This window comes from Brienomyrus brachyistius, chromosome 9 (genome assembly GCF_023856365.1).
Source record: "Brienomyrus brachyistius isolate T26 chromosome 9, BBRACH_0.4, whole genome shotgun sequence".
Classification (NCBI taxonomy): Eukaryota; Metazoa; Chordata; class Actinopteri; order Osteoglossiformes; family Mormyridae; genus Brienomyrus; species Brienomyrus brachyistius.
The window spans coordinates 24,631,597-24,775,411 of record NC_064541.1 but is presented as its reverse complement, the minus strand read 5'-3'; the positions used below and the strand labels follow the sequence as shown (position 1 = coordinate 24,775,411).

At 39.0% G+C, this 143,815-nt stretch overlaps 7 protein-coding genes and 2 long non-coding RNA genes across 26 annotated transcripts; 5 read left to right on the top strand and 4 right to left on the bottom strand.

Moving 5' to 3' along the window:
• The first annotated feature begins 995 nt into the window (after window positions 1-995).
• Window positions 996-12,870, top strand: LOC125749348 (protoporphyrinogen oxidase-like). 4 transcript variants are annotated; one of them, XR_007399854.1, is made up of 15 exons: window positions 996-1,141; window positions 2,566-2,679; window positions 3,218-3,352; window positions 3,512-3,627; window positions 3,783-3,915; window positions 4,979-5,123; window positions 5,270-5,463; window positions 7,471-7,531; window positions 7,775-7,893; window positions 8,247-8,360; window positions 8,501-8,650; window positions 10,467-10,509; window positions 10,607-10,793; window positions 11,624-11,653; window positions 12,468-12,870. XR_007399854.1 is itself a non-coding variant. In XM_049026520.1 (13 exons), the coding sequence occupies exons 2-13, from the start codon at window positions 2,593-2,595 to the stop codon at window positions 10,738-10,740; spliced, it is 1,431 nt and encodes a 476-aa protein (XP_048882477.1). In that variant the 5' UTR covers window positions 996-1,141; window positions 2,566-2,592; the 3' UTR covers window positions 10,741-10,885. The 4 variants fall into 4 exon arrangements, 2 of the variants coding, with proteins under 2 accessions (XP_048882477.1, XP_048882478.1); XR_007399855.1 differs by lacking the exon at window positions 11,624-11,653; XM_049026520.1 differs by lacking the exons at window positions 11,624-11,653; window positions 12,468-12,870 and having other exon boundaries at window positions 10,607-10,885.
• A 13,864-nt stretch (window positions 12,871-26,734) lies between these two features.
• On the top strand, window positions 26,735-30,589 carry LOC125748283 (rRNA 2'-O-methyltransferase fibrillarin-like). The gene is made up of 9 exons (XM_049024234.1): window positions 26,735-26,892; window positions 27,803-27,922; window positions 28,042-28,212; window positions 28,363-28,457; window positions 28,549-28,719; window positions 28,823-28,955; window positions 29,114-29,226; window positions 29,414-29,559; window positions 29,774-30,589. Exons 1-9 carry the CDS (start codon window positions 26,883-26,885, stop codon window positions 29,796-29,798), a joined length of 984 nt encoding a protein of 327 aa, XP_048880191.1. The 5' UTR covers window positions 26,735-26,882; the 3' UTR covers window positions 29,799-30,589.
• A 519-nt stretch (window positions 30,590-31,108) lies between these two features.
• On the top strand, window positions 31,109-85,733 carry LOC125748282 (dual specificity tyrosine-phosphorylation-regulated kinase 1B-like). 8 transcript variants are annotated; one of them, XM_049024233.1, is made up of 20 exons: window positions 56,459-57,491; window positions 64,847-64,992; window positions 65,355-65,474; window positions 65,721-65,909; window positions 66,315-66,462; window positions 66,702-66,988; window positions 68,009-68,155; window positions 68,406-68,567; window positions 71,621-71,924; window positions 73,045-73,148; window positions 73,326-73,686; window positions 75,201-81,473; window positions 83,249-83,361; window positions 83,428-83,531; window positions 83,626-83,800; window positions 83,871-83,982; window positions 84,049-84,137; window positions 84,599-84,666; window positions 84,757-85,037; window positions 85,130-85,733. In XM_049024233.1, exons 1-12 carry the CDS (start codon window positions 57,350-57,352, stop codon window positions 75,203-75,205), a joined length of 2,115 nt encoding a protein of 704 aa, XP_048880190.1. In that variant the 5' UTR covers window positions 56,459-57,349; the 3' UTR covers window positions 75,206-81,473; window positions 83,249-83,361; window positions 83,428-83,531; window positions 83,626-83,800; window positions 83,871-83,982; window positions 84,049-84,137; window positions 84,599-84,666; window positions 84,757-85,037; window positions 85,130-85,733. The 8 variants fall into 8 exon arrangements, with proteins under 8 accessions (XP_048880189.1, XP_048880188.1, XP_048880187.1 ...); XM_049024232.1 differs by lacking the exon at window positions 56,459-57,491 and adding an exon at window positions 31,109-31,259 and having other exon boundaries at window positions 73,326-81,473; XM_049024231.1 differs by lacking the exon at window positions 56,459-57,491 and adding an exon at window positions 32,497-32,637 and having other exon boundaries at window positions 73,326-81,473.
• LOC125748284 (uncharacterized) lies at window positions 40,623-54,194 on the bottom strand. The gene is made up of 2 exons (XR_007399505.1): window positions 54,129-54,194; window positions 40,623-40,959 (listed from the first exon to the last, which is right to left on the bottom strand). It is a non-coding gene; the product is annotated as an uncharacterized LOC125748284 (long non-coding RNA).
• Window positions 85,734-88,394: 2,661 nt separating the features above from the next.
• LOC125748901 (retroviral integration site protein Fli-1 homolog) lies at window positions 88,395-105,692 on the bottom strand. Of its 3 annotated transcripts, none has more exons than XM_049025580.1 (10): window positions 105,508-105,692; window positions 100,291-100,478; window positions 99,843-100,012; window positions 96,009-96,212; window positions 95,242-95,313; window positions 92,252-92,320; window positions 91,535-91,597; window positions 91,288-91,335; window positions 90,347-90,430; window positions 88,395-90,175 (listed from the first exon to the last, which is right to left on the bottom strand). In XM_049025580.1, the coding sequence occupies exons 1-10, from the start codon at window positions 105,523-105,525 to the stop codon at window positions 89,652-89,654; spliced, it is 1,440 nt and encodes a 479-aa protein (XP_048881537.1). In that variant the 5' UTR covers window positions 105,526-105,692; the 3' UTR covers window positions 88,395-89,651. The 3 variants fall into 3 exon arrangements, with proteins under 3 accessions (XP_048881537.1, XP_048881538.1, XP_048881539.1); XM_049025581.1 differs by lacking the exon at window positions 105,508-105,692 and adding an exon at window positions 104,952-105,401; XM_049025582.1 differs by lacking the exon at window positions 90,347-90,430 and having other exon boundaries at window positions 105,508-105,691.
• Window positions 105,693-110,483: 4,791 nt separating this feature from the next.
• On the top strand, window positions 110,484-118,114 carry LOC125748902 (protein c-ets-2-A-like). Its single transcript, XM_049025583.1, has 8 exons — window positions 110,484-110,645; window positions 110,897-110,978; window positions 113,589-113,696; window positions 114,442-114,516; window positions 114,664-114,861; window positions 115,769-116,014; window positions 116,304-116,422; window positions 116,890-118,114. The coding sequence occupies exons 2-8, from the start codon at window positions 110,897-110,899 to the stop codon at window positions 117,178-117,180; spliced, it is 1,119 nt and encodes a 372-aa protein (XP_048881540.1). The 5' UTR covers window positions 110,484-110,645; the 3' UTR covers window positions 117,181-118,114.
• Window positions 115,852-121,680, bottom strand: LOC125748904 (uncharacterized). Its single transcript, XR_007399703.1, has 3 exons — window positions 121,544-121,680; window positions 116,300-116,417; window positions 115,852-115,965 (listed from the first exon to the last, which is right to left on the bottom strand). It is a non-coding gene; the product is annotated as an uncharacterized LOC125748904 (long non-coding RNA).
• LOC125748903 (apoptosis-associated speck-like protein containing a CARD) lies at window positions 121,213-125,368 on the top strand. Of its 5 annotated transcripts, none has more exons than XR_007399702.1 (3): window positions 121,213-121,953; window positions 123,148-123,288; window positions 124,954-125,368. XR_007399702.1 is itself a non-coding variant. In XM_049025587.1 (3 exons), exons 1-3 carry the CDS (start codon window positions 121,686-121,688, stop codon window positions 125,214-125,216), a joined length of 399 nt encoding a protein of 132 aa, XP_048881544.1. In that variant the 5' UTR covers window positions 121,236-121,685; the 3' UTR covers window positions 125,217-125,368. The 5 variants fall into 5 exon arrangements, 4 of the variants coding, with proteins under 4 accessions (XP_048881544.1, XP_048881543.1, XP_048881542.1 ...); XM_049025587.1 differs by having other exon boundaries at window positions 121,236-121,797; window positions 123,148-123,171; XM_049025586.1 differs by having other exon boundaries at window positions 121,238-121,797; window positions 123,148-123,219.
• Window positions 125,369-131,625: 6,257 nt separating this feature from the next.
• Window positions 131,626-141,567, bottom strand: LOC125749407 (sodium channel subunit beta-1-like). Of its 2 annotated transcripts, none has more exons than XM_049026660.1 (6): window positions 141,299-141,567; window positions 141,046-141,212; window positions 138,763-139,000; window positions 138,420-138,582; window positions 134,036-134,091; window positions 131,626-133,395 (listed from the first exon to the last, which is right to left on the bottom strand). In XM_049026660.1, exons 1-5 carry the CDS (start codon window positions 141,348-141,350, stop codon window positions 134,046-134,048), a joined length of 666 nt encoding a protein of 221 aa, XP_048882617.1. In that variant the 5' UTR covers window positions 141,351-141,567; the 3' UTR covers window positions 131,626-133,395; window positions 134,036-134,045. The 2 variants fall into 2 exon arrangements, with proteins under 2 accessions (XP_048882617.1, XP_048882618.1); XM_049026661.1 differs by having other exon boundaries at window positions 131,626-132,612.
• Window positions 141,568-143,815: the final 2,248 nt, after the last annotated feature.

Sequence of the window (143,815 nt, the reverse complement as noted above, 5' to 3'; positions counted from 1 at the left end):
TTCACTCTCCATTTAGTGTGCCTTGCAAACACGTTAACAACATATTTACATAAAATTGTAAACAGAACACACTTCTCCGCTCATTTTCCTAACGAAACGTTGCTATGCTCGCTCGATTATGCACGGAGAGTCAGAGTAATCTGCGTCAAAACTTAAAACAGCCTTAACACATTAAACCTGACAGCACTAATTTTAACATTAGCATAATATCGATACCCTAGAAAGACATTCATATTTAGCCTGTTGTAAGTTAAACAGGCAGCAAGTAAGGGATAGTCTACTTGCATCGTTTGGTTTTTGAAAAAACGCTGTAATTGTTTTTTGCCTTTTCGTTGGCTTCATCCTTTTATTCAATCCATCAGATGGGCCTAGTGGTCACTATGGTTACTGCTACAACTTTGACAGGCACCAATGAGGCAGCTCGTACGATTCAGGACCCCTTAACAATAACAAAAACACAAGCAGTGCTGCTAGAAGGTAGCCGTAATAAAGCATGTTCAGATTTTCATTTAAGATGTGTGAACTAAAATGTTTCAGTCCCTAAAGCAGGAGTATGAGTTATAGCCATCACTCAGTGCTTTAGCCTGTCCCCTCCCTGAATGGTCCATCAGTGTTGCGCACATGTGGATTGATGCTGACGTGACACGGTATACAGGCTTCTCAGTAAACACTAATGCCAACTGTCTGTGCTGCAACTCAACAAACGCAGTATTGACGGGATATCTTTTCTTTATGCAAAGACGGCAGATGGTGTTTTTTTTGTCCTAGAGTGGGGAGGACGGATTGACGTCACTCTGAATCTGAAGGGGACCCATCCCATCCGTCCCTAGTGCTAACTGCGCGCCTGCGTACAGCGGCAGCAAATAAGGAGTGCTGAAAAGTAATTTAATTTTGAGCACTAATATAGTAATCTTATAATAAAATAAGTATAACGGCAATATCATAAGAGAACCCTTTTGAATCCTGATTTATAGAAAACTGCCAAGTAAATTACGCTTGAGGTTGCCACTACAAAAATGGTCTGCTTGCTATATTTTGACACGCCCCCGGAAATACTGACATTAGGAATGTTTATGTAACTTCCTGTAGCCAAGTTTGATTCGTCCTTTAGTAGTTTCTACATTTGGAGGCTGGGTGTGTGGTAAGTTCAAATGTTTTACTTTTTAAATGGAAGTAAATTGCAGTTGATTGGGCATTGAAGTAATTTGACATATCGGCCCATGCATTGCTTTTGTCAGTGATTATGTGGTGTGGTTTTCGTACACTGCGAATAGAAAGTTAACGAAACATTTGTATTTTGTTTTCTTTCTCAGTTGCTAAGTGTATTTTGCATGATTTGTATAGTAAATTGTAATTTACTGTTAAGTTAAAATTAGGGAAATGCACCCTTTGTTACTTCTTCGACGAGAGCTTTTGTATGTTGTAACTAATGAAGAATTGTGTGTGTTTAATCGTTTTACTATTCCAGTTAACGCATTCTCTTAGAATTCCCAAGAATTGAGTTCAGAGGTTTAAAAAGTTGCAAAATCTGGAAGAATGAAAATCGGCAAATCTGGTCGTATATGATTATTGAATTAATTCACTTCCTTGCAGAGTAAATGTCTACGAATTATTGTTATTGCTGCAAATTTTTATTATAGTGTGTGTTAACTAGCTAATAATATTGCATAAAAACAGATTAGTTGCTGGAACCTTAGATATGTTCCATTAAAATGTGTGTTACAGATCACGGTGCCTGTCAGGTCAATAACTGTTTTTTTAGAGAGACATTACATGGGTTTTACAGTTCATTAAAAAGTCCTGTTCATGGACTTGATAGTATTTGACTTGAATATCACTGAGTTGCATGGTGGTGCAGTGGTTAGCACTGTTGCCTCACACCTCTGGGACCTGGGTTCGAGTCTCCCCCTGGGTCACATGTGTGTGGAGTTTGGATGTTCTCCCCATGTCGTCGTGGGGTTTCCTCCGGGTACTCCAGTTTCCCCCCACAGTCCAAAGACATGCTGAGGCTAGTTGGAGTTGCTAAATTGCCCGTAGGAGTGCATGTGTGTGTGAATGGTGTGTGAGTGTGCCCTGCGATGGGCTGGCCCCCCATCCTGGGTTGTTCCCTGCCTCGTGCCCATTGCTTCCGGGATAGGCTCCGGACCCCCCGTGACCCAGCAGGATAAGCGGTTTGGAAAATGGATGGATCCCTGAGTTTTGCTGTTGTGTGTGTGTGTGTGTGGTCCTAAAGAGGTTGTCTTGGTTTATAAGCTGGGCTATCTGCTTTGGCTGTTGCACCGTTAAGAAGAAATCTTATCAAGACCCTCCAGATGTTTCTCGCCCTCTTCCATATTTGAAACTGTCATTCAAGGGTCCACATTCATTGCTCCTACTGAAGACATTCTTGTATGAGCCCCCCTCCGGCAGGCAAATTTCACTGCATATATTCTATATTTACTCTTCAGCATAATCTTAATACTAGAATACAAAAGTATCTTTACTGGGTGGCTTTCTTTTAGTAATTTATCTTGTATGTCTTGTAGTTCTTTTTCAGTTTAATTGGTTGTCCAACTTTACTTACAGCTGAAGCACACAGGGGCTTTGTACTGAATGCAGAAATTAGTGGCAGTATTGGGTGGAGGGTTGACAGGCCTCTCTGCCTGCTATCACCTTAGCAGAAGTTCCAAGGTGTCCAAGGTGAGGTCTCCTGCCACCACATTACACTGGGTGTGGAACTCTGAGCATATTATTATGTTAAAAAATTAAGAATTTAAGGGTGTTTAATGAATTATTCCAAATCAAATTACCCAGTTTGAGAAGTTTCCCAGGTCAGCCTCTCGTATTGAGCTTTGACGTGCCATTGCAAAGGAGCTATGAATGTCGGAAGCTGAACTGAAAAAGTAGTTTGGCAAAATATACAAAAATAATTTACATTTCAAAAGACTGTAGTTTCAAAACTATTAAAGATACAGACCTAATATTTGGGTTTTCACCATAAGTTCTGCATAGGAGCACGTGTGATTTTTTTTAAAAAAAATTTTCTTCTGGAAAATCTGAGAGGGTAACCTGGGATGCTCCGGATGATTTGAAATGGAATGACCCTAGTGTGAGATTACTGTCCTGCCATAAATACATTTTTCTGATATATTTTTAAAGTAGTTAAAATATATGTAAACACCAAGTCCACATTTTTTATTTTTACTGTTTATTGAGTTGTATTTCCTTCCATGTGCAGATATTGCTCCTGGAAGGTGGAGATCGATTTGGGGGCTGGCTGAGCTCAATTCGAAGAAATGATGGTGCAGTCTTTGAGCGTGGTCCCCGAGGCGTGCGACCTGCAGGCCCTTTGGGCCGCAATACCCTGAACATGGTACTTACTAGACGCCTGCTGAGCAAAACTTGTCCCATCTCAGTTCTGGCTCAGGCACTGATGCTGAGCATAACAAAATACCACGATTAAAATATGAAACACTGGTAATGTTTTAAAGAGTTTAGGAGTAAAATGATATCCTTTGGAATATCCTGATAGGTAACAGATTTGGGCTTGGAGAGTGAGGTCCTTCCCATCACCTCTGATCATGTGGCTTCGAAGAATCGTTTCCTTTACCTGAGGGGGCAGCTACACAAAATGCCCTCTGGTTTAGGGTAAGGGCGTTTTGCAGAAATGTTGCAGTTCACCAGTAAATTTTGAATACCTGAAGTTTAACTGCTTGAGCCATTTTTTTGTCTCATACAGGGTAATTATGAAAGATAAATGGCTGCTGTTGTGAAACCCTCTTCCTGCCTCTGTTGTTTTTCAGGGGGCTGGTGTGGACGGTCCCACCCTTTTCCCGCCCTCTGCTGCAGAGCGCCCTCAAGGAGATTTTTATCAGCAGAGGGAAGGAGGAAGATGAGACCGTCCATGCATTTGTTGAGAGGAGACTGGGAACAGAGGTGAGAGGGGTTGTTGGTTGTATCACAGAGAAAGAAGAGCTTTGAAAGGCTGTAACGTCACTTAGGGTGCTTTTACATTGCACCAAGTACCGTGCTTTTGGTACAGTCATTTTTTGGTACTTTCACTTTTTCTTTGACTTCCAGTCGAGTACCAGTACCATAAGTGCCAAACCAACTGGGGTACTTCTTTAGAACTTCGGTACTTTGGGAATGGAACTTGAAATGCTTTCTTTGTTGATTGGTTATGCAAATAGGCTGCCGCTGAAACACAATACAAACGGAACCTTGATAGCAGTTGCAAACTCAGAAAACAACAGTAAAAGTTAAATAAAAACATATTGCGATCTGGTTGGAAGAACAGATACAAAAAAAGATCAGGATAGCATGACAAGAAATTATAAAAAGCATTTTGTTTAGTATACTAGGACAGCATGCATATAGCATACAGTGTGCTGTCCTAGTGATGTGATTTTGTTGTAATATATATTGGGGTATCCAAAAAAATAAGTTTAAATTTCTCACAAACCTGTCTTTGAGTGATTTACAATTGTCTAAGAGAATGCAGCGCTCATGCAAAAGCGGCGGAGGTAAAATTTTAAACTGATTTTTAAACGTATATTAGATTATCTATAAAAGGAATAATAATTAGAATTTCAAAGCTTGCAAAGTTTTTTTTTTTTTCTGTGACAGAATAACAGAGTAAAAATAATTTACCCAAACTTTAACCCCGTACGGTATAATGTCCATGTATAGAATTGAAAGTTAAAAAAAAGATCTAAAAATAAAAAAATCTATCTTACTAGCAATGTAAAAACTGCATCTGTATAATATGCAATGCTTGTATTAATATCAGACATCGTCCAGCCATATAACATACTACAGCCATTTTTCTTATTCATCAGAAAATGCTCCATCTCATTTTTGTGATGTCATTTGGTGCCGGTACCAGTTTTCATGCCATTGGAAAACCAACACCTCGAAGTACCAAAAGTAGGGTACCTGGTGCAGTGGAGAAGCGCCCTTAGTAACTCTGCTTGTATTTCTGCTCCATGTCACCCTTTAGCTGGCAGACATCGCCATAGACAGTCTGTGTCGGGGGGTGTTTGCTGGTGACTGTCACCAGCTGAGCATGAGGTCTTGCTTCCCCCCGCTTTTCAATGCAGAGAGGACCATGGGCTCCATCTTCTTAGGAATGGTGCTGGGGGCAGGTCAGGCACAAATGCCCTTAATTACAAAAATGCTTCTCAGCTTATACTGATGCAATGCTCTTCTCGCACTCAGACCCGTTGGTTGAATGATCTTTCCGCATGGGTGCTTATCAGCTGACCACTCACCGAGCATTGTCTGCTGGCAGGCGGTGGCCCTGATGTTCCCACATCACAGCTGGCTCAGAGATCATCTAAGGAATCTTGGACATTGTGGTCTCTAAGAAGGGGCATGCAGACCCTGCCTGAGGCCCTGGTAGAGGCATTACAGCAAGCAGAGCATGTTGACATTCACAGAAATGCTTCAGTGAAGAGCTTGACTAGAGCTGACTGTGGCTGGGAGGTATGTGAAACAGTGGTGCTAGCTTGTAAACCCCTTAGCATTTTCTAAATTTCTACATAGATTTCACCTATAATGTGATTATATCTTCTAAGTCATCCAGAAACCATTATTAACCATTGTTAATGATCCAGCTTTAACATTACGAGAGCAGCAGTGACTTCAAATAAGCATTTATGGTAACTGTCCCACACACCAGGTTTGGAGGAATTTTGATGCGTTCCTCCTTACAGAACTACTTTCCGAATTTCCCTCCAGGAATCAATAAAATGTTTATCTATCGCTCTGTCTATCTGTATGCTTCAGTCAATTAGTGGGTTAGGGCTGAATCAATCACGTTGTGATGGAAACCATATAATCACGATTACATGTGCAATAGCCACCAGGGCTTTAGATGACGAGTGAAACATTCGTCCGGATATTTACTTATGCCCACAATTTCGTAAGCAGATTAATAGTGTGCCTAAAATATTAATGAGATGTGTATTGTGACACCCAAAAGTCAGGGGTTTGTACAGATTCAGTGTATTCTTATTCCGATTAAATTCAGTTAGCAGAGCACGCCACATGCTATTGCTTTAGTAAATCATGGAAGCGATAAGCACTGAAGTGATACTGCAGCAAAGAACAGCTCAACAGCTACAGCATCTTTTAAAAGAGGAGATATTGCGTTACCTTTTGCAGTTTAAAGTCCGACATGTTTATGAAACATAAGGATATGCAGAATTAATATAGATCACTAACTTTTGGGTGTCACAATACACATTTCATGAATATCTTAGGCACACTACTAAACTGCTTACCAAACTGTGAGAGTAAGTAATCGTTCGTATAGTAGCGAAAAGCCGGCGTCAGGATAAGTGTTTTACCCGTCATCTAAAGCCCTGGTGATGATTGCACATCCGTCCATCCATTTTCCAAACCGCTTATCCTACTGGGTCGCGGGGGGTCCGGAGCCTATCCCGAAAGCAATGGGCACGAGGCAGGGAACAACCCAGGATGGGGGGCCAGCCCATCGCAGGGCACACTCACACACCATTCACTCTCACATGCACACCTATGGGCAATTTAGCAAGTCCAATTAGCCTCAGCATGTTTTTGGACTGTGGGGGGAAACCGGAGTACCCGGAGGAAACCCCATGACGACATGGGGAGAACATGCAAACTCCACACACATGTAACCCAGGCGGAGGCTCGAACCCGGGTCCTAGAGGTGTGAGGCAACAGTGCTAACCACTGCACCACCATGCCGCCCCATACAGTGCTAATCACTGCACCACCATGCCGCCCCGATGATTGCACATGCAGCCCTATTGGGTTTCACGCACTCCAGCCTTCATAAGGTCTTCATAACATTTCTGCTGGATCCACCTTATGTTGAGCTTAAGCTTGCATATGAATAATGGTCATTAGCAAGCTTACAAAAACCAAGAAGCAGTATTCTTGCTGTCCTGCCATACACACTTACTGTTAAGTGTTTGCCTCATGCTATGGGTGGGGGGGGGTGCAGTGCCTGAACACCTGTCACTGTCACCTGAACAAATCAGAGTGCCACCTCTGCCAGGTGATCTTCCAGGGGCCCGATTTTTCCCATCAGATAATTGGCTTTCATGAACATGCTAACTTACTGAAGGGACCATGATTATGCTAACTTACTGAGGGACCCCCCACCCTCGCCACAGCTGGCAAAAAGTGCTGGTACCTGGGAACGTCCTGGAATATCAATGGTGGTGAATTTTCTGCGTTTTTACAATGTCTGTCTGATAGTGGATTGGTGAAACTCAGTCTTATTCTGTAACCTTTTCCAGTTTGATGGAAATCAACTTTTCTGAGGTCCTCAAATCTCCTCTGACTGAGACATGGCATGTGTTCTCAAACCCGTGTGATAGGGTCACAAACTCCCTGTATGGGCCTGTATGATCATGTACATAAATATGATACTTCATACTGTTTTTGAAACTTGATGAACGTGATGTAGCATTTTATAATCATGGCATGCTTTTGTTATAGATCCAACTGGAAGATGGGACTGTGAAAGCTGACCATATTATATCTGCACTCCCTGCTCAAGGTAAAAATGTCAAAAATGTCTGGTATCCCTTTTCTAGCATAATTCATTAACACTTATTCTGCTGAGTAACAGTGTGAATATCAGCAATGTAGAATGTAATGTTTGTTGCACCCTTGCTTATCAAAATGTGACAAGTTCTGTCAGGCATCAGACCTGACCTGCTGGTGGTAATTGCATCCATTTTGGAGTTTCCAGCTGCATCCAGTTTGGAGTTTTAATCTCCTTTTGTATGCTTGTGTGCAGCTCTTGCGCCTTTGCTGCCCCCTGCTGCTGGGTTCCTTTCACAGCTACTACTTGAGATTGCCATGGTGTCCGTTGTGGTGGTAAACCTGGAGTATGAGGGCTCCATCCTGCCTCTCCTGGTGAGAAACTCCCTCCTTATGCTACATAAGAGCTGGAAATTAGTAATGCAGATTCATAAGAACTCTAATTCTATAGTGACATTTTGGTAAGATTTAAGATGTCCTACAAAGGTGTTACACCCAAACTGTTAATGTATCCCATAATATCACATGTTACGTTCATTGACTGGCACTCTCTCTCAATATTTTCCCTTGCTTAATGTTTCTAGTAATAATATAATGCATGTATTTATTGCTTATGTGCACATCTTTAGTACTATGCAACAACAATGGGGAGTTACAGGGCTGCAGTATATAACTTCTTATCTTCTGTTTTAATTACTACTATCATAGTTTTGTGTGTGATCCTTCAGGGCTTTGGCCACCTTGTGCCTTCTTCAGAAGATAGTGGCCTTCTTGGAGTGGTTTATGATTCTGTGCAGTTCCCACAACATGATCGGCCTGGCGCATCCACCACTAGACTTACCGTGAGATCCTTTGTCATCTTGTATGCAGATATTCCCAATATTAGCATTGGGAACAGAACCAAAAATTACTGTCCATGTACTTGTACATCATGAGCTATATGAGTCAGACCAGTCTGATGCTAATATCCTGTGTACTGTAGGTGATGATGGGAGGGGCCTGGTTCCAAGAGGAGTTTGGTGCTCCTGAGGATCACACATCGCAGAGACTCCTGAGCCGGGCGACCAAAGCAGTGAACTGCCATCTGGGGGTGACAGCAGAGCCCCTGTGGAGCTCGGTGGCTGTACACAAGGTGATCCGTGATCTTGTTCGGTCTTCAGCCTGCTAGTTTAAGAGAATACAGACACTGAAGCTCAGGCTAAAGGGTGTATCATGAGTAAATTATAGAATTGTGCTGGAAATAGCAAGTAAGCTTTGGCTTCATGTACACATTGTCAGTATACTAAGTCTTTTAAGAATCTTGAATGTCTTTCATTGATTATAACACAGTTCGGGGCTCTTAAGGTGGAAGGAGGTGTCATTTCAAAGTAAGGTTAGGTGGGTAACATGCTGGCTTGTTGTGACACTCCTGCTATCCCCTTTTTTTTTGGGGGGGGGAGTTAGGTGTACTTTACTTAACATGCTGCTGGTTCCTGGATTCTATGCAGGGAAGCACGTCTATATTCTGTGTGTGTGTGTGTGTGTGTGTGTGTGTGTGTGTGTTTATATTACATTCTCAGGACCATAAAAGCTGCTATTTTGACACTGTAGGGACAATTAGTCAGATCCCACAACGATCTGTGAATGCAACCGAAAATCTAAAACACCTGTATTATTTACTTATGGTTAAGGTTAGGGCTGGGTAGGGGTTAGGGTTGCCATGTTGGGATTAGCGTTTCCCCTATAGAAATGGAGAGTCCCTACAAAGACATAATTACAGCCATGTGTATGTGTGTGTCTGTGTTGTCATGTATACATTAGCAATCATTTCTATAAATGGCTATGCTTGATTATTTTCGACTAGCTGATTTAATACAACCGAATTTGCTTATTTCTTAGAAGCCTCCTTAAAACTGCCATGACCATCTCTGCTCTGCAAATCCTACGCTGTACTACGGTGTGACTGACTTTCTGTTGTTCTCCCTTTACCTTCTCCGTTGTTTAAAGTAATTTCTTGTTCCAAGAGACCTAATCAGTATTGCCCCAGCATTTTTTGTAGTTTATTGCATTGTATCTGGTTCTGCATGAGATTCCAGTACTGAAAATGTATTACTACCTCACTTTTGAAGGCTGTTTGGTGCATCTTTCCCATAGTACCAGTACTAATTGCACTATTACAATATAATGTTATATTCGCAAGCAAATCAAAGTGTTTAAATATAGTGCACAATCCTGAATGGTCATGAGGGAGCAAACAGAGAAGCTACATCAAATTAGCATCTGTACCTACAGGTTATTATGCTATGCTTTGTTTGAAGCAGTTAAATACTCTGGAGAAGCTTTTCTTTTATGCTAATTGAGCAGATGAACAGAAGAAAGCAGAAAAAACTCTTGTACCCTTTATGGGTGCTTTTCTCATATTATTATTTTTCTTATATACAGTGGAGAGTAATGGTGATGAGTTCGAAATGCATTGTACGGTTTTGCGTGCTCAGGTGTGCCCTCCCCCCCCCCCCCCCATTTGTCAGTGCAGTCCCCTCTCAAAGTCTATATTCATCCCCCTCTCCCCCAATAGACCCCAATGCTCCCCTGCATGGTTGGCTTTGTCTTATCTTTCTGTTTAATATTTCAGTCTTGTAATTAGGATCTTGTGTTTTCTATGCATAGTGCTCAATGTTCCTCAGTCATTCAAGGTGTTTCTGATTTCAAGAGTGTTTTAGTTTCAGTGATATGATTCAGTGATTTAAGTGCATAATTTACCATGAACAATACTTAACTGTTTTTTCTGCATTGTTATTGTTGCAGTACTGGTGTCGTGATACTTAAAATGGTATTTGTGTCAAAGTGATCATTTTGATATCGTGACAACACTTATTCTGTCAGAAAATTAGATGTGCAGTCTTGTAAATATTTTGATTGAAAGATGGGTTTTAATGGGGGAGAAATAATATTTTTTCCCCCCATTTTAGGCCTGCATTCCACAGTACCATCTAGGACACTGGAAACGTCTTGGTAAGAACTAAGTTTGTATTCTAAATGTAGCTACTTTTTAGTTTTATTGGTGTGTATCAATTTCATGTCATTATATATTCATTGATTTATTCCACAGAAAGAATAAGGAATTACATCAGTCACCATGGTCTGCCACTAACTGTGGCAGGGGCTTCCTATGATGGTGTCTCAGTCAATGATGTCATCTTCAGTGGAAAGAAGGCAGCAGAGAACCTTGTGGGAAATATATGAACTCTTGACTTGTGTTTTTTAGTTTTTACTGCAAACAGTGGTATGGTGTGTATGTAAGTATGTATTATGCCTTTTGTGATTTTGGGGTTGATATTGCCAATTGGAAGAAAATTGATTTGCATCAATAAACGGTGTATTTCATGTATGTATGTTGAAATTTTAACCTTTGTAATTTGTATATACACTATAATATGTTTTACTTGAATGAATACTAGGTTTAATTACCTATGGTAATGGTTTTCACTGTGCCATTATACAATATTGAATCTCTGCTCCTTAATCCTTTTCAGAGTGCAAGAAACAAATGGTCTTTGTCCTGTCAAAGAGCTTTGTGTGTGCATTTATTCCTTAGCTCCATTGCATTTCTCTTAGGTCACACTAATTTAGGACTAGTACATTAATCCAGAATTTCCACCTGGGATCAATAAATTTGATATTTGTCCTAGATTAAACAAAAGTTTGTTATGGTGATAATTGACAACCAATCAATATAATCTCGTTGATCAAACTCCAGTTGTGGGTGGGTGTGCAGGTGGGGCGGGGAGGATCATGTAAATATGACATTGTGGCAACCAGATGTCCCCACAATGTGATTTAAAAACCTGTAACTTTTTACCTTGTTGGGGACATTTTTTTGGTCGCTATAAGGGGAAACTCACTTGTATAGAAAACCTGAATGCAATCAAAAAATGAAAAAAGCCAGAAGTCTTGCATTTTGTTGGATTAATTATGGTTAATTGTAGTAATTGGGATTAGAGTTTTCTGCAGAAAATGGAGAATGCTCACAGATATAGATACCTAATCTGTGACTGTCTATGTGTTTACTTTATCCTTTTGCTGCATTATTTATTTGTGTGTTTGTATTGCATTTCCTCTCTCATAGTGCTTCAGCCTTGGTTCCTAAGACTTGCTGGTGAGAACTTACAAATGGATTTCTGTAAACTAGTAAATCCTATAACAGCTTCTTTAATTAATGCTGGGCCTGTAACTCAGTTTACATCCATGTATACAACGAGCTAACTTATTTTGGGGAGAAGGTAAAACACATGTTTTCAAATTAGCTTGTTGTATGTACATTTGTGTCTGTGTGGGTGCATGCGTGCATGCATGCGTGTCATTAACAACTAAGCTTTTTATATGCTGTACTTGGGTTTCTCACCCCAAGGGTATAAGGGAAAGAAACACTAGACTCGGATGTTGCTCTCATGCATACTGACAGATTTGTTGTCGCTGTCTCCCGCCATTGTCGTCCACACTGCTGCTATCCCTGCTATTCCATTTGGTTTCTACGTTACTGCACCTTTAAGTTCGTTAACAATATCAGAATTTGTGGTGATAGGCTTATGAAAGGAACTTGTTTGCCTAATATTTCATATGTAATATATTTTATAGTTTTACTTGGGTAAAATGGTTTTATTGTCCTTGGTTTGTTTTGCAGAACTACAAATTGTATTATGTGTTACAACAAGACAACATTGCCCTTTTTTGGATGTAGGATAGTTTTTTTTTTTGTTCCATTAGGGGAACATTTGGGCAATTCAGAAATTGCAGTGAATGTGGTATGAAATGGTACAAAGAGAATCCATCCATCCATCCATTTTTTCAAACCGCTTATCCTACTAGGTTGTGGGGTGTCTGGAGCCTATCCCGGAAGCAATGTGCACGAGGCCTTCATGCTTTGGATGGCAATTAACAACCGACTTTACTGATTTATTTTTTTTTAACAGGAGTCCTGTTTTTGCACACACCAAGTCCCCTGTGAAGAGGTGAGCCCAGGATAGTCTTGAGAAGGATGAAGTGAGGGAGGCAATGAAAAAAAAGAGACACGAGTCATCTAGACGTGAAGCTGCCAGAGCACTCCTCAATCTCTCAGCTGAGATGAATGAACCAGTGTTAGTTGAGGTTGAAGAGGAGACTGAATATGAGGCTAGTATCAATGATACAAGTGCTAATTGAAAATGTGATGTAATGTGCCAAACAGACCAGACTTCAGAGGACATCGAATCACTTCAGTCTGAGTGTCAGCGACTCCGGGGCGAGACCTTTACACTGAAAGAGAAGCTGAGGTCCTTAGATCTTCTTGAACAGAGCAGTTTTGAAAATAAAGACAAGCTGAAAGCTCTTACTGAACTGCCGAATCTCACCGTTTATGGCAGTGCGAGACCTTGTAAAGCCACCCCTCAAAGGTCCTGCACACTTCACATCCCTCCAACACTACTTCTAACATTAATGAGAATCAGGCTTAACTTATGAGTTGTATTTTTATCCTACGTATTTGGTGTTCACAGCTCTACCATTTCCAGAATTTTTCCAAATGTGATTAATGTTCTAAATGAAGTGTTAGTACCTGTGTGTGTGTTATGGCCTAAGAGAGAGAGGACATCCAAATGTCTTTAAGCATTGCATGTCAGCAGTAATTTTGACAGCAAATTTTTTTTGTTTTAGTTTTAGTCATAGTCTTTTGACTAAAATATAATTTAGTTTCAGTCATAATTTAGTTATCTAAATTATTTGTTTTAGTTAACTAAATATAAGATTACAGGCGACTAAAACTACAGTTGATGTAGTCAACTAAAAGTAAAAGTGCAAAGTATAATGTTTAAACGGTTTCCCTTCGATTTCTGAAAGTCAATATGTTCAAGATGAAATGAAACCAATATTAAGGGATGGTATTAAGGTCTGACTGTGCAGTACACAAATACACAGATTTCACTCTTATTTGAAACATGTTTATTTACCCGGAAACTAAGCACTATAAAATCAATAGTGCCATCACTGCAAAAATAAAATCACTTCAAAGAAAACGTGCATTGGCTATAATGCCACCGGGCCTGCTCTCTCTGAATATTCAAATTAAAAATATTAAAATATTTGTAATATTTTTATTTGCTATTCCTTGCTGTTAAATATTTGAGAATTTCAGGTGAAACATGTTCAAAGAAAAAAAGACCAATAATGGTATCAGAGATTTATACTAGTGTACAGAGCCAAAAATCAACTATCCTCTTTCAGGTGATTTCATGTTCGTTGAAGTTTCCGATTTTTAACAACTGTATAAAGTAATGTTATTTGTTATATAAATCAACTCAGGTGAAACAAAAAAATGTACGTTTTCAGAGTTTCCAAATCTCAAGCATCTGGCATAAAACTCACGCTTTCAGACACACGCAGGAAATCTTATGGCAAATCCATATCATACAACTATAAACCTAAAATTAACTGCGTCAAAAGTGTATTTACACCGTTAACTACAAAAGCAAACTAATTACAAGGTAAGAACTGTTACATTTGTGTGCAGACATCTCGAATTGAAAATCTCACTCCAGTCAACTGGCCGAAGTTGGCAACCCCGCGTTTTATTTGAAATGAAAAACAAAATGCACTGTTTTCGCCTAAAACTGCTTGTCATTCCGTTTGCGTTGTTACTCCGACAAATATAAAGCTAATATGAGAAAAAATATGTCACGTTTTATATCTTTTGGAAATAATAGGTCCGCCCATTTCCTACTCTACATACGAACTTATCACTTCAATCGGTATTATTTATATTAAAACGAGACTTTAATTTTATTACCGATGTGGGATTATCGAAACAAATATTTAAGTCAACGAACACCAACATATATTATAAAAACGACTATCAGGGTTTTACTGCTTAAGTTAAGCGCTCAAGTCTTCGCGAAATCATTTTTATTTAGTTATCCTGCCGTTTTAGTCTGAAAATAAAGGTCGTTGACGATAACGAAAATCTTTCAACACTGTATGTTAGCAATAGACTGTTTTGAGATAACCATCGATAAACCAAAATATTTCAAAGCTAGGGATACAGACATACTCCCAGTACAAAGTTCACAACACCATGAAATACCTAATAGGTATTACTCCTCAAGGAGTAATCGCCTTTATATCAAAGGGCTGGGATGGGCTTCAGTCGCTCTGCTCCACGGCTATGGAACTCACTCCCACCTGATATCAGAAACATCAATTCACTTTCACTTTTTAAATCTGCCCTCAAAACCCATCTTTTCAAATTAGCATATTCTCTCTAAATTTTCTATTTATTTGATTATTATTATTATTACAATTATTTTATGAAACTCGTTTTATTCTATATGTTCTATGTATTTTATGGTTATTTGCGTCATTGTACGGTGTCCTTCGGTGCTAGAAAGGCACCTTTTAAATGAAATGTATTATTATTACTATTATTATTATTATTATTATTATTATTACCAAGTACCATATAAAAGGTTAAACACTTAATAAGCGATTAGTCGATTGGTTGTTGCAGCCCTACCTGTATCCCGTTTGTTGTACGCACCGCGACGCTTTTTTGCAGGATTTGAGAAATCAATTCCTTATCCCTCCTCAAACAGCGCTTTGCCCGCTTTTACAGGAGGTAGTCCCCATTGTCTCGGCCCATCAGTGCAGCTTCTGTCTGCCAAATGTTTCACTGCGGAGTCTAGGGCATACAGCTGAGCCGTTATGTGGGAGCAGGCCTCTCTCAGGTCTGCTTCACATGTACAGTATTCAGATAGATGGTATTCATAGCCTGGGTCCTTCTTGAGCTAGTATCGGAAAAATTCATCGCGGCGTCTTGAAGCACTTATGTAAGTCGCTCTGGCTAAGGGCGTCCGCCAAATGCTGTAAATGTAAATGTACAGTGGCCACACACGACTATCACATCCTTCTTCAGAAACACCCATGGTTTTAATTGGGTTGCTGACAGTAACTGACTGTGATTAACCTGAAATAACATAAAGTTGCATGATTAGATTAGTTATAATTCATAACATATTTTAATATTTTGGACTTGTTATTATATAACAATATATAACATAAGATATAATAACCTCCACTGAAGGCCAAATTTTAATGTACAGCTAAAATAACTATAATTGATCATTTTACAGTTGTGTGTGGGATAAATATTATTTATCACATTGTAACCAGCTCTGACACGGGTATGCATTTGCGCGTGATAGGCTTTAGATAACTCACGAGATTGCACTACCAAATGCCGGGTTCATAGGCATCAATGAAAATGTGAATAGGCACGACCAAGTGTACAACGGTATGTGGATAGTCATGACAGTGTCCACTAAAACACGTGTTCTGATATTTACATAAAATGACTGATGAAATAAGCGAATGTCTTACCTTTGCCATTATGAGGTAGCCCCCGCCGCCAGCGTAGCACTGCGCATCGGTCACCCAACCAGCTACAAAATACAGATATGCATCCAGCCTTTTATAGCCCTTTAAATCTGCGCCTGTGTATGATGAAACGCCGTACACTACATAAAGGTATAGATCGTGGGGACTGAAATCCGGCAGATTCGTTGCTTTTCTTAGATCGGCGAATAAGTCCGGAGGCAGTAGGTATACGGATCGGTCTGCAACCCAACTAAGGCCAGCCTCTCCAAATAACGCTCTTTGTGGGCACCGATAAGATGACCCACCTTCACAGACAACTGCACCTGATTTGTAGTCATTCCTTAAGTAAAAGTCGGGCCACAACTAAAAACACAAAAACAAATCGTAATCTTGTCTCTACTTGAAATTCCCGCTCGTCTACTACGTGATCACATTCGCCAGCTATTACTTCCGCCGTCCGTCGTGGCGCCGTCACGTGACCATGGTCATGTGTCTACAAAGGGTCAATAAGTCTACTGGTTGATCGCAAAGGTAGAGTGGGTAGATCGCACGGCAAAAATTTTTTAGGATGGGTGACGCGTTCAGCCGCGCCAGCTGCCGCAAAACTCCAGCAAGCGACCGAGTCGCCTCCAATTTATTTCTACTAAACTTAAGAAAGGCTATACAAATGAATGGGGGAGCTAGACCAAGTAAGAAGCAAAAAAAACTACCAGTTCCATACGGAATGGAAGGAGGACCTTTTTTCGCAATGTCATATTCGAAGTGCGTCTGCTTCATCTGTCAGTCTACCATTGCTATTCCAAAGAAGGGAAATGTGGAGCGGTACTTTCCGACTGTTCATAAAAACTACGACATTTAATTTCCCTCCGAAAAGCGAGCCGAGAAAGAGAAAGGTGAAGGAACTAAAATCTCAGTTCAGTTAAAATGCTTTATTTATCCCAAAGGTAAATTATTATTATTATTATTATTATTAATACCAGGGAACACTGGAACTCAGAAAATAACAATAAAGAATGCTCAATATTTTTATACATAATATATATGTTTTGCATTTTATAGCAGGTAGATCCTTTTGACTTGGTTATTTATAAGTAACTCGTAAGCTGAAAAAGTGTGGGCAGCCCTGCTCTAATAAAGCCTATTATTTTGCCTGGCAAAAGCTTCTTAAATGCAACAGGGAGATTAAAGGCAGAAATACACTTGCTGTGAGCTACGTATGCGTATCCGTACACAGTTGCGTTGTTAACGTTTGTGCTGATATACTTGGGTCCGTACTGTGCGTCGTAATCTGTAGTGTGTACTCCTTACCACCAGGGATCAGTGTCGATACCACAAACCAAATAAATTATTGAATACCTGTATCTTAAAAATTATCATCTGTTATTGCGAATAAATATGTCTTCACTGAAGAATTATTAATCTTCAATATACTGAGGGCACCAGAGAAGAAAACGCAAATCGCAGAGATGGTACATTCGACCAATTAATAGATCTTGTCAGCAAAATGGGAAATACTTTTCTCTGGTTTTGCCAATGAGACACATTGACGAGGAAAAACACCACCAGGATCACCGCTTCGTTTTGCGGCAAACTTTTTTTTCCGCGCTCGAACATACCAGTCTCGCACTTGTCGAGACTGGTATGTTTTTACAAATTTCCGAATTAATATTCAGGATGTTTGAAATCTCTTGCCAACTATTGTTACATGCTATTTTGTCACTGTAGAGAGGTTCTGTCACGTCATATAAATTAGGATAATTGCGGACTTGCTCAATCAACAAGCCCTCAAACGTGAACATCTTGACCGTTGAGTGCAAATCTTGCAACACTGCCCCCTATAAATTACGCAGGTATTGCATCTCCGTATACGTTCCGTTAATTTTTGAGTACGTGCACAAAAACCGACGCCAAGAACGCAGGATACGGACCGCGGCTGTACGTACGTACATACGTACGTAGTTAACAGCAAGTATATTTCTGCCTTAACTTGCACTTTCAGTCTTGCTCCGGTCGTACACACTCGGATGTCGTCGCAAAAGTTTCCAGCAACATATCCCAGTTCGGTATAACAGAACGGACAGACAGACTTGGTCTTGCACTGTGCTGAAAAACCAAAATGTTCCCAAACCGCCGATTATTGCTAACTGTAAACAGCGCCATAACAAGTCACAGCTACAATGGGCATAATATTTTTCATATTGAACATCCACTTGTGAATTTAGATTCCACCACTATCAATAAATGTATTGATTTTTTCCATTGTGTACTGAACCAAAATTTACGTAGGTCTACCATACATACACGACGAATACGTGCACCGTTACCCATACATATATCTCTCTGCATAATTATTGTAGAATTTGTAAGCTATGTTGGAGTTGATTATGTTAGTTATGTTGTGTTAGCTAAATAGTGACAACTATTACAGAACTGCATTTATGCATTTCCATGCAGCGGCACTTAAAGGATTTTTTAATAGGGTGGCACAGGGGGACAAAAAAATCAGCCAGGGAGCACTGGAAATCAGAACATTGTATCATAAATTAAGTGTTTAAAATTTCCTTTAAAATTACCATACCCAAATTTTATATTGAACTTTTTTGCATGGACAGAAATAAGCAATTTTATATACTAAAAAATCTCAGGCATGAATTGTTCATTTAACAGCATTTATTTCTCCTGTTTAACTAATTTACGTGAGTTCTTTGAGGAAACCACAAGAGAAATTGATCACAAAAAGCCTACAATGTGATCTACTTAGATTTCCAGAAGGCCTTTGATGTTGTCCCCCACAAACGGCTCTTGCTTAAGCTCAAGGCTGCAGGGATTTGTAGCAGCTTGGACGGAAAACTGGTTAACAGACAGGCAGCAGCGAGTAGTTATTAGAGATACAATGTCACAATGGGCCTGCGTTCATAGTGGGGTACTACAGGGTTCAACTTTAGGACCACTATTGTTCCTAATTGATATTGACACCAATTCGTACAGTAAACTGGTTAAATTTGCAGATGACACGAACATGGGTGGTGTAGCAGATACTGATCTATCAGAGAGGCTACAACGGGATCTGGATTTAATTAGCGACTGGGCTGATACCTGGCATATTAAATTTAACATAGATAAATGTAAGGTAATCCATGCAGGGAGCATAAATATAAAGTACAGATATTTTATGGGTTCCACGGAAATAAAGGTAGCTGATTATGAGAAAGACCTTGGTGTGTATGTTGATGCTTCCATGTCCCACTCTCGCCAGTGTGGGGAAGCAATAAAAAAGGCCTATAGGGTGTTGGGTTACATCTCTAGGTGTGTGGAGTTTAAGTCAAGGGAGGTGATGCTACGATTATATAATTCCTTGGTAAGACCCCACCTAGAATACTGTACAGGTTTGGTCACCATACTTTAAAAAGGACATTGCTGCCTTGGAAAGGGTGCAACGTAGGGCAACGAGAATGATTCTTGATCTTAGAGGAATGTCTTATGAGGAGAGGTTAGCTGAACTGAATCTGTTTAGCCTCGAGCAAAGGAGACTAAGGGGGGACATGATCTAGGTGTATAAGATTCTAACAGGTCGGGATGCAGTTCAGCCAAATGGCTACTTCAATATTAATTTAAATACTAGCACTCATGGCCACAAGTGGAAATTAGCGGAAGAACATTTTAAAAATAAATTGAGGAAGCACTTCTTTACACAGCGTATAGTTTGGGTATGGAATAGTCTTCCTGCTAGTGTAGCGCAAGTTAAAACCCTGGGTTCCTTTAAATCAGAGCTAGATAAGATTTTAATAATCCTTTACTATTAGTTGAGTTCTCCCCAAACGAGCTTATTTGTCCGACTGCAGCCAAGTCGGACAACTTCTTCTTGTCGTAGAGTGTGACACTTGACTGCAATGGCCACACTGCCAGGAAGGTGTAGATAAATCTATACAAATCACCCGCATGCACATTACTTCTTTTACAATAACCAACTCCTGATCCAAACTGTTAGCAGTGAAAAAAGTAAATTATTGTGTATCCTGGTCCTGTGTAAAAAGATAGCTGCCAGGAGAAAGATCAAATACATTTACTTCAAAGATTCAAAGTTTTTATTGTCATGTGTGTACAATGCAATTCTTACTTGAATGCCTTCCTTACAGAATAGACTATGAAACAAATAAAGCAGTGCAACATTACAGTAACTAACAATTAAACAACTAACTTATACTGAACAAAAATATAAACGCAACACTCTTGTTTCTGCTCCCATTTTTCATGAGATGGACTTAAAGATCTACAATTCATTCCAGATACACAATATTACCATTTCTCTCAAACATTTCTCACAAATCAGTCTGAATGTGTGATAGTGAGCACTTCTGCTTTGCTGAGATAATCCATCCCACCTCACAGGTGTGCCACATCAAGATGCTGATCTGACATCATGGGTAGTGCACAGGTGTACCTTATACTGCCCACAATAAAAGGCCACCCTGGAATGTGCAGTTTTTTGCTTTATTGGGGGTCTGGGGACTCAGAACCGGTCAGTATCTGGTGTGACCACCATTTGCCTCATGCAATGCAACACATCTTCTTCGCATAGAGTTTATCAGATTGTCAATTGTGGCCTGTGGAATGTTGGTCCACTCCTCTTCAATGGCTGTGCGAAGTTGTTGGATATTAGTGGGAACTGGTACACGCTGTCGTATACGCCGGTCAAGCACATCCCAAACATGCTCAACGGGTGACATGTCCGGTGAGTATGCTGGCCATGCAAGAACTGGGACATTTTCAGCTTCCAAGAACTGTGTACAGATCCTTGCAACATGGGGCCGTGCATTATCTGTCTGAGTGGCTGGTCTCAGACGATCTTGGAGGTGAACCTGCTGGATGTGGAGGTCCTGGGCTGGTGTGGTTACACGTGGTCTGCGGTTGTGAGGCCGGTTGGATGTACTGCCATATTCTCTGAAACGCCTTTGGAGACGGCTTATGGTTGAGAAATGAACATTCAATGCACGAGCAACAGATCTGGTTGACATTCCTGCTGTCCGCATGCCAATTGCACGCTCCCTCAATGCTTGTGGCATCTGTGGCATTTTGCTGTGAGACAAAACTGCACATTCCAGGGTGGCCTTTTATTGTGGGCAGTATAAGGTACACCTGTGCACTACCCATGATGTCAGATCAGCATCTTGATGTGGCACACCTGTGAGGTGGGATGGATTATCTCAGCAAAGCAGAAGTGCTCACTATCACACATTTAGACTGATTTGTGAGAAATGTTTGAGAGAAATGGTAATATTGTGTATCTGGAATGAATTGTAGATCTTTAAGTCCATCTCATGAAAAATGGGAGCAAAAACAAAAGTGTTGCGTTTATATTTTTGTTCAGTGTATGTGTACTATTGCAGCATTTAGTTAAACATTATTTTACCAGGTAAATTAATTGAAAAACAGTTTTCACTGCATTATGTGCTTTGCGGGAGAAATATCAGATAACGAATCAGAACTATAGACAATCAGAACTGCATGGCGTACATCGTCATGCGCGTGACTAAAATCTTCAGCCAATAAGGGCAAAGTTGTGTTGTTACAGAGGCGGCTCCAGTTTGTGCATCTGGCTTAGAGGTGCTTTTTTTTTAAAAAAAAAAAAAAAAAAACCTTTTTCAATACGGAACAGTGATATGTTACGTTCTTATGTTCTAAAACAAAATGTACAATAATAAATATCGTACAGTAATAAGGTAAACATGCCAGGGGGTGCTATATACAAATCCATACAAAATCTTTGAATAAATCACTTAATTTTACAGTTTTTTTATTTATATTGGGTCTAATTGAATTTATATAATGCTTCAATTCTAACTGAAAAGAAGTAAAAGAGGGTTTCCCGTGAAGACATTTACTTTTATGAATGTGAAACTTGACTAATAAAAGAATGACATTTATCAAATACTCCTGTGGACTGCAACAAATCTCAATCATCCCAAATAATACATGTCTCCACAAAAGAGCAAAATCAATCATAATAGACACTGAAATAAAATTACAACCATCGTGCCAAAAAGAAAAGGGGCTGCATGGTGGTGCATTGGTTAGCACTGTTTCCTCACACCTCTAGGACCTGGGTTCGAGTCTCCCCCTGGGTCACATGTGTGTGGAGTTTGCATGTTCTCCCCATGTCGTCGTGTGTTTTCCTCCAGGTACTCCGGTTCCCCCCCCACAGTCCAAAAACATGATGAGGCTAATTGGAGTTGCGAAATTGCCCATAGGAGTGCGTGTGTGAGTGAATGGTGTGTGAGTGTGCCCTGGGATGGGCTGGCCCCCCATCCTGGGTTGTTCCCTACCTTGTGCCCATTGCTTCCGAGATAAGCTCCGGACCCCCCGCGACCCAGTAGGATAAGCGGTTTGGAAAATGGATGGATGGATGCAGGGACGGATTATGGGTTGTGTGGGCCCCTGGGCAAAACGTTCGCGAGGGCCCCCCCACCACCACCAGCACCACCACCACAACCACCACAATTCAAGGGCCCTTGGCAGCCAAACAGCCTCCCTATAGGGTCAGGGGCCCTTGTAGGCAGAGGATCAAAGAATGTAGGCCCTCTAAAATAGACAAACAAAAATACATTGTTGATAAGCGTTGCAAATTGTTTTGGGCTAGGGGCCCCATGGGCCCCCTGCACCCCAAGGGCCCCTGGGCAGCGGCCCCGCTGACCCGGTCCGTAATCCGTCCCTGGATGGATGGATTACTGTCAAGATGTAAAGACTGTGTAAGATAGGTTAAATAAGAGATCCCTTCTGCCTAGGACCCTTCCCTTTAATGATTGGTCCCTCAATAACCATTGATTCAGTCTTTTTTTATTTTTTTGAATAACAGGATCAAAGTTTAAGGAACATCTTCTATATTTGTCTTGTGACAGTAACTCCTAAGTAAACAAAATCTGTCTTAACTGGGATATTACAATAATAAGATTCAGAGCAGTCTTTGACAGCCATAAGTTCACATTTAGCCAGATTCAAAGACACTCCAGATGCTTTGGAGAATTCATGTATAACTTCAATCGCTAGAGGAATCTGCTTCTCATCCTGTATAAAAATAGTAGTATCATCAGCTAATTGGGTTATAATTAATACTCTGCCCAATATTGAGAGGCCATTTAAAGTACTAGCCTTTATATGGTAAGCAAGAAGTTGACTAACAAAAAACGTATGGAGAAACTGTTCAACCCTGTCTGATTCCTCTAGATATGTCAAATCTTTGGGAGATACCCCTTACAAGTTTTACAGACTGTTATTATTATTAAACAGAGTTTTGATAGCTGCTGAAAAGTAATTTCCAATACCAAATTTCCTCAGTGTATCAAAAATGAACTGATGTTCCACCAGTTGGAGTCAAAAGCCTTGTAGAAATCAACAAAAACAATAAAACCATTATCATTAATTACTTCTGAGTAATATAAAATATTCAAAACCAATCTTAATTGCTATTTTCTTCATAAAGCCCGATTGTGTTTCCTCAGTTATTGAATTTCAAGTTAACTTAAGCCTTCCAGCTAATATCAATGCCAATATCTTATAGTCATTATTTAATAAAGTGACTGGATGCCAATTATCTAAATAAAGTTTATCCTTGTTTGGTTTAGGAATCAGTGTAATCAGACCTTTTGTTAAAGTTGTTGGGAGACATCGTTCATTAATGCTTTCCGTGAAAACCTCCACTAAAAAAGGGAGTTCTTTAATGAACTGTTTATAAAATTCCCCAGATAAACCATCTATCCCAGGAGATTTGTTATTTTTAAGATGGCTGATTGCCTTTACAACTTCTTTGGAAGTAATGCATTTATCACAAAGTTCCAAATCATCTTTTCCAATGCATTTGACATAAAGTGAACTTAAAGGCTTCGGCAGTTATATTCCAGTAGTTAGAGGTATATAAATTCTTATAGAAATTATAACAGCGACTAGAAATTAATTTAAGATCATCTGTTATAATAGCATTTTTAATTTGTTGAGAGAATTATTTTTAAGGCGACAGCATTCTAAATTAAAAAAGTAAGGTGAATTCATCCTCCCTATGTTCAAGCCATCTCCTTCTTGAGCGAATAAAAGTTCCTTCTGCTTTCTGCCTATACAAGTTATCGAGTTTAGTTTGTAGCTCAGATAATTCTAATTTGTCCTCCTCTGAAAGGTTATTTGTATTTGGGTTATACCAGTTATTCTTGTCACTAAAGTGAATTCGCCTTTGGGTGGGGGGACGGGTCCTGACTGTTGTTTGCGCTTATGCACCAAACGGCAGTTCAGAATACCCACCCTTTTTGGAGTCCTTGGAAGGGGTGTTGGAGAGAGCTTCTCCCGGGGACTCTCTTGTTCTGCTGGGGGACTTCAATGCTCACGTGGGCAATGACAGTGAGACCTGGAGGGGCTTGACTGGGAGGAACGCCCCCGATCTGAACCCGAGTGGTGTTTTGTTATTGGACTTCTGTGCTCGTCACGGATTGTCCATAATGAACACCATGTTCAAGCATAAGGGTATCCATAAGTGTGCCAGGACACCCTAGGCCGCAGTTCAATGATCAACTTTGTGGTTGTGTCGTCGGACTTGCAGCTGCATGTATTGGACACTCGGCTGAGGAGAGGGGCGGAAATGTCAACCGATCACCACCTGGTGGTGGGTTGGCTCAGCTGGTGGGGGAGGAAGCCGGTCAGATCTGGCAGACCCAAGTATACAGTGCGGGTCTGCTGGGAACATCTGGCGGAATCCCCTGTCAGAGGGAGCGTCAACTCCTACCTCCAGCAGAACTTCGCTCATATCCCAGGGGAGGCGGGGGACATTAAGTCCAAATGGGCCATGTTCCAACACTCCATTGTGGAGGTGGCTGACTGGAGCTGTGGCCGTAAGGTGGTCGGTGCCTGTGGCGGCAGCAATCCCCAAACCTGCTGGTGGACACTGGCGGTGAGTGATGCCGTCAAGCTGAAGAAAGAGTCCTAATGGGGCTTTTTTGCCTGTGGGACTCCAGAGGTAGATTATCAGTACCGGCAGGCCAAGCAAAACGCGGCTTCGGCAGTCGCTGAAGCAAAAACTCTGGTATGGGAGGAGTTTGGGAGACAATGGAAAACGACTTCCGAACGGCTTGGAAGAGATTCTGGTCCACCGTCCGGTAGCTCAGGCCGGGAAAGCGGTGCAGCATCAACACTGTTTATGGTGGGGATGGTGCACTGCTGACCTAAGCTCGGGACATTGTGGGGTGGTGGAAAGAATACTTCAAAGACCTCCTCAATCCCACTGACATGCCTTCCAATGAGGAAGCACAGTCTGGGGACTTGGGGATGGGCTCACCTATCCCTGCTTGGTGGCTGTGCCCCGGGGGTGGATGAGATCCATCTGGAGTTCTTGAAGTCTCTGGATGTTGCAGGGCTGTCTTGGTTGACATGCATCTGCAGCATCGCTTGGACATCGGGGGTGGTGCTTCTGGATTGGCAGACTGGGGTGGTGGTCCCCCTCTTCAAGAATGTGTTCCAACTATAGGGGGATCACACTCCTCAGCCTCCCTGGTAAGGTCAATTCAGGGGTGCTGGAGAGGAGGGTCCGTCGGATAGTTGAACCTCGGATTAAGGAGGAGCAGTGTGGTTTTCAGCAGTGTGGACCAGCTCTATACTCTCGGCAGGGTCCTGGAGGGTGCGTGGGAGTTTGCCCAACCAGTAAACATGTGCTTTGTGGACTTGGAGATGGCATTTGACCGTGTCCCTCGGGGAGTCCTGCGTGGAGTGCTCCAGGAGTATGGGGTGCCGGCTGTTCGGTCCCTGTACAACTGGCATCAGAGCTTGGTCCGCATTGTCAGCAGTAAGTCGGACTCATTTCTGGTGAGGGTTGGACTCCGCCAGACCTGCCCTTTGTCACCGATTCTGTTCATAACTTTTATGGACAGAATTTCTAGGCGCAGCTAGGGCATTGAGGGTGTCCAGTTTGGTGACCCCAGGATTAGGTCTCTGCTTTTTGCAGATGATGTGGTTCTGTTGGCCTCATCAGACTGTGACCTTCGGCTCTCACTGCAGCAGTTCACTTTTGGGCATCACCATATGCATTTTATTAATATTTTAGGCGAACTACTAATTTGCTTATTGAAATGTGGGCGAACATAATGTACCGTGCCGAAAAAACATATGTCTAAATTATGCAAAGCCCTGTGATGGCATATAATTTACCAAAAATTAAGAATTTTGTCGTTTAGATTAATCGTCTAGTCGTTAAAATAGTCGATAAATGAATCAATAGAAAAATAGTCGTTAATTGCAGCCCTACAATTAATAACACTAAAGGATCGTCTTTAAAAACCTATCAGTTTCTCTCATAATTTTGAGTAAAAGCACTGTCATCTCGGACATCATAATTAAGCAATGTATTCTTAGGTATTTTTCTTACATATACCGATTTTTCGGAGGCATACATGTTACATGCCCTTTATTCTGCGAGATTGTATTTTGGTTTTCGATAACTGCTATGCCATATTTTTACCACATGAGGGTAGAATGTGGAACAGAATGTTATGCTAGACCACTTAGAGTTAAACTCTCGTTCTTGCAGAAAACAGCGGTCTTGATTTGCATTTCGATTTAACTTTCCATTCATATTTGTGTTGTTGATTGAATATAATATGAATTCGAACCCTGGTCAAGACTCAAAAGGGTGTTAATATTAAGCTTAATTTGCGTTACGTATACACGTAATATTGGGGAAGAAGAAATATATCTCAAATATATTTCTTATTTAGCATATTGAGCTTTCAAATACGCCCATCTTTGCGTATTTGAACGCTATGTGTTGCCAGTCATCCAAGATAGGGGGCGATACAGGTTGAACTGCGTTTTGGGTTTGCGGGGAGGGAATTCTGGGAAGGGAGAGACAGCGTGCTAGTCGCGTGTGAATGCATACTATTTTAGTCGTGTGCTAAGCCGGGAACAGTACGGTTTACGAAAGTAGAGAACAGTTAAACTTTGTTCGTGCAACAATAATGAGACCAGGTATGACTGTTATAAACTGTATTGTTATTGTGGAAGGTTGTAGTTGTAGAAGTGAAGATTAAATCTAGCGGAAATTCTCTAGTGGATGAAAGTTTTGACTTGTACCTTTTTGCAAAACACTGGTAAAATGTAGACATGTTGTTGGCACATAATACTACGTTGGTTATTAAAGTGGTGACGATCTTGTTGGTTTTGTCTATAGAAAGCTCCACGTTGTGTCTTCTCGTTTTTGTCTGCGTAGGGTATCACATGCGGCCTGTTAATGTGATTTCGTTATTTATGTTTTTATCGATATACTGTGGTCAAAATATAGTTTTTGACTTTTAGCCATTAAGTCAATTCATTTATTCCGTTAATTGCGAAGTGGTGTGCTTTTCTCCTTGGTCATGTACTTTGAGCTGACTGACCAACCGAACCGATGGTAGACTGGATTTTAATAAGTACTGCGGGATCTGGCAGGAATACCATAATTTCACTTGAACACATTCAATTTATACATGTATTTTTGTGCATGATCTGTTATATATTAGATCAAGAGTAACTTAGAGAAGCTGGAGTGAACCCTATGGTGAATTCCGAATGACGTTTTGATCAAAATACATTTTTTACAACTAGCATGGTATTTAAAAAACTTTTTCTCTCTCAATCAAAACGTTTTCCTCCTATCTCCTTTGTCCGTATGGTCACAGATTGACGCTTTTTAGAAAGCAAATACCGGGATTGTGTGTGTTGTGATGTCCAGCAATCAAACTGGTGTTTTTCTGAAAGTGCATATCAAATAGGGCGTGTTTTCTAACATGCTCTAAGTCAACATTCCCCTGAATATATTGTCCAAGAAATTGGTTATCTGTATGATTAATGGCCATTGGTCTTCAGATTCTCTCAAAATATTCTGCTGTTGCCTGGATAGGATTCAGTCCCAGAGGTGGTGGCAGTGGCAGAGGTGGCTTTGGTAGTCGTGGTGGTGGTGGTGGAAGAGGAGGCTTTGGAGATCGCGGTGGGCGAGGAGGATTCAGAGGGGGCAGAGGCGGTAAGTTAATGTTACTTCTGCACCTTGTCATGGAGCTGCTAAAAATGCGGTCATTGTGTAGAAGTAATGTTCTAATTTGGGTAGCAAGTAGACCTAAAGTATCCTCCTTTTACTACCAGGGGGTGGCTTCAGGTCTCCTGGAGAAGGTGGCTTCAGGTCTCCTGGAGAAGGTGGCTTCCGTGGCCGTGGAGGAGGTCGCGGAACTCCCAGGGGTAGAGGAGGAAGGGGAGGTGGTCGTGGGGGCTTCAGAGGTGGGAAAAAAGTGACAGTGGAACCTCATAGGCATGAAGGTAGGAACCTTGAAATTTTACAATTATGCTGTATTACCCAGTCTGTAATGTATATATTCCTTTTAAATACTTAATGTCTGCTGCAGGAACTGGAGCTTAAAATTTTGTATTGTGTTGTTTTGGGAATAGAAATATATCTTTCGTTTTCAGGAGTGTTTATTTGCCGTGGTAAAGAAGATGCACTGGTGACCAAAAATATGGTAATTGGAGACTCCGTCTATGGTGAAAAAAGAATTAGTGTAGAGGTAAGATTACTCGTTATCCTGTCACACAATTAATCTTCGTACCATTAGCAAATACAGTTTTGATATATTTATCAATTTCCTCGACAAACAGGAGGGGGAAGCAAAGACTGAGTACAGAGCATGGAACCCATTCCGTTCAAAATTGGCTGCAGCCATCTTGGGAGGAGTGGACCAAATTCACATAAAACCAGGAGTTAAGGTCATGTACCTTGGAGCAGCATCTGGGACCACAGTCTCTCATGTCTCTGACATTGTTGGTCCTGTAAGTAACTTTACCTGCCATGGAACCCTATAATAAATACATATTTGAATCGAGTTTGAGCCATATTTAGCATTTCTGTTTATTTTCTCCTCTGTGTTTTTAGGAAGGTCTGGTGTATGCAGTGGAGTTCTCGCATCGGTCTGGGCGAGATCTGCTCAATGTTGCCAAAAAGAGAACCAATATCATTCCCATAATTGAGGATGCCCGGCATCCACACAAATATCGCATGCTTGTGGGTAAGGTTTTGTTCTGGCCCAAGTTGTTACTTCTTGTGCTATTCACGAAAACAATAGGGAGGTAGGTCTTGTGTGTCCACCTCCCATCTGTAGTACATGTCAACTCTTGTCAGTATATGTTCAGTTTATTTCTCTCCCCTGTTGTTGTTTTTGGCCAGGAATGGTAGATGTGATCTTTGCTGATGTGGCTCAGCCTGACCAGACAAGAATTGTGGCTCTAAATGCACACAACTTCCTCAAGAATGGAGGCCACTTTGTAATTTCTATTAAGGTAAACATCCACGATATAAAGAGTTCACGATGGAATATGTTGGTGCATCATGGTTGAGGCATGTGTTTGTTGGTATTATGCAATATCTTTGATATAAGTGTCACCACCCACTTTGAATGTCAGTATTCTACTCACATTTTATACCGTACTAGAATGAGTCTGGATTTACAAAGCTTATATTCTGCAGGCCAATTGCATAGACTCAACAGCTGCCCCTGAGGCAGTGTTTGCTGCAGAGGTCAAAAAAATGAGTGCTGAGAACATGAAGCCTCAGGAACAGCTGACACTGGAGCCCTATGAGAGAGACCATGCTGTTGTTGTGGGTGTGTACAGGTAAGGGTATAACAACAAAAATATTTTCTAATGCCAGTAAATTCCAGACCTAGTGCAGAGGTGTTCTGGTGCCTGCAAAGATGTGTGCTGTAGCCTGAAGAAGGAGCATTTGAATAAGCTATAACGTTTGTGTGTGTTCAAGGATGTAGATGATACATGTAATGTTATGGAAATTGCATAGTTTGTGTAATACCTTGTCTTCTTTCTCCTCCAGACCCCCCCCAAAACAGAAGAAATAAGTATGAATGGGTGGCAGTGGTTTGCATAGGATGCTTTGTTCCAGTAACCTGAGGCTGACACAGTTCTCCAACAGAACTATGGCCAAGTACTGATTGCCTGTAATACCTTCCATCTCTGAGCATGTGTTCACACAGAAAATGAAGATTCACTGCTTGTATGTAGGACTTCAAAATGCAGTGTAATGTGGACAAGGGAACACAATTTGAACATGTAAAAAGCTCTCCACTTAAAACAGATGTTTACTCTGAAATGTAAGAATAATGTTCAAATATCCCCCCCCCCCCCATTATGTGTTATGGATTATGAAGCATATTTTGTCTCGCTATTCAGTTATATTTTCTTAAGTTTAAATTTATGTTGCTGACCCCTGTAATGGATTTAAAAGGCGGTTTTGGATTCGCCAGAATTTGGAAGAGTACCAGATGTTTTAGCTATATGTGGTGTGATATTACATTGGCAATGGTCTGGGAAAGAATTTTTTTTGAGTCTCTGTGGTCCTTTGCTAATGAAGAATCTTTTCACTTCCTTAGTGTTAAAATGGCCTGGAGTAGGGTAACATTGGACCTGCTTATTCAGCCTTTCAATGTAGGTTTAATCCAGAAATTATATAATTTTGTCACCTCCCCTTTTAAATCGAATTTTAATACTATGACAGTGCCCATTGTTTGCTGTATGCAGTTCAACAGTTTTTTTGCACAAAATTCACAGGCCATTCTGCAGTTTGTGGCTCATTTACATGATTTTTTAAAAATGTGGGTAAGGAAATATAATAAACATTCTTGGAAAACAACCGCAAATTTTCTCCTTAAATGGTTCAAACATGGTGATGCTTAATGTACGTTCTTCAGTTTTGCTGCTTGGTGACCACAGTATTCTTTAAGTGTGATCCTGAGAATGTGAGCTGTATGTGATCTGAAAGATTTAATCTTAAGAACCACGTCCTAGCGACGGTGATCAGTCCATCAAAACTGCGTTGAATGGTACTGATCTTGTCAACGACCATAAATTCTGGAGTCTTGACAGCGCCATTTTAAAGGATGAAAGCGCTGTGATGTTAACGGAAGTGTTCCTTTTGCCGAGATAAGCTGTAATAAAAGGTTGTCACTATGGATAATTGTTTTGCATTTACTAGTTTCATTATGCCTAACGTTAACATTGGTGAAATGCGCAATATAAAAAACAACCGCGTGGTGTCTGAAATATTGACCAAAGGGGGGTGAAACTACAGCTTTTCCTGTATAGGCGATCGCCGCCATTTTATGTGCGTGATCGAGCAGGAATGACGTAAGTCCACGGCGGGAAATTCAAAAGAAAAATCGGAAATGCCTCCAGTGTCATGTTTTCATTATCAGCGAAACTAATCCTTTTAAGAGTAGTCCTAATACGTCTCATATTAAGCTATACAGCAATTAGATGAACCAGATTTTCAGGCGGTGAGGATATCAGTACTTGTATTCTGGGTAAGTTGGTAGTATAAGATTCTACAAAAGGAGGTCAAGTAAGTCATATACTTGTACCCAGTAATACTCTGGTGTTCTCAAACGCTGAAAACCTAGTATCCGCAAACTGTTTTAAACATGTATTTGGAACGTAGATATTTGCAAAAGAGAGACATTTTATTTCCACGTTGGGAAATGCCTGCGGATACACAAACATACCAGGTAAATGTAATATTTAATAGTCATGCTGGCTGCAACTATAATCACTAATGGCATAAAAATTGAATTGTGAAATATAATTCCGAGTTTTGTCTTGATCCTATGATATGGAGAAGAGAGAACTTTCAAATATATCTTAAGTGCCTCTAAATGGCTAGTCAGTAGCACACGAATCGGCAACGCAATGTGTTGGCTACATAACAACACGGTTGTGTGTGGCTAACAGGTTTTTTTAACAAATGAATCGCACATCATAACGCGCATTTATGAAAATCGGCCATTCGCGATTTATTTTTCATTGTGTGGGGTTATCTCAGCCGTGATGCTTGTATGAAAGGTGGCTACTGTTGTCAGGCACGGGTTTGTTTTGGCCGCCATTTTGTGGGGGGAAAACTTCACTGAACTAAGCATAATGACAAGGCGAGCGGGCACGAGCGCGGTTCGCGGGAGCCCGCAAGCCGGCCAGAGCCTCTCACTGCGAAGCGAGTCCTAGTGTGAACGAGATTATCGGTCAGAGGGGGAGGGGGGGGTCCCCTAGCGATTGTACATCGCTAGCTGTAGCGGTGTAGTATAAATACCCCAATTTTATTTTCTCTTTTTAGTATTATTAAAAAAGACTTTTCCCCCTTCACGTCCTTCCTACACCGCAAGAAACACTTTCTCTTATAACTGGTTAACTGATGTGGCTGTTAGTTATCGATTACCGATTTACCCAACCGGCTAGTTAAGGTTTCTTTGAGAAGGGTTGAGAAAGATTATCCTGAGAACGAAGAATGGAGAAGAAAGCGTTTTGCCGCAGTGCACGTCCTTTAAAGTAGCAAAGCCCGTTGACTTAACGTATAGCCGGGTACCTGTCCAGCACTAGTCCGCTGAAGTGCTGCGCCGGGCTCAGGACGCCGAGATCGGTAGCTGTCTGTGTGCTTCAGTGGCGGTGCTAGTGAGAGCGCTTTAAAAGGGACACAGACAGGAGCGGGGCGTCATTTCACAAATAGCTAGTTATTTGGATTGTAACAAGGCTTATAACCGTTACAAAGGTGGAGGTTGGGGGGGGGGGGAGGGGTTCGCTGACCGGTTTTTTGAGTCAGTCCCGTAGCTAGCTACCTAAAGGAGGTTAGGACGGAGTGAGAGGGAATACTGATAATGGCTGCCCCGGAAAGCTGGAAAAGACCCGCCGCCTGAGGTAAGAACATGCTAAACCTTTACAAAAAATGTACAGCCGCAAGAAAGTGGCAATGTGCTGCTGTGTTTGACTGGGTTTGGAACAGGTCGTCTGTCTTGTCTTTTGCTTTACCGTGGCATGGCTGTCCGTCTTGCATGAGGAAAACGCCGTTTTCTGTCAAATGGGTGACGGCTTTGCAGGCCGTTTCTGTGCCGTGGAGACAGGGAGGGGAGCGGAGCAGAGCAATGAGATTTTTCGGCGCTGTCACTTGTCACAAGCCGGTGTCTGCTCATTTACGTAGGGTACAAGTAGGTGTTCCCGTGTTTTGAGGACCAAGTTGATAATTAATTGTATTTAAATGTGCTTAACATGCTGGCGGTATATTGATGGATTTGCCTTAGACGGCAACTTATGGAAATGACCAACTGGTTACTTAGCCTCAGTACCGTAAATGTTGGGTCGCTCACATCCTGCTAGGCATCTAATAAGTTAGATGATCAGCTAGGTAGCAAATTAGCAGGTAAGTATGTTAATTTCACCGCCGCGGGAAATTATCTTGTGGGAAAACGAAAATACGACTCTCGCTTTATGTAGAGCTCAAAATGCTAATAATCTTAGCAGTTTCATATATTCATATTTGATATATGTTGGTGTGCTTAACGTGTCACATGTGTAGGTACTTAAGCTTACTGAGTCGATTTTGGTGTTAATCAGTCGGTCTCAGTCGTTTATTTGCAAACCAGGTGGTATATTTGAAACGCAACAAAACGTTTTTTATTTTGGACAGCATTTTATTTGCTTGAATATATTTTTGTCGTATGAAACTGCGGTGTTGCATGTAATGCATTTGGTTTTGTAAAGATTGCTACAGATCCAGTCCAGCGTTGGATATTGAATTTTGGAAATTGCAGCCAGCCCGAGGAAATATTTTTTTGATGACTATTGGAATCGCTATTTATTCAGAAATCCAACATTTATGTGTTTGGGGTATATCGGTATTAAGGACAACATTTTAGTTTGGATCGCCATACGTACCCATGCATACGGTTAGATTTGCATATTCTGGCCGAATTTCCCACTTCCCCAGAGAGGAAGTCTATGGTTAGATTAGTATTTGGTTTTAATGCCTTTGTCCCGTTGGTAAAGTGCACCCTTCGGCAGCCAGCTGATCTATGGACAACCTTGTGTGAACGTTTCGCTATGTTGCAAGACGCTTTGGACTAGAGGTGGTGCTGAAATAGTACGCCGGGTCAAAATGGATACTTTTCCCTATTTCCTGCCTCTTTGGACAACTGCGAGGCAATTTATAATTTCATTACGCATAACCATTGACTCCGTAAACGATAATACAAAAATATAATGAAATTAATATTTAAATCTGCATACTTTGTTTTAGGGAGTGGATTGAGTAAACTAAATCAGTTTTATGGTGGAGGGTTGAATGCTACTGGGCATTCATTTATAACGTGAAGAGAATACATTGGTTTGCTAAAATGAGAAATTTCCGGTATTGTACAGTATAGAGGAGGATGCCCAGGACAACTTACAAGCTTGCGAGTGATTTTAATAACGATAAACGATGTTTGAATGGACTGAGTGGCTTCACTGTATGGTATTTTCGGTCTGCAGAGTGCTGGACTTCTGTGAATCTGTGAGGTTTATAGCTAAAACTGGTTCCCATTTTTGTTTTGTTTTTTTGAGTGGTTTAAGTACAGATGTAACGTGTGTGATTCTGAGTAATTTTTGCCAGATTGCATAGTTTTGGGGATAGATTTTTGTGTGACAGCTATGTTGTATGTACACATGATAGCACTTGTTTTAAAAGTTTGCAGTACACATGCAAAGCTTGTGTTTGATAGTCTGTCAGTATATAGTGCTTTGTTTTGGTGACAGGAAAAATTGCCAAAGTTTACAACATCTGTTTGATGTCCCCATCACCCAGTCAAGCCATGCAGTACACATCTTTGCTTGATTTCTCCTGTTGGATGAAAATTAGTGAGCAGATCTCTTTCTTGATTGTGTTTCCGGAGACTACTTGAGATGGCTTCTTTGTTCGTCCATTGATTTTTATTCTGAATTTGATGGCTTGGGTGAAGCAGGGAAACACTTTCTTAATGTACATTGCAACTTCAATTTGTTTATCATACACGTGCCTTATTGTTTGTTCTAGGAAGAAAAAACATACTAAAAACTTGAATTACAGGGTCTTAATGGTACTGGCCGAGGAATTTGCTGAAACTCACACTTTGAGTATGAAGGAATTAAAAACAATGTCAGGAAGGCTAACACTGTTTGCAAATCTCTGGATGGGGAGATGGCTCCTGTCTTGTGAAGCACTAAGTTGACCAAGTTTTTTTCAGCTGCAGACATTTGTACACAAACTATCAGCACCCCTCCTTCTATTTTTGTCCCTGTTCCTGACCTCCCTCTCTGTCAAAAGCTTCTCTCTCTGTAAAAGTTGATTTGGTTGTGCCTCCAAATGAACTTCTTCAGATATGTCTTTGGTAGGAAGGACTATTTCCATAAATGAATTGCTGAACTATCGAAGCTTTTGCTGTCTTGATGGCTTTCATGAATTTTTCATGAATTTTTCATGGCTATAGAGAGAGTTGATTGGGAGTTCCTGAACTGCAAGGATATCCAGTGAACATTAATTGTAGTAGTACATTTTCATATCAAGTTATAAATCTAACACACTCTTTGATGTTTAATTTGTTAACTTTTATTTTCATATTTTTTGGAAAGTTTAAATGATTTATATCAGTGGTTCTCAAACTCAGTCCTCGGGACCCACTGCCCTGCTTGTTTTCCAGCTATCCCTGCCCCACACACAAGTCCCAGCTGTCTTTCAGCTTCTGATTGCCTGGATCAGGTGTGTTCAGTCAATCAGCAGTGTGTAGAGCAGGGATAGCTGGAAAACAAGCAGGGCAGTGGGTCCCGAGGACCAAGTTTGAGAACCTCTGGTTTATAGGGTCTTTATAGTATGTCGATTAGTTCAGCATATTCACATCTGTCAGTTTCAGATTTGACATACACGGTGTGAATGTTGTTGGTATGAGTCCTCTGAAAAATTATTGCTGTTCTTGTAAATTGTAAAATTGCTGTATGAATTGCAAAGGTTAAAGTAACTAGTCAATATTTAACAATATTCATTATACTATATATCTTAAAGTAGCAGTTCACTTTAAAGGTTTAAGAAAATTGTGGGTTGATTCATGAATGAATTGCAACCACAATCACTTTGGTACACTTGACTTGTAATCCTAATTTTGCCATTTAACTGAACTGTTTATTATCAAAGAGATAATTATATAGTAGGTTAAATAAATGTAAACAAAAGTATCACACAAGTCATTTCTAGAGTATACAAGTTGTATGCTGCCTGTCAGATTATAAAACAGTCATCCACTTTTCATCTTGGTGATCTTACCAATGGAAGCCAAACTAGAAGTGTAGATTAAATTCAGTGATGAATCACTCTTTAGTTTTAATGCTTATAAACACAGGCTACGTATAGCAACTCTTGGATGAGTAGATAGTACTACATCCATCCTGATGGCTACCCCAACTGTCTTGTACCTGATAAATATATTTCATTTTGTGATTAGTTTCTTAATGTTTTAGTTAATTTCATGTGCAGTACATTTGTTGTGGATGTTTTAAAACACTTTATAGTAGGGCTGGGCGATATGGACCGAAAATCATGACTTGATATTTTTAGCTGAACCGCGATATACGATATATATCTCAATATTGTTTTCCCATAAAGTAATAACAAACAGGCAGTTCCAAGTCAGAGGCAAATGTCCTCAGTGTCACACGGGCACTTTTATTTACAGACAGCTGTACATGTACATGAAAAAATAGAAAAAATGTTGATTTGTCCTACCTTACTGTGTTTCTACAGATATAGCTGTCGATCGGTGCTACCTCATCAAAAATGTTATTGTCATTTTTATGGACTGAAACTTAAAGCGGATAATCCAAAAAATAAGTATGTAACTTGTCTAAAAAACACGAACTAATGTAATGTAAGCAGGCATTGCGAGTCTGAAATACTTTATAAGTACTGAAATACTTAATAAGTGTTAAAACGTCAGGTATTTCGACATACAGCATAGTAAATCAACGTGATGCTGACAGTAAAGTGTGATCAATGTATTTTAATAAAATATTTCAAATGTATGAAACGCAGAAATAAGCCATAACTCCAACGCAAGGTAGGATAGATCTATGGGTGGTTCTTCAAGCACTAGAAAAGGGGCTTGATTTCATTATGTGTATGCGCAGTATCCAGTTTCCATAAGTTAGGATGAAATGTTAGAACACCAGCATATATTATTTTACCAACCAGGGGGGTATTTCACTAAGCAGGATTTCTTGCTTAGCCGGATAACTTGTTGGGTTTATGTTAATCTGGGCTAAATGGACTATATAATCGTTCACTTAAATGTTGCTCAGACTACCTTAAATTTGGCAAGTTATGCGGCTAAACAAGAAATCCTGCTTCATGAAATACCCCCCAGCTCTTCTTTGCTAGCTTGCCTCGTGTCTGTGCCTGTCTCCATGTTGTCGCTGCATGCAGGACTTGTGAGTGAGCGAGCGAGCGAGTGAGTGGGAGGGGTGGGTTGTGTTCGGAGAGGGGCGGGGCAGGGTACAGTTTTGTAGGAGACAGACAGGGTGAGGAGAAATAGGCGAAGTAGCAGCACTATGAATATAATTTTAAAGCAACAAACTATATCGATATAAACGATATTGTCTTATCATATGTCTTGTATGAAAATATATCGGTATATCGTAAAAACCTGATATATCGCCCAGCCCTAGTTTGTAGTAATTTGTAACCTCTTGCATGGCATGAGTTTCTGTGGTTAGTACTGCTGTTCATCAAACATACACCAGTACCTCTGAGCATAACCAAATATTGGAAATTGATATATACTGATTATTTTGGTGTATTTTGCAGAAAAGTACATTATCCTTGACCTTCACTTAAAAGGCGTTGTCTCGCATTTCCCCACTAATGCACAAGTATGTGTTTGAATACTGGATAGTTAATCAGCCAAATATACTAAACAGTGACATTGTACTCAGTGTTTGCTCCTTCTGCTAGTAATAGCATTTGTGGCTTTAATAAGTAAAATAGAAATGTGCATGCACACATCGTTTTTGGAGTTCTGTCTAGTCGAAAAAGAATTTCATGTGTGAACCTTAAAAAGCCATTAAACTCTGAAACATTATCTAAGCATTGTGAAATGTGCTTGGTATTGTCATTTGTAATGGTTAGATTTGACAGTATTGCAAACATAGTTATATAGAATGCATGTGAGTCTAGGGGAAATCTCCATTTCAAGCCAGAAAACCAAGAGACTTTCAGAGATACCACTCACCCTCTGCTGTTGCTAGGAGCAACCAGACAAGCTGCAAGGGATGGATGACCTCTCCAGGTTTCTTTCTTCCCTTATTCCTTGTTCTTCCCTATTACTATCTCATATTATTAAGAGTTAAGATGGGAAGTTTATAGCGTTTGGTGAGATCTTTGCCGCATTGGATCAACTGACCGGTACATACACTTGTTCTGCTGGCGTTCATTGAAATCCGTGTTCTGATGTGGGTTCTGTGTTGAAAGTGGTCATACAGGCCCAAAGGCTGAAATATATTATTCACTGTATTTTTTCAATATTGTGTGTAAAATCAGTTTGTTATGCAGAATTGAGTGTACAAGTTGTCCAGATAAAACACTTCTGTTTAACATATTTGAAGGGTATCTATACCATTAAGCATATTAAAATCTTGTCAGGGATTACTGTGCTTCCCACAGTCCATCTAATCATTCCCATGCATCTATGGATGAGGTCACTTGGTTCCAGTCCAACTTAACTATATTGTACAGTATCGTCTCCACCTTCAACACAGTTTTGTCTAAGTCGCTCACATTTTAGCAGAAAAAGGCAGGATCAACAAAGTGCTACCCTAATTTAACAAAATATCTGCAGTCCTGGTTCTTGACTGGTATACTGTGATGGGGCTGTGAACTGCAGGTTTCTACAGGTGGTTGTCAGATTCTCACCTGTTCAACTTTTTCTTTCTCTTTTTAGATGCAAAAGCATTTGCAAAACTTGAAATATATGCATGTAAATATAGTGTGGTTCAGCAAAATATTATGAATACATCAAAGCAAAAGTATGACTTCAAACTTGCCCATGACTGTTTCAAACATGGTGCTTATTCTGGTGGCTTTTTAGTAGGGGTGTAACGGTACACAAAAATCACAGTTCTGTACGTACCTCGATTTTGAATTCAGTTTGGTACGTTTTCCGTACAGCAAACAAAACATAATTTTTTTTCTTTTTTTAAATGGTGGTTTACTGAACAAAGTATGACTGTCTTTCTTAAATAAAGTCTCTGTCAACACTGCTGTAATCTACTAATAAAAAAGTGAAATTTACTTAAAAGTAAATCAAAAATAAATATCTATCCATCCATCCATCCATCCATTTTCCAAACCGCTTATCCTACCGGGTCGCAGGGGGTCCGGAGCCTATCCCGGAAGCAATGGGCACGAGGCAGGGAATAACCCAGGATGGGGGGCCAGCCCATCGCAGGGCACACTCACACACCATTCACTCACGCATGCACATCTATGGGCAATTTAGCAAGTCCAATTAGCCTCAGCATGTTTTTGGACTGTGGGGGGAAACCGGAGTACCCGGAGGAAACCCCACGACGACATGGGGAGAACATGCAAACTCCACACACATGTGGCCCAGGCGGCGACTCAAACCCGGGTCCCAGAGGTGTGAAGCAACAGTGCTAACCACTGCACCACCAGGCCGCCCCAAAAATAAATGTCCTCTCAAGAAAAAAAAATAAGATAAATATCCATTAAGGTGCACATTTAGACAATTAACTGTACCTGACCTGACCTGTATTCACATTAGCAGCTTTCAGCTTCTTATTAGAACTGTGCAACAGAAATATTGTCTCGCGTAGTAGTGGTGCGGCTTCATCCGCCCTTTTCCGAATGTGATTCAGGGGAAACACAGAAAGGTTCCGCATTTTCTGCGTTTGTTCAGTACATAGGCATACCGAACTGAAAGATCCATACTGAAAATTTTCAGTATGAATACATGTACTGTTACACCCCTGCTTTTCAGTATTTTTCATTCATTCAAGTCATTGATCTTCTCAGATCCTTGGATTATATATGGTGGTGTGGCATAGGCCACTGATGCTGAGGTGTAGTCTGTGAATATCTACGCTCTGCTGAAGTGAATTGCTCCTGTGCTGGAATATGACTTATAGCAGTAATGGGTTTTAGTATGTGGGCTTCTAGCCTACTACTGAAAGAAAATACTGTTCTTATGGTATTTTAGATTACATTAAATTAAATTAAATTAAATTAGATGAAACTTTGTCATTGTACAGTAGGGTGTCACTTACTTACTATAAGAAAGAAAAAACATAAATTCTTTACTTTCACCCTCCAGATTTGTTCCATCCATCCATTTTCCAAACCGCTTATCCTACTGGATTGCGGGGGGTCCGGAGCCTATCCCGAAAGCAATGGGCACGAGGCAGGGAACAACCCAGGATGGGGGGCCAGCCCATCGCAGGGCACACTCACACACCATTCACTCGCACATGCACTCCTACGGGCAATTTAGCACGTCCAATTAGCCTCAGCTTGTCTTTGGACCGTGGGGGGAAACTGGAGTACCCGGAGGAAACCCCACGACGACATGGGGAGAACATGCAAACTCTGCACACATGTGCCCCAGGCGGAGACTCGAGCCTGGGACCCAGAGGTGTGAGGCAACAGTGCTAACCACTGCACCACCATGCCGCCCCCCAGATTTGTTCCATGTGTTCAAAAGTTAATGTGTGCCAAATTATTTCGTAATTGTGTGTTTACAGGTCACCCATCTACATTTTGGTTAATATCACAAAACAGACGATGTTATACACAGTATATTTACCAATTAGACAATTTGTTTATGCTCAAGAACATAGAACATGTAATAATGGTTTATTTGCAATAAATTGTACAGCGTACTGCACTAACACTTATAGTTAAATGTGATTCTTATAGTCAACCTACAAACTCTGTTTTAATACACAGTTCTGTGGTGTCATAGTCACTAAAGCATGTAGCTGACGATGATCAAAAACAACCTGCAAGAGAAACTGCTGGTCATATTCATCCTTAGTGTGTGTCTTCTTGTATTCCTGGATCAGTGCCACTCCCCTCTCTGCAGTATCATTGACAACTTTGAGTGTCGATAGGCAACATTTTGCATGAATGTATCCTTCCTGTGATGCCCAGGTATCTGGATCAGTGGTCTGGAAGTCAGTTGGCAAGTTGAGGTAATGAAACAGATTCATGGAGTTGCAGGTTACAAACTGATCCGGAGTGAACTTAAAACTTAAACAACAAACAGACTGTCAATGCATGCAGATTACAGGTCAATAAGTCATGAAAAGTGAAAATTAATGTAACGTAAAAATTTTTGAAATATTGAAAATCTTACATTTTAAATTTAGAAATTAGTTAAGACTGATGAAAACTAGGACACATGAAGTTCCTCTCCATTGTCCAGCTTATTTAACTTGGTTTTTTGTGTCTTAACCCATAGCCCTGTAGTAAAACAGGCTACTTGCTTGTTAATTTATTGCAATGCATAAATTACCTTCTGACGTTACTGCGCTCGACACTACACTGCAAACTGAATAACTGGTGAAAAATAGCAATTAAACACCAGCAGAAAACAAGATGGCTAACTTTTGTTTCTGCTTCCATGGAATAGATAAAATATCACTGTCAGGAATATAATCAATAAGTAAGAGATTGGTGTGGTTACTGAGATTAGCGAGAGATACCTGTGAAAGCGTGGTCATCATGAGGTGTAATTAAGCTTACAATGCTAACATTCAGAGGCCTTGGGCTACCTGTAAATGTTAATATTTTTAAGTGAAATTTTTTTCTGGGTCAATTTTTAATCACTAACAGAATAGATCTATGTGGTGAGAGATGTGTATTTCAGACTTTTATTTTTAAGTGACACCCTATTGCACAGTTACAACAAAATGCAGTTGAGCATCTAACCAGAAAGTGCTAATAGCAGAGTAAGGTGCAATGTGCAGTGGGTGCAAATAATACAAAACACAGTAAGGTGCAATAAGGCAATATGCAAATGAGAATGGGGAAAAAAATACATATACAGACCCTCCTCTACTTATGAATTTTCAACTTACGAACTTTCAGACATATGAACGAAGAGGACTGTAAATCCAAATTGTGTTCATTGGGCTCCCATTTCCTATCCTCAACAGTTTTTTTTCTGTGCGCCAATTCCTTTAAAATGATGATGAATAATGACTTGCGAACATTTCAAGTTGCGAACGGCTGTTCGGAACGTAACTCATTTGTAAGTAGAGGAGCGTCTGTATATATATTTGTGTGTGTGTGTGTGTGTGTGTGTGTGTGTGTGTGTGTGTGTGTGTGTATTTATATACATACATACACACACACACACAAGGCAACGCATATAGATATGGATAGTGCCAATTTTTTATAGAAATGCGAAATACATTATATATGAATAAATATAGATATATGAAATATTTTTATGTGCAGAATAGATGTATGTAAACAGGTGAAATATACAAAAAGTGCATCCAAAAGTTATTGATATTTACAAAGGTCAGTTATTGACTGGTAATGGTTGAGAATTCAGAATGGTGATGGTGTCATGGAAGAAACTGTTCCTGAGCCCGCTGGTGCGGTACCTAAGGCTCCTGTAATGCCTATTGCAGAATAGTAAGAACCCAGTTGGAGCACAATGTTTCAATAAAATCTTAATGTTACATTTAGATTGGATTGGCAGTACCTGCAGGGGAATATATTTATTTGAAATATGCAGCTTTTGCAACTACTAGTATAGCAGTATGCTTGTAAAGCTCAGTGTTAGTGCAGTGGCATTGTATCAGGAAGCTATGCGAGTGTTGTCTGAACAGCTTGTGTGAGCCACTCCCACCAAGCCACAATCTCTGCAGTCTCTCTGCACTGTATTGGTCTAAGTCAGGGTCAGCAGCTGGCTGCAAGTGTCAGCAGCAGTACTGGGCTGTTCCGTGCTCTGTCATGATTAGTACAATGGTGATGTTGAGGTCCAGGTGTGATCAAAGAACCCGATACTAGAGCTGTAACGGTACATGTATTTGTCATGTATTGTTCAGTACATAATTTTCAGTTCAGTCTATCCAATGAAATGAATACATTTATTGACACAATTGGAACCTAAAATCACAAGTAGAGGTTGAAGACATTATGCTAATTGTGGCTATGAGATGGTTATGGCTAATGCTGGACACACTCAGTTGTAGATGGCAGTTCGGGAACATTTTGGCTTCGCAATAAAATACACTAACACTCGAGAGAGAGTAGCCGACAAGACATGCTATCTCATCTATTTATATTTTTACAATGTATGTGTCTAGTTTTTTTATTTAGACAAGTTGAAAGACACATTGACTTTCGTTTACAACTGTTTCTAATTCTGTTTGTGTTTGCAGTTTTCATAATAAATAATTTCAAAACAAATTCTGTGTTCCCTGCTGTATTGTACTGAACTGTACCATTACACCAATACTTTATAATATCATATATTATAACGTAGCATCCAAGGATATTTATCCAAACTACTGTATTTCTGTGTTCTGTTCATAGGCCTGTGCACTGTGGCAATTATCCCAGTTTTCTGCATTATTGTATTTGTCCTTTACTCTTTGTTCCTAAATTATGTGCCAAAGCAGAATCCAAAAACCTTGGGATCTGCTCTGATAACCAGTCAAGCTAGTCACAGCAGGGCCAGAAGCATGCAGGTCTCAGGTAATACAGTTGTGTTTTGGGCTGCAATTGGGGGTGTGTTTGCAGCACTTGATTTCCTCATTTAAAGTTACCTGTATGTATGTGCATGCATGCATATGCACGTCTCTGTTAGTCAGAATTAGACACTGTATGTGTGCAGTTGGAATAGCACATGCAGGAAGTGGTTGCTCTCCTTGGTGCTGTTTTTTTCCCCTCATCAGCCCTGCCTGCTGACCTGCTTAAAACAGTGCTGAGAGGAAGGGAGGGAGGAGATGGAGAAAAGGATAGAGCAAAGAAACACCATGCAAAGGGGAAAATATGATAATAGGGTGAGGAAGGACTGAAGATGACTAACACCAGACAGGGGGTGATGGAGGGTAGAGGGAAAGGGGGACAGACCAAGCACTAGAGACAGACTATAAAATATTAAGATAAGAAAAAAGGGGGAAAGCAGTTTTAAAAATAGAACTTACTTCATCACTTAAGTAAGCCTTGATCCAGCCCTGCACTAGATTATCCTTTTATGAATGAAATCATTTCATTGTCAATTAATATTTTATCCACAGCCCACTCTGTAGTTTCTTATTTGTTTGTTCTGTGATGTGGGCACTGAAATGAACCTAGGGGTTTGAGTGTCTTTGCAAAGGTTTATGCAAAACAGCCTCTAGTTGCCCTTTCCAGTTTCCTCTTCAGTTGTTTATTGGGTTTCTGGGTTGACGATGAAAGTAATTTAAACATAGTGAAATCATCATGTGCATTAATAAGAAAGTTAATGTCCTTGATAAAGGATATTGAAAGTTTCTTGAAATTGTGTGGCCCAGAACTTTTATTGTCTTGTAAGTGCTCTTCTCACTTCCAAACCTATGCATGTGTGACCTCCGAAGACCATAGTGGTAGCACCCAGAGACAGTAAACACTGGGATGTCCACAGGCTTCTTACCTTGGATTCAGTGTGTGCATTGCTTTCTTCATTACCCCTACCCGCCTTACATAATCCAGCTGTTACTTATTATTTCAGGGTGATAATCAGGAAGGGGGGGCTTTCTACATGGCATTTCAAAAGAGTATATAGTGATGCCCTTATCTATAATGGTAGATGGTGGTCAGTCCAAATTTGCTCAATCCTGATGCTGATGTGTCAGAATAATGACTCAGACAACTAAGAGGATAGCAGCATATTACAGTGAATTGTAAGTTCTGAGGGGCAGCATGGTGGTGCAGTGGTTAGCACTGTTGCCTCACACCAACACAGATGTGTGTGGAGTTTGCATGTTCTCCCTATGTCATTGTGGGGTTTCCTTCAGGTACTCCGGTTTCCTCCCACAGTCCAAAAATATGCTGAGGCTAATTGGACTTGCTAAATTGCCAGTAGGAGTGCATGTGTGAGTGAATGGTGTATGAGTGTGCCCTGTGATGGGCTGGCGCCCCATCCTGGGTTGTTCTCTGCCTTGTGCCCATTGCAGCTGGGATAGGCTCCGGACCCCCTGCGACCCAGCAGGATAAGCGGTTTGGAAAATGGATGGATGGATGCAAGTTCTGACAATCCCAAAAGTTCTGTTGTACATTTTTCATATGTAATTATTGCTTAAAGGGTGATTAGTGACTATTTGAATTAATTTGGAAAAAATCACGAGATTAGCCTTGGGGTGAATTGTAACTAATTCTAATTCATTTATGATTTAACAGTTATTGCTTTAACAATTTGAACTGAACTAACTCACTGAGTGTGACCTTTGTTTCTTCCTTGGCTCTGTTCTGTTAAGATCCCTCTGTGATCACTTTTAGATTTAATGACTTGTCAAAGTTATGAATAGGAAGTGAAAACTAGAAGATATTTAGTGCTTGCTTACTGTTTAAGAAGGTGAGGGAGAGCAGTGAGCACTAAATGTTGGAGAGTAGATGGCAAAACTTGTCAGTTTTTCCCTGTATGCAAGAGATGCTGAACAGATGCATTGTGATTTATGTGATTTATATGACCTGAGAAAGTGTGAATGTCCCAGTTACATTTTGGGTTGTCTTTTTTTTGTCTTGTAGTGAAAGGACAGTCTGTAGTCTATAGCATAGGAGTTCATGTAGGTGGCCATGTTTCTTTGACAAGGAAATTTACAGTCTCAACACTAGCAGTATGAACCAATAATGCAAAGCATTATATTTCCCCAGAAGCTGGGATTGTGAAATAAAATGTTTTTGGGTTCTCCAGCCCGGGTGTAGATGTGGAATGGGAGACCCTGTTTGCTGCTATTGAAAGATGGTAGAAGATCCTGTAAACAGATATGTGCTTCTCTGAAACTTGATTCTTTGTGTGTTAAAACTTTCTTCTTAAGGTACTGTATGGCATGATGTGCTGTACAAAGCTGTGATATATCTTTAAGGGATAACACTGATCAATGTTATTCAGTGTAAATACCTGTTTTTAGCATACTGTACAGATACTGCAGACTAAGAGGATGCATGCCAATATCCTGTAGGCTAATGTGTAGGAATTGTATCAGGGATAGTAGTGCAGTGTGTAGGGGACCTGTAACAGGGACAGTGGTGGGTCAGTGTTTCTTCCTCATAGGGAGTTGAAAGTGGGTCATGCTTGGAAGCAGCAGCCTCATGTTAAAACACACACACACACAAACCTAAGATGCACCTGAGTGATAATCAAATTCATACTCTTAGGTAAACACACAGCTTTCTGAAGTTGTTCTTTTCATTAGCTGAACCTATGTAAATGGATTTGAGTACATGTACAGGAGAATCAGCTGTGAAAAGTAAGGTGGTTTCCAGGAAGGCATTGATGTTAATCATGAGTCCAGGGGTGTGGTAGCCAGGTAGTGACTAGCATCCACTCGCACTTTTTCAGACTAGTAGATCTATATCTTTAAGCAGCACCCAGTACTTTGCTGAGATTGCCCTAGATAAACCTTGCCCAAATAAATAGGTTGCACAAATTATAAGGGAATTTGGATTGTCTCAGCTAAATGTATTCATTATCTTGTGTGACTGTCTGGCTGCCAGTATATGAAGGAATCTGTCTATGTGTTTGTGGACATCTGTACTTGTAGAGTTCATGTGTGTGCAGTTGAAGCTGATTACCCCATAAAGTACCTGGGAGTGTAACACAGGATTCTCTTGAATGTAATGCCCAAAGTGCATCCGAGCCATCTTTGCATTCCCATTGCCAGCCTGTACACCAGTTCTAAGCTTAAAAGCTTATGGCTGGCTTAATGGAACATTAATCACACAATATGCACAGTATAGAGGCAATAATGGTACAGGTAGAAGCAACTGCAGGCACATTATTTAATTTCTAGCAGACATTTTTCGAGGTTCTCCTGAAAAAAGAAGATTATCTGTAAGACTTCCTGGTCCTGCAGCTGGTGCCATGGGGGAAATATTGTAACATTTTTTGAATTCTGGCTCACTGACACCTGTTGCGGGAACAACATCAGAATGATAACAGAATGTTAACTACATCTTCTACAAGGGAGGCAATTAACCACCTGATACAGTGATAAGTAGTTAAGTATTGATAGACAGTTGTGAGGAAAAGTTTGTGAAACTCTTTGGAATCATCTGAATTTCTGCATAAATGGCTCCAGAAATTTTGATCTGATCTACATTTAAGACATAATAACCGGAGGCAGTTTTTGACAATCAGCGTAAACATTTTACATCTTTATTGAACAATTTGACAATCAATAGACAAAACCATCTTGAAATGCTTTAAACAATCAAGGTCTTTGATGGGGAAAATTGTGAACCATTAAATTGAATGTCTACTGGCAATACCCTCAAGAAGATGCTTACTGTAGTTGATCAACCTTATGGAGTGATTTTGTATATTTTGCTTTATCAATCCCATTTTCTACCTACCTTTCAGAACTGTTTTGGGTTATGTATATTTTTAGGATATCTTGCTTGAACAACTTGAGATCATGCTCCTCCTGCATGAGGGCAGGAATTGTAAAACACTATTTCTTCAGTTGGAACCATTGTTGCTGGTTCACTGAAGTGTTTTAGGTTCCCTTGTCATGTTGCAAGACTCAACTTATTTCAAGTTTTAAGTCAGTCGGACAGCCTGACATTCTATTATGGAATTTTCTGATACAGCTTGCAATTCATTGGTCCCTTGATGACTGTAAGCCCTCAGGCAGAAAAGCAGCCCCACACCATGATTCACAGTTGTGATAAGGTGATGGTATTGGTACAGTTCAAATTTTTGCGTCCACAGAATATCGGTCCAGTAGTGTTGTGCATTCAGGTAGTCTCCATGGTTTCCTCCATGGTAACCTCCCAGTGTTTTTTTTTTCCTATGTTCATCGACTCATGAACACAAAAATCAAGTGCAAGACATGCCTGCAGATCCTTAGCTGTCACCTTAGGGTTCTTTCTCACTTGTTTTAATGAGGAGTCTGTGGCATGCCTTTGCATTGATATTTGTTGCAATGGTGCTGAATTTCTTCCATTTGGAAACTATCAGCCAGACTACCAATGGAATCCCATTTCTTTAGTAACACTTTTATAACCCATGCCAGTCTTACACTTCTTCTAAGGTCCTCTGAAATCTCTTTTCCTTCCATCCATCCATCCATCCAAGGCAGGGGAGCTGAACCCCACATCAAGATGGATTGAACCACCTAATTCCAGTTACCCATTTTCTTATTGTAGAGGTTCATATACTTTTTCCATCAATTACTTTTTTAAAACCATTTGTTGATAAAGATATGGAATGGTAAATTATTGTGTGTATTTAAATAAGAATAACTTATTGTAAAGACTTGGATGCCATTTATGACAGTAATCCATATAATTCCAAAGAGTTCACAAACTTTTTCCTTGTATTTATATATGAACATACCTCATGAAATTAGACCGCAACTATTGTCACTGGTTAATATCAATTAACCAGTGTTTTGAAACACATAATGGACGTAAATGAAATAGTAATCAATGCTAAAACTGTAAAATGAAAACATTGATCGGTTGCACTCGGTTTATTACTATTCTGATCTTAAAATATTTAGATTTTAAACATACACTTGTGGAAACACTTCCAATTTTTTGAGATTGCAGAACTTTATTCCAGTTGCTTCAGTTACTTCTTTAATCATGCAATATATATTTGTAAACATTCTTTGATTGCTTATAATTATTACTGTCAATATTTGCATAGTAATGCCAAACATTCTAGGTGTTTCCATAATTTTATCCACTACTGTACTTCAGGGTCAAAAGCCTTGTCTTTAAATATCACTTGTACTTTCCAATATCCCTAAGACCTGCAAGTAAAATTTATAGCATGAAAATGCACAATTCTAATTAAATAATTCCATCCATCCATCCATCCATTTTCCAAACCGCTTATCCTACTAGGTCACAGAGGGTCCGGAGCCTATCCCGGAAGCAATGGGCACGAGCCAGGGAACAACCCAGGATGGGGGCCCAGCCCATCGCAGGGCACACTCACACACCATTCACGCACACATTCACACCTACGGGCAATTTAGCAAGTCCAATTAGCCTCAGCATGTTCTTGGACTGTGGGGGGAAACCGGAGTACCCGGAGGAGAACGTGCAAACTCCGCACATGTGACCCAGGCGGAGATTCAAACCCGAGTCCCAGAGGTGTGAAGCAACAGTGCTGACCACTGCACCACCATGCCGCCCCTAATTAAATAATTAAGGGAATTGTAACATACAACTGAAATTATTTTCATAGAAATGTACAGGGTAAGAAACCGAAACTAATAATTCATTATTAAAGTAAGAGGAATCAACTATTATGTGTTGTCTATCAATACAGTATCTCGTTTTCATATCTTTTTCCCTTTCACTAGACTAAAAGAATTTTTGCAAAATATTAATCTGTTTAAGGTAAAACATTGTCTATACTATTCATTTCCTTAAGGCTGAAGAAAATACTTGTTAAGAATTGATTTATAAACTTAACAGACTTTCGGCAGAATTTGTGTTAATACATATTAATGACATTTTTATTGATTTTAAAGGGTTTGTATGCAGTTGATTTTAAATTTAGTTTGCAGTAGTAAGTTTTGCATTAATTCTTGGTTAATTGCTGGATTTGTGAATGTGAGCTGACCCCCCCCCCCCCCCCCCACACACACACACACACACACACACACACACACACACACATTGGTGTACCTATCTAAATGGGGACCATCCATTCATTTCTATGGGAAAACCCTAATCTCAGTCACGACACCCTTAACCTCTACCCATCGCTAACCTTAACCATAAATAACCAACCCAAATACAAGGCTTTTGGCATTTTTACTTTTTTGATTGCATTCACAGATTTTTTATAAAACTGAAGTTATCCAAATGGAGACCTCAAAAGATGTCCCCAAAAGTAGGGAAATTTCAGGTTTTACTACACTTTGGTGACAATTTAGTCCTCAAATGTGATCTATGCAAACACACACACACACACACTTTTGTGTATGTAGATTTTTTTTCTCTGGCCACTAGAGGCAGCCAAGATGACTGCCAGCATTCAACATCTCAACCTTTGGCCTATATCACTCAACTTAATCTGCCATACGACCTTTCATTATTTCTCACCTACTTCTAATAATGATATTTTAATATAACTATTATAAAAAATATATATTTTATTATTGTTGATGTTATTTAACAATTTATAATATCCTTTTTCCTTTGTTTATATCTGAACTACTGTCAACACCTTTCGCATTTCCCTGGTATAAATGTAAATACTTGCTGACATCATGGGGAAAAAATAGCTTCTAATTTTTCATATTTGACCGTTCCATAGTTTATAGGCATGGCTATATGGATGCTGATGCTGTATGGGATATTCTAATGTGTTCATTAAATCTGGGCCACATTTGTTGCCAAGTCAACACAGACCCTGTTCACTGTCTGTAAGTCCATGTCCCTTTTTTAGGTGAAAGGTTGTTCTGGCACAGGAGGGAGGGACTGTGAAAGCCACATGGCAGATTAACAGTCAGGATTCTTCTGTGAGTCTCGCAACAATATCAAGGCTTAAGCTGACAGACATGTATCTAACACAGAGAACCGTGGGGCTCCACTGACTGTATAGTTTCTCTCCCCAGGAAAAGTGAGAAATTCCCACAAGCTTCCAGTACTGCATATAAGGTTGATGTAAGAATGTGTAAGATCTGAATGGAAATGTGGTCTTTTAGTTGTGAGTAACAATCAAATTGTTTTACAAGACCTTCTCACCACCATCTGCTTCCCTTGACAGTGTCATGTGACTATTTAATATTTCAGGGTAATTTTATTATAGTACTTTGCAATTATATAGTACTGTCACATATGTAAGACTGTGAACATGGAACTTGTTCAGAAAGACTTGATTAATTTGTGGTTCACCTCTAGACTGTGCTAGGACCTGTGTCTATTTAAGGGTGAACCTCAGTCTTTAGTAGTATTGAACTTGTGTCCATTCATTCACTTCAGTTTCTTGATAGATCTTAACTTGCATGCAGCATTTCAGCTGAGCTTTATGTGTGTAGTTTTAAAATATGTCTGTGAACAATTTTGTTTCATTGATTTTTAAGCACATAATTTTATATCAAGTGGTAATAAAGTAAAAGCAAAACAGAAACTTACATTTTAACTATGGTATTTTAATCAGGCATGGAATTGCTTTAGCTGCTTATTCTGTACAGCGAAAATAAACCTGAAAATAGTCATACCTAAATTGTCAAGCAAAACAATAGACACTTAAAGGTTGCAAATATGAAATAATACTTTGCTTAATTTTCATTTTTGTATACCTACGAAGTCACGTGGATCTGTATATTTAGGGCTTTTGTACGTCTCTCCGGCCGTTCTAAATTCTACATATTAAATCCGTTTAACATGCGTGTTCCAATTAACTTGGGTCAGCTTGCTTTGCTCGCAATTTCCTGTTTTTAATTCCAGATTTAGTTAATATAGGTTGCTATATTTTGTCTTTGATTTTACAATTATGATCGTCATTGTATACTTTTCCTCTGACATTTCAAGTCTACTTCACAAATTCTAGGACCGCCGGGTCATACTGCGCTGTGTAACCTTATTTAGTTGTCAGGTTTCTCCTGTCGGTGAATAGGCAGTTTGCCAATGGAAAGTGTTGGCTATGATAGCTATGATATATATTTGGATATTCTGCCCCTAGATAAGGTTGGAAAATATAGCGAAGCTGCACCTCACGTGATGTGTACCCGCCTCCTAGCATTAGCTTGCTGGTTACAAAAAGTTCATTGCTAGTTCTAGTTATCCTTTGACTGGAAAATAGTGTAATTCCGCTCCATGGATTTGAAAATTATGAAATAGGGAATAACAGAAATATTTCTGTAACCTTCCTCAGCATTAGCAACACTGAAACAAAACACCGGCAAGCTTCCTGCAGTGTAATTGTAATTCGCCGATGTGTTACTCCTCCGTTCCTCATGCGCTCGCTATCTTTTTTCTGTGGCGTTTTGACTACCATATCTTCCCACTGCATCATGTTTACCTAGCAACACGCATCAGCCACTGCCGGCCTTCTTATTGGTCATTTCAAAACGCAGGCAAGACCAATGGCAGCCCTGTTGCCATGGTACAGTGTGTAGTTGCCGGGTGGAATTTTGCTGCGAGGCACGTGAGTCCCGGAATCTTCGCCTTGCGTTTTTAATCTCGGGTGTCTGGAAGCTTTGCAAACATGATTTATTGGAATAGTCGTATTTCCTACCGTGATGTATTCTATATGTATATATTCGTATACAATACCAAATACGAGGACGGATGAAGGAATTAACATATGGCTTTATGGAAACTTGTTCGCTAATTTTAAAAAAGCAATTAGACAGGTGACTTTTCTTACTTTGAACTGCGGCGCTTTCGCTGTAAATGTCTAAATCGCACGCAATTACTTGTACGCAAAGTGCTCGGGTGCGCCTAGAGGCGAGAGAATGAAAGTACTTAGCCAACTAACTTTTAAGTAGGCTATACGGAAAACAAGAAACAAACAAAATCCAAAATGGACTGGAATAATATTTGTTAAATATTAGGCTGCCTGTGGGGTGGGGTCTTGAATAATTCCACATGGTTCACACTGGAAAATCTAACTTGTACGTCAGGCGTATTTAGATGTTGTAATACAGACATCTCTAACTCCCATCTAGCAGCTTTTGCGCACAGATCGCAAAATAGATCGCAAAATTTTCTACCTCAGTACTGAATTTTCCGCCTGCTACTTAGCTTAAAATGGGAAAGTGCAAACGAGAACGATCCAAATCAGTGACAAGCGAGTAATGTTACTGTACAAGCAAGGTACATACATAAATACTGTCCCAAGACCCGCATGAAGGCACTAATTCTGTCAACGGTGAAGTGCATGATTGCCTTTTTTCATAAAGAGAATTACGCACATTCTGACTGCCATGGAGGCATGAATGACGCCATGGCTAACCTCGTTTTGTCCCCGTTCCCCCCCCCCCCCCCCGCCCGCCCATACTTCTAATTTCTGTACATTAAGGGTAGGGGAAAAGAAAAAAACGGATAGATCAAATCGCCCCTGTTAGGATTCTCCATGAACAGCCTATGTTCCTGCGATTCAGTTTGTGCCGCTGAGAATTATATTAACTGAAAATTAGATTATTTTAGCTTTAGTGTTTTTCTTCTTCCTCGCAGCTGGAACAACCCCTGTGCCGTACGTGAAATGTGTACTGTAATGACTTGCTGCAGTCGTTTGTAATATCTTGTTTGAAATAAGTAATAACCTATATAGTGTTAAATTGATCCATATGTTGATGAGTTTCCTGAGAGATCTACGATAAACTCAGAGTTCCTTTTAAATTTTGAATTAAACCTAAAATGATCCAGACACTGCAATTTCATGACCCACATCATTATTTTTAAACATTGTTCTCAGGTGGATCAAAGAAATCCCTGCTTTTATTAAACCTTTTTTGACATAAATTGAAACATTGTGCTTCTGTTATTGAAACACCGGAAACCAACAATAGCACGTTAGTGCTTTTTTTCTGGGTCATTTTCTAGTTTTTTCATGTATTACTGTTTTTCTTTCCTCAATCTAAATGTTGAATAAAGTTAAGACTTAAGATTGCGTGTTTCTGATTCAGTGCTTGTTAAACAGTCGTACTAAATATATAGGCGTACAAAATTAGGGTTATAGTTTGCTTTAGTTTGTGATTAATTGGTATCAAGAAGGAACGAGTCATTCAGTGCATTTAAATTAATACGTAAGGCAGTTTTACTTGCCGGGGTTTTCTAATTTTTACTATTTGAATATAATGAAATGGGTTTTATTTTAAATCGTTCCGATGCTTTGGCGTTAATTTTGAAGAGTGTAAAAATTGAGTGTTCATCCATATTACTAACTGGATGCACTGAGGATTTCAATGAGTTTCTGCACTACACTCACGTATGAAGAGTCGTCACAGAGGAAAGTGCAGTCGAAAGGTGAGGCATACATGCGCACAATCATGTATTTCACTCCATTTGTTTACTCCATTTTTGTTGACAGACTGTGCGTGTGTAATTGTTTATCTACTTTTGTAGTCACTGGTATTAAAATTTTTCATTTTCAGCGGACGGGGTGCAAGGCATTATTGTAGAGTCACTCACCCCCGCGCCCCCGGCCCCCCTACCGGGTATCTACCTGAAGTCCTCACCATTTCCTCAGGCACGTCATTGTAGCTCTGCGTTGGGGAGAGACGGAAGGAGCAGGGGACAGGGCATTCGCTTCCCATTTCTCCGCCTACTTTGCCCACCTAACCAATCCACGTTACCAATGAACCTTGTTTGACCAACTGCATATAAGCTGCCGTTGCGTCGGATAGCAACAGCGTCTGAGATCGCGCACATAGAGAGTGGGTGGTGTTCATGATCTGAAAAGCAGAGGGGGAGGGAGTTAGCGGAGGAAAGAAACCTGTGTGCGCGTTCTAGCACATTAAAGTTAATATTATTTAAAGGATATATGCTAGCAGTATTCTTAAAATTACTACTACTTAAAGTAATTTTGATCAAAACAGAGATGTATATGCCTGACCAACAACATTGCCTTTGTTTTAAAAAATAAACTTTAAAAATCTAGTGAGCATTTAATATTTCGAACCGGTTTCTGTCATTGGATGGTGAGGTTTTAGATGTCCACTGTTCTGGCATTGCAACCTTTCCATAGAGAATTAAGAATATTTTGTGTTGGATTCGTTTTATGCGCCAACTATTGTGACATCACTCAGTCATACTGCTTATGAAATGTATTATTTTGACGTAAAATAACTCATCCACACAGTATTTACTTGTTTTATTTGCATTCGTATTCATTGTTTAAATGTAAAGGTACTTGAGCGGTTAGAACATGTTGTAAAATGAAGTTGTAGCTGTTATTGCTGTCATGTTGGGACAGGGGTTCACGAGTATATGTATGGGGACGCGCAATCGGGGTCGCGCAATTGTAGTCCATGGTCTATATATACATAGTATGTATATCTGCTGGGTTACTATAAATGGAGAGGACCGGCTCCGTGGCACAACTATTGTAGAAAGGGGGTAGCCATTTGGATAAGGGTTATAAAAATGAAATTATTCATGCCATTTGTAATACATGTCTATCGACTTTAATAAACATATATCACATGCTTTGCACCCTTATGCCACACTTCAGATAGTGCAGCAGTCCGCATTTATCCATTTATGCGCGAAAGCTGCGTCAAATAAAGTATCTCCTCCCTATATTCCATGTCTGAGACACCCCTGCCTTAGGATTATCGTTGGAACATTCCTCATCGCAGGGTGTGGATCCGGAGCCGGCCGGAGAGAATAGCTAGCAGGGAGAGAGATCGGGTGAAGTGGTGAGTATGTGGTAGAGTTGGTCAAGAACGAAACGGATCTCGGAGGAATATATATATACATATATTTATTTATTTTATTTTATTTTATTTTTTTTGAAAAAAAAGGAATAACGGGGTCCCGTTCAATCGGACAGAACGAAAGCAAAATAACCCCAACTGGCACTTGGAAGTAAAACGGGACGAGGACAGCGAATGAGAAGCCAATCAGCTTACACGGAAGCTATCTTCAGAGCGACTGCCAGAGAATAGACGGTGGTGGCTCTGTGGAGTGGAAAGCAATGGAGTAAAACCGCTAGCTTTTGTTCATTCTCCAGCAGGGAATTGAAGATTTGGACCGGACTTTTTCATGAAGCTTTTTGTTTAAGAAAATGTGTACAAGCGGCCTTAGTGAGCAATTGCTATGACTTTTGGATATCGGCGGAAATAAATGTAATAGGGTGCAGGACGTTTAAAATTTTCCCTTATTTGAAATATTCCCACCAGTCGGAAAAAAGGACCTGGGCAACCTGGAATAAAGAGCAGTATCGTCGAACGTGTGGGTTTGGAAATTCGGCTGATCGCTATAAGAAGTTGGCATTGAGCAAATTGAAAAAGAAGGGCGGATAATTTATACGCTGTTAGAAAGATTAACCTTATCAATGCCAAACGAAAATGAGAGGTCGTGTCTCAAGCTCGGTCAACCAAATGTGCTCTTCCTTATTTTTGAGATTTTGTCGCGTGCACACCTGAAGTACTTTTTTGGTGCCTGATCTTTCACTACAGCACTTTGCGTATTATTATTTGATTTTTTTTATGCACGTGTCGCATCCCTTGTACGAAAAATTACCACAGTCTTCACGTTGTGATTTTTATTTTCAGTTCTGTTCGGCTTACGCATAAGATGGACGTATCTGAACTATAGCTGTTTCGTTAAAGGGGCAATTGTTTCGCCAAGGAGACAACAATGGATGGGGGGGGGGGTCTTTAAACATTAAAAAATTGACAATTTCTTTTGGCTTTGATAATTGATACACAATATAAATATTTTTTAAAATAACGTTAGTGTGCAGTGGCATCTTTTCCAAGTATACAAGTATAAGTTCCCATTATAGTTCCCATTAGGAGATATATATATATATATATACACATAGGTGCGTGTGTATATATATATATATATATTTACATAGGTGCGTATATATATATATACACACGCACCAATTCTAATAAGCACTGCTACTATTTTTAGGGAGAGGGATGGGGTAAATGTTGCAAGTTGGAAATTGAGACCCCCTCCCAGCCCAATAACACTTCCAGGTTTAGCTCCTTTTTCCTAGTCAGCTGTTGGACTTTCCGGAACCAATTGGGGGTCCAGTTGTTTTTTCCCAGCTACATGCCTCCCTTTCCTACAGCTTGAGTGGAACTATATATTTTTAAGTAAATCCCTTAGATATCTTGAAACAGTGATGCATGAAGTAATGCCTGTGATGATGACTAAAGCAACCAAATAATTTCACACACAAATAAATATAGTCATGTATATCTTATAGACAAATATATAATATAAATACAAAATATAACATAGTTTAGCATAATATATTTTTGTCTAAGCGTTGTTGCCTGAAACCCTATTTTATTGCCTTAGATATAATTAAAGAACAATAAAGGGATTACCCAGGACAGAAGGGGGCCTGTTTTGGAAACAGCTTTTTGGTGCCTTCTTATTGGCTTCTTCTGTCTGTTGCTTCAGGATTGTGTTACTCATCAAGAAATATTTTTTTTCTGTGGGGAAAATCAGAACTAAACCTATATTCCTGCCTTTTCACTGACATTTGATTAGTCACTGGATGTATATCAAGTCACAGAATATATGAAGATTGCTGGCAAGGATTATCATTATATGGTTGAAACAAAACTGCTTCTGTGATTTTTTTTTTTTTTTTTTTTTTTTTTTTTTTTTTCCTTTCTCTTTTTTTGTGGAACCCACAGCCAGTAGTTTTTATTTTACCTGATATTTGGGACGCCACAACCCAAAACACAAGAGTTTCCGATGGTGATCACTTCAACTGTGGAAGAGAAGCCACAGCCTTCCAGCAGGATGGTTGCAAATTTACCTGCCGAGTCCTGGATCGGCAACCCAGATCAGAATCTGTATCTGCCACAGTCACACCTGCTCCGGAAGCCATCACGAAGTTAGTATGAACTTTTATTCAAATTATTATGACTCTACAATCATTTTAGTTTCAAATTATTGGGTGTATGAGGAAAAACAAGAAAATGTCTTTTATTGTGCTCATATTCAGGTGTATTGGCACCTGTAAGATTTCATTAAAAGGTTGAAGGTTTAGCTTCTGATTTCCTCTCACTCTTTGGACCAAATGACAGTTTGTCAATTTAGCATACACTGAATAGCTGTTTATCTAGAATTTACTGACAGATTTACAGCAGATTAGCCATGCAGTATTTTCATATGGCTATTCTGAGGGTCATTTGAGAATTTTTGGTATTTTGTTTGTCTCAGTAGGATGTGAGAGATGGTTTGTAGCTTTATAATTTCTATATAGACTCTGAGTGTAATCAGAGGTTCCAGTTGTAGGGCAGGCTTGTTCAAGTGGAGAAAGTATTTGCTAGTGTTGGTTGGAAATGAGTGCTTAACCTGTATTAAAGTATTATTGTAAGTACATGGTATCTGAGTTGTGTATACCTTATAGTGATGACGTATCATGTAATGGAGGCAAGATGGATGGAAAAAGCTGCATGTGCTTTGAGTCAGAGCATTGCTGGTACATGGCTGTCTGCATGGCTCTTCAGCAACCTGACAGCCACCCATTCATATTATCTGATCTTAGTAGATTGGTAACAATTTTTAAATTCTGTTTTTGAAAAATGTAGATTTTTTAAAAATGTTTTTATTTTTTTAAATTTTTTACAAGCTTATGACCCGATTTTCATTTTCAGCAGTTTGCTTTGGTATCATTGATTTTATGAAAATCTATGAGAAGCTAGCTTTTGCAGCTGGTTTTATTGTGGCATTAGATGTTGGCTGTCTGTGCACAGATGAACAGGTATGTTACATAATGCCTGCTACTTTCCCTTTCACCAGAGAAATTTAGTAATGTGTATTTCTGTTTTTCAAAGCTTCTGGTTAGAGTCGGTGTCTACTGTAGCTCAGAAAAATATCATGGTCCCATTGTTTGTAATATGAGTTTTCTTAATCCTTTGTTTTCAAGTTGTTAGACACACCCTGTGTATTTTTACTTGGTTAAATTTGAGTTAAATTTCTCCATGTTTTATATGAGCTTAATTTTGTAGTTTAACACCATGAGTTTAACAAGTTTAACATCTGACTCATTGAAGACCTGCTGGTGTAAAGCCATCACTGCCCATGTTTCTCTTGCATATTACAACAACAATGATAATAAATAATAACAATAATAAATACTTCATACAGGTGGATATTTTCAAAAAAAGCCTGTAAAAGAGTCTACTGCAAGTATAAATTTGGATGAGAAATGTCTATCTGGATTGAACAACTAATTGTTTTTATTGAAAAAATTTATTAAAAGTTGGATTAAAATGTTCTGAAATACAATGCTTAAAATACTGTAATATGACGGTATTCTAATCGTATATGAAAATAATGACTTTAAAAATGTGGATGAAGCAGTGGAGTTTACTTTTGAAGCCAGTGGAGAGTCAACAGGACAACAGTTGTTTGGAACTGTTGTATGGGTTAGATTCTGTATCAGTTTATGGAAATGCACTGCAGGCAATTGACATAAGTAGTATAAATGGGTGGGATTTTAGCAAATACCCCATTCATTCAAAGATCACTTTGCAACTATCTTAGTGTAGCTTATTCCACTAGAAAAGGGAAACCACTAATATAGAATCCTTCAGTGAGTGTATCATTTTTGTGAATATGCAGGTGTAGTGGGCAGTGGTGGCCAAATGGTTAGGGGAGCACTCTTGTAATTGAAAGATTGCTGGTTTGAATCCCTGTCCAGCAGGGTATTCCTGAGGTACCCTGAGCAAGGTGCCATCCCCAAGCACTGCTGGCTATCTCATGATGTCACGTATGGGTTAAATGCAGCAGACACATTTCGTTGGTGTGTGCTGTGGTGTGTCAACAATGATCACTGATCACCTAATTCTAAATTCTAGTGGAAATATCAGTCAGTTGTTAATCACAACAACAAAACTCAATAAATATCTGATGATGATGTTTTTTTGACTTGTCAGAACCAGAAATTTCGTAGGATTTTAATATGCAAAAGTATAACCTTAATTTTTCCCTTATTTCAAATTACTGTAGATTAAGCAAAGTAATTGTTAGTGTAAATCCTCTTTGTGTGAACACTGGTGAAGTAGTTCTTCCATTAAATAGATTTTGGTGATGGTTCTACCTTAAATTAATTTGCTTACTAATGCTGTGCATTAATCTCCCCATATATCCGACATTGCTGTTGTCTATAAATTGCTCTGGTCATTTCTGCTTATATGTACGAGCTGTGTTTCTGAGCTGTGATTAACAGTCTTGTGGACAGTCATGACTTGAGAAAATTTTATTCAAGAAGTGTGGCAGATAACTGCCTGTGTTCCTAACACTGCTTACGCTTACAGCCCTTTACTACACCCTCACCAGACTCCCTCAGATTAGGGAGGTGTTCATCGATTCATGATTTTCTTGTATGTTTCAATATACTTTGTTCCGTATAGACAAAATAACAACATTAAAACGGCATAAAGATGTAACTTTTGGTATGTGTCAAGGAGTAAATCTAAGTTTTAACAGATATAATGTGGTGAAGTTCAGCACTGATTTCCCTACCTATTAACAACACTGTCCCCATAGTACAAAAGGTCTGACTAATGTGTGCATATGAGCTTGTAAAAATACTGCTAGTGTCAGTGATGCAAGCTAAAGCAAAGCATGTTGTCGATAAAGTACTGGAATTGTGAGACCAAGTGCTAATTCATCCATGTCTGTCATTTCTTCTAAAAGACAAATACCATTTTCCTTTCCTCTGTCATTTTCTTTGCCCTGCTGGCTCAGACTGACACAGAAAGTATTACAGAAAGCACATTAAACATTGCGCACCCTTGTTTTTCTTTCCCTCCATCTGTTTCTGTCTTTCTTAACAAGTGTTACGGCATTTGTAAATGCTGAATTTTGTTGCTTCCAGTTTGTCAGTTATCTCTACACTTAAAGTATTAATTTGGTCTTGATGAATTTATAACTGCTATACATGGTTTGTAAGGTATTTTCAGTTAATGGGATGTAAAGGTCTAGAGCTATTAATTAAAATAACTACTAATGAAAATATGCAATGGTAAACTGCATGCCTTCCCCCTAAAAAAGCTATCTTTTTTGGGGGGGGGGGGCAGGGTGTAATTGTATAACCGGATAATTTAAAGTAATAACATTGACATTTATCATATGGGGAGTGTCAATTCTAGGAATTTGCCTTTGGGGTATCAAACAGCTTAATTTTCTTTCCCGTGAGTTGCTGAAATGAGCCTCTGATTCTACAGATCATATGAACACCCTAGTTGTGTCTAAGGCATTTGGCCTTAGAGCTTAGAAAAGTTGGCGAACCTTCCATTTAGCCCTGATTTGATTTTAATTCCAGTCCAAGAAAAGGAGTTTTGTGGTCACAAATGTATTTGTGTGAGTCTCTTGCCAGTCTCTGTCCTGCTTATTTTGATTGGTGGATTTATTTTATTTTTATGGCTTCTATGAGCTCTCAATTTACCAGCATCACTGTTTGAGACCTTGCCCCAGATGGCTTTTATTAATAGCATAAAGTCTGACTCAGCTTTCAGTGAATGACTGTCTAAAGTTCAGTGCAGGATGAAGGGGCAATGGAGATTTATTGGATTGTTCAGGATGAATAAGATCATCATCATCATCATTATTATTATTATTATTATTATTATTATTATTATTATTGCTTTTTTATCAGCCCCCCTAGGTTCGCTTTTGATCACAGTCATCAGTAATTATTACAAAAAAATCCTTTATTGATTTTCATTTAAGGGGTCCAGTTGGTTCCTAGCGAGGAAACTCTTACACTGGCATTGTTGAATGAGTCATGCCAGTGGGCTAGTTGTACAACTTTGTGGTGCTTGATTTGGTGACACTTGACATCCTAATCCTTCCTCTTTCACCTCCAGTTTGACTCTGACTCCGAGTCAGATGTGAAGTGTTTCATCTCCTTCTGTTAAGAAGATTTACTGCCAGACACTCTGCTCAGTCAGCATGTGGGTGGTCAGGAAGCATTGGACCAAAGTAGTCCCTCTGCTTTGTAAAATGATTTTGCTGCCAGAATAGAATGCTGTAATGCTAAGATATTTCATGTTGTCTAACCAATTCAAGAATATGGCATGGTTGCTATTGTGCAGTGAAAACCTTTTACCTAACAAATCATAGTGTTACAAGTGCAGTTTTTAATAGACAATGTATAATCACATCAAAACTTTCTGTCCCAACTGTGCCTGCCCCTCAGAATTGGCATAACCAGCATACTAATCCCAGAGTTAAGCAAGAGAAGCCAAAGTCAACTGATCTGCGAAGCCCTGACCCAACCCAGATGTGTTGAGAGCCTATGCGCTGACCTACTGTTGCACTCCTGCTTGCAATTGCACATTCACTTCTAAATGTGGTTGCACTTGCATGTACCGCTAGTACAGTAAACTAACAAAGTAATCTATGAGCTGCTTCATCTTTGGATCATGAACAAAATATAACCTATTTGTCACCATGGGAGTATGTGTCCAAAACAAAGTACAGATGAATGCCATGTACACAGAGACATTCATTCACAGTCATAAGCTTACTTAATTTTAGAATGAAATTTATCAGTTGCACTTGCTTTACTGTCAGCATTACTGTAGCTGTTTGCAGTTTTACAGGAAATGTCTTTTTCCATATTTGACATTTCTGTTGTATCTATTATGATGTTCGTTCAGGATTTTCATGTATATGAATTTTGCCAGGGTATCATTCAGACTGTGGGAGTGGAAGACTTTGTATACTGCGGGGAGAAGAACTGCATGATTCCAAAGGCCAAATGTCTTCTTTTTCATCCTATTGTTTAAGCTACTCACCATTTTTATGCTGTCATTCTTCTATGATGTAAGTCCTGTGTCCAAGTCTGCTTTGCTGCCTCCAGTGCTTGTTGTGCCCTAACCAGAAATATACGAAGGGCTAGCACAGATAAGGAGGGGCTTCAGCTGTTGGCATTTGCCACACACATACACTTAGGCTCACAAACTCCCCTATCTCTTGGTTAGAGGGAGTATGCAAGCCTGTTTCCATGGCGACACTCTGACTGGCAGCTGCCAGCTGTATTTAGTCCCTGTTAACAGGGAAGAGCTTTTAAGTGGCAGATGTAATGTCCTCTGCCTAATTAATTACTAGAAATGTGTAATTCATTATCCTGTTTATGTTATACCTATTCAATCTGAATTCTGTGTATGCAAACCCACCTATTGCCAATGCAACTTTTTGTGACAGTTTCTGTACAAATTTTTTAATATCGCATATTTCCTCTTTAACTTAACCTCTGCGAGAGTGTTTTGGCTAGAGAGACAGAGATGGACAGCAAGAAAGATGGGAAGAGGTAACAGGGAGAGGGAGGAGGGTGGATGAGAAAAGGCTTTATGGGACGGCTTGCTGATACAGCACAAGCTACAAAGTTTATTTATAGAGACCTCACCGCCCAGCCCTTGGATACCAACAGCCAATTCAGAGGCAGAGAGGGAGTAGGACTCTGCCAATTGTAGAACAGGAAGAGGGTTGTCACACTCAGGAAGTTCTCAGTGTGTTTGCTTCAAGATTTAAAGATGCAGTGTGACATATATGCATCTTGGAGCACTGCTTCTCTGACATTCTGCGGTCTTTTTTTCCTAAGCTTCAGAATCTCATGTTTATTTTTTACAGCTTACAAATTTAAAAGCAAAAACATATTTTTCTCAGATAGACACTTTATCCACATGTAGAACAGACCATTATTATATTTGTGTAACAGTAACTGTCTCTTGTTTCAAGGAGCGTCTTACTCAAAGTATGACCAAAACAGAATGTGCTTTTTCTAGTATTTTTTGTTTTTATAATATAAACATATTCAAACCATATCCTTAATAATTACCAAGAATTTTTTTTGTCCCCACCAGTTGAGTAATTAATGTGTAAACTTTGTTTTTAGGAAGCTTTATTCGGTCATGGCTTCAGTGTACATGCAAATATTTTAATGCCAGTGTTTGGTTCTTCATATAGCTGAAGAGTGTATAACCAGCTCAGAGGACTGATTGGAAATGGCAATTTATTTATATAGTACGTTTAGTAAGAAATGGCATTTTGCACTGTGAAAGAGATGGTTTGAATGGCTTCAGTGGGATTATTTAACTACTTAAGCTTGTTTTTTAGCTTATAAATTGCAATTTCCCTATAATAACTGGATATGCAAGCAGTAGGAAAAGTGAAGCATACATTGCTTCATTTTTTACCTCTAAAAAAAAGTCTGCTTGTTTCCTACTTTCATTGTGTATTTTGTATAATATTTGTAACCTTATGATGAATTGAACAAAATTTGTTTCTTTAGATGATGGAGAAAGTCATGACATAGCTTAGGTGTTATATGTAGTCACTTAATTTTGTCTTAGTACAGTTTTGCTCCCACTGTTGTGTTCTTTTATCTCTGTGCAATTGATCATTTTCAAGATGTCAGATATCAGCATTTAGTGCTCCTCGTCGGTCATTGTGCCAATGAAACAATACTTGAAAGGTCTTGAGGATGTCACAGTTTTCCAAAACTGTTTTCCTCTTCAAATAACATACTAAGTCGACCATTAATGCCAGAGAATGAGGTCTATCTCAACCTCAGTAGAGAGCAGGCTGATATCTGTGCCCTTTGCTAAGAAATACAAATGATGATCACCTAGCATGGCTTGTCTCGTCTTTTAAAAAATTTTCTGAACTGAAATTTAGGTGAAGTAATCTTTCATTTAACTGTATTTGGAATAAAACAAGATTGTCCGGTCTCTTTCCTCAAGTTACTCTAGTCTGTTCCTGTAGTCCAAGTACATGCAGTTGGGAAAGCTGAGATTTCTAAATGGCCTATAATGTGTCTCCTTGGCCCTGGAATGAACTGGTATCCTCTCTGCCTAATGTCTCATGCTGCTTCGGCCCCCCAGCCTTTTATTGGATAAGTGGTTGGAAGGTGTATGCATGGATGGATGGATGGTTTTTCCTGGACAGAAATCTTACAAAATGCATTGCGAAGAAGTTGTCAAAGTCCCATTTTCAATTAAGAACCGTTTTCTTCCAACACCTCTTATTCAAAGCCATACCATGCTAAGGTGGCAGGGTGAAAATGACCCTAGCTTGTGTTGCAAGGCTCATGTGCTGGTACATTTCAGCTCACTTCATTGTGGCATGTGGCAATGAACTGAACATCATCAATGTCCATGGTTTTTCTTTTGATAGTCTTGTCAGCAGGTCATTTATCTATGTTGTCCCTTCTCTTCTTCTGGTCCCGTGCAGGTGGAAGCAGCTCAGGATGCAAGCCCCACTCCTCCTCCCTCTGCCAGCCTGCAGCCTTGGGCTTCTCCCCCGCTGAGCCAACCATGTCGAGCCAGCACAGCCACCCCTCCTTTAGCAACATCCACTCCATGGCCGAACAGCAGCAGGTATCAGCCGACTCCTGTGTGCCAGACCTGCTGCCTGCCCTCTTGTCAAGCTAGAGGCTTGGAGTTTTCCTATTTGAGCATGAGGTGACCCCTCATTTATCTATGATCATCTCCACAGAGCTGTAAGTGCAGCCTACATTTGTGAAGTCTCACAATGAAGCCAAATACTTCTTAGCGCAGAACTAAGCACTATCCCTTTTCAACAGTAGTCACCAACAAACCCCCCCCCCTTCCACTGGCCAAACTTACCATGGGGGACACTCCCTCCTGCAGGCAAAGACCCCCAGATTCCTCCCCGACAACTGCTTCACAATCTTCTGTGCTCTCTGATTTTACGTAATTTTGTTTCATGTTCCCTGCAGGTGCTGTCAGACATGACCATTCTGCAGAGGAGGATCCCCCCAAGCTTCCGAGATCCAGCTAGTGCACCACTGCGAAAACTGTCGGTTGATCTCATCAAGACATATAAGCACATCAATGAGGTAAGAAACGGCAAATGATGCTGCGTGTGTACATATTTATGTGTATCATATGTGTGTCTGTGTGTATATATATTTAGCAGTTGTGCACAGTGCATACATATGTATGTGTGTGTGTGTGTGTGTATGTGTGTGTGTATGTGTGTATGTATATGTATGTGTGTACTGTGCACAACTGTTAAACCATTCTGGTTGGCCTTTGTTTCAGCCATCAGAGTAGATATCGGTGTTCGCTCCCTTTTTCTGTAGGTGTATTATACAAAGAAAAAGCGACGTGCCCAGCAGGTTCCCCCTGAGGATTCCAGCACTAAAAAGGAGCGCAAGGTGTACAATGATGGTTATGATGATGACAATTATGACTACATTGTCAAGAATGGGGAGAAGTGGTTGGACCGTTACGAGATTGACTCACTCATTGGCAAGGGCTCCTTTGGACAGGTAAGAGCAAGGATGGGGCACTTTTGTCTGGCATAAAAGGAATAATATTTGGTGATTAATGGATCTTAATGAAAGATAAATTCTCTTCTACCTATGGATTTTAAAAGGATTTTCCTGTGTCTCTTTACAATGTTCTTTGACTGTTGTCAATTGTGGCAAAGTGACAGTATTATTATGATGCTGGGGCATGCTGGTTTACAGATGGACAGGTGATTTTCTGTCCATATGGAGGTTGGAGAGTGAGTTGGGGAACTATAGGTTACAGGAATAGAGATTGATTAAGCAGAGAGGAAGGCTCACATGGTTTGCTATAAATGTTGTGGTGCATCGCATGCCTAACTCCTATGTGTGTTTTGTGTGTGTGTGTGTGTGTGTGTGTGTGTGTGTGTGGTGTTCTTGGTTCAGGTGGTAAAAGCCTATGACCACCATGAGCAAGAGTGGGTAGCCATCAAGATCATCAAAAACAAAAAAGCCTTCCTGAACCAAGCTCAGATTGAGCTGCGCTTGCTGGAGCTCATGAACAAACATGACACGGAGATGAAGTACTACATTGGTCAGTTTCCTGCTCATTTCATTTCACCGATGGGGGGAGCGTATAAAATCTTCATTTTTTAGTATCTTATATTCTGAGAATACAAATTTTTGTGAGAACTTATTGAATTAATCTTTTGGTATGGCTACAGAATGGTGCCTGTACATAATTTTCTTAAGAACATGCGTTTAATAATGTCACTTCAGACATAGATCATATGCATTGTACCTTAAATATTTACTCTTTCTGTTTTTTTACAGTGCACCTGAAGAGACACTTCATGTTTCGGAACCACCTTTGCCTGGTGTTTGAGCTTCTGTCCTACAATCTGTACGACCTCCTGCGCAACACCAATTTCCGTGGTGTTTCGCTCAATCTGACGCGCAAGTTTGCTCAGCAGTTGTGCACAGCCTTGTTGTTCTTGGCCACACCAGAGCTTAGCATCATACACTGCGATCTAAAGCCTGAGAACATCCTCCTCTGCAATCCTAAAAGGAGTGCCATCAAAATTGTGGATTTTGGAAGCTCCTGCCAGCTGGGTCAACGGGTGAGCATGCTCGGAGCAACACTGAAGGCTTGGTCAAGGGCTTGTTGGTCAAGCCCCAACAAGATGGCAAATCCTAAAGAAGGACAGTATAGCTAACTTTAATAAGGCTAATTAATCCATCCATCCTCCAAACCGCTTATCCTGCTGGGTCGCAGGGGGTCCGGAGCCTATCCCAGAAGCAATGGGCATGAGGCAGGGAACAACCCAGGATGGGGGGCCAGCCCATCGTAGGGCACACTCACACACCATTCACTCACACAAGCACTCCTATGGGCAATTTAGCAACTCCAATTAGCCTCAGCATGTTTTTGGACTGTGGGGGGAAACCGGAGTACCCGGAGGAAACCCCACGACGACATGGGGAGAACATGCAAACTTCACACACGTGACCCAGGCCGAGACTCGAACCCGGGTCCCAGAGGTGTGAGGCAAGAGTGCTAACCACTGCACCACCATGCCGCCCCCTATAGCTGTATAGTGATTCATTAAAGACAAATAATTGCCTGGTAGAAAAGTAACTATGGGGAAGGAATACAGCAGAAGTTTTAACTAAGGGATTAATGCAATTCACTGCGTTGTATTTCTAAACAAACTACACAAGTCATGTTAGTTACTGATTCTTTATTTGTCATTTGAAATTTAGAAATTCTTTCCTTTTCACATATCCTATCTTGTAGACACACTGGATCAGCCATTTATCTAGCATGCCTGGAGTATTTTTTATTTATTATTATTTTATAAAGAATTTTTTTTTTTTTTCGGTAGTTGGATATAGAAAAAGGGTTTGTGTGGAATTTTTCTGCTCTTACATGTCTTGTACACCATTAGAAATGAGCTTTGTGATAGAACATGTGATAGAGAATACAAGGCTTTCAGCTGTACTTCTACTTACTATTAGATACAGTCGTTGCTGCCATCTAGTGAGTAATAGATGCATATATCCACCACTGACATTTAGCACTGTACTTACGCCCTACATCTTCCTTGATATGTAATCAGCTAACCCTTCTGTTTCCTCAGATCTACCAGTACATCCAAAGTAGGTTCTACCGATCTCCGGAGGTACTGCTTGGCATGCCTTATGATCTGGCCATTGACATGTGGTCCCTGGGCTGCATTCTGGTTGAGATGCACACAGGGGAGCCTCTCTTCAGTGGTTCCAATGAGGTACACCAGCGACACTATGCTTATCTGCTAGTCATTTCATGGTTTTAGTATGTAAAGATTCTTTGACTAAAGGTTTGGCATTGGCTAAACGTTATGCCCATTTGTTGTTAATGCATTGGTAATGTTGTGATGTCAATGAATGTTCAGCCAGCAAACTAAAAAATAACCATTGACTGGTGAAAGCTTTTCATTGGCACCTTTACTATTTGGTTACCACAGCCTAACAAACATTGCTCCTTTCCCACAACAGGTGGATCAGATGAATAAAATAGTTGAGGTGTTGGGTGTCCCCCCCAACCACATGCTAGACCAGGCCCCCAAAGCACGGAAATATTTTGACAAGCTGTCTGACGGCCTCTGGACCGTCAAGAAGAACAAGGACATAAAGAAGGTACTTTATCCTTCGGCTTGCGTGAGTAAATCTCTGCCTTCTTTTTTGGCATTGGCTCTGATTATCACTATTAATTCTCAAATTTTGTCATCCCTGATAGTAGGGAGAGTGTGAGTTTGCCAACAGCGCAGTTTCATAGTTAGCGCCTTAAATTCTGCATTGATCATTTCAACTGCTGGTCTATTTGGAGTTTTACCTCTTAACCGGTTATTCACCAGTTATTGACCTGTAATGCAGCAACAACCTGTGAAGTATAGTATACTGGAGTAGCCTCTCTAACACAGGCTGTATATACAGTAAAATCCAGTTATAACAGACTTCAAGTGACCTGGCAAAACAGTCTGTTATATCCAAGGTTCGTTATATCCAGAGTATGCCCAGAACACAATTACAAGGCACCATTCCACACCCCAGCATATATAATAGATTATTATATTGTACATGTAGGAATCCAACTTTACCTGACCAGATGTGTGACTATTAATAACCTTGACTACGTATCTGCGCTGGATATCACTAGCATGCCACACACCTTGTAGGCGGAGCCTGCATGTCCGTTATAGCCGAACAAAACTACAACTAAAAGCGGCCCAGGGAACCAAATTTTTGTCCGAAATTCCATTATATGCGAGTGCACTGTATCCGATGCTTTTTCTGCATGTTCTTAAAGGCGCACTGCCAGGACCTTGTCCATTATAGCGAGTCTACTATAATGGGATTTTATTGTATATTTAAACGTAAGTTCAGTAATACCTATGGTAGCTGCTGTTCTTCTGTAAGATTACAGTAATGCACTAGTTGAAACAAACAAGATGTTAAACCATTACCATTAGTCATTCTGCCTCTTTATCTATGAGCAGCATTTGTCCTTTCAAATGTGTTTGTTTGACCCTAATAATGACTATGTAACCCAACACTGTATGTATGCCTGTACTATCTCTATGGTAATAACAAAAAGGTAATTGAATAAGCAACACTTTCTTGGAAAGAAGAGATGTTATGGGAAAAATGAGAAAATAATCTTAAGTAGAAGGCTTTGTCGTATGGAGATTGTGCCCAAGAAGACTAATAAAGCTGGGATGGTGACGTAGTGACCAGCCATCCTGTGTTACAATAACTGGCTGGGTTCCAGTAGCTTGGTCTTGCATTGTCAGTTTCAAATGAAGTTGTTAATTGCACACTTTATCTAAATGATAAAATAACACACATTTTACATATTTTATTTGGATCTCAAAAATATAATGAAATCCACATCCACATGTGCATGAATGAATGATTGATGAGCATTTTACAGGTAATAGTACCCTCATAGGGAAATCTATCATTAGCACACAGAGAAAAACATATTTGCTAGGTAATACCAACCTCTTAAGAATGACTTGATTTAAGGTATGTAGGTACATGATGGTAGATGTCGATTTGGTCCACTTGGTTCAAAGTTTATGAAATCTTGTTTGCTCAAACTTTCTGACCAAACCTCGATTTGTGGTGCCAGGTATTGCAGAGAATTGCCATTGTTTTCACATAATATGGGAAAATAACCTATTACATTTGAATTGAACTTTGGATAAAGATATTCTAAATAAGGTACTTGTGATAGAAATGTGATTTTCATTGTTTAACAAATTAAACTGACTTAACAAGCTCAGATATACTAATGTAAAAAATATCAACACTTTCAATCAACCTAGTAGTGTTGACTTGTTAAAGTGTCATAGCTTCTAATCTGTCTTATCTTTGAAGAATTCTTGCACATTTCCTCTTAAATAACTTTGCCAACTTAGTGAGGTTTGAAGGTTATTTGACAAACTTCTTATGAGAGGATCTTAATTGGATTTAGGGTGTTAACCCTGAGTTGGTCAAGCCTAAACACAAAGTTTCTTCCTGGGACTGGTAGATCTGCTTGCATTTTTCAGATTCAGTATTGTTGACCTGCCTTATGATCTGGCCATTGACATGTGCTCCCTGGGCTGTATTCACTTTTGGTCCAGCTTTATTTCTGATGGCCAGATGTTGCATTAATTCTGGTTGACATGCTGATTTTTTTATACTGTTGAAGCCATGGGTACTTTTGCCTTTTTTGTTTTTTTTTTATTATTGAATTGTGACCTTACAGGTAATTTTTGGACCCTCTTATTCAGAGCTGGTCTGGCCATCTGGCTTACTGAGCATTTTCTCGGTGGGCTGACAAATTCTATTGCTTAGCAATAGTTAGCATGCCCTCCCCCACCTTGCCAAAATATAGTCACCCTGAAGTACAAGACTGATTTTTTTTATCTATCTATTTATTTATTTATTTTATATCCCAGTCCAGCCCTACCTTTAATGAGAAGAAACTTGTAGAAAGCTTTCAGGTAATACAGATGGTTTCCCCCAGCTGATTAACGGTTACTGTATTTGTTTTAAACAAGTCTTCTTCATATCTATCCTTGCTTGTATGCAAATTAAGATCTGTGTTCCATATCAGAATGGAGGTTTGTAACTTTGTAACATTATTTGGGTTGCTTTTTACTTGATTTGATTTTTCTTATGACGTCTGGTGTTATTTCAGCATGTCCACTTAAGCAGAGTTACGGTCGGGATTGGTGCTTCCCCAGACAGTTGTGCAAATATTGCACTCTACCTGAGTTCCTCTAACGTTTCCTTAAGTATCTGTATCATTTATCTTCTTCTGTATGGGTAACACCAAACTGATGTTTTTTTCCCTGTATTTGGAGAGTCACCTACATGCTCCTATGTATCAGACCTTTCATTTGAACTGCCTATTTGTTTGCCCAACTGATTCTGCTTACCCTGATTTAAATAAGATGTAGAGAGGTTCACTTGTTTTTGTATTTTCACTAATTTCTACCATATTTTTGTTCTACTACATGCATAACTTAAAAACACAGGAAAATGCATGTACTGTTTGACTCTCTCTCCCTCATTTAACTCTGAATGTTGGATAAGTGCTTATGGAAAAAGGGACGGCTGTCTCTCGTCGTCCATAGTAGTATTTTTCTAGAGAATGTCTTCTTCTCTTGTCACCTTCTCACTCTCTCTCAATTCTTCCTCATCTTGTCGCCTCTTTTCAGGAGTATAAGCCCCCTGCCACAAGACGGCTCCATGAGATTCTTGGGGTGGAAACAGGGGGGCCAGGGGGCCGGCGGGCCGGAGAGCAGGGCCACGCACCCTGCGACTACCTGAAGTTCAAAGACCTGATCCTCCGCATGCTGGACTATGACCCTAAGACCCGCATCACACCCTTCTATGCTCTGCAGCACAATTTCTTCAAGAAGACCACTGACGAGGGCACGAACACCAGCAGCTCCACCTCTACTAGCCCCGCCATGGACCACAGCCACTCCACCTCCACTACAAGCTCAGTGTCCAGCTCCGGTAACCATACAGCCTACTGTGATTGCAGTGCTTTTCTTTCAGTAGCTTGTGCATTAGAAAAGCTCTGTACAACTTCTGCACCAGCTCTGAATGACAATTGAATGATTTAGAATTTTGAGGCACAAATATGAGCCACCTTCTTCCCAGGCCAAATGACTGTAAACTTCCTTTAATGAATCTATATTAGCAGACACAGTAAGATGACAAATGAAATGAGATGTGGAAAATAGACTGCATAGATAGGGATGTGGTAGTGGCTGTTTCCTGACATTCCATTCTGGCATACTCCTGTAACAGCCTACACTGCCAGTAAAAAGTTTTACACACACTGAGATTTCCTACATTTGCATGTTACTCAACATTTACTAAAAGTTCATACACTCAATAGTCTTTGCTAATAAATAAATTTACAGCATGTTCGCCGTTTGAGTACCTTTTTTAGCAAGAAAATATCATATGTTTGATTCATCAAAGTAACCCCCTGTAGCAGTTGTAACAGCAGAGAAAATTCAAGGCATTTTTTCTACAAGGGGCATTAAATACTGTTGTGTTTCATGGGATGACTGATAACTAGTGCATTTAAAGTTAAAGGACTGCTTAGCATTTGACTATGCCATTACCACACAACCAGTTTATAGCATGTCAGACATGCACTATTTACATATTCTTTCCATGTTATGAAGGAATCTTTTTTTCATTTGACTAATATTTTCATTAATAGTTGTTCCCTTAACTTTCCAAAGCTTAACAAGAATAATAAATCTGCAGTTTTTGAAATAAATGGGAAAGTGGTAAAAACGTGTTGACTGGTAGTGTATAAGGAAGTTGTTTTTTTATTCCCTCGGCTACTGAAAAATGGGGAACAGTGAATGCCACTGCATTATTAAAATCGGGATACACGCAAATAATCACATGCGGAGTAACAAGCAAAAAATGCCTTACTTCTGAGATTCAGGCACCTGTATTTCATCAAATGTTACTTGTATTACACACCAAATGAAATGTTGGATACATTTTAATCTCATACATGCACAATTAAAACCACATCCAATAATTAGGTTACATTGTTTGTTTATGTTAAGTAAAGTAGCCCTAATGCAACTCCTGTTCCACTCCCTAGGTGGGTCTAGCGGTTCTTCCAATGACAACAGAAATTACCGGTACAGCAACCGGTACTACAACAGTGCAGTCACTCATACTGACTATGAAATGCAGAGTCCACAGGTGAGCATCCTTTCCACAATGACAAGCATATGCCCTGCAAATAATTCCCACAGTCTGTCCTTATTTTGTAACTGAATGTATAAGTTCTGGGTATACATAATGGTACATGATATACAACCATTTCTTACCTGTTCTAGCAGCATCATTAACATTCTCCTCCCCCCCACCCCCCCAAAGGCTCCATCTCAGCAGCAGCTGCGCATCTGGCCCGGAGGAGAGGGGGGTCCTCTGTCCAACAGTGGAGACCCCCCTTACCCCCAACTGCTGCTGCACAAGCCAGCTGCAAGCCAGCACTCCCGCCACTTCCTGTCTGGGGTTGGGGTCGGCATGGGAGGCATGATGGAGCCGCACCATCCCCATCCCATCTACGGGAGCCACCACAGCAATGGCCGGCAGCTCCGTCAGCAGCAGCAGCAGCAGCAGAACCAGCCACAGAACCAGTCGCAGCCCTGCCAGTCGGCACAGTCACTGATGCCTGTCTCCTCCCCACAGATGCAGGACAGCATTGAGCTGAGCCTCAGCCACCACCATCACCTGGGTCAGTCTTCCATCATGCCACCCCAGAGCTTGGACTCTCAATACGGCTCCTCCAATCTCCACCTGGGCCTTTCTGCTTTTCGGACTAGGACAGTCATGGCCCCTCAGCCCCCACCCCCACCACCCCCCACGGCCTCTCAGCAACAGTTGGCCCAGCCTCCTCCCTCTCAGGACAGCATGGTAGCTGCCTCTGGGCTTGGGTACATTCCCCCATGTTACCCTGGCAGTAACAACAATAACAACCCACCCCAGGGAAGTGTTGGGGTGGGAGGCAGCATGTTAACCGGGGGTCCTCCACCCAGGGGAATAGGTGGTGGGGGACGACCCGATTCCGAGGAGTCGGCCATGATGAGTGTGTGTGGTAGTGGTGGAGGGGGTGGTCCCAATGCGGCCAACTCTTGATAAATCTTGAACAAATTCCAAAAGCCATACAATTTTAATGAAACATAATGAAAATACACGCAGACAAATACACCCACAAACACAAAAAGATGGTCAAACATACAGAGCCCAATATACAGACAAAGTTGTGAAATATCAAAGGAAGTTTTTGTTTTGCATGTGAGATTCAGAGGGTGGTGAAAGGGTTCTTGGAAAATATGGTTCTTTTTCAGTTTTCCATTTCTTTTATTGAAGCAGAGAAAGGGGGTTTACACAGGTGGCATCAAAAGTTTCAGAAAGTATGTTTTTATTATTATTATTCAATTTTATGTGATTTCAGGACAGGATCGCAGCGAGATTTGTTTTTGGGTTGTTTTTGGAATATGGAAACCATGAAGGGAGAGGTATAGTTTAAGAATTGGAACAGGTTGTGAAGAATGAATGGAGAGAAGTGTGATTAATACCCCTGCGCTATATTTTATGTCAGTTTTTTTTTCTGAATTCTAGGCGTAAATTGTAAATTGTTAATTTATTAAAATTCACTACACGAGGAGGGAAAATGTGGGAGAGAACAGAAATAAGCGCAGGGTTTGGTTTTCGTGGGTTATTTATTTAACAATTCATGTAATTTATTTTTCTTTCCTAAAGTGGGGACGTGTATCCACACACATATGCACACACAGAAAAAATATTTCCCCTCACTCTGGTAATTCTCCCCCTTACACACACACACACACACACACACACATACATACACACACAGGTTTTGTTACCATTTTCCTTTCTCTTTGTCTTTTTTTCAACTGGTTTACATACTAACTGAATAAATTAAATGACAAATGTCAGTACAATGGGGGGCACACCAAAAAAGATGCTATTTCAAGAATATTTGCAGAAGTTAGGAGAAGGGGTACAATATGACTGGGGGTTATGAAAAACAAACCATTTTGCTTGAAGGAAAACCAAAATGCTTCCCTGTTTTTTTCTTTTTTCGGTTATGTTTTTTCTTCATCTCAACACCTGACTCAACAACAAAAAGATACATGAAAGATAAACTGTGGGTTGGATTATCTATGGCTATTCTCAGCCAGATCTCGCTCACTGTCTGTTTCTCTCATCCCCTGTTTCTGTTAGAGTGAAGAGAAGTTGTGGAGACAGGATTGAGCTGGAGGAGAGGGCTTAAATATTACAGGACATGTTAATGCCCCTGACTCCTCCTCACCCTCTACACTCTCTGACTTAACACCCCCTTCTCCCTCTCTTCTGTTCTCTTTTTTTTTTTTACTTTTTTTTTTAACCCCACTCCCACCTCAGAACCCCCTGTGAGTGCAGTTTGCCATCAAGTCAAAAAAAAGAAACTTCTCTCTTGGCTGCTATCTCCACTTTCAACCATGTTCGGATTGCTGCTAAAGAAAACAGATAAATACATAAATAAAAATAAATTAATAAACTTTTTAACCCTCCTGCTTAAGAAAAAAAGGAAAAAATAAGCTACTGCATCTCATGTATTTATTAATATTTAAAGAAATATTGTTTTGCTGTTTCTTGTTTTTGCAGGTAAGCTGGGCATAAAATATAGTTTATAATAGGAATGCAGTCTTGTTTTAAATTATTTGTAAACAAAACTTAAGGGGAGAAATAAACTGGGAGGGGAATTAATGATAAAGTGGCCACCATAGTACAGTCACCGTCAAACTGCATTCAACAATAATGCTTTCGGGGGAAGGGATGGGTGTTCATTGGTTAAACACTTGAATCCTTCTCGGATTTGTGAGAGTTATTAGTCTGACTATGGCAGAAATCTAGGTGAGGTTCCAGTTTTGGGTCTTGCTGTTGCTGGATATATTTGCATGTGTTCCTAACTGAAGGTCTTGTGCAGCTGTAGGGAGACTTTCCCCACCCCCACATGTCTTGGACAACTGACGGCAAGCAGTGAACAACCCTTCTGGTGTGAGTCCATTATATTACGTTAGACTTGGTGAAATTATGGTCCTTGTGATAATAATGTTACTACCAGTTGGGGGAAAAAACTTCTTGTTCGGAGAATGGAAGTTGGTATTGTTTTTATGAAATTAATACAGCTGGAGTGCGCACCTGTTTATTAGCATTTATATTACTTCTGTTAAAGAAACGTAGCTAAATGAGTTAAATCGTGGTAGTATCAGTTAAGATGGGGGAAATTTTAGCAATTCTATAGTTCAGGGTACATGCTGAGTGTGAACAGTCAAAAGTAATGGAGAGCAGTGACTGAAGACCATCCAATATTACTATGTCAAAGCACTACAACTTTTGTCTAAAATGTGAAAACTATTTTTATATATAACAAGGTGGCTTGGTTTACGTGGCTACTGCTCTGAAAAGAAATGGGACCAACTGTGTCTTTCATCTCTCATTAGGAGGCTTTTTTGAATCTGGTACTCACAGTATATCTTAAACTCAGGAACATTTATGTTCTTAGGCAGTGATTATGGTTTTGCACACTTTGGGGAAACTTGGTATTGGGGATTTTCTTGTATGTATCAGATTGATTTTCGATCCTATAGATATTCCTGTATGCCCGTGAACGACACATTTAAGCATCATGACACCAGCATGAGGAAATGTTTTATTGGTCATCGAGTTGCGTTTACCAGTTTCACAGAAGTCGTCGTCCAAGGTGTTCATCGACAATATTTTTTCAGGTATTGTTACTTTCACATATGGTTAAATGGGGGAAAACACTGGATGGGACGGTCAATGCACGGTAAGTGATTGAATGAATCACATTATTATTAATAGTATACTTATTCACAGGAAACTTGGGAAAGAATGTTTTACTTCTTACAGATAAGTAAATATTTTGGGAGGACTTGGTATTTTAATGTGAAGTAGGTATATAAAGACTTTAGCCTTCAATCTTATTTAGACACTGAATAGTGGCTGGTATTTATCTTCCAGCAGTTTTGGGCAGTTTGACGGCTTAGCTTGCCTAAAAAAATGTATACCTTTTCAATACGTCAGAATAACTAATTGAACCACTTGACGTAGCTGTGTGTATGTGTATATATAATGTATATGTATGTATGTATGTATATAAATAAGACTGAAATTTAAGCAGCTTATTGTACATTTATCATAACAGAAATACCTTAACGTCTACAAAGTGTTCTAAAACCTACAGCTATAAATAAAATTGGCATATTAGTTTTCTACATTCAGGTGATTGTCAAGTATATTGTCTTTCTTACTGACATACAAGACAATTTCCTAAATGCTACTACAGTCTGCATCTATACATGTAAAAGCTTTCATTTTATTCAATCAGCATGACAACGATTAATACTGCTGTGGGCGATAGTCCGGAGTTGAAAGTCATCTGTTTTGGTGAGCAATCAATCCATCTGACAGTATATTTAAGATAGCTGTGTCGGTAGCACAAAAATTGGAATGTATGGTAGTAAAACGGGCAGACGGGGACAGTTATATTGTTGACTTACGTCAACTAGGCGATTCTGATATTCAGATAAGTGATATGCAAAGCTACACCGATTTTACAAATTGTTGCGTTGAATGGGGCAGAGAATCTATCTTTTTATGGCCTGTCAAATATGTATGATAAATATATTCGCCATCCCAGATAGTTCTTAACCGATATCATTTAGGTTTCTTGTTAAATCGTGATAAGCAAGATGTTTTCCGAAATGGGTATTTTTCAGGTTAGGAGACGACGCTAGTACGACAAGGTACCCACGGGCCAAATATTAAACAAAAAAATGTAACCTATGGCCTTCGACGTTTATACAAGGTTAAACTCCGCAATGCATTAAATTGCCTAAGATGTTCAAGAAAGAAGAACACTAGGGAGTGTAAGTACTGCTATGTAATTTTACAAATGCTTGGAATATTTCGCCGCGGGGACGGCTATAATCCGATATACCCGACAGTTTTCGAATAAAAAACACATTAATTACCCATCTTGCGTAACACTTTGTCTGATTTGATTTCAGACTGTTGTGCAAGTGAAATAACATTACATTACTCGACATATGCAGCAAACACATGCTACAGTTGCATGCGACTCCAGATTACTTTCTGGGAGGTGGTACGAGGGGAAACGGTAATGCGGTGGTGAGGGCTTCGGAAGACAGAAAAATGTCACAATTTCTTCGACTACGTGCTAGGGTTGCTACCTCACTGCTGTAGAATTCCTGGACACCCATTCATTGACCAAAATATTGCACATAGCGATACCATTCTAAAGGTTTGTTTAGGTCTTTTTAAAATTATAATGCTACATAACAGCGTAATATCCCGTATTTTGAATACATTGATAACTAATACTTACTCAATAATGTAATCGCTTTTTGGATTAGTTATGACCTACCACGTCATACCTTCCACCTTATATTTTAAAAGTATTAGGTAAAATATAACAAGCAGCCTTTACGGTATAAAGTCACCCTAGGTAATACAACAACTACGAATCAATCACTGTTTTCACCATATAATTCAGTTCCTATCGCATGTTGTGTGATGTAAGACGTTATTTTTTGGCTGGATTTTTATTTTGTAGCCGGTCATTGTTCTCGTTTTTGCTCCATTTATATTGTAGCTGTGTTTTACTAAGGAAGCTTTGAACATGCCGACTGACTATGCAGTGTGTGTCGTGCGTGCCTTTTCATGAAATTGGTTAGCTAAAGATACAGTACATTCCTTGAGCGTATTTCATTGTTTAAAAAGACAGTATAGTTTCTTTCTATTAATCGGTTATACCTCTGACTGAATATGAGAGCGTTATTAACGCACACAGACGAAAGGTAAAGGTTCCGGGTCATTCTGTGTCCCAGAATGAAATTCCTTTTTCCAGCATGGACGAATAAAAAATCCGGGGTGGTCTCGGAAACGACACAAAATCAACTACGAAGAATGCGTTGGCTGCAGCTCTATAAAGTACGCCATATAAAAGGTACTTGACGTCATGTCCAATTTTTCCAGAGAAAATATATCCCCATTATTTTGCATCACTTACTTTGCGTTCAGATAATCCTGCAAGCCAGGCTCTGATCATTAAATTCCTTCCTGAAATACTCATCATTCTGGGCATCATTGAATCTTCGTATCTTTGTCGCCTTAAGCCTGGTTCATACAATTCGTTTTTCCAGCACGGACGACCAAAATCCGAGATGGTCTCGGAAAATCCATTAGGGCAAAAACTTCTTGAACTTTTCACCTAGAGCCAGCATCCACGCGTAAAGATGACAGTAATTCACACTTTCAAATAGCGGTACTTTAACATTTTCGCGATTTCCATACCGCAAATTTTGATGTGTACATTGATAGATAGAATATACACTGTGCAAGGTATTGGAGGTTGTCAGTCAATTTAGAGAACTTGTGGAATAGGTAAGGATTGAACAAAAGATAAAAAGTAGTGATTTAAATATAAAAATAATGACAAAAATACATTCGTAAGGCAGCTTACATAAGATGCACTAAGCACATCAAAGTCTGACCAGGGAAATACACAGTTCTCCGATAGTTCACTGTAGGAAGGTATAGAAAGAATTTACAAACTACCATAGAAGAGTGTCTATGCAGTATAATATCTTTTGTGTTTTTTTTTTTTTTTTTTTGACATAGGTTACGTATAAAAATGCCACACAGGATAATAAGCAAACAGCGAAGAATTCGACTTTTTATGGTGCTTGTGGTAAGACGTTAATGGTGCTTTTATTTTGAAAGATCATTTTGTTTTAATCGACATATTACAAAATGCCCCTGTATGCGGAGATATATGGCTGTCTGTAGAGGTAAAATATCGTCTGAAGGCATGAAAGATTAACATGGGAATTATTGCCGCTTTTGTAGGCATGAAATGTTAATGTGTGAATTATTGCCGTCTTTACGCGTGTATTTTTTCCGTCTGTGGGTGTGAAATAATTCTGCCTCTAGGCGAAAAGTTTAAGATGTTTCGAACCTAAAGGCCTTACGTATCATACTTCTTCATACGCGTACTAGCGGTCGCGTTTGACGTCATCGTGGCAGTGTACGTGCAGCTCTGGACAAACTCATGATCGATTCGTTAGCGTCCGCTTTAAATACCAACATTTGTTCGGGCATTGGGGTAGTTTGCAAACCCTACAGACTGTTTACATGGTAACAAAACTGTTACATATATGTAAATGCGTGTGTATGTGATACTTGGTATGTGTGCAGGGACTATGAGAATAATAATTCATATTGTCATTATTAATAAAAACATAAATGAAACACGTGCTCATGTGCACAGTATGTGGCTTGACCGGAGAACTATGAACGTTTCCATGTACGCATACGCGGAATGGATACGCGAGTGTCGGGCTTATGCGGAGAAGTATGAACTAGCATTATATAGGGATATGACTACCATTCAAAAAACAATATTGCCCACAAAACCCCCTGTTTGAGAGCTTTGATCTACCAGCTAGCTAGCTATACCTGTTAGGGCCCTGACGTAGACTCAGTTGATTCGTGTTACGTCCTTGCATTCGAATTACAAAAATGATATTCGCGTCTAGGCCTGTCAATTACTACATACAGCTAGTGCTCAGTATAAATGAGTACTCCCCCTTTGAAAAGTAAGATTTTAATCGATATCTCAATGAACACAATAACAATTTCCAATTTTCCACAAGGAGTTTTAAAGAACACTTGATTTTTTTAACTTTTATTTCTTTTCATATTTCCATATAATCAAACATTCATCGACATTATTTAAAATTACGTTAATTTAAGGTACAAGTAAAAGAAAAAATATGCAATTAAATAAAATAAAATGTTGGTGCTAAATAGTCATACCAAAAAGGAAGTTTGTACATTTTCCATCTTGAAGAGGCAAAAACATTTTTAATATTCTATTATGTAATCTACACATAGGAGGCTTATTGGCCGATAGCTGCTACGTTGCATGGGGTCTTTTCCTTCTTTTTGTAAGACTGTAATAATTGCTTCTGACCATGATTCTATATGGTCTCCTGAGTTTAATATATAATTATATACACTGCATAATATAGGACTTAGCTCATTTACAAATGTTTTATAGTACTGACGGGCTTGGGGGAGGCTCCCAGGTAACAGCGTAGCCGGTGCCCCTTCTTGCCGCAGCCCAGCAAACTAGCATCTCCGCCCCAGATGTCTTCTCCCCGGCAGGGACCCTCTTCTGCTTCACCGTCTCACCACTGCCTGGAGGTCCACGAGGCTGGAGCAGACTTGCCGGATGATTTTGACGAGTAGTTCGCTCCACCTGCACCAATCAGATCACTTCCCAGAACCCACTTCTATAATAAATCCCAGGCGAACTGAAACATCCTGACAGCAGCAAAGAACAAAAACAACTGCTTACTAGAGTAAAACACATTGTTAGACTTTGGACCGTCAAGTGCACTCACGGTGGGTAATTTATACAATACTATAGAGACACGAGAGGATCGTACAGGGCATATAAGACACGGGCAACACAGGCGTCACAATAGAGAATGCAGCTAAACTATAACAATACAAGGGTTATTTACAATTACACACGGGGTATGCCGGTACATGCAAACGCAGCCGGATAGTTTTTTTTTGGGGAGAAAGTAGGTAATACACAAACCCCACAACCCTTGACGCGGAAAGATTTCGATGCAGGAGATGAAGACGGTAAAAAACTGTACTGCTGAGAAACGTTGACTCATTAATAAATTATATGACATTTCTTAAAATGAATATTGCTATCTTTATTAACAAGTACTTGTTAGTCACTTTTTGTTAGTCGTCGTCATGTTTTGCCCGCGTTTGTTTGGTACGCTGTGTTTCCTATGTTGCGTATCATTTGCTGGGATGAAGCATTGCGCTTTTGCAACTTTATACAGCCGATCATGGTTTCAAGTGTCTGTATATGTAGCCTAGTTAATGACCGCTGGAGTGCGCAATTATCTCAGATGATTAAAGTCACCTTTCTAATCCAATTCTGTCGTGATTTGGAGAACCGAAATAGCAGGAAAAACGTATCCACAATTAGAAGATAAGAGATGAGTCCTCTGATCTTGGATGTGTTACGCGACATACGAAAAATACCCCCTTGGAGAACCCAGGTTAACTCTATTATAAGAACTCGGTTATTGTGTCTTCTTTGAAATAGTTATGATTTTATGTTTTTTTTTTTTATTGGAATGTTTTCCTCGTTAGTTTCCCTTTTGAAATATGGGTTCATGTTCTGCTTCTACTAATGGAGTTTCTTTACATGAAGTCATTATAATAAATAAAGAACAAATCTAAAGTCCTTATATCAATTGCAGCGCGTAAACAGCGGAGTGTTTCATACTCACCCATGCAAAGACATTGCGGCGGTAATTACTTATTTCATTCGGTTAAATACAGTAGTTCGAACAAAATTTTAGCGGGTTTCCGACACCAGGTGATTGTAATTGTATAGTAAATTGAGACGCACCTGTGTCAGATATTAATAGGTTTTTTTGTGATGTGTTTGGAAATACTTAATAGGCGATAGGTTGGTTAGGGACATTGGTTGTCTAGTCTTTGGCTTATGGTGGTGTAAATAATGTTGCTGTTTCGCACAGTAGCATGTTGTTTTACTCTCTTTTTATGTGCACCCCAGTTGGTTGAGGCCAGAGTAGGTGTGTATGGCAGTGGTAGTCCAAATCACAGTGACCTTTCCATGGAGCAGCAGCTCTCAGAGACAGTGCCAACAGTTGAGGTGCTCAGGCCAGGATCATGGGACAATGAGACTAATGGCACCCTGCCCAGATTGTGGCACTTTCTTCCTGTGTTTCTGCAAGCAGAGGCTCCTCTTTTAGATGTAGAGCTCCTCAGGCCTGTTGTTGGCAGAAGACCTATACCTAGCAGTATAACGCGTCTTCTGGTTCCTCCATTTAATTTGTGGCATGGTTCAATGGCTCCTGTCCAGAACCCAAAAGGAGTAGAGGTGTGGTGTGGTTCCAACAAGCTCTCAGTGCGTGTCAATAAGCAATTGCTAGGCTTTAGGTCTGTGTCGTCCATGATGTACCTGGGAACTTGTGGTGTTACTCGATCTACTAAAAACTACCATTACTTCCATTATAGTCTTAATGAGTGTGGAACTAAGCGAATGGTGAGAGATTGTACTACTACTATTTTTGTTTAGTTACTGTTGTTAAAGTTTCAGGCTGTACATGCTGTATTTCCAGGCAATGAATGGGCACCTGGTGTATTCAAACATGCTCCATTATAGCCCTGAAGCTGATGAACCAGTTATGAGAGCTCAGCCACTTTCACTGTCTATACAGTGTCGCTACAACAGGTACATTCTGCATGGCTTTTTCAGGATCTAGCAGGACATGGGTAATAATTGTTGTCTCTTTCTCAGGTTTCACTACACCTACAAGGTTGGTTACTTACCCGAGGTAAACAAAACCACTCTCTTCAAGAGTCTTAAGAGCAAGCGTATATTTAAGCTCACTACTTACAATGGTAATTGTGGTGTTTCTCTAATTGTTTGGCATAATTGGAAGTTTCAGCTGGAAGTTTTGTTAATGAGTCTCTCCCCCCGCCTTCCTTTCCACAGCACGTTGGGAGAGACCTCTGGCAAATGAAGGATTTGTGCTTGGTGAACCTATATACTTTGAGGCCAGCACTAATTTTATTGCCAAAAATGAGCAAGTGTTTGTAAACTCTTGTTATGCTTCACCGTCTAAGAAACCAGAGTCTATGCCTCGAGTGGATGTTATTAAGAATTTTGGGTAATGTTACATATAGTTCATCTATGTCTCTGTCTTGTGAATTTTTACTTACTACACACTATGATTATAGGTGCATGGTGGACAGCAAGAGGAGGAGGAGTCGGTCCAAGTTTCTCTCTTACAAAATGAATGCCCTGCGATTCACAATCGATGCATTTGCTTTTCCAAATATTTCTGCAAAGGTGAATCTCTTTGACTTTTACGTTCAATGTGATTGGAATGTCATTTAACAACTTCTGGTTTTATAGCAACTTTACCTGCATTGTTCAATTGCTGTTGGGAAGAAAGCTGTGACTTCAAGTGCTAAGTCATGCAACTTCAAAAGGAAATCTAAAAGGTAAGGAATGCACACTGTCACGCCCAGCTCGTACGATCCTCGTCTGTGCCACGCCCCCTGATCATCCACGTGTGCTTCCCTGATCGTACCCAGCTGTGTCCGATTGTTAGCCCAGTCTTTGTATTTCAGTCCGTGTCTTGCCTTGGTCCCCTGTCCTTCATCAATGTTAGTTCGTGCTTCGTCCCTGGAATAAACCCCTAGTTTACCCCGACTTTGGCCATCCTGCATGATCCTTGCCTGCCTGCCTGTCCGTGCGATTACCCGCGTTCAGCGAAATCGTGATATTTATTTTATTTTGTATAAATATAGATTTCTATTTGTATAGAAATTAAAAAAATTAAGTTTTTCCACATTGTTAAAATGTACAGAAACCTGTGGGGCTGAGTTTATTGCACAAAATATAGTTTTTTGCTTGTATACTCTGTAGAAGTGTGGTCATGACTGAACTTGTCTTGTTTAAGCTGGGTGGAGCTGCATGGGCCAGCCTCTGTGTGTTCCTGCTGTGATTCTGTGTGTGGTGGAGAATTTCGTAAGTACACAGTGAAGTGAGTTGCTTTTAAAATGAGTTTCTTTTCAAGTGTTCTCATTCCCACTTTGTGGATTGAATTCTTGCATTCAGGACCTGACACTGTGGCCCCGCCTATAAATACTATGGTCACTAATGGGCCTTGGATGATCTCCAGACAAGGCCATGATATAGTGGTGTTCCCTGTAAATGGGGACAATCCTGTGGAGGCTGAGAAGGTGCCGCTACTGAAAGATCTTTCAAAGACGACTTGGGAAGACCCCTTAGAGAAGTTGGTGGGAGAGCCTTCTGTGTGGCAGGAGAAATAAGAAGATGAAATTAGTTCCTGGGAGTAGCTGGCAAATACAGAGGATGGTATTCCATTAAATAAAAAGGTATATTAAAGTTTGGTGTGTATAAAAATAAGAGCCTTTGTAGCATCAAATGCAAACATACCGATCTAACTTTCCTTTCCCCTCTTATCCAGGACCATCCCACCCTGGACTTCTATGAGGAACATTTTCAGTTCATTAAAGTGACAGTTTTCCTCTACTCATTGGCTTCTTAAACCATCAATCCATCTTTATTGAGCCGAGACTTAATTTCTCAGCCTCAAACTGGGGAGAAATTAAGTTTTGAGTATATTAGTTTGTGAATGGATGATCTTGTAGCTCTAATCGGAGTAGCATATCTAACTATCCCTAGGAACAGTGTGTACTCTTTCTCTCCTGCTACTGTTGCTTAATGGGACTTGGCAATAACACCTCTGTTAAATTAGATTAAAGCCTAGGGAATTGATTTTGGGTGCCAGTACTGAAACGTTTGACTTTACACAAGAAAATAACTAAAAATCCCATGGACAGGCAGGTGTATAGAGGACATCCCTGGACTGTTTTCTCATTTTAAACTTGGGGATGTCTTCCTCTCTCCACCCCCATAACCCTGCTGAGGTTAGCCTGAAATGAATACTCTGAAAGGTAGTAAAATAGTGAGAAGAATTGCCTCCTTCATCTAAACCGAATGGTACGCTGCTATTAAATTTGTGCAATAACAGTTGGATTGAATTATAATAAAACATTGTTTGCCATGCTTCTCTTTGTAGTTGTGGTTTTAAATTCTTTTATGTGCTGTTTTTGCTTTTTGTACACCCCTTAAATATTTTCATGAGTTTCTATCAGCAATGACCAGACCTCAATGTGTGTGATGCTTCCATGTCCCACTCTCTCCAGTGTGGGGAAGCAATTAAGAAGATCAATAGGATGTTGGGTTACATAGGTGTGTGGCGTTTAAGTCAAGGAAGGTGATGCTAAGATTCCTTGGTAAGACCCCACTTGGAATATTGTCTGCAGGTCTGGTCACCATACCTTTTTAAAAAGGACATTGCTGCCTTGGAAAGGGTTCAATATTGGGCTACAAGAATGATTCCTGGTCTTAGAGGAATGTCTTAGGAGAGGTTAGGTGAGCTGAATCTGTTTAGCCTCGAGCAAAGGAGACTAAGGGGGGACGTGATCTAGGTATATAAGATTCTAACAGGTCTGGATGCTGTTCAGCCAAATGGCTACTTCAATATTAGTTTAAATACTAGAACACGTGGCCATAGGTGGAAATTAGAGGGAGAACATTTTAAAATGGATTTGAGAAAGCGCTTATTTACCGAGCGTGTTGTTAGAGTATGGAATAGTGTTCTTGTTAGTGCAGTGCAAGCTAAAACCCTGGGTTCCAGAGAGAGTTTTGAACAACTCTGAGCTATTGAGTTCTCTCCAAACAAGCTTGCTGGGCCGAATGGCCTCTTGTTTGTAAATTTATGTTCTTATAGCTGTTCATTTATTGTAATAATACATACATTGTGGGTACATTGTTTTTGTTTATGTATTGTTCATTTGTTCTTCCTGTGCATGGTAAGTTCGTGAATGCTGGGTGTTCTTTGTAATCCATTTTGCATTAAGCAATCTCAAAAAAGGGTTTTTGACCACTACGTGAAGGTGATGGGCCACAAATATTTAACATTATTATTACCAAGTAAACATGTGAAAAGCGCATATTAAGACTATTAAGGTGCGAATTCACCTTAATTCGTTTAACGATGCATCGTACTACATAAGTTCACAATGTCGTTACCTCCATAGTTCGAACTATGGTTTTGGGAAACACCTGCATCATACTTGCATAGTTCGAACCATGCAAGTTGCTAACATAGTTAGCAACTATGGTTTTGGGAAATGAACCCTAGTACAGCCCTGCAATATCCAGAGCCTTGAGGAACTCCGGGTAGATCTCATCCACCCCTGGGGCCTGGCCACCAAGGAGCTTTTTATACACCTCAGCGACCTCCGCCCCAGAGAAAGGGGAGTCCATCCCCAAGTCCCCAGACTCTGCTTCCTCATTGGAAGGCATGTCGGTGGGATTGAGGAGGTCTTCGAAGTATTCCCGCTTGGCTCACTGGTACTCATCAGCTGCCTCTGGAGTCTCACAGGTGTGCTATTTTATAAGATGTGTTTATACCTTATGGGAAAATTCGGAGAAATTACTTGTACCATAACATGGATTTCAAAGTGCATTTTCTTGGAATTGTACAGTAAAAGTTTAACTTGTTTTGTCTAGATGTAGCCTTTCAGATGCTGTATGACTTGTTTATACATTATAGGCAAGTAAGAAATTAATTGTGTTTAAGTACATCATTTATATGGGTATTCACCATTTATAATTGATACTTTATTTATCCTTGTGGGGAAATTGTTGTTACACCTTCCTCAAATCGCTCTTTGTAGAGCCGCTTGCAAAGGGCAGCCACCTCTTGCAGCCCCCAGGGAGCTGGGGGTTACGGGCCTCGCTCAAGGAGCTACAGCCATGCTGAGGCTGGGTTTGAACTGGCAACTTTTGGATTACAGGGACAGAGACTTATCCCACAGAGCCACACGCTGCCCCATCAACATCAAAGGCCTTCCGGAAATCTACGTAGATAACATCGTAGGCCTTTTTGTGATCAATTTCTTTTGTAGCTTCCTCAAAGAACTGAAGTAAATTCGTTATACAGGATCTATCTCTCCTAAATCCATGTTGGCTATCCCTCAGAATGTTATTTGCATCCGGGTAATCCACCATTTTCACTTGGATTATAGCTTCCATTATTTTCCAGTAATGCTAAACCGATTGGCCTGTAGGTTGCTGGGTTACTTCTATCCCATTTTTTGAATATGGGCATTATTTTAGCATGCTCCCAATCAGAAGGTACATAGAATAGAATTTTACAACCCGAACTTGAATTTTTATTGCCACACAAGCAACTTAAATTTTAATTCGGGTAATGAGTTCAAATTTGGTGTCTCTAATTCAAGTTGAGGTAAACATATTCAAGTCCAGGTTCTCTCATTCAAATTCAGGTTGTGTTGAGTCTGATTTGACGCCATAGGGTACACCCTGTACAGGATGCCAGTGCATCACATTACACACTCAACCAAACAATAAAGGAGATTTACAGAGATTAATCAGAATTAGTCACAGGTCTGGGGTCTGGGTGTCAGGCCACCTGTACAATCACAGTTTTGAAACATGTCAAGTACCCAAACCACAAATTTATCTGTAGGTACTGTATAGTGTCGCACTGATGTGTAATATCATTCAAAAATATACAACAGTGAGGAACAGCACTGTGCTATTTGTTTCTGTGATCGGATTTATAAACAACAATGCTGTATGATACCTATTCCATTCCATTCTAGCAAATTAAAAAATTACCTGAAAACACTGGAACATTTTGTTTAAACATTTTATTAAATATACACAATTAGTTATACAGCCAAAATAAAAATGTAATGAATTCAAAATGTACAAGCGTTATGCATTACTGTAGAAAATATGCTACATTGCAGAGATTACATGTAGACACCTAACAATGTAGAGTCCTAACATTAAGCATTTGTAACTGTTTCAGAAGGTACTTCTGTCATTCAGACATTTTTCAGATGGTAAAAATATTTATTAAAAATGAATGTGAAATTTTCTATGTGTTTAGTATGACACATAGTGAGAACATCCTTATCAAAGTAAAAACCTTATTCTGAAATTTTTATTGAGGGGTGGAGGGTCATGAAATATGTCACTTTGATGGACAGTTAAATACTATTACTGCATATTAATGTAAAATTGACCAAACTACAAGCCTGGTTAAGTAACTGAAGACTTTCCATGTCCTTTTATGTTCAATATGACACCTATAATATAATGCATTGCCTGTCAGCAGTCCACAGGAGCCAGTGTATATAGCTTACGTAACACTTTTTGAAAATCAGGGCATTTACGTTAATTTTGTGTATATTCAGCAGCGTGTACTTAGAATTAAAATTAATTTAACCGTCACCACCCCATCTGAAATACTGTATCAAGGGTGCAGAGAGCCCTCCATTAACATATTGTACTTTTTTGTAATATGATGTACAGTGCTCAGAAGGGTGCTATACTGTATGGTTTGAAAAGGTTGCACAAGACTCACAATTACTTAGGCTAGTTACGTGGTTTTTTCCAGCCACTCTCCAAACTTCATACCGTTTTAGTATGAAGGTTTGGTATGTGGTTTGGAGAGTTATGGTCCATGAAATGTCCATTAAAACACCTGTATTATGAAATGCACAGCATGGCTTTTGGCCTAAACTCAAACATTGCCAGTAAGTATACAAGCTTTGTTTGAAATGTATAATAATAGCACACAGTTATATATTTATTTGAAAGGCCCCAAAATATGCAGCATTTTTACCCACTGAAGAGTGGGTTTTTTGAAAGAATCCCTGCAGTGAAAGCAGACTAGCAGTCCATTTCTGCCCTAGAGTGCGCCAACTTATGAAACCAAACATCAATAGCTACATATTCCATAGTCTCCTACATCAAGGACAGTAAAAATACAATGACCTGTATATTGGCACCACGTGATTAGATATCCCCACCCAGAAAAGGAAGTGAGAGATACATCAGGGGTGGTAGAGAACGAACTCTGAGACCAGCCAGGATATGTACCTTCAGTAGTATGACCCCAAGTGGGAATGGCTTCCTGGGTGTCGGGGCATTGTGGAGGCAGGGTAGATGGGATTGGACACTGTGTTCCAGTATGTGGAGGAGGGGCCAAAAAAGTTCCCAGAGGAGACTGGCAGAGGAGAGGGGTGGGAGGTCATGAAGTTCATCTTAGGCTGGTGGCTGTGGTAGGGCTGCATGTAGGCTGTTTCCGGCTGGTACTTGAGGACGTTGCTGTCATTAGCGTGGTTGTGGTGTGCCTGAGAAATGCCGTGGAAGTCAAACTTGTAAGCATATCGCTTGCCGTGCACCTTGGTCATGATGTTCTTGTCATAGTAGTAGCGCAAGGCACGGCTCAGCTTGTCATAGTTCATGTTGGGCTTGCTCTTGCGCTCACCCCAGCGCCGCGCCACCTCGTCTGGGTCTGTCATCTTGAACTCGCCGTTAGAGCCTTCCCAGGTGATGATGTTTGCATTGTTGTTGTCTGACAAAAGCTCCAGAAGGAACTGCCATAGCTGGATTTGCCCAGAACCTTTTAGATAAAGTTGGGAAATGAAGTCTAAACTCACACAATTTCATTGTATTACGGTTTGCACTGCTCTAAAGTGATACAAAAGATTTAAACAAATGTGACCACTTTTGCTATATGCTTTGAGGAGAAAAACAGAATATATTGTTTTTTTATATTTGGTTGTGAACCTACCCACAATCCTGTGTGTGCCAGTGTCAGACAGCTTGTGTGAATTATGTTTAACTTGATGGCTCTTGGAGTGGAGTGCTGGGGATTCTGTGATGAGACATGGGCAGACGGGTCATTTGGGTCCCAAGCTGTAGGCTCCATATTTTCAGGAGTGTAATCATAGGCTGAGACAGATAGTATAATGTACAGAAAACTGCATCTGTACTATCTAAGCATTTCGCCCTGTCACATCCCCCCTTGTTATTTGTTTTGGCAAAGCAGACAGTAAAAGGTCACATTTGTCATTCTTTTAGTCAAGCACTGTTTTTTTGTCACTTAATTTGTTATACAGTCATGCGCCACATAATAACATTTTAGTCAATGATGGACCACATGTATAACAGTAGTATAAGATAAGATTAGATAAGATTAGATAAGATTATACTGAAATATAGAGCTGAATATAGAGCTGAAAAATTCCTATTGGCTAGTGACATTGTAGTCGTCATACGGCATGACTTATGTGTTTGTGATGATACTCGTGTAAACAAACACATTCCGCTGCCAGTCATGTAACAGTATATCGCATGCAATTATGTTCATTACATAATGTTTGATAATAATAAACAAATATGTTACTGGTCTATGTATTTACTATGCTGTACTTTTTTTCGTTAGAGTGTACTTTTTCTACTTACAAAAATGTTTACTGTAGCCTAGGTGGGCTACACAAACTAGGTTTGTGTAAATACACGCTATGATCGCACAATGAAGAAATTGCCTAGCAGTGCATTTCTCAGAATGTATCCCTGTTGTTAAGCGACACATGACTATAGTACATTAAAAGTGAAGTATTAATTCCGATTGAAAATGTTTATTTTGTGTTATTTATTTCAGTAGTCTAAGTGTAAGGGTAAGTCTAAGGGACATACTAGCTTTACATTATATGTTAAGTCAGTTCTTACCTGGGTTTGATAAACGACTGCTGATGGGCCCAAGTGCTTGGTAAGGATCTGATAAAGTACAACATTATAGAAGTTTTGCAGCTATACTGATCACATTACAGACCAATGTTCAGCTATTTTATACTCCAGTGGTCTGGTATATTATACTGCCACGGTCAGCTACGTTATATGCCAGTGGTTAGATATATTATCTCCAGTGGTCAGTATTTTGGCAGTCAGTGCAGTACGGAGAAGTTTTGATCTGTACCTGTTATGTGTCGAGGTTGGGTCTCTGTCACTCTGCTGCTGTGCTGGTGTTCTATTGGGGAACCTGGATAGGAAGTATGGTCACATGCTAGTGATTCAGAAGATGTCAGCAGTCTGTAAATCCCAGTTTCTGCCTGTCAGCCATTCTTATTACTACATTCTGAAGTCCTTATTTATTTTGATGCTTTTACACATCAAAGTTACAGCTCAAAATCCAACAATCAAAGTTCTCAAAGTTAAAAGTCTGCAATATTTTAAGTTTACCAAAAATGCATGTGCTCCATTTATGCCTGATCAATATAAATGGTTTGAACACCGGTAAAAAGGTGACAGGCCTGTGTACATGTGCTGTCTAGAAAATTTCTATGAACATGGTGAGTTTTGGAAATTTTCTGAATGGTTTTCATTGGATTACATGAGGACTGAATGACTTTTGATTTCTAACACTGGCATTGAACCCAATGGTTTGCCAACGACACCCAGTCAACAATTTTTACTGTCACCACCCTGGTCAACCCCCCCCCCCGGCCACTTGTACCCCATGAATATCTTGAGCTCAGCCATCTGATTTCTTCTGGCACCAATGTTACTGTATCATTAGTCATTGGTGATTGGTGGCCTCATTTCAAAAACAACAAAAAGCTTAGTGTGTTTTGGAAATTTGCTCTTAATTTTAGGCAGCTGCTGTTGCACTCTTGAGCTATTTGCCGCTTTGTACCTTTCTGTACAGTGGATAAAGGTGTGGCTGACCAGCTGTTCCTCCTGCTGATTTCCTCAAAGTTGTTCTCTGTAGCAATTAAACAGAAAGCATGGAATGGCATTAACCGAGATATTGCAGCATGCAATCATCCAAACATACTTTAACAGCTGTAGTATAGATGCTCCCCAGGTTACAATGGTCTGTGTTACGACATTTTGACTTTATGATGGGTATGACTATTCAATAAATTACATGAGATATTCAATTCCTTATTTTAAAATAGGTTTTGTGTTCATGAATTTGCCCAACTGTGGGCTAATGTTGTCAGGGTTGGTGTCTGTCCATGCCTATCCAAAGTGTTTGGTACCCATTTGGACAGCAGGTGTTGTAACCATGTAGTCATGGGTTCAAGGCCAGCCTTACTTGTTTTGTTTGTTTATTGGTTTACAGTTTTTCTTAGTGTTTATTAGTTCGTTGCTTCCCTGTTTTAGTTTATCCTACTTGTGTCTGGTTTGATTCTGTTCTGCTTGTGTTTGTGTTCCTAGTTTAACTCCTTCCTAGGGGGTATCTTCAGTACGTCGCTTAAATCATCTGCGATCAAATGCCTCATCTTGGATTAGTTAATGCCCATGAAATCTGGGATAAGTCAGTTTTTTTTGTCATTATTACAGATCAAATGCACAATCATGCAGGACATGGGAACAAGTTAAAGTGAAGTACAAAAATATACTAGTGAATACAACATTTCATTCACATATATATACAGTATATGAATGAAATGTCATGTTTACCAGTTTTGTGTGTGTGTGTGTGTGTCTGTCTGCCTGTCTGTTTGTCTGCCTGTGTGCCTGTCTGTCTGTCTGCCTGTGTGCCTGTGTATATATATATATATTAGCAGCTAATAAATCTTTATGATATAATATTCCATCTCGGCTGAAGCGGTATCTTTCGAAAAGAACATCATCTCGCAACAATAAAGGATCTTGCGGAGCGCGCAAATCCTTCTCAATTTGAAATTCCCTTCTTATTATTTGTGCACCGAATGCAATTGGGCGCTCATCCATGAATGGCAAGGCCATGACTGAACAGATTTCCATGCACGGACACTGATTAGGTGTGTGAGCTAATCCTTGTGTACATAGAACAAACCTGCTCTGAGTAGGTTTGAGGATTTGGATGTGCTGCTATAACAACACATCTAGCAAGAGTTTCGAAAAACTGATAGATCCAGGATTATGCCAAATCGTCAACAATTACATCCGGCTAAACGAGTAATCCATGTATGAAAAACACCCCCTTAGTGTTAGCCTACAGTGTTTGTCAATGTTCCCTAGTTCCTATGTTTGTAATTAATGGTGCGTTCGATTATTTCTCTCCAACTCGGAACTCGGACGAAAACGTCACAAAAAAGGTCACTTCCTGTCAGAAACATGCCTCTTTTATGACGTTGATGTCGGACAGAATTTTCTTGTCCGAGTTGCCCCGTGACGTAATTTCAACATGGCGGCTTACACACTCAACAGTAATTCTACTTTACAAATCTTTAAAAATGTTTATTTTGTTAAATGTTTTAATAATTATAAATGTAATTGCACGTGTTCGATTTAGAGAATACCGTATACTGACCGTAAACTGTATTCTAGCATGCAATATCAGATTTTTACCAGACTTGTTAGTGTTTTTGGTTTGTTTGTAGTTTTTTGCCTCTCGAAAAAAGAATATCGCTATGAATGTACTAAAATATTTTAGAAAGCTTTTAATGTGGTTTGACTAGTTTGTGTTTCTTGTTTGTTTGTCTCTCGGAAATAATAATCTTACCCCAAATCTGCTAAAATATAAAGCAACAACACAAAGCAGCATATTCATGGAGGCAGCCATGTTTGTTCCGAGTTGTGGTAGCTCGAATGGGAGATTGTCGGAAGTGATGTCACTCAACTCGGAATTTCTAAGTTCCGAGAGATAATCAAATGCACCATTATTCCACCTGTTGTCCTATGCCTTAATTCATGAATTGATTGGATGGTCCTCACCTGCTCCTTGCTGCCCCTAGTGCTATACAACCACACCTGCCCCTTGTTAGTTGTTGCATTCCGTGTATTTAAGTGCCTGCCTTTGTCCTACTCTTCAGTCAGTCAATTTATTAGGCATCTCTGCTTTACCATGTTACTGTGTGTGTGTAGTTGCTTTGATATGTCTTTCTAGTTGTGTTTTCTGTGTTGCCTTGTTTGTTCTAGTTTGTTTGTTTATAGTTTCTTTAGTTATTTTTTCTATTGACTTCTGACCTCCTGTGGTCCCTTTATTTTATGGTTTCCCAGTATGCATTGTTTTTGTTTAATAACCCCCTTCTCTGTCTCAGAGCCACCAGTGGATCGTCACCTTGATTCCCTGCTTTCACCATGCCCTACTGTGACAAATGTAAGTGTTCTAAGCATGTTTTAAGGTAGCCTAGGCTGGGCTATGATGTTTGTTAGGTTAAATGTACTGTATGTTTCCCTTACGATAGGTTTGTCAGAATATAACCCCATCATAAGCTGGGTAGAGAATGTGATGCAGAAAACTAGGTAATTCCACAGGGTTCACATAGTTATTCTTTACAGGAGTGATTATTTAGACAATTTCCCTATGGGGATCAATAAAGTATCAATTATTATTATTATTATTATTATTATTATTATTATTATTATTATTATTATTATTATTTAAGGTAGAAAGATGCATTGAAAATCAATCTCCACAATTGTCCTTGTATGTTAATGTCAGCCAAATTTCATATTTATATTTGTGGTATGGTTGGTTTTGAGATGATGTGACTACCACAACCTTATGTTATTATACTTTTTAAATCTTAAACTTTAAAAAAAATGTCCTTGTATCTCACTGACAATGGAAGGTTGTGCACTCTGGTGGACAAAGATTAATGTTGTGCAATTTGGGTTTGGCACTTTTTTTTTTTTTGCCCTGGAGTGTTTAGTTTTGCAATAGTGAGGCTGAAGTTTGGTGTCTATTACCTGCTTTGACCTGTAGGCGGGGCTGCTGCTGTGTGTTGGTTGATGTTGTGGTACAGGAGAAGGTGGGGCTACCTAGAATGAAAGGCAGAAAGGATTTTTGAAACGTATAGTTAGGTAGGCTTTTGAGAAACCACTCTTTAAAGCAATGCCAGTTTCAAGAAACTATTGATCATCCTGACTGTTAAATGCTGCTGTGTAGGGAGGTGACAGATGTATTAATCAGATTAACCAAAACTAGTAACAACAAAACATACCTCTGTCATAAATGCTTAAATACAGAAACAGTTTCTCTAAGTTTAGTTCACGGAAAGTACTTTGCTAAAATAGAAGCGTGGGTTGCATCTGGTATTTTGCTGTAGAATTTATGTATAAATGCGTCTGTCGATGTATATAACATATATTGTATATCTTAGTGTTGGTTATGGTGACCTGAAATTCCATGTCAAGGAGGACAGTTTCAGCTACTTCAGATTTTGTAAACTGCTTTAAAACTGACTCCTGTGCTTGGCTAAAGAGTTCAGTTCTTGTGCATTGACCAGTTTGTTTCTTTAAATGAAAGACTCATCCAGCTGTGTCACATTAATATTAGTGACATGTGCATGATTATAGAAAACTGACCAATCAGCACACAGCAAGAACTCTGTGCTTAAGTTAAATCCAGAGCCTTTTAATTGAAATGGTAATTTACAGACCCCGTTTTAGCAGAAACACTGACATGGATTGTCTGGTCACCCTAGTGTTAGTGTTGTGCAAATACGGCTTCTTACTCTCACGGAGGTAGTTGAGGTGTGAGAGGAGGATGTCGGTGTTAAACTCTGAGGTGAGGTGCATCAGGTCGTCTTTGGTCATTTTGCAGAGAGCCTTTCCATCCACCGAGTGGAAGAGAGACACGTCGACGTCCACTAGGCAGTACTCTTTAATTGCCCACTCCAGCCACTGCCTCACGTGGTCCTGCATCCACACCTCAGGGTCTGAAGATGCGGAAGGGGGAGACACCATGAGGCATACAGCCTAAGGCATAAGAACGTCTTCCAAGAGACCAAGGAGTCTTCAAATGATGTTGGGTAATGCAACAAAATTAAATGTACGACCCTTATATATTAGCTAAGGATATAATTTGATTAAATAGAATCTGAATATATGATATTAATGTGGTAAAACCATCGAAATGGAAGTCCACCAACACCACTATTGTGTCTTTTACCAAGACATAATTTTATTGTAAGTATAATAAAGCAAATTGTCTGAGGTGTCTTAAATAGATTAGCTCATTAAGCTGGTAAAAATTGTCCAAAGCAGAAAAATGTTACCACGGCGATTGTTTGGTGTAGCTGGGGTGTTGGCTTCTGCATCTTCATTGTTCTTTTTTAGCATACAACAGTGACATAATATCCTTGTATTATGTTGACAAAAATAGTTTTTAGGGTTGACTCTTAGGAATAACACTTCCACGTACCTCCACATTGTAATGCCTTCAAATCTGTTCTATAACGACTGCATATGAAACCATATGCCGCACAATATTGAAGGATATTGTCTATTTTGGCAAATGAGAAAAGTGAAGGCTTTACATACATGCTGCCAGTTCACCATCTAAAATCTATACATTTGTGTTGCGGTTGGGTCATTATATGTTGCTCAAGGTAAGCCTGGACCCTTGATGGTGTGCTAGTGAACTGTCACCTTGGAGATATGAGGACCTTATGCCCAACAAAAAAAAAAATCATTTTGTAATCTGAGTAGCCTGGTTAGATAGTAATCTGATTAGAAACACTGACAACTGAATGATTCAAATTTTAAGAATATCATTTCAACATGTTTTTCAAATATGGGTTAATGGGGGAATGTCTGTAAGGCTTAAGTTTCTCTCTTCCTCATATATAAACATAGAGCTTATTATGCTTTTTTTTTTTTTTTTACATTTTCTGCTTTGTATTTAAGAGACTTGCATTTATTTACTTGGCAGATATTTTTGCCTAAAGCAACATGTTGAGAATGCAGGGTCTGCCAGTCCATGGAATGGTTGGGATTAAGGGCCTTGCTCAGGGATCTAATTGTCACATCACTCTGTCGACCACAGGATTTGAAATGGAGAGCCACACGTACAGATTATTTTCTAAATTAACTTGGTAAAAATTCATTGTATTTATGGTGTTGCATAGGATGTTTGTTAGAAATGTTTTTTTAGACGGACAACTCAACTATAAAGGTGTATCCGTATTCCCATGAGTTTAGCACAAGTCAGCATAGACTAGTGATGCAACTCTTCAGATTAAGATACAATGGTAATCAAAATTGGAGAACAAGGTAAGTCACAGCCTATCCAATTCTAACATGAATAGAAGAGATGTATTTTAATGATGCCATCAGTGGAAGCTACGCCACATCACTAAATTACTTAAGCACATTTAAAGGTACGCAATAAAAATTAGAGAACGGTTTATTTTAATAGAAGAAGCCTACAAATGAATTTTGTCAACTTTTGATGGTTGCAACTTTTGGAAATTTATAGGAAGCGTAGAAGCCCTTGCTTTCAGTGGTTGGTACACGAGCGCTCACAAGACAACCAATTTCTCACACTCCTCTGATTTTGTTCCACTCGTCTTCCAGTTTCTTCCACACTTTGTTAACTTTTATTTGCCATAATTTTGTCACCAATTATCTTCCAAATATTCTTGATAGGGTTCAGATGAGGACTAACCATATCTCCTTAATGTTTTCAGCTTTGAGGAATTGCCTCACCCATCTTGCAGTAAGGTAAGAGGCATTATCTTGTGCAAAAAAGACTGGCTGACCGGGTAATGCTTGCAGGGAAGCAACCGCATGTTGTTGATGGAGATTCTGATACTAATTAGCATTCAGCTTACCATGTAAACATATGCAAGGCCTGACTCCAGTGGCAGAGAACATACCCCACACCATGACACTTAGCCCTCACAACTTCTCTGACTTTCACACAATTTTAGTGGAGTCTTTCCTGAAATCAATGCCACAAATAATGTACCAACTATATTAAACTTGTTTTCATCACTGAAATTAACTTTGGACCAGTTCTCCTCTTCTCTTCCAGTGGCTAAGAGGATCATTCCATTAGCCTTCATCTGAATAACCTGTCACCACAGGCTTTCAGGCACCTTGGAGAGGTCCACCATCATGCAAAACGATTACCAGTGTTGGCAAACAGATTTGGGTTGCCAAATATTTCAGATCAAATAATAAAAAAAAACTGAAGTATAACAAATCATTCGCTAATTTTGATCACATGCCTTCTTATTGAAACCATTTTATTTTGTGATGTGGCATATCTTTCACTGATGAAATACGATTAAAATACATCGCTTCGTGTTCGAATAACTTAATTCGGATAAGCTGTGACTTTGTACATTATAAAAATATCTCTTGTTCTATAATTTTGATCACCACTATATATAATTATGATCTTTTCAACATAGTATTTTAACCGCTATAATCTATTTATACCTGAGGAAACACTGTGGGAGGGAAAATGTAAACATCTACTCTAAGACTTGTTTCAAATAATTGAACTGAAATTAATTGTGAATTCTACATCACAAAATTACAGAACAGGATTAGGGCCACCGTGAGAATATTATTTGAACTCCGAAAAAGAGTCAGAATTGAAATAATATTTTCATAGTGGCCCTAATCCTCTTCCGTACAAAATGTACTTTCTAGTAAAATGTTATAACTGACAAAAGAAATGATCTAAAATGAAAAGCACTATATAAATGCAGAACATTTACCTGATTAAACTTTGTGCTTATTTTAAATATTGCCATGAGAGAACCAGTAACAATAGGCGTAACACTTGTACTGAACTGATTAAAACAAAATTATTTAAAAAGCAGATGAGCTACATGTTGAAATGCAATTCTAAATATATTAATTAATTTGGACTGGATGTCATGTGTTTTGGTTGTACATTTGTTGTGGTTGCTAGTATATCCATCCATTTTCCAAACCGCTTATCCTACTGGGTCACGGGGGGTCCGGAGCCTATCTCGGAAGCAATGGGCACGAGGCAGGGAACAACGCAGGACGGGGAGTCAGCCCATCACAGGGTTGCTGGTATATGTTCTGTTGTATTATAGCATATATTATGCCGAAATATACCTTAACATATTTTAATCATTTAAATATTGTTAAGACAAATTGGATTTCAATAATTTAATGACATTCCCATCTTAAATCAACATCATGGCAATATCTGTGTGCTGTCTGGGTATGTATGCATTAATAAAAGGATGGAAGTAACGCAAAAATTATTTTCCCTAGTAACTACTTTTTTTTTCTATGTAGTAATTGGTAAAGTCATTTAATTACTTTGCATAAAATAATAGCACAATCAAAACAAAATGCTAGTTTCCCAATATAACAAACGATGCTGTGGTTCAAAACTGCAGTTAAACTTTCTACTTCAACACACATTTAATTGTGGTTTTTAAACACTAAAGGCTGCTTTGGCACATTTACTTATTTAACTATCAATATGCAAGGTGCGCAGAACCACTTCCATTCATTTTGTAACACCTTACCTTCCGCTGGGGTTTTTACATGTACTTTGCAGTTGCATGACATACCTGCCGGCACAATGACCCTCTTTTCATCAGTGGTGCTGTTATGAGCAGCGGTTGTCTGGGGACTGGTGCGGGTCTCCGAGAATGCAGCCTGGTAGGCCAGCTGTCCGGCCTCGCTGCCGCTTATGTGCCGGGATCGTTTGGTAAGGCTGCAGTCCACAGGGGACTCTCGGCTATAGAATTGGAAGGAACACGCAGGAAAAAATAAGGAATTTGTATTTGTGGTGGTACTTGCATAAATTGCCAAAGGAATCTCAAATTCGCCAAGCAGATAAAACCCAATGCAATTAATATATTTAGTTGCATGCATTGCAAGTATTAGACATATTTAAAGCATTTTATATTTATTTTCAACTTGGGACAAATGGGTATGAAAAATGGATGGATGTATGTATTGGTATTTATGTAAGCATCCTAAATATGTGACAGACATTACCTTCGGATCACATACCTGGAGCCATTAATATGCTCTGCTTCAGTCTTGGCAGGGTTCCACTCCGGCTCTGTGGGCTCAGGGCTCTCCTTGGAGGTTTGACTAAACACCCTGGATGACGTCATCTCCTCTTTCATGTGCATTGCTGGGGGCCCGTAGGATGATTCAAAAACGGACTGGTCCTCACTTACCACAGAAAGCGCTTCCTGTGGACATGCACACAAAAATGGGCTAAGTGTTACATGTAGATATGGATAGTGGTGATGCATAAAGTAAGGGATGAACTGTTCTGGGTAGGCAGACATGTGTCTGCATTCACTTAGCATTCAGTTAGTACTTAGCATGCTCCACTGTCTGCAACATGGATTCTCACAGTGATCTTTGTCTTTTGAGAACTTAGAGCTGGAAAAAAATCTAAACAAACTCTTTTTTTAAAAAATAAATAAATAAACAGCCCAAAATACAGGTAAAACTCTGGAGGGGAGAGCAATGAAGGTAAGAACCAGTAGACTTAAATCAAGATTGTAGAAACCGTTTGCAACTTCCTGTCTTTAAAATTGTTAGCTGTTATCTGTGTGAGGGTTAGAGTAGTGGGAAGGAGTAACGCACTTGTGTGTAAAGTGCTGTGAAGGATGCTGGAGTGTTTGACATTGTCGCTTATGCCTGTACGTCACGAGTGGACATTCTACCGTCCTACAGGAAATCTCCAGCTCTTTGTGCGCAGTAACCTTTTGGAACAGGGCAGGGGTTGGGAAATGTGGGTCATATAATACTGGAAAACAAAATTGTACTGAATAGGTCATAGGTTGGTTGTGGGGGCTGTGTTATGTGATTTGAAAGGAAACAGCCTTTATTAAAGTCTGTGCTGTGTTACTTCATTGTCTGAATTATTTTCAAGTCGTTGTTATATATGCACATGTGGAGCTAACTTGCTAAAAGGACACAACCCTAAGACCTTGGCTTGATGCACAATATATGCTACAATGCAACAGAACGTGTATTACAACCAAATTAATTGATATATTTAGGCTTGCATTTTAGCATGTGCCTGTCAAGCTGAAATAGCCCATTTGCTGATTTGCCCTTTTCCTCGCCTATTGGAGAAGTGAAACAACCAAGAAAATGGCAGCACAATGACTTCAATCTGGTACGATTATCAGAGCTGAAACTGCAGTGGATGCTATAAATGCTCAGTGCAATGTAGCAGCGCTGTTCTTTCCTTACCCTTATTAATATAAATATTTTTTTTACTTCACAAACAGAGCTTACTTTGAAGTCAGAGGGGAAAAATCATCTCATATGACAAACAATGCATTCTGTTGCAAGAAGCATGGATAGTTCTCAAGGCTGGAGATGCACTAGCAGTCACATCTTTGCACATGTGCACACCTAACCACAGCCACAGATAAACACACACAAACCGACACAAACACACGAACTCTCGGCCCCTCTTTTCTCGCTGTCTCTAAAACTGAAATACACATGCAGAATTGAAGCCTGGCCACCACTACCACAACAGACTTCCTGTTCAATGAGTTTCAGTCCCAGTTATCTGACAATGACAACTGTTGGCACAAATTCTGCAAGTGAGATGAGATTTTTGCAGTAGTTTCAACAAAACCAGGATTAATCATCCAAAGTTTTCTTGAAATGTTTTTTTTTTCTTGGAAGAATGGTTCTGACCATGAAACAACAAAGCATTCATATAAATTTAAAAACTAAATATGAGACTGTACATTTATAAAATCTTATCAAATGTAGGTATTTTCCAAAGTCATTTCATTTTTATACAATTATAACTAATATTCAACATAATTAAACTTCAACTAAGATTTTTAAAATATACCTTATATTTTTAAATAGTTACCAGTGATAGTACTCAATTTTAGCATGGGAGCCTGATCCAATCTCCCTATTAATAACTTGGGGCAAATCTTTATGCAATAAAATCCATTCATTCATCCATTTTTTTACCTACCTAATAAATGGACGGAAACACAATAATAGCAAATACCTTATTAAATATTTTGGCATGGTTTCTGTGTACATAGTAAAATCAGTAATTAAGTGCAACATTGAGAACATTATGCATTTATGCATATAAAGTTTATTTTCTTTTGTCAGTTTTGCAACTGTCAAATACTTACAAGACTTACAAATATGTGAAGATCCATGAGAAATTTTCCAGACCTTACCAATATCATCTTTCGCATGTCTTTACAATAAATGATTACAAACCGGGTTGGCTGTGTTTTTAAGCTTATTGATTTTCATGCATAATATATACAAGCTATCAAATTATATCATATATTTAGTCTTTCATGTGATTTTTCATGAACTTATGGGCAGCTCCTTAAAATCACTCATCATGCAAATGTCCCTTGGATAAAGCACTTAAAGTTTATGAAGCTCATGTAAAGCAATCATGCCACAGAAAAAAATAATTTGGATATTTAATTTTAATTATACCGGCAATATTTAGCTAAAACAGGGGCGTTTCATGCTACTGAAAGTTTACCTGGGGCTTCAAGTTTTTTCTGAAGTAAGATAACTGTCATCAGGGCTAAAATACTCGGGGCTACACTTAAAATATTCGGTGCCATAGCCCCGAATAATCGGACCTAACGCCGCCCATGAGCTATCTTAATCATTAGACCTATGGCTTTTGTCTGTTAGTCTCCCAAGTGGATTAAGAAATGTTAGGATTAAAAAAGCAGAAGTAAATGAAAAGGTCGAAGTGATTCTGCAAAGGGATGAGCAGCTGCACCCTAAACTGCAAAAACATGATGTGGTTTTCACAATTTTTTTCATGCACGCAGCAAGCAGCGGTGGTGAAAAAAGCGCGGGTTGCTCCTTTGAGACAAAAAATAACTAATTTTTACAAAGAATGTCGGCGTTAATACGGTTTTTGCTCTTTATTTACATATGGTTGTGTACGTAGGCTATGTGTTTATTATAATTCTTTTTAATTTTATTTTTTCTTTCCCTTTTATGTGAAAGGGGCGGAAATGTGTGCGGAAAGTCTGAGGTTTAGAAACAGGAAGCCTGTTGAGTTAAGATAACGACACCTGACAAGCACTATAAAGTACAAATTATTCTTTAAATAACTCTGCCTGCCCCTGGACATTGTGGGGTGGTAGTCGTACCTACATATGGTAGTTAAAAAACACGTATTAGTTATTTACTGAACATGAATTGATCTAGATGCTTTGGTCAGCGACATTTACCCCTAACCGTCAGAATTAAAATAGATAATATGTTTACAAAACAAAACGATAATTAACTATCGTTTAAACAGACTTGTTACTTTATTCGATAGGCAACGAAAATTCTTGGTCATGTAGGCCTAATTACAATGTAACGCGTTCGTTTAATTTCTGAAAACTCAGTTTATACATTAATGCTTTTTATGACTGGGTTGAATATGCTTAGAAACAGAACACGAAAACGTTATACATTATATAATACATAGTGAGTTTTATGAAGTTCTTGGTAATGCAGCCACACTAATTCTAAGATGTAACTTACTAAATGCAGTACAGTAACATTTTACCATTTCCAGAAAATATGTGAACTGTGTTAACTATAATAATTACATTTAATCATATACACATTTTTTAATAGTGATAAACAATTAATGCCAACTTTCCGTAAATATTACGTTCAAAAGAATTAAGTTTTATTAGGGATAAAATACGAGATTATATACGAAGAGAGAAGTTGTAAGAATTCTTTAATTATGACCCCACATTGCACGCATCTCCACAGTTTTGTTTCCTTTACCCAGTTGTATTGCACATATTAGCATTGCCACACCTGTATAAACAAGTAGCCTGCCGATACACGCGCGCGCGCACACATATCTTTTTATATATAGCTACACTTGTAGAGCAACAGGGTTTAGCTAGGCTTCAAAAACAGGAAATCGCCATCGTGGTATTACCAAGCTTGTAACGTTTGCGGCGCTCAGAAATATTTTATTGGTATTATTAAAATCCTTTTACATACTTTGGCTATATATCGTCGTACTTTTCATAGTTGGGTGATTTGCCTTATTAAGCATTTTTCATACCGTCATACTGACGTTGATTTCATGAATTTTGTTTAACTACATAATCACGAGTTACATTAATGTTTCGATACAACTAAACTGATTCATTTTTAGTTCAACATTTTATACTAGGAAGTTGTCTGAAGTGACGCCGGTTAAGATTAGTAAGTTTCTTAAAGCTACTGGGTAAAATTCAACCCATTAAATGACGTGATAAACAACTTCACAAAAAGTTGGTCGTTTGTGATATTAATGCGTTGAAAATGTAATTTTAGCATTTTTATATAAATTTGCTTTTTTCTTTTAGTCTTTTTTTTAACTCATCTTTACTCATGATCGACTTCAAGCAAGCAAATATAAAGAAGCGTTTACTGGGTAAATGTGTAAATGTATGTGCAGTTTAAAAAAAAAAACACGGAACCTGCGTACTTGACTGACAAAGTTCTAAACAAGGATAATACAATGCAATCTATATTGTATCTACGAACTGAATTTATCCAAGGACTATAATGAATTGTAATTCTATTGTTTCATTATCTTGGACACAAAATATAATACTCATTTCAGCAACAGCATTTTCCGTGCAGAATAAAAAAACTATATATAAAGAAAATCAAGACATATGTACCCGTCATATCGCAGAATAAGATCCTCCAGTCTTTTGGAAGTAATCTCCTTAGCACAAGTTGTATTGCGCGGGAGCCACCTGCTTCGGGTGCGCCTTTGAGTTTCACAAAGCGACAGCTTAATGATAAGTAATATCATTTCGTTCTTTATAAAATTGCTATTCTCGACGCGTTGCAGACTTAATAACTACAAGTATATAACTTGTCTGTCAAATTAATTCACTGATTCCAATTTAACCCGAAAAGTAACTCAAGTAAAACGAATGGAAACAAGAAAATCAACGTTCCCATTCTAAAGAGGTTCTGGACACCATTTAGTTTTTATCTGAGTCTAAAAGATGTAGTGGTTTCTTGTGTTATTAAACAGCCGACATACAACCACGAACGGGAAGGAAGAGGAAATTTTGTACAAGAAGGAAAGAGTGGGGACCTCGCATCACCGCCTCGTCTCTCTCACTCTGCAGACAGATCTGCTAACCGACTCAGTGGGTGGCTATGCATTTCTACTCATTTTCAGAAGCGACATTAAAAAGAAGCACAGCCACATCGACCGCCTACCTTAATCGTACAGTCCATTGCAGCAGGCGCTCAGTTTGTGTAGTTCATGTATCAGGTTTAATTGGTCCTTTATACCTAATTGGCTTTGATGACCAGTGTGAACCACATCGACTTCTCTGCACAGGCGCATTTAAGCTTCGGCGCAAACCATTGCAGCAACAATTCTCGCTAAGACCATAACCGGATGACGAGGTTTTTTTCGCTCTCTGTCGTCTAAAATTGGGAAGTGAAGTCACACTAACCATTTAAGCTAGTTTCTTATTGGTGAATAAGTCATATTACTTTCTTAGAAAATCCCAAACTATTTTGTTTATTTTCAAGGTACGCTTGACTTTACCGGCTCCGCACTTTCTATAAAACAGATTGTGTGGAGAATGGGCATAATTATACATATTTGAACGCACACAAACATGCATTATTTGATATAGGTTCATTTAATAGAACGCGTCTATCCATTTTCAACAACTCCATTATCATAAGAAAGAACTCCGCTAATGGACAAGATGCTAAAAATCACTCCGTTAACCCTACCTGCAAGCTCCGCATTTTTCTCTTCTTTTCTTTCTTTTTTGCAATTCTGTATTATTCATAAATATCTTTAATAAAGATTGGAATCTTAATCCTAGCAGTCCTGACCAGAATAAGCTGTCAGAAGGATGGATAGTTTTGGATAGATTGATGGATAGATGGAAGGATGGATGGATAGATGGATGGATGGATGGCAGGGGTCCACAATGGAGAATTCTGACCGACTTTAAAAACATAGCCTACAAAGCTATTTTTCCTCAGTTAAAGCAGTGGCGTTGTGCGAATCAATTTAGGTACACACTACCCAATATTCTGTAAAAACATCGCGTGTAATTTATTCAACAATAACAAATTATAACAATATTGTCCTTATCCATCCATGCATTTACCAAAACCGCTTATCCTACTGGGTCGCGGGGGGTCCGGAGCCTATCCCGGAAGCAATGGGCACGAGGCAAGGAATAACCCAGGATAGGGAGCCAGCCCATCGCAGGGCACACTCGCACACCATTCACACCTACGGGCAATTTAGCAAGTTCAATATAGCCTCAGCCTGTTTTTGCACTGCGGGGGCAAACCGGAGTACCCGGAGGAAACCCCACGACGACATGGGGAGAACATGCAAACTCCGCACACATGTGACCCAGGCGGAGACTCGAACCAGGGTCTATCGTCCTTAACTAGACTGTAAATAACACGTCATTAAACTGACAGTAGACTTGTAGTCAGGGTAATCTGGCCAATAAGCGACATTCCTCCGTCAATTCGCATCTCTTAATTCCTTTCCATCCCTCATCATTCCAGTCTTTTACCGATAACTCTGCATCATGTCGTGACATTCACATCTCTCGTCACAGAGGCAGTGAACAAGGTTAGCAATCGTTAGCAGTTTACAATTGCTAACGAAGTAAATGTGTCACTGCAAGTAGGCCTATAAGAAGACAGAATTGTTTCTGCGTTTTTGTCCCGCAGACACATGCTGCGTTGGCTTAAAACTGTCAAAATATACCACACACATGTCTGGTAGGGTAGTTGTGTAATCCAGGGCATAATTTTGGGTTGAGCATTGGAGGGGTTGAGGTTATAAACATCGCCCCTCCTCATAGTTTACCCCCCATGTGTATAATCTGTCCCAGCGAGAAAAATACTGTGAAGTTTTGTTATTAACGTATGTTAATTAACGTTAGTTAGCTAACGTTAGCCAGCAGGAGAGTTAAATATCGCTTGACATAAACCCGAGTTTAGTAACATCGGGTATCATTAGGCCGTGTCCAGCAATGCACGAGGGGACGCAATGTCTGAGTTTTGTTGGATTTGTCATGTTTAAATCACCAATAACGGTAGCCTGATAAAATAGACATTTTATTATGTTAGAGGGCTGTTTTAATCTGACACTTACATTGAACTAAAGTGTTTAATAAGCCATTCATTTGTACTAGGCCTATACTTAAAAGACCTTAAATTGTATTGAGACATCAGTCAAATAAATATTGGTTTAAATGGACTCGATGGCGATATATATATATTTGACAGCCCTATATATATATATATATATATATATATATGGCTGTCAAAGTTAACGCGATAATAGCGCGTCAACGGGAATTCATTATAACGTGACTATTTTTTTATACCATTAACGCTTGTCGAGTCATGTGGCAGCTTGGGAAAAATAATGAACAAGAAAGAAAATGGTATTTTGAATGGCTGGTTCAGCTTCAAAACTCTGTAAGATGGGTCCATCGACAAGACCATAGTTATTTGCAGTTACTGTCGATGTGAAATAAGTTACCACCGAAGTACATCTAGTCTTATATCATACCAGGCTGCGGCTCTTTTCAGAATGATAGACACATTCATATTTTCATGTCTTAACATATTATGATAATACTTTAGTAAATATGAAGAATTTATTCATGGGTTAACTATTTTTATTATTTTTCGTTTAGATATTTCTTTAGCTAGATGTGAATGAGTCTGTCCGTCGCGCGCTTCTGTGATATCTTAACTGCATAATTTACATTATGGGGGGACACACTGGTATGAAACTAATATTTAATGTTAAATGTGGGGTGGTCCAAACGAATAATTAAGAAATGTGAAGGGGACATGTCCCCGTCAGATTTAATGGTGACGACGCCCATTTGTCGATTTATTAAGTTTTTTGGGATTCTTAATTATTTCATATACTTTTTCTAGTAAATTGTCACCACGCCTTCCCGGATCTTCGTAAAAATATTATATTTTCTCCGATTTACATATTATAGCCAGCTGAGTTCGGAGTGGTGAGGACATTTTCCACTGTTCAGTCAGCAAAATTACAAGTAGTGGAGTGGAGAGTGAAAGGCAGACAACTGCAAAGCCAAACAAACTTGGGCGAGGGTGAAGACTATCGCTACAGAACTGAACAATATTGAGATATTAGTCACCTTTGCTCTGTGATTGTCCAAGTGATTTAAAACTGAGACCGAACCCCCCCCCCCCCCCCCCCCGAAAAAAAAATCTTTATTTTTTGTAAGTTTTTGTAAAATCATATCTCAAACCCTCTTCTCTATCCATAGGGGCTCTTTGTAAATCTTGGGTCAGACATTTAGGATAAAATGGCTTTTTGCTTTAAAAAGGTTGCCGCCCTCTGATCTATATATACTTAGTTGTATGACTATGTAATATTTAACTAGTCAACGTGCCGATCTGTTGTTGGGCTTAAGTTTTTGTTAAGTGATGAAGGGTTTCTTATGACCTTTGGACAATCTTTGTTATTGTTTATTGTTGGTAATTGATTTCCAATAATAAATGCATACATTTGCAAAAAGCAATCATGCCTACTGTAATATTGGAAAAAAAAATATATAGTCGAATTATTTATTATTTAGGACAGCATTTATGTTTTAATTATTCATTAAAACGCAAGTCCACGTCCATAATTTTGACAGTTTTAACATGTCCATAATTTGAACAGATTTTTCGAATTTTGAGACACTGGGATTCATAGAATATGACACCGTTGTACTCAAGGAGTAGGAATAGATTTATTCTTTGAATTTATTCGAATGGGCCCTTCGTTTGCTGTTTTATTTGTACTGTAATTCTGTTTTCTATTCGTGCTTGTTATGTCTTGTTATATTATACTATTTCTATTTTTTTATCTCTGCTGTGCGTCAGTATATGTGAGCAATAACCTTTCCTGCACTACGTGCCCGAAGAGATTATTAACTGTACGTTCAATGGTCCACGGGCGTAGGTTGGGTTTCAACTTGATTTGGCAGGGACCAAATCAGCCTGGAACCCCCACACCACTAAACACTTACGGTATTAAGACGCACGGTTCACAGTTTCGTTCTATGCCTTTGAACTGTTCGGCCTAACTGACTGTTGACTATCCCTCTCAGATGCCCAGTTCTTAAGTTTCCGCAACATCTACAGCTTCATTAATTAATTGACCTGGAGCTGTCTACCATATAAGCTCGATTTTACCCTCTGGAGTTCCATTTGTTTGACTACAGTGGAAACAATTAAAATGGACTTTTTATGTGAAGAATGCTATTATTGCTAAATAATTTGTTAAGACCTTTGAGACAATTGTATTGCGAAGGACACGATACATTGTATATCAATAGTAATCTGGAAAGTGCCTCGTATACGAGAGTTGGGGGAGGGGGGTTCAGTCAATCACGACTCAAGTCTCTTGTGCCGTGAGCTCCGCACTTTTCCAGATGTGTTTTTTCTTCTTCAGTGACAGTTTGTTTATACAAGGTCCTTGAACCAGTGTTATCTACCCTTGCCACTCAGGCTGTGATTTCATAGTTGTCTACTCGTCCAGCTCTCCATTGTTTTGTTTCTTGGCTTTTAAAGCATGCAGGATTTCGACAATTCGGATTGATACGTTTTGCCATTTTGAGACTTATGATTAAAACGCTTTTCTAATTTATTAAATTTTATGTAAGTTTTATGTTTTTCCCTACTACTTATGTTTTGTGGTATTCGTTTCTGCACTACATTACATTATATTGTAACATACGATATATCTATGTGCAGTATCACTATTAACTATAAACCTATTTTTTTTCTTACAGTTCAGTTGGATGTGATTACCATTATTACCATTGTAAAATTGCATATATGTGCAATTACTTCTCAATACACATTTAAAGCTATAAAACACAAATATTACTCGAGTCAACAATGATAATATCATTTATTCAAGATATCTGGAATTTAAGACTTAAGGCTTAAATTTTGGAAATATTCATTCATCGAAATTTGTACTTCAAACTACTACAAAACATGTATTTTCAACACTGAGTATGCAACATACTCTATCCAAGTATCTCAATTACTATCGTGGTAGTACTTCTACTTAGTTGCCATATTTTAAGTCACTGTAATAGAGGCTACTTACACAACTGACGTCATAAAACATTAAAACGATGGGGACAGAAGTCACGAAGCAGTGCGCGTTCAATCTGGGTGGCTCTGGCTACGCCCCTACACGCGCCTTCTCTTTATAACTGTCCCGAAACAGAGAGAGACAGGCAGCAAATTCCTACCTCAGCGTCCGAACTGCGATCTTCATATACATCGTCAGAACTGTTGTAATTAGACAGTCACAGGTAATAAAAGTTGAAATTGCATTGCTTATTATTGTAATGTATTGTTATTTTATTTACTATTGTGACGGATCGGCAAACACCCATTACTACCGATATGAATTTAAACTTTATATATATAATTTTGAAAAAAGAATGCACTTTTCGGGAGCGAAAGCATTTGAACGGGCTGTGTTGTATTATTTTAGGATAAGGAATATCGTCCACATGTCATTGCGCTAATATCTTTCTTTCCCTCCGCGGATGACTGACAGATGAGAATGTACCAGGCCGACTTTAACCTGGAGGATTTCAGAATGCAGGAAGTCCCAGCTGGATTTGACTTTGTGTCATACGGTAAGAAATGAGAAAAACGATACAATAGTATTGTAATTGACAAAACAATTTACCACAAAGAGAACATAATCATTGTTTTGTGCTATCATGTGTTTATCATATGTCCTGTGTCCTACAGAAAAAGGACAGAATTTTGATGTGGCAAAACTGAAAAGTAGATTTTTGCTTGTTAGTTTCCACTGAGGGCTGTAATGCGGTAGTTTATGGAATAAGCAGTTTTGAGAATGGATTTTATCTAAACTGGGAAGACAGAAATTTAGGACAGTCAAGGTGATGACTTTTTTACTCTCTATCTTTTCTAATCCCTTCCGCCAGGCTTCCTGCTTCCCCTGGCTGAGTGCCCCTCTCCACCCAATGCTAACTCTGTCCCTCTGCTATCATTTCCTTCTTTCTTCCAAATTTGTTCAGTGTTTCAGGAGTGAAGCAAGGAGGTGGAACATTTGTTTTACTAAAGGTGTATTGACCCGATCAATATGGAAATGGTTCTTTGTTAGCCCTTAAATAACACATAAAAATGAAGAATGGTTATAACAATAGATAAAGAAGTGGAGTCATTAAAGTATATTGTAGTAGCAGTGGGATGGCCATTTTAGCTGCAGTTGTTTATTTATTCGAATTTAAGGTAAATGTCTTGTTCATTCTTTTTTATTTCCTCTCCAGAAGCACAACAAAATCTAAAACATTACACATTTTGATATTTATTAATTGTCATAATATTTGGCAATGCATATTCATATTTAGCATTTAAGGCTGTGGGTGGGATTCATGCCCTTGCTTTGTATGTTTGTGAAGTTTCCATGCTCTTTCCTTCCATCATCTTAGAATATATTGTTTAGGTAAACTGGTTCTTTAAATTGACCTTAGTGTTTACAAGTGCTCTGTGTATTCAAGCCTGGGTGCACTATATGGGACCCTCTGGTTAATCCAAATTAACCTTAATTAAAAGAAATAATTTATTTGCTACAATTTCAATTAGATCCCAGCTGGACTATATATAGCCTTGTGTTTAAGTAATCAAAGCTGGACTGGAATTTATCTGTCTGTTCAAACTCTTATTAATATTCTTGTAATACTCTTATAAGTAGCCTTAAATGTAGCCCCAGTACGTTACTTTGGCAAGGTCTATTTTCCTAAAGTAATATAGTGCATATACAGATACCTGCCTTCACAAAGAGATGCTGTGCAGAGAATTAATGTTACAATGATTTGTATACATACTACACATAATATTAGGTTCATAGATATGTTAACATCAATAATGTCAATTTAATATGAGCTAAAGAAATGCTTGACTCTGGGAATGGGCAAGAGGGGAATTAGTGATTAGGTCTACAAGAGTGATCTCCTCAGCGTTTTGTGATTGACAAGTTCTTGGAGTGCCATTATTTGTATACAAGAAGAACATTAGTGGGCAGATCACATGACCTTGTGGTATATAGATGACAACTCTGGTACACATATTTCTTATTATTCAGGAAGCTGGTGATCCACAGTTTAAGAATTAGATGTAAAAGAATTCTGCTTTCATTAGTTTTTTTTTTAATTTCATTTTCTGTTTTTGTTCTCATTTTCAGTTTTTATTAGCTTTTAAGGGTTGCTAATTAAGTTAAGTTTTTATTAGTTTTATTTTTTTTGTAATAGAAGGTATTTGTCAGAGGCGCGATTGAAATAGGTTAGAAAAAAATTACAATAAAACCCAACAAAGTACACTGTTTTCAAAAATGTATTTACAGACAGATAAACAACCATCCATAAAAAAAACAACTATAAAACGTGTGTGTGCGAGCGCGTGTGAGAGAGAGAGACACGAGTGTACTTCAGTCAAGCAACAAATTCTTGTGGATCTTTAGGAAAACGTGATGCTACAGAGTACTGCAGATCGCTCCGCTCATTATCACTCCCCGCTCCAACGAAATCACACCAAAAAGCCTTTAACACATGGGTGCGGCATTGGCTCACTACTTAACCTAATGATACACAGATTGATTCTGGGTCAGTCATGCTTCAGAGGCATTGTGTGAGCGGGTCCGGTACCGCTGTGGTGCGAAAGTGGAGTTAGTCAGAGCGAGAGATAAGGTAACGCTCCTGTTTTTTTTTCTTCATGTATGCCTTTCGCTCAGGCTCTGCTCCGCTCACATGCCATGCTCCACAGAAGCGGTTTTGTTCCTCAAGCCAGACGACAGCAGGTGGAAATCATCCACCTAGAATTATATATAAAATACATTAACAAAAATGAAAATCGATGACATTTTTTTCTGTAATTTTAGTTTGTTTTATAAACATACAATACGGTTTCAGTTATTGTTTTTTCGTGAAGCCTCGTTTTTATTTTAATGTCAGTTAATGTTTTTTTTCTCATTTGGTTTTCGTTATTTCGTTAGTTTTCGTGAACGATAATAACCCTGTTTCATAAAGATAGATATGCGTGTCATTGAGGCTGGGCATTTTTTCTTTTGAAGGAGTAAAGATAGGTGATTCAAAACTGTTTACAATGGTAGCCTTGATCGCTATATTGCTATCTTGAGCACTACAATAGCTAATAAGTTGGTATTGTCATTATATAACTCTTGGAATACACTGTATACAATATGTGCATACTTCTGTTTGTAGATGGAGAAGACCTCTCATTGCTGATAGATACCAATGGGTCAGTGCAGCAGCAGTATGCGCTCAGCCATGTGGAACATCCAAAAGTTCTCAGATCATATGACCATAAAGGTATTCAGGAAATATCCAACCTTAAGCCTAAATATTGTTTCAATAATCCTGAACATGTGTTATTTGCCGTTCCTTCTCCATGAACAATAATTACATTGATTAAAAGAGATTCTATTGTTATGTATATACTAGGAAATTTATTCTTTATTCTAAGTTGGTGTACCTATCTAAATGGGGACCGTCCATTCATTTCCATGGGAAAAACCCTAATCCCAATCACAACACCCTTAACCCCCACCCAGCCCTAACCTTAACCATAAGTAACCAACCAAAATACAAGACTTTTTAATCGCATTCACAGATTGTTATAAAACTGAGGTTATCCAAAAGGGGACCTGAAGAAGTGTCCCCAAAAGTAAGGAAGTGTCAGGTTTTACTGCACTTTGGAAACATTCTGGTCCCAAAATGTGATCTATGCAACCCCCCCCCCCCACACACACACACACACAGACAAACACTGCTGGCAACTAAGAGACATTAATGAGCCTAAGTGCATGTCTTTGGGCTGTGGAAGGAAATGGGAATAACTGGAGGAAATCCGTGCAACACTGAGAGAACAAAATGGGTAGAACAACATGGGGAGAATCAGACAGGACCACAGCTGGGATTCGTCCAGCAGTTTTGGAAGAGGGGGCCACCATGCCATGTCTTTATGATAATATGTTTTCATGTTATAATTACTGTGTAACAAAATATATTTTCAGCTAAACCAGGAATATATCCAAATCTATTTTCTTTTTCTTAGTTGGTTTCAGTAACTCCATTTCACTCAGTTTGGATCCATACTCTGAATTCAACTACTGGGCAACTTGTACAAATGGTGAGTTGTGAACCCGTGTTATTGATATGAAGCATCATCATCATCCTCATTATTATTATTATTATTGTTGTTGTTGTTAATAATAATAACAACAATAATAATAATGATAATAACTTTGCTATCATCATCATTATTATATTACCTCAGGTACTACAACTCTGGACAACTTCCAAGTGGGATTTCAGGGGTCTGGACCCACCTACCAGAATCTGCTGCCCCCCTGTCCTCAAACACAGAATGGGGAGGAATTCAGCTCCAAAGTGATGGCTGAACAAGGCCATTACCATCCAGGGACAGAAAGTTACCGAGAGGAAGCCAACAGCATGACTAATCTGGAGCACTTGGGTGAGGAAGAGTGATAAATGTGAAATAACACAAACAGAAAGAAAAGTACCATACATGTCTAGAATATGGAATGCAACACACATGGAAATGTAAGGTTTTCAGCTATAAAACATAGTTGTTGCTAATCAGTGATTTTATTATATTTACAAAGAAAAACAATACCCTTTAACTGTTCAAATAAATGGCCTATATGGGTGTTCTTGATTGTAGGTAATTTTAATCAATATTACTTATGGTAGTGTTAATGGTAATGGAAATACAGTAAAATCTAGTTATAACGGACTTCAAGGGACCTGGCAAAACAGTCCCTTATATCCAGAGTTGCTGTATGCCCAGAACACAACTACAGGACACTATTTACTCATGCCACACCCCAGCAGACACAATTGTGGTATAGATTATTATATTGTACATGTAGTAATTCAACTTTACCTGATCAGATGCGTGACTATTAATAATTCCAACTACGTGTCTGCATTGGATATCATGCACCGGCACGCCATGCGCTTTGTAGGCCGGGCCTGCATGTTCATTATAGCCTAACAAGACTACACGTAAAAGCGGCCCTTGGGACCAAATTGTTTGTCCGTCATAAGCAAAATTCCGTTATGTGCGAGTCCGCTATATCCGATGCTTTTTCTGCATGTTCTTAAAGGTGCGCAGCCGGGACCAGTGGACCTCATCCGTTATAGACGAAATTCCGTTATAAGCGAGTCCACTATAGGGATTTTACTGTAGTATGTTAAAGTCTAATATCAGCATATATCAGTAATACACAGCATGATATGCCAAATGTAGAAAGACTTTTTAGTCCACAATTTAGAATTCGCATAAAATAGAATAAGTAAAATGATCATAGGTTTCAGAATTATACATTACCATTGCTGATCATTTTCTATTTATACAGATCCTGACAGAACCTACATTCACTGTAGTACCACAAGGTTTGAGACAGATCACCAGAACTGCTTCTGGGCTGACTATCCATCTCCTAGCTACTGCCCACCTCCAGAAGGCCTACCTCCATCTTGTACCTTGTCTCCTGACTCTCAGTCCTCTGATCAACACTGCCCTCAAGTGGTGAAGCATCGAAGTACAGCCTCTCTAAAAACAGAATCAAACACTGAGATGACCGGAATGTCAACTTACACAGGTTAGATATTAGCCTGTCAGTACATTGCAAAGGAAGTCAGTGTTGTTCATTATACAGAGAAATGGCATGATGTTTCTATTTGACATTTCAAGTTTCATTGGGGTTTGCAACTGTAAACAGAGTAAAAGATAATTGTATTTTTCCTTTCCAAATACTAATCTTTACTCGATGACTCAAACTACTTCCATTTAAAAAGAACCAATTATGACATATAAAAATATTGCTTTACCATAACACATTCATCAGAGAAAATGGAATCTTTATGATCGTCTTCTCCTTACTCACCCAGGCTCAGGGCCAATGCAACTGTGGCAGTTTCTGCTTGAACTCCTCTTGGACTCTGCCTGCCGTTCTTTCATTAGCTGGACAGGAGATGGCTGGGAATTCAAGATGTCTGACCCTGCTGAGGTATGGAAACCAAAATTCTCCCAGATGCAAGAGGTCTTTTTGTGTTTAATTAGCATCTTCCAATGTGATGCCTGGCGTCACCTCAGATCAGGCTGCCTGTACGGATGACCTGCCATGTCCTTGAATAGTCTGATTTAGACATGATGTTGAATATTCTTGTTATAGTTGGGTATCAGATTATCTTATTATCAGTTAACATAATCATTGATTACAAAACAAATGAGCAAATCTCAAAATAATATGTGAAAAAATGTGACCAACATACTGAAGTATGAATTTTGCTGTTCCTACCCCATAAACAATAATTACATGAATTAACAATAATTACAATTACTGGTCTTTGTTCAGCTTTATTCTCCAGTCAGTAACCCTTGTGTCTTATCCTAATCGTATTACTATATGTCAGTGTAATTATCACACTTACCCAGTCATTTTATCATATTCATTCCTATTTCATCCTGTTCCAGGTAGCTAAGCGGTGGGGTCAGTGCAAAAATAAGCCCAAGATGAACTACGAGAAGCTTAGCCGTGGCCTACGCTACTACTACCACAAGAACATCATCCACAAGACAGCAGGAAAGCGCTATGTGTATCGCTTTGTATGTGATGTGCAGGGCATGCTGGGAAAAACTGCTCAGGAAGTTCAGAACTGTTTGAATATTTCACCCGTAGATCTGCCCTCACAATATATAGCACCTACTGTCCCACACCATGAGACAGAAGAGCACAGAGAAGGCATGGTTGACCCAGTAGAATGAAACCACAATCACAGTTATTAAATTAATAGGGTCAGCAGAACATGTGATTTCTAAAAATGAAGTTGCTGAAGCCTCTGGAACTTCCTAACTGAAACTGTCAAATTAGTGCATGCAACCTGCCCCCATGGTATTCAGTGTTTCAGAGGGTCCCTGGTTCGACATTTTATGTCAGATCACTTACATGGCATTTAGACTTACAAATTGGGAGAAAGATCATTTTCACCCAAGCAATTTAAATTTGGACTGCCATACGCCACTAACTCACCCAAGTGACAATCAAAAGGTGGGTCACACCTGCTTTTATATTTAACTATGTTATTCACCTTATGGTAAAAGGCTTCAAGGCAACGAAGTAATGCAAATCAAATCCTGCAACGACAAAAAAAAAAGTGTTCAACACGTAAAAATTTTCTCAAATATTAGACTTTTGTGGGGGCCAGGTCATCTGTCAGAGCAGCCCATCACTTTCCTTGTTCACAAGATAATACTTGCTACATAACCTCAAGGTGTGCTAAGGGACATTATCTTTTGAAAAACAAATTATTTTCAGTAGATGTGTCCAGATGTTTGACTGGTACTGTACTTATCACTGTTTGGGATCAAATGACTTCACCTAACTTTGAAGTCCGAACCTTAGCTTATTAACTCTTCTGATGAAGCAGAAATAGGGCTGATAGAACTGTAAACTGTAAACCCCTTTTATATCTGTTGTATAAAGTTATAAAGTGATATTAACAGTATCAACAATTTTGATCTTTGAAAAAGAGCCAGTTGAAAAGAAGATCATAGATATGCACTAGCTATATGTTTACTTAATAAGCAACTGGCTGTATTGAGTTGTTTTAAAACTGAAGAATTGTTTGTTATAATCTGTTTCAAAAATTTATTGGAACTAGAAAACCTTCAGTAAATAATAAAAACTGTGGAAATTCCAGATCCAATGTACTTTATCTACCAGAATAGGCAGACTTTGGTGATATTGAAAAAGAAGAGATCCCTAGTACTGTTCTGTGGAGGGGCTGGGTAGAATTGTGCATGATGTTCTCTGATTTTATCCACCATCTTCTTCCCTTTAACTCCACTGGGTGCAGGGCCAGTTCTGTGCCAGATCTGGGTAGCATGACGACTTTGTCCAGACATTTAGCATTATCTGAACTGAATGTCTGCGCAATAGTGAAGGTTTCTTTGAGTTGTGAGACAATACTTTTGCACAATTAACACATTGTGGCCAAGAAAATCCACCAATATTTATACATGTGAACCCCAGCGAAATATAATTGTCATCATATCTGTGCTTCTTTGATGAGGTTGTGTTACAGTCCGAGGTGACATGCTTCCTCCCACTTTGAGGCTCCGCCTCAGACCCTTTATCACTTTCCACATGACTGGCTCCAGCTATGCTAGCCATTTGGCTAGTAACCACAGATACGCGTACCCCCTGCAGCCTCTTGCGTACCGCCGAGGGTATGCGTACCCTAGTTTGGGAACCACTGCTTTATAGGTTAATAGCAGTATTTTATAGTCAATCTGGGACTTAACTGGAAGCCAGTGAAGGGAGGATAAGACAGTATAATGCAATCAGATTTCTTAGTGCTTGTGAGAATTCTGGCTGCTTTATTCTGCACCAGCTGAAGATTATGTAAGGATCCCGACGGGCAACCAGAAAGGAGGGCATTATAGTAGTCCAATCTGGAAGTTATAAAGGCATGTATTCATTTTTCTGCGTCATGAAGGGAGAGCATCTTCCAAAGCTTGGCTATGTTCTGTAGATGATAAAATGCAGTTCTAGTAATACTTCTTATGTGAGCATCATAACATAGATCTGAATCAACTAGTAGATCAAGATTTCTAACCACTGGGTTAGGATGTGTAGGAAGGCCACCAGTGCTGAGGTGGTGAAACTTATTTAGTGCAGCTTTGGGACCAATTACCGGTACCGGTAATTACCGTTTTTTTCTGTGTTTAACATAATTAATTTTTTTGCTATCCAGCACCGGATATCTAATAGATGAAGAGAGCAGTCTTCTAATGGAGAGAGAAGTGATGTATCATCAGGGTTAAGATATATATAACTGTGTATCATCAACAGCATAGCGTGTATAAGGTAAACAGTAGTGGGCCCAGTACTGATCCCTGTGGGACACCATATTTGTCTTTGGTGGCCTTGGAAGATTCATTGTTCACATAGGCATATTGATAACAATCAGTTAAATAGAAATGGAACCAAGAGAGAGCTGTACCCTTAATGCCAAGCACACATTTTAGCCCGTCCAAGAGGATATTATGGTCCACAGTATCGAATGCTGCAGTTAAATCTAGTAATACCAACAGAGATACACAGCCACGGTCAGAAGCCATAAGCAAATCATTCATTACTTTGACTAGAGCAGTTTCTGTGCTATGGTTTGGTCTAAAGCCACACTGATATAATTCATTAGTATTATTTTTTTGTAGGAAAGAAGACAACTAACGGACTATAACCTTTTCCATGATCTTTGAAATGAAGATTTGAGATACAGTGCGGCAAAAAAGTATTTAGTCAGCCACCAATTGTGCAAGTTCTCCCACTTAAAAAGATGAGAGAGGCCTGTAATTTTCACCATAGGTATACCTCAACTATGAGAGACAAAATGAGAAAAAGAAATTCAGATAATCACATTGACTGAATTTTAAAGAATTTATTTGCAAAGTATGGTGGAAAATAAGTATTTGGTCAATAATTTGCCTATAATTAATGTATAATTAGAATAAACAATATCACATCGATTGTTACACATGCTAATGAAGTCTTAAAAGCAATACTACCGTTTTCTGTATTATCCCAGCAATCATCTTATAGCAAGCGATTTAAATCGTTTAACCTATCTTTGTAAAATGCACAAATATCGAAAAATACGGTTTTTATGTTTTTGCATAAATGGTTTAACTCAACACGTTCGTAGAAAGATATATTAAAATGACAGTGAAACCGTCGAACTACAAAGTAGTGGGTGACGTCATGATTCAAATAATCGCGCCATGGAGGAAAACAAGAGGAACCGAATTTTCCGGGAACAGGTTTACCGGCGGTTAGCCATCTAATTTTCCGATACAGAAATATGGGATGCAAGCAAAAATGTAATTGGAGTACAAAAATTATCTGCTCAATTTTTGCTGTTACATCTCTTTTGCGCTTTCGCGCAACTTCCATGTTAGCCCCGGTGCTTGTGGTGAGCTAATCAGCAAGCGAACTCTGTAAGCGCCTCCCCATAAGTTCTTCTTCGAATGAAAAGTACCTAATGTGGACTAAGTAATAAAAAAACGTTCTGGGACAACTCCGAGGAACTACAATCAGGCGGTGTGAACACAACAAAAGGCCCTGGTTCCAGAAAAAAAATATCCAGTGGTGTAAAAGTACTTATTGAATCTGTTGTCTCTGACATGAATAGTATTCCGTTGTCTAAAAGAAAAATCAGCGACAGTAAGAAACTAGGAAATTACTTTAATTAAGAGGTGTGGAGATGGCTGTGGGTGGGTATACCTACAATCCAGACAGACTTTCTCACAATATATTTAGTAGCTTGGTTTAAATGAAAATTATTATATAGGTCTACTTTCATTTTTGTGGCCCGACATTCAGTCATTTTCATTTGAGTTATTTGTTTGCAGAAATGCTTCGCTTTTAATGAAATTGTATAAGATTGTATTTGGCAAAGTTTTGGGCTATATCATATAAACGGGTTTTACGGTACACAAGTTTCCAACAGTAAATTTAAGGCAAATTTACACTCAGTTGTTCCACTTTTACCAGAGGGGGCGCATAGCTACGCATACCACCTATACACACACTTCTTTATCCGGGCAGCCAAATGGGGACATGTTACCATTTTCAGAGAAACTTTACCAGACATATTAAAATTCTGTTTTCTTTTTTTTCAATAGTTGAGTCCCTGGAGACCAGGGAGCCAGTCCCCACGACACAAATGGTCCCCTCCCGTTTGGTGTGGAGTCAAGTTGTGGTCCCCACCAGGATATAAAAAGAAAAGCACACACACACACACATGCAGGCAAACACAAACAAGGAATGGGCGGTTAGATGTTTCTACAGATGGATGTGTGGATCTTGATCGTTTTCTAGGTTTCTCAAGCGCAGACTTAAAATGTTCATAATACTAATGCTTATAAAATTATTACTTGCACATATGTGTAGTTTAAGGGCGGTGCCTTATGATATCTACTGGGTTATCTTAAATAATTGCATGCTATAAAAGCGCTGTACTTTGGTACCTACCGTTTAGTTCAATACCCCAGTGCGGCCATACTGTACTTACAACAATAAACGCAAACAGTTCTGAAGAATGCAGGAAGAACACATATTGCCTACCCTCCAAGTATCGCTTCCTGTGTACGGTCTGTTCTCAGTCTTACAGATCTGGGTCTCTAAATAGTATGCAACATACCCTACCTGTTTTATTTTAAATAATTTTTAATTTTAAAGAAACATTTTCCCAGTGATTTGAGACAAAATGCCGAAAACGGTAAAAGATTGTTTGATTGAAACATTCGAGGATTTGACCGAAGAACAGTTTAAGAGATTCAAAAGTAAACTCATCGATCGAAAGGGAGAGCCTAGAATAGGTAAGGGTATAGTGCAAAATATGGATAGATTGGACCTGATTGACAAACTCGTGAGCACTTTCACAGAGAAAAACGCGGGACAGGTCACAGTTAATATCTTACGATCTGCGAATTTTACACAGGAAGCCGACGATTTGCAAGAGAGTTTGGGGATCGGTAAGATTTTTTTTTCAAAAGTATGAATACTATAATATGAACTAACTGTAATATTCTTTATCTAAAACATCACGTTCGTTTAGCATTAATTTGGTTAATAAATATGATTAATAGTGCATAATAACCAGTAAAACAGTGAAACAGAATTTGAATCGCATTCGCATATGGACGTTTTATGTTCAATTAAGAAATAGCCCCAATGTTTATTGTGATAAGTATTTTACATATATTATTATTATCATTATTATGTAATGGGGAATAATAGGAAAATATTAAACTGATCTTTATATGCAAGGACAAGATTTGTCATTTTCACTCAGACTGACCTGTGCTCGGTGGTATATACAGTATAATTAGGCCTGTATGCCTGTAAAAAGGTACTTCAAGACTTTGTGATCATAATATAAATACATACGTATATGAGTATGGATTTCAACTTGATTATTATAATTTATTCTCATATGCCAGATATATTATTCATCTGTCTTTTAACCACTTTCTCTGGTTAGGGTCATGGTCAGCCTGGAGCCTATTCCAAGCTGCACTGATACTAATTGAAAGCAACGTAGTATTTAATGGGAACATTTTACAGCAGGGGTCTCCAACTCTGCTCCTGGAGAGCTATTTCCAGTAGGTTTTCTATTCTATGTGGTTTTTGATGACTCACACCTGTTCCTATATTGGGGTGTGTTTCCCAAACAACGACGGAAGTTATCATTAACGATGCACCATACTATGGTAGTTCAAACTAACCAACATCCGAAGTACGACTGTTTTTCAAAACCGTTGTACCACAGTAGTTTGAACCACGTTAGTTAGTTGGGATCGCCGTAGTTCGAACTACAATGGTTCCATTGCTGATTGTTCAGACTCACGGCAAGTCGTGCACAAAAACTAACAAACTACTTTCATAGCCGGTCGCGTACAAAAAATCGCGAACTGTGTAATATCATATAAATATATAATAACATATATATATGTCATCAGTTTATTGTGTCAGTCACATAACATCAATAATATGAAAAATTCAGAAATAGCAATAGCGGCACAATAATGAGACGCTTCTTGGAGTGGTAAACAGAAGAACTTTTAGCTGTGACACTGCAGTTATATGCATTAATAGATGGGGGCAACCCAAATGAAATAGTGTGCCGATGTTTATGGTTAATTCTCTATTGTGTTTTTTTTTTCTAGTTTCATTCTCTTCTGGACAGACTGGTGAGAGTCAGCCTACTTATGGTCCATCTTCAATTTCCATTGTGAATGGTAATTTTTTAGAATGCAGGATAAGTGCTTAAAACACAAGCACTTTCTTTAAAAAGAAAATCCAAAGGAGTAAGTGAGAAGTAAATTTAGAGAAAATATCTCTTAATTACTAGTATTCTTTGGGCATCATATTTAATTGTGGACAGACTCGGGATTGTTTAAACACATACTACACATTTCTTTATAGGTTTTAACAAAAATGAAATATCATATGTTAATATCAGTGTTAATTTCTCTGAAATTTCAATAGAAATTATAAGGCTTTTTCTTTACTAAGACTACCAAAGACCAGGGATCTATTCTCCCATCGGGCGCTTAAGTCGAAAAGGGGCTTAAAAGATCATGCACTTTATGTGTATTCTCCCCTCATAAGGCCGTAACCCTTTAAAGGAGAAATCTAATTAATTCAAGAAAAGAAAATCAGGTTTTATCCTCAGTGATTTTGTAAACCAGCAAAGCGTGGAACATGTAGGCCTACTCTTTAATCTATATTGTGAACCTAATTGAAATACATAGAATCACATTCAGAAAATGAACGCTTGGTGGTAGCTGAACATAAGAATCTTTAGACAAATGAAATGTTATGGTGAAATGTAGTGTTTGAATTTTGTGCATGACAATTGACAATACCTTATTAGCTGTATCAAAATGATGTCATCATTAGCTCCAATTTAATAATTTCTCCACCATTTTCCCCAAATAGGCTCTACCGTTCAGTTTTAATATCAAATAACACAAAACTCGATAAAATGATCTTACGTCTTTCAGCTTTATTACATGTAACCCATAATAGATACTTATTTAGTATAATAAGATGTTCATTAATTTCTTCAATTGTTTTGTATTGTCTATTGCATTACTCCACAACTGATTAACTGCCCCAGAGAAGTTGTGTAGAATGTTAGTCTGTTGACAAACTTATTTTTTAAATGAGAAAAAAATGACATGTTGCAGTATTGAGTTCATAAGAAAATGGAATTTTAACATGCTCGTTTAAGAATGAACTCGTATAGGCCTGCTGAAGCTGTTTTCCCCACTTCATTTAGAACAATTCTGTAAACAAACAAATATCCCTAACCAATAGATATGGTGTAAATGTTAGTGTTATTAGTAGCATGAACTGAAAGTTTACAATACATTGCTGAGAAAATAATAGTGCAATCAACTACATAGTCCAAACAAATTTATAAGGCTACGGTGTAGGCTGCGATGTATTATTCCAAACCAACTGCTAGTCACTGCCACTTTAAACTCACACACCTACCCAAGTGTAGCATGGTTACCAGTTAGGCAAGTGTCCTCCTCAAGTAGTTCCTTTGGGGACCCCTGACGTAGTGTAGGTATGAAGTATACATATGTGTACAAAAACACGTCACGAATTCACCTGGAAACATATGATGCACTCAAGCCATTATATTGCTGTAATGTGCAACACAAAGCTTATGCAAGTATTACATATGCACATATTGTGGACACATTGTCATATCTGTCTTTAAACTGTTCAACTCTTATGATTTGTTTCATGATGTTCAGAAATCCATACACATACATGAAATGCTACACAAGTTATGTTAATAAAATGTTATATTTTAGTATTGCATTTCTTATTCACATGAACAATCACAGATCATCCTACATTACTTATTGTATATTGCTTTATCTGAATGTGGCTTAAATTATTTCCTGTAGACTACTGTCAAATTAATTTTAGTAAACCCTATTTCTCACCCCCAGAAAAGCACTTTTTGGATGTGCACCGAACCACCCTCATCGAAAGAGTTAACAATGTGAATTCCATCTTGGACCGTCTCCAGGATAAAGGCATTCTCAACTCAGTCAGCTACAGTGATATTTCTACCTTGCCCAATGACCATAATAAGATGAGGGCACTGTACGACGGCCCCTTAAAATCATGTGGGAACAAAGGAAAAGATGATTTACTCTCAATCCTACAGGAACTCCAGCCATATCTAATGGATGAGCTGATGAAAAAGTAGACATTTAAGCACAAGTAATGTTTGTTGAGCTTAACAGAATAAGTCTGCAATTTGACAGGTTTTTAACAACAGGGTTATAACACAGAGCCAGTTGTTGTAGGTAAAAACATACAATATAGAAGATGTTAATGTACTTGATACATGCAATGGCATTTCATTAAAATGCTAAATTTTTCATTCTTTGATTTTGTGTTTCTTGCGCAAGATGTTTTTCATGAACTTTTGAACTACGGAGTAGTCAGTTTTTAAAAGTAACATTCCATATGAAATCAACATGGCTATTAGCAAGTCTTGTTTTACTTGAATCTTTACTATGCATTAAATTGTAGCATGGTATATAGGACATATATGCAGTCTTGGTAGAATATAGGCCAAATGACCATGAAATACACCCATTTAAAACCTCCTTAATGAATGATGCCTGCTTCAGTTTTATAAGTGTGTATTTGTGGTATAGGACGTGTAGCTTTTTAAGGTGCCTTATTTCATAATAATTAGTATTAAAATATTAATATTATAATTTTGGTTATAGTAATTCCATTTTGTAATATAGCAGGGGACAGAATCCTGCTGTCTCTGTGATTGTGATTCTTGAAAGAAAAATGCTTCACGCATAAGCTAAACCAAGTGTAAATGAAATTTTTACACATTCATGTGACCAGTCCTATCGAAACTACAAGCCTGCATGGTGAATCTTTATATGAAACTATTGAAAGTAATTATAAAAAACTAAGAAAATGTGTCATAAAGTCATAAGTGAACATTTTAAAAATCATTCTGTTCCAATTTTTCCATAAGGTTGACCTTTGCATGGAATTGGCCATAAAAACGGAAATGCTTATATGTACAGAAAACTAAATGGCTGTCCCTCAAGTAATCCATGATCAAACAGGTTAATGGATGAGCCAAAATAATTTAACTAGCTAGCCCACTAACTACAAATTTGGCTAGCTAATTGATATCACTGACATATTAGTACAGTTTATTCTGTAAGAGGGAACTTGGCATCAACCTGGTGGAAGGGTGTTCGCTGATCCAAGGCCGTTACCAGTTATAGCAATAATCTCCCAACATCATGCCTCTGATTGTGTACTGGTCTCTTTTTGGAAATACGCAAAAAGAAAAATACACAACAGGTTCACAAATGTACAAAGTCCTATGTCAGTGGCTGCATTATCTGGATTTGATGAAGCGACTGATGACATTTGCAACTTCATGTGTGAAGTCCCACCCAACTGGTTCATGAAGAGAATCGAGTCAAGCGAGTGCTGAATCACATGTGTCCACTATCATCCACAACTGTAATACAACATCGTAACACCCATTTTAATTTAGTAACATTTAGTCAAAGTAACTTTCTACTGTCGTCTTCAGCTGTATAATCCATTGGTCATATGTTAAGAAAAAATTACAAACCTGGTGGTCATAGTGCAAGAAACACAGCAATAAATAAAACAAATATATCATCTTAAATTCAAACAGTCTGACAATTTTAACATGCCATGCTGAGATGTGGACAAAGACAGACAGAAAAATGATGCAGATGATAATGAAAAATACTTAAGAAAATATACACTGCTTAAAAAAATTAAAGGAACACTTTTTAATCAGAGTATAGCATCAAGTCAATTAAACTTCTGTGATATTGATCTGGTCAGTTAAGTAGCAGAGGGGGTTGTTAATCAGTTTCAGCTGCTTTGGAGTTAATGAAATTAACAACAGCTGCACTAAAGGGGCAACAATGAGACAACCCCCAAAACAGGAATGGTTTAACAGGTGGAGGCCATTGACATTTTCCCCTCCTCATCTTTTCTGACAGTTTTTGCACTAGTTTTGCATTTGGCTATCTTCAGTGTCACTCATAGTCATAGTCACAGGCACAGGTAGTCCAACATCAACACGTGTCATTGTCAGAAGGTTTGCTTTGTCTCCCAGCACAGTCTCAAGGGCATGGAGGAGATTCCAGGAGACAGACAGTTACTCTACTAGAGTTGGACAGGGTCATAGAAGGTCCTTAACCCATCAGCAGGACCAGTGTCTGCTCGTGCAAGGAGGAACAGGACGAGCACTGCCAGAGCCCTACGAAATTACCTCCAGCAGGCCAATGGTGTGAATGTCTCTAACCAAACAATCGGAAACTTCAGAGACTTCAGGGTGGCCTGAGGACCTGATGTCCTCTAGTGGGCCCTGTGCTCACTGGATGACACTGTGGAGCAGTATATATACAATTACGATGCAAATGGACATAAATTATATGGGCTTGCATGTGCAATAATGGATTATGGTTACAATATTGAATATGCAGTATGGAGTTTTGTTACAGTTATGATTCCAGTGGGGGAGATCCAATTTTAGACAAAGCAGGATCAGACTAACCAGTCAAACTGCCTGGGGGAAAAACAAGCTGTTTTTAAGTGTCACTGTCTTGGAGTATGTTTCTCAAAAGCTCCAATTAGCAACTGACATAGTTAGACCCATTCAGCTGCATAAATCCAGTTTGCTAATGCTAAGTGGCTAATGTAATACTCTTATTTCATATACTTCCCACATAGTGTCAGAAAAGTAAAATATATGTGGTATATTTGTAAAGTATCGATTTAATATGCTCATGTCAAGAGATTGGTTAGCTTACTTTTGGTTAGCATTGAAATTCATACTAACATATTGTCATGTCTGGCACATGGAAGCAGGCGAAGGAAGCCATGGATATGAACAAAAGGGATTTATTTTCAGAGTAACACACTCCGAAACACACACAACGTTAATAACCGGACTGGGGAAACATACTTAAATGCGGAATTAAATACATTGGACTAATGAGAACAAGAAGAAGAAGCTGGTGAACACGGAGAATCCACACGGGGCAGATGAGGGGGTGTGGCACACAGGAGGATTGGACGAGCGGGGCATGACACATACATTAGTTTCCACAAATTATATTCAATGAGATGGTCTTGGTGCTCTTCATCCAGTCTGCCTACTAATGGTCTTCAGTCCTTCAGATGTCACTGTTCAATGTATAGAAATAGCAACACTTTTCCAGATATATTGAGAGGGACGCCTGCTGTGCCTTATGAGGCACTGCCCATTCTTAGTTAGAACTAAATGCAAGGTAAGGCAGAGGAATTGCTAAGAAGATGCACGTACAAGAAACATATTCAACATCTACAAATTTCACAGTGACCAACAGTGGGACAGGGCATGGTTTGGCAAATTTATACACAGATGATGAGGAGTAGGCTATTTCCAATACACTAAAGCAACTGGGAGTTACAGGGAACAGGTGAAGGTCATTAACAAACACAAAGCACTAAGGAATCAAACATTAGGAAATATAAGGGACATACATAAAACAGACCAGAATTGCAAAGCTATACAAACAAAAATAATTAAAAACAAGGGTACAAAACAAGAACCACCAAAGGACTACATAAACACCGGAACAAAACATAGAACACCAGATAACTAAAATGTCTAGCATAGCAGAGACTGGATTTCCTTGATTGCCCCAATGAACCCACCCCAGCCACCACCCTGGCGTGGTAGATCCCAGACGGGTCCCTGTCTCTCAGTCTCCAGGAGAGGAAGAGGACACCTGCGCCATGGTCGGGTCCTACCCGCCCAGCCCCCTGGCTCACCTTCGGTCCCCCTGGCTACTGCTCGGTGGTTGCCTATGGCTCCCCCTGCAGTGCCTTATCGGGCGGCTGCAGTTCCGCCTCCAACGCCTCGTCAGTCACCTGCAGGTTCCCCAGCTCCAATTCATCAGTCGCCTTCGCCGGCTGTTGCGGTGCCTTCACCTGTCGCGCCTTCTGCTCCCTCCTCGCCTCCTCCAGTGTCTCCTTCTCCTCCCGCCTTGCCTCCTCCATCGGTGCCTCCACCTTCCTCCTCGCCCTCTTCGGCATCCCCTCCGGCTCCTGGCTCGGGGTCCCTAAGGGTCCCACCTGCTCCGGCCTCACGGTCGCCCATTGCCCCTGCGGCTTCTGCCTTCCGGGGTTCCCTCTGGCTCCCTGTTTCCCCCCGCCCTTTGCTCCCTTGTCACCTGGTTTGCTCCCCATCCCTCTGTTTCCTGCCTTTGTTCCCTCCTGGTCCCTTTGTTCCTCCTACTACTAAATACTGTAGTAGCACTAAAACTAAGCAACAATAAAACTACACTGCTAATATTTTAAAACTGCTTTAATTGTCATTTAAAGAGTTCATTTTCACCTGTACGTGCTTTAATTGTGGTGTTTTGAATACAATTACAATTTATATATTTGATTGTGTTGCCGTTTTTTTTTTTTTTTTTTTTTTTTTTTTTTACAAAAAACGTTTTATGTATTGTTGTAATGTAGTATTGCTATTATAATATTTTTATGTCTCAAATGCAGGGCTCTCAAGTGTCACGCATTGAGTGTGACAGTCACTCTTTTCAATGTTTTGTTACGTACTCCCGCCACGCATTGTACTTCTCACGCGGAAAAATAATTTGTGGGCTAATATGCCGCAGCGGCCAATTTTTTTTTCAGATCGCGGCACAGTAGCGCCTGGCTATGAAACAAGCGCGTCTCCACTGGAGTCCTAGAGCCTGTCACTTACCAGCCAATCAAAAACAAGAAAGGACCTACACAATAGGCAATCAGAAAATAGCAGTGTTGTATCTGGGTAAAATGCACAACAACCACTGAAATGGCATCCTGGAATTCTTCTCTCTCTCTCTCTCTCTCTCTCTCTCTCTCTCTCTCTCTCTCTCGCTCTCTATCTTTCTGAGTTTCTCTCTCTCTCTCTCTCTCTCTCTCTCTCTCTCTCTCTCTCTCTCCCTCTCTTACACACACATTTTATCAGATAGAGAAAAATTGAATTAATACTTTGTATTTGGTTAAATTGTCTGTGCCATGTATCAAATCTTTTCTTCCACAAGTCTGAGCAATTAATAACAACTAATAATTAAATTATTAATGAAACAACCCCATTTCTGCGGCCCATCCGACCCATGTCCCCTTTGACCCCCTGACAATGGATGGGACGGGGCGAGGGTTAGTGGAATGTCACTGTTGCCTGTCTTCAAAACTTGAGAGCCCTGCAAATGCATGCAGTCCACTTGAGTATTGGTTTGCATAACTTTTGTTAGATCTCCAGCCTACACGCAATAATAGACATATAGAGTTTAACAAAAACTTTTAAATGTTTTTTATTCTCTGAAAGAAGAACGCCACAGCCAAAAATCACTCAGTGAGTTATAATTCATGCATGAAAAGGCTAAAGTTCATTCGTCAATTCTGAAATAATGAAGGGTTTGTGAGGCAGACCTCACTCGTTCTTTACATAGCTAGGTTGTTCGTTATCTTGTTCGTTATTCAATAAGATTGTTTGCTTTCTGTAAAGCCACCCCAAATGGTATAAGGCATCTTTATGCATTTTAGGAAAGTAAGAAACTCAAGGTATTACGTACATCATGTACTTAATACTATACACCACCCTTTTCCAAGGACTCTCCTTTCCTGAACGCGATCTGATACCGTAATGTTATGTCTATTCCTGCACCACAAATTTCAAGCGCGGGTGATTTGACAGCAAAGTGTGGATAGCTTAGCTGCAGTGATGATATCGCCTTAGCACAGTTGTAATATGACACGTAAATCCTTTTAGTAAATGAGATATTCATTGTGTTATAACTGCCTCATGTGCAATAGACTTATTAAATAAAAAAAAATGTTTAAATTTATAAGATAAATTTCTTCATCTGAAAACTATGTGTACATTAATAATTAATGTACGTGTAAACTTTGTTTCACGGTAAATATTAAAATGAATTTAATTCATTCACTGGATTTTCTTTCAGTTTTAAATAATCCACCTTTTTCCTGAAGTATTTTGAAATTAGATTCTATGTCTTATCTCTTTCAGAATATGCTATTCTGTTAACTGAATCTAATAGATTGTTTCTTTTTTACAAATGTCATATCCATGGAATAGTGCATTAATGTGCATGATTCTTTCTCTGGTGTTGTTTAAGTGGATCTGAAGTGACTGGTTGGAGTATCTCATTTTGAGGTAAGGCGCACAAGTGATTTCAAAATTGTTACATGAAATTTTCACTTTATTAGGATTTTTAGAATATTAAGAAATGTTCTGTTTACCTATCCTTATGGGGCCCACTCATTCACTTCTATGAGAAAAATGCTAACACTAACTATGACAACCTTAACCTCTACCCAGCTCTAACCAAAACCATAAGTAACCAAGCAAAATGCGAGAGTTTTTGCATTTTTAAGTTTTTCATAGCCGTCACTGATATTTATAAAATAGAGTTTTCCCTTATGGGGACCAGGAAACCTGATAAAGAACAGGAAAGACAGACAGGCTCACTAAGAACGGAGACACCGGGGGAAGGTATACCGGAGGAACAAAGGGACCGGGAGTCACCGAGGGATGAGGAGCATACTTTTATTTCCTTCCGATATCTAGCTGGGGAAGAAGCAGCGGAGATGGAGATGGAGATGGAGATGGCCCCCAGGAAGATCATCGGCACATCTTCAGAGTCTCTGATTTTTTAGCTTCTTTTTCTTCCGGCTTTCGGTTTGTGATGGAATCCTCTGGGGCTCAGAAAGAATAAGCGGGAGGTTGCTCAGCACTACTGGCCACCTGTCGAGTCTTCAGCTCCGTCATCCTCCGCAGCAGCTGCCGGAGATTGTCGCGCACCTCCAGGGCGATTCCACATGGGGGTTAACGATGGGGGCGTGGCACACGGAGGGATAGAATGATTGGATGTACTTTCTTTAGATTCATTTTAGATGAACATACTTGCAGAGCCCTGATGATAAATCTAAGTTTGATGATATGATGGGACATGTAATCCTGCCTTCTTTATGTTTTATGTTTTTTTAAAAAAAATATTAAGTACTATTTCTAAGTCAACTAAAAAATTGTTTCCCATTAACTTTAATAACATGACATAAATGGTGAAACACTGAACTGTCATGCTTCAGCATTTATATTCAATATGGACTAATACTAGTACAAGAAATGCATAAGTAAACTTTTTTTATACAGTGGCCCCAAAAGTATTTGGACACTTTTTTTTTGAGTTGCGTTACAAAATGTCAAACAAAATTAGATTTATGTTGAAGACATACTTTTCAAGCAAAACATTTTACAAAAAAATGTATATTATTAGTGTTTCTCGTCTGTTTTTCTTGATTATACCCATAATTAACCTGTCCAATCTGTTGATGGTCTTCCTTAGTCTGCCACTATTCTGTCTGTCCAGATTCACATGTCCTTCATCTTTAGGTTCTTTAACAATATAACTTTTTGTTGGAAGCTTTTTGTTGATGTGTCATACAGAGTCTTCTCAGAACTAATTTCACTCCTCCTAACTATGTTCATAATTCCTTTCAAGGGACTGCTCCAAGACAATCTGTAGTGGGCATAAGCATATGATATCTTTGAGGACACATAGATACTCTTCCCACAGATGTAGTTCATCACCACATTATCCATGAACATGAACCTGACAATCAGAATAAAGTATCTAAAAACTTTTTTGTCTTAATTTTGAACAGCATGCCTATTGTTTTATAATTTACAACAAAATATCTTTGCGTGGAACATGTGCTTAAAGTATCTATTGTTAACATAAATGCAGTTTTGTGACATTTTATGATCACAGTTTTAAGCATGGCTTATGGGTCCAAATGTTTTTTGGGGCCACTTTAAAATGAAAGACACGAGATTATATTTTCAGACACTCAAAACATTTATATTTTAAATAACAGTTATTTCATGTTCTTTTCTATTTAGGGAAATTGTTCATTCATGATTTGTAATAGATATATATATTAGACTTTTCTAAAAAAAAAAATTTTGACGGAAACTTATTTTTCTATCTTTATTAATTGTACCTAAAATATTTTCATTCATTTGAAATATCTGGTCTACAACTAAGTGGTGTACTACACAAGGATTTTGTAATTCTTACATATTGAATAGTTTTGATCATTCAGTATTGTCCTATACTCTGTTCATATACCATTAAACAAGATTAAGACTGCATGTAAAAGTATATACATTCTAATGAATGTCTATGTATATGCATTATATTAAACTAATTTAACTGCACACTGGTTTATTCTTTGTTTCCACGGTAACTGTGATTCCAGGATATTCTTTCAGAAGAGCTGACTATTGATCATGTCACAACCTGAGGAGAGCACAGAGGTCAAGAGTTTAATGTGCTTGATATGATTGTTAGGGTATGTCAGATCCACTTAATGTCGTTTTCATACACAAAATATGGGAGACTAAAACAAGATAAGGAGAACATGCAAAATCCATGCACACACAGAGCAAAGGCAGGATTCCAGCACCCAACTCTGGAGGTGTGAGTCAACAGGGCTACACACTGAGCTACCACAATAAAATAAAACCACTGTTTCATAAATGAAAAAACTACAGTATAAAACTGCAAAACTCCCGTGGAGCGTATAGTAAGATTTTATCCACTAAATGGAATTCAACATCAAGCTCACTTTATAATCTTGAGCCTTGAAGAGGCATAAGACATTTACTGGACTGACATGATTCTTCAAAATGGATACTGAGTCTCTGTCACTAAATTTTAAGCTTTGTAAGTTTGATACCAAACTTAGACTTAGCCTTTGAATTTAGCATACAGAAAACATAAAACATATTTATCGAACATCAAAAGCTGTCAATAATACTGATTACAAAAACTTACTGAATTTTAAAAATCTGCCAAAAAGTAAATAAAAACCTCTATAGAATATTGTGATATCAATATCATAAGTATCAAAAAATGTTTTGCCCAATACTCTGCTTACCAGCAAAAAGCTACTCCAAATTAATCCCGTCACAGTTGTCCTTGAGGTCTGCTTGTCTGTATGGAAAATAATTAAATATTATTATTATCTTTGCTCCTTTTATGATCCTTTTGTTGCTCCTTATCGTTTCATTATGATTATATACTATATAACATCCATTCATTCATCGTCCAAAGGATAAAGCATATAGTTGTGGGGAGCCGTGACAGTAGAGGGTACAGTGTAGAGGAACATCGCCTACAGGGTATAGATCCACCACATGGGATACTCAAGTACACAAGTCCATCAATAGGGGAAATGCACACATACATCAGTCCAACACGGGGGGAACACACATTCATTATGTTGTTACTTGATTCAATGGTAAGCATTTAATTGTGTTTTGTGGTATTTCATATCATTTAGTCAAAAACGTCTGTGACAGTCTTAATTTTTCTTCTTTGGATGCCCATGATTCCCACATGCCCCTCCTCTGAAAATAATCTGCAGTATACTCTGTGTACTGTGCAGTCTGTCCTGCCAAAACTGCAGATAACTTTAGCATTTGTGCATTTATAGATGTCCTGAGGACCAGATTGACTGTTTGCCTGTTATGAATACTCAGCTATTTCTAATGTGACCGTAAGGCCAGTCTCCAGTTTAGTGCCTTGGGGGCAGTGTTTCTGATATTACAGCTGAATAAGATCCATTTTTCAGCGAAGAACTCTCCACCTTGGTTTCTACATTGCAAATCTAATTATGTAAAAGTCCAGCTAACTGAGGTATTAAAGAGGAAATTCACTTTTATCGAAAGCTGCTGAAAGAAAATGTCAGATGTTTCTCATCCCTTACCAGTTCTCTAAAAAGGGGATATATGCTATAATAGACTAGACTTTCTAAACTGTGGGTAGAAACTTGCATCAAAAAGCATGTCCTTTATTAACAACTGGAAGGTCCGGTTATTAAAAGACTGACTGATTTTACAGCTCCCTCCACAATTATTGGCACCCCTTGTAAAGATTTGTAAAAAGGGTTAGAAAAAATCTACCTTTCAGTGAAGTTGCTTCATCTCACACTGAAAAAAAAAGAAAAATCCAACCTTTCTTTGTAATAAATGTATTCAAAGAAAAAACAAATCATTCATTAAGAAATAATTATTTTTAACAAAAACACATGTGCCACGATTATTGAACACAATGTAACTGAAGCATGTTTCCCCTGTAAATTGTACATCTTGGAGTGAAAAGAAACCTTCAAGGTGTCATCCATGACTTCCTGATTGACTGGGATACACACGTTAGGTGACACAGAGGCCAAATTCCCTTAGTCATCCATCAACATGACAAAGGTAAGAGAACATACGAAACTAATGATGGATAAGTGTGTTGACCTTCATAAGTCAGGGAATGGGTATGAAAAATAGCTACTCGCCTGAAAATGCCCATTTCTACTGTTAGAGAAATAATAAAAAAATGGACAACAACTGGAACTGTTACAAACCTGCCTGGAAGAGGACCCAAGTTTATTTTCCACCCACATACAGTGATGAAGATTGTAAGAGAGGCAAAAAATCCCCAAGGATCTCTGGTGGTGATTTACAAGACAAAGTAAAATCTTGGGGTTACCACGTCTCCGAAAAAAATCGTCAGACGCCACCATGCATTCTAATGGATTATTTGGATAGTATGCCAGAAAAAAACTTTTTTTGTTAGTTAACCACAAACGTAAACACCTGGAGTTTGAGAAAGACTATTACAACTTTGACTGGAACCAAAATTCAATAGTCTGATGAAACAAAAATGGAGCTTTTTGGTAATAAACATTCAAGGTAGGTTTGGTGTAAAAAGAAAGATGGCTCAGGTAAAAAGATCCATATCTCAACTAAAATATGGTGGAGGTTCTGAGATGTGTTTTTCCTCCAAAGGCACTGGAAACCTTGTTATGATACATGGCATTATGGACTCCATGAAATGTCAGGATATTTTAAATCAAAACTTTGCTGCCTGTGCCAGGAAACTAAAACTGGGCCATCAAGTTGGGCCAATACTGGATCTTCCAGCAGGACAATGACCCTAAGCACATGTCCAAATCAACACAAAAATAGTTAGCTGATCTCAGAATCAAGCTTCTGCCATGGCCATCTCAGTCCCCTGACCTGAACCCCACTGAAAACCTGTGAGCTGAGCTAAAGAGGAGATGGCACAAGAGAGGGCCGAGGACCCTGGATGATCTGGAGAGATTCTGTAAAGAGAAATAGTCTCAGATGCCATGCTCTGTATTCTCCAACCTTATAAAATGTTATAGGAGAAGACTCAGTGCTGTTATACTGGCAAAGGAAGGTTGTACAAAGCAGGGCTGCCAATAATCGTGGCACGTGTGTTTTTATTGAAAATAATTATTTCTTGAGGAAGGATTTGTTTTTCTTTCAATAATTTTATTTTAAAGAAAGGTTGGATTTTTCTTATTTTTTCAGTGTGAGATGAAGCTACTTCACTGAAAGGTATATTTTTTTCTAACCCTTTTTACACATATTTACAAGGATTGCCAATAATTGTGGAGGGCACTATACCTGAAAAGTTGGGGACTTGCTATCTCTTAGTATACAGAGTCTGAGGCCATACTGAATGTTTGACTATGTTTTGTAAGCTTCTTTCAGACTTAACTATTAATTTATATAAAATCATAATATTATGATATTTTACACAGTCAAGTATCTCACAGAGACGACAGAAGGCAGTAACATGTTTGAACATTGGGAAAAAACTAGAGCATCCAGAGAAATTGGCAACAGCACAAGGAGAACCTGAAAACTCACGACAGTCTTGAAACTTGTGTGCCTGTAATCAGCAGGTCACTGGTTCAAACCCAGCCGCAGCATGTCTGTGGGTCCTTGAGCAAGTCCCTTAACCCCCAGCACCCTGGGCGCCGCTATGGGTGGCTGCCCTTCGCGGACAGCTTACTCTATAAAGAGCAAGTTGAGGGAGACGTAAAAGACAATTTCCCCAAGGGTATCAATAAAGTATCAATTATTATTATTATTATTATTATATATCTCATATCTTATACAATACAAAAGTGACTTAAGTAGCATAGCTGTGTAGTACTAGGCCAAAATTACACTTTCAAATCACTCTGACAGTACTGGGATATTCATATTCCAACTTATATAAGTAGCCGGAATACTTCTGGCTCCTTCCCAGATCACAGTACTACACTGTATGCTCCAAAGTAATTTTAGTCCCATTTTTTGGTTGTTATTGAAATACTTATTTCAACTTTATTTTTTTCTTCTTCGTTTCTTTTAAGTTCAGTTTTATTAGTTTTCGATCAGTTATTTTTACTGAGCTTCGTAATGTAGCTTTAATGTTAGGTTTAGTTTAGTTTTAAAAGCTCCTGGCAGATTTCACATAGGGGGTGGTTGGTGATTGATTGCTTGGTCTAGATTGCATCATATTTTGCTCCAGGTGCCTTTTGAATACCCCTGTCCTACAGCAAAACCATCTATTCAAGGAGGAGACTGTTAACTCTAGCAGTGGCGGGCAGTATAGCTCGGTATGGGGTTACTGATAGATATTTTGTGCTTTGTTCTTTACAGATAGGTGTATATTAATTCTTATGGATGCTGGTGATGAAAAACTTTGAATATTGATAAATTTTAAATATCGGCTAAGACATACATGGGACTGAAACAGATTTTTTTAACCGATATGTTGTGCATCTCTAAACTTTTGCCATTTGCAATGGTATCTCCCATGTCTCATCTAATCTCTTGACCTGACACATGTTTGAATCTTTGAATTGAGGGCACATGTAATTTTGTCTATTTGAGATGCTTATCATGGGCTATGTTTACCACCAATGATTTTGAGGAGGGACATCTGGTAGCTGGTAGCCTATAAGCAGGCTTCCATCCATCCATTTTCCAAACCGCTTATCCTACTGGGTCACGGGGGGGGGGGGGGGGGTCCGGAGCCTATCCCGGAGGCAATGGGCACGAGGCAGGGAACAACCCAGGACGGGGGGCCAACCCATTGCAGGGCACACTCACACACCATTCACTCACACCTATGGGCAATTTAGTAACTCCAATTAGCCTCAGCATATTTTTGGACTGTGGGGGGAAACCGGAGTACCCGGAGGAAACCCCACGACGACATGGGGAGAACATGCAAACTCCACACACATGTGACCCAGGTGCAGACTCGAACCTGGGTCCCAGAGGTGTGAGGCAACAGTGCTAACCACTACACCACCATGCCGCCCCTCTATAAGCAGGCTTTTAAATTAATAACATTTTTAGTATTCATTAACAGTAATAACCTTGGTATGTTAAAAGAAACATGGTAGCGGAGGTACCACACAGCAGGGGAAAGAGTATGACGGAAGTTTAGGTTGATGGGCTTACTGCTTTTTCAAGGCCTTCAAAGCCTTCCGAGCCTCATAAGCTTCTCTTTCAGCAGAAACCTTTTTGTAGCAGTAGATTATGACTACAATCAGCCAAAGCTGCAGGCCGACAATCAGCACGTACATCATGACCTCTCCTATCACTGCAGTCTTCTCCCTCTTAGCTATAGGCAGAAAAAAAAGACTTTGAATAATGTTAATTACGTTCTAACGGCAGTTAAAATTGCAATGCATATATCATCTTTCGCTGACAGTGCTACAGCAACAAGATGGAAATACAAGTGAATGAAAGATTGAGAGAGAAAAAGAGTAAAAATTTAGACAGACAGAAAGGGAAGCCTTACCTTCTGGCAACACAGTAAGTTCTATGTATTTCATAATCCTGAGGGGTTCGTCACCCACTGGGAGGTGGAGAATGCGGTCAAAGGTGCAGCGATAAGTCCCAGTGTCATTGAAGGTGACATTGTGGAGGTGTAGACTGGCAACCAGAGTATCACTTGTCTTCACAGGGGCAAACCATTCAAGGCGATACTTAAAGTGGTCACTGGTGATCGTGGCGGTAGGAAAATCATAATGCAATATCTGAAAACAGAAGGACATCAAAGCCCGTGCACAAGTTAATAAAACAATGCATGTGGAACAATGGCTTAGTTCAGTGATGGATAAATAAAACATTGACATCGATAGTATTTGCCTCTTTTATTGCCAAACTGCTACACATCAGAGATAACACTGCAACATGAAGTTTTTAAATACACAACAGACAGATAACGATCATGTTTATGAACACTTTCCTTTTTGAATTATTTTTAATTTCATGTTTTTATTACGACTACTGATCAAGGTTTTATATGTTGATAAAAGGAATTATACAGTCCAGGTCATATTGAGTGCGCGCATATTGAAAGTGCTCTTTAAACTGTTCTCTGGGTTATTTTACAGGCAAACAAAGCTGCAGATTGCACAGACTATACATGCCTCATCTATTAAAATATCTGTTTTAAAACTAATTTTACACCTGGAAAAGAAAATATTTTTCCCTGAATATCATCCAATCTTCAGTTTCAAATTATATATATTATGTGTACCAATTTTGTGCCAGGTATTGGGTACAGAGCCACTTTAAGGGTTCTGCACACCAGTGCTGTACTGAGCTGTTGCTGTTTCATTTGTTGCCTTCCTGTTAGCTTTGATGAGGCTGGACATTCTCCTCAGTCCTCTCTCAGTAACAAAGTGATGTCAGCCGCAAAACTATCCCTGACTAAATGTTTTTGTTTTTGCACCATTCTCATAAGGTTGACATTTCTGAGATGCTGGAATCACTGTGTCTGGCACCAGCAATTACAACATGTTTAAAACTGCCAAGATCAGGCATCTATTAGCCATTCTAAATGGCAGTACATTGATTTAACCTCCTGATCCTGTCTGTGTGCTGTATATATTCAGTTGCAATTTACATGACTTACTGTTAGGGAACCAGCTATTTGCATTAACAAGCTGGTGTACCTAATATGCTGGCCATGAAATGTATATTATATTGATGTGGCTAACTTCACACAACAAATGAGTTTACAAATCAGATTCAAATTCAGATTATGCAACACTTCCTTTCCATCTCTTTTTTTAAGTCTGTGTTGACTGCTTCACTTGCATAGCTAGCAGCCTTGTTCCAGTGATTACCTTGTTCCAGTGATTGCATTTATAAAGCATTACATCAGCATTCACATTTATTTGTGTATCAAATACTTATATGTCCAGAGTAATGCATAAATGTCTGCTTATACTTATTATAAATATCTTGCATTATAGTTAAATAGATTTATGTAAATGATGCTCATTGCAAGGCATACAATAGATACAATGGGAGTAGTGCTTCCCATTAGCAGATTTTTACCTTTCAAGCTGAAGCATGGAATGAGTCATTTGTATAAACTGAAAGACTAGTGTAATACTATCAAGTTCTTAAATCAAAATCCTAACAAGAAACCTCTTTCAACATACATATTTCTTAATTAATTAATTAAGAAAATTGTGCATGGCAATTTTTATAATAGTCTTTACAGCAACTTTGAAAAAATGTTTTAACATAAACATCAGCATATACTTCTTCAAGCCAATACCAATCAAGCAATTATTTATAATATGAACATAATTAAATATATTTGTTGCTTATCCTGACCAAGATCAAAAAAGCTGAAAGTGTTTCAGTAGTTAAGATAGTAGACAGGAACGAAACTGCATCAGAAATTTTTTAACCTGTGAAAGCTGCTTTGCATAACAATTTGGTAAGATATTTTAATTATGTAATATTTTTTAAAAAATGTTATAGGTTAGCATCTTTACATCATAGTAATGCTAGCAGAAAGGATTTCTATGTCCTATGATTATTTTTGAAGAATGATTTACAGCATTTACTATATTATCGATACAGTACACAGTACAAGCACATATTTATTGGTATTTTGTACATTGCTTACATATTACATTTTTTGTTTTGTTTGCACAGCTCAGGGAGCTGGTAATCACAGCAATAAAGAACTGAACTGAATTGGATTGAACTGAAACTGAACTGAAAGAATACATCTACTAGTAGACATGGGTTCAAAAAGCAACCTGTTTTTACTCACATGGCCATACTCTTCCTCTCCCAGAGGCCTGAAATACCAATCCACAGTGGTCGTGGCTTCAACCTCTTCCCTTCGCTTACAAGATATACATCCCAGAAGAAAGGTTTGTCCAACTGCCGCCTCTGTCATGGAGTCCACCTCAGCACAGCCTCCCTGGCATTCTGGTACTAAGGCACATAAAGAGAATAAAGTTCTTAGTTTAAATATGCATATGAGAAATAATAGGAATTAACATAATAAAAATGAAACTTACCGTAAAGGATATGCAGCAAGCAGCAGAGAAAGGGTAACATTTTGAAAATCATTTTGTAAATCAAGTTAATGTTTACATTCAGTCGGTATGAAAAATCATAACGAATGTCTAAATGTTCTTATTTTATGTACAGCACACTGACTACATCAATTTACCGTCTTTGTCGACTGTACAGAACAGAAGAAAAATAATTCAAAAGTGAACTAACATGGGACAACTAAAGTCGCGTACACCCCTCATATGAGGCCATATTTCAAAAGTTAAATTTAGCCCGTGTGAACGGTGGATGTAATACCTTTTTAGAAGGCAGGCCAAGATAAAAACTGAGAGGTCGAATGTTGCAACAACATGATACTAGCTGGAGAACACGATATGCTTATGAAATACCACTTAATTTTATGTAGTGCATTCTATTACGACACATGCGCACACACACATACACAGGTTTGTAATTATACCTTCATTTCAATAGGGAAAACTCTAATCACAACATGACAACGTTAACCCCATAACCTTTACCATAAGTAACCAAACAAAATACGAGACTTTTTACTTTTTTGATTGCATTCACAGATATTTGTGGGGACTAGGGAAATGGTCCACACAACATCTAAAAACAGGATTTGATTACATTGTAGGAGACATTTGGTCCTCATAAAGTAATATGAACCTAAACCACACACACACATACACACAAAGGTATGCTCTTAAGCGTAAATACATTAGGTTATGTCCTAAATGTATCCGTCAGATCATTGTACAGGGCTCGATTGCATAAAATTATGAAATACAGAAAACAACGTACAACTCAAGTAAGGATTGTGGCGTCACCATTCTGGTTTTGAGAAGGTTTTATTGAACATATGGCCCAATTCATTTAAAGAATGTTGGGTGAATGTTAGAATTTAATTGAACACGTAGGAGATTTAAGTCTAGAAATGTAAATGCTAAATAAACTAAACTTTAACGTTTGTGTCATTGTGCTGAAATGTAATTGTCAGATTGTCCGGAGGACTGGCAGAACATTTAGCTAGAAGTCAATGGCGTTGTGGATTATCAGATTTTTTTGCTGTGTAGATTATATTCAAAATGTTTATCATATGTAAATATAAATGGTATGTGTATATATAAATATTAAATGTAAATGTTAGATATAAATCCATCCATCCATCCATCCATCCATCCATCCATCCAAACCGCTTATCCTATTGGGTCGCGGGGGGTCCGGAGCCTATCCCGGAGGCAATGGGCACGAGGCAGGGAACAACCCAGGATGGGGGGGCCAGCCCATCGCAGGGCACACTCACACACCATTCACTCACACATGCACACCTATGGGCAATTTAGCAAGTCCAATTAGCCTCAGCATGTTTTTGGACTGTGTGGGGAAACCGGAGTACCCAGAGGAAACCCCACGACGACATGGGGAGAACATGCGAACTCCACACACATGTAACCCAGGCGGAGACTTCAACCCGGGCCGCAGAGGTGTGAGGCAACAGTGCTAACCACTGCACCACCATGCCGCCCCGTTAACTTATATCTAAATGTAAATGTAAATATAAATGTTAAATATAAATGCTAAATGTTAACTTATATCTAAATGTTAAATGTAAAACTTAAATGTGAAATATAAATGTTGAATATGTCAAATGTTAACTTATACCTAAATGTTAAATATAAATGGTAAATGTTAAATATAAATGCTAAATGTTAAATATAAATGCTAAGTGTTAAATATAAATGTTAAATGTAGACTCTAAATGGTTCAAATTAGCCACGCCCATCCGCATAGAAATGGGCGGTACCGACAAATTTTAACTCCAAAAGAGCTCCAAAAACTGAAATTACTAATCTGCAGGATAGTAAGGGTCTTATGATTGAAAATGAAATTGATATAGTAAATGAATTTAATGATTATTTTACATGGGTGTTCATGGTAGAGAACACAAGTAACTTGCCACCATTTAATACAAATACAGCGTCGTCTATGACCAATATATGCATAACTGATGCTGATGTGGTACAAAGCCTAATTAATTTCAAAATAAATAAATCTTGCCTATAGTTTTAAAAGAGGTGAGGGATATTATTAGCCAACCTTTAACTTTACTATTTCAGGTTGCTTATCCAATGGTGTGGTACCTTCTGACTGGAAGCATGGTAATATAACACCCATATTCAAAAAAGGGAATAAAAGTAATCCAACAAACTATAGGCCAATCACTTTAACTTGCATAACTGGAAAAGTAATGGAAGCTATAATCCAAGTGAAAATGGTAGATTACCTGGATTCAAATAACATTCTGAGGGATAGCCAACATGGATTTAGGAGAGGTAGATCCTGTTTAACTAATCTAATTGTGTTCTTTGAGGAAGCCATAAATGAAATTGATTACAAAAAGGCCTACGACGTGATCTACTTAGATTTCCAGAAGGCCTTTGATGTTGTCCCCCACAAACGGCTCTTGCTTAAATTCAAAGCAGCAGGGATTTTAGGAACTATAGCGGCTTGGA

Coding starts and splice junctions, on each gene's coding strand:
- LOC125748282 (XM_049024229.1), top strand. CDS start 57,350: ATGGTGATCACTTCAACTGTGGAAGAGAAGCCACAGCCTTCCAGCAGG. Junction 68,156..68,405: donor TCTTCAGTGGTTCCAATGAG/GTACACCAGCGA, acceptor TTCCCACAACAG/GTGGATCAGATGAATAAAAT. Junction 73,149..73,325: donor ATGAAATGCAGAGTCCACAG/GTGAGCATCCTT, acceptor ACCCCCCCAAAG/GCTCCATCTCAGCAGCAGCT.
- LOC125749407 (XM_049026660.1), bottom strand. CDS start 141,350: ATGATTTTCAAAATGTTACCCTTTCTCTGCTGCTTGCTGCATATCCTT. Junction 139,001..141,045: donor GAGAGGAAGAGTATGGCCAT/GTGAGTAAAAAC, acceptor TTCTGTTTTCAG/ATATTGCATTATGATTTTCC. Junction 138,583..138,762: donor ACTTACTGTGTTGCCAGAAG/GTAAGGCTTCCC, acceptor TTCTGCCTATAG/CTAAGAGGGAGAAGACTGCA.
- LOC125748901 (XM_049025580.1), bottom strand. Junction 100,013..100,290: donor GAGCATATTAATGGCTCCAG/GTATGTGATCCG, acceptor CCAATTCTATAG/CCGAGAGTCCCCTGTGGACT. Junction 90,431..91,287: donor CAGTCGTTTATCAAACCCAG/GTAAGAACTGAC, acceptor GTCTCATCACAG/AATCCCCAGCACTCCACTCC.
- LOC125748903 (XM_049025584.1), top strand. CDS start 121,686: ATGCCGAAAACGGTAAAAGATTGTTTGATTGAAACATTCGAGGATTTG. Junction 121,954..123,147: donor GCAAGAGAGTTTGGGGATCG/GTAAGATTTTTT, acceptor TTTTTTTTCTAG/TTTCATTCTCTTCTGGACAG. Junction 123,220..124,953: donor TTCAATTTCCATTGTGAATG/GTAATTTTTTAG, acceptor TCTCACCCCCAG/AAAAGCACTTTTTGGATGTG.
- LOC125748902 (XM_049025583.1), top strand. CDS start 110,897: ATGAGAATGTACCAGGCCGACTTTAACCTGGAGGATTTCAGAATGCAG. Junction 114,862..115,768: donor GACTAATCTGGAGCACTTGG/GTGAGGAAGAGT, acceptor CTATTTATACAG/ATCCTGACAGAACCTACATT. Junction 116,015..116,303: donor CGGAATGTCAACTTACACAG/GTTAGATATTAG, acceptor TTACTCACCCAG/GCTCAGGGCCAATGCAACTG.
- LOC125749348 (XM_049026520.1), top strand. CDS start 2,593: ATGCAGAAATTAGTGGCAGTATTGGGTGGAGGGTTGACAGGCCTCTCT. Junction 2,680..3,217: donor GAAGTTCCAAGGTGTCCAAG/GTGAGGTCTCCT, acceptor TTCCATGTGCAG/ATATTGCTCCTGGAAGGTGG. Junction 10,510..10,606: donor AGGACACTGGAAACGTCTTG/GTAAGAACTAAG, acceptor TTTATTCCACAG/AAAGAATAAGGAATTACATC.
- LOC125748283 (XM_049024234.1), top strand. Junction 28,956..29,113: donor CAAATATCGCATGCTTGTGG/GTAAGGTTTTGT, acceptor GTTTTTGGCCAG/GAATGGTAGATGTGATCTTT. Junction 29,227..29,413: donor ACTTTGTAATTTCTATTAAG/GTAAACATCCAC, acceptor TATATTCTGCAG/GCCAATTGCATAGACTCAAC.